This window comes from Perca flavescens, chromosome 7 (assembly GCF_004354835.1).
Source record: "Perca flavescens isolate YP-PL-M2 chromosome 7, PFLA_1.0, whole genome shotgun sequence".
Taxonomy (NCBI): domain Eukaryota; kingdom Metazoa; phylum Chordata; class Actinopteri; order Perciformes; family Percidae; genus Perca; species Perca flavescens.
This window is the reverse complement of record NC_041337.1, coordinates 24781724-24925902: the sequence shown is the minus strand read 5'-3', so window position 1 is coordinate 24925902 and position 144179 is coordinate 24781724. Positions and strand designations below refer to the sequence as shown.

Genomic DNA, 144179 nt, shown 5'->3' with positions numbered 1-144179 from the left:
CATGGCTGCAGCAGGAGGTAGGAAGTGTCTGTGGCAGCTTGACAACAAGTAAAGGTACCTAAAAGGGTCAAAATAGTAGCAGCCAAAGATTCTAGAGAGTAGCGATTCTTCATAGCAAAGATTATTTGGTAACAGCACCAGTGACGGTGTAAAATAAAGAATATTTGGTGCACGCGATTAACGTGATCAACACAATTATAACGCATTAGGCTCTGTCTTTAATCTCATCGTGATTAATGCATTACAGCCTTTACTTTTATTAATGTTTTAGTGCCACACAGCAGAATAACACCATAAGATATGGTATTGAATCTTTGTTGATTACTAATGATGTTATTACTTTGCTGAGGTTTCAACACTTTCTACACATTGTTTTAATGGACTGTAATGTGTTTGAAATTCTCATGAGCTCAGGGTGTTTTGTCTCTAAAACAAAGCAGTAATTACTGTATTTTTCATGGCTATATTCCTGTATAACCTAATCAAGAGATGTATTTACCTGAACTGTGATCAAATTAGAGACTTTATGTGTCTCTTATCATAAATTGACTTTATTACTTTAGTTGACAAACTAGATAGAGGAGATTAAAGTGGCACGGGATGGAAATAAGAAAGCCTTATTGTCTGATTCCTAAGAATCATTTATTACTGTTGTCATGCCACACGCACTTTATGAGTTTGTTTTCATGTGGCTCTAAAGGCATTGAAGAAAGAGAAATATTCAAAACTGTGAACACATTTTTACCAACATGCTCCTTTGAAAATTACATAATTTTATTCTTGCACATATGAGACCACTCAAGTGAGCAAAAATCAAAGATGTGGGCAAGACGAAAATATAGCATTTATCCCAAAAGAACATTGTGATTAATATCTAAATGAGAATCTTTTGATTGAAACATTTGCCTTTGGAGTATGTAATAGTCATAGCCAAGGCACGCTTGCACAAAGTTGAATATACACACTGGAGCAGACAATACATTTATACATGTACACACTGGTAAAAACACTAAATGCACTTAAATGCACATAGACCCACAAATAAAACATAGATATACACACAAAATACAGCCCACTATAAACATCTGTTCACAGCTGTTTGGAGTAAATTACATGTTTGGTGCGTTAGATGTGAAGCCTCTGTTAGTTTCAGGTATATGGGCGAGCTTGATTTATGACCTGGGTGTGCAGATTCACCATAGCTGAAGCGGTTTACAATGTGGTAGGGTCATCCTCCTTTACAATGAAAAGGGAGTATGAGGAGGATGAGGAGGTGAGGAAAGAGGAGAAAGTAGCAGATGTGAAGGGATGCTAAAACAATGAAGAGAATACAGGTGAAGTGAAGTTGGACAAAAGTATGGAGAGGCTGAAGGGAAGTGAGATGAAAACCTTTACTCATCCAAACCTCTAGGGGTCTCATTTGAGCTGAAGGGTATTATTAATATAGAACAACAAACACTTTGCAATGTTTATAAATGCACATCAAGCAGACTTTAAATTAGTAAATTAATCCAGATAATTAATTCAGATTTTAGCGACAGGATCATCTGACCTTTGCCTGCTGTGTTTCAGATCTATTGGCCCGCTCCCGTCGACTGGAGGGAGGAATGTAACTGGGCTGGCAAGGATATCACTGTAAGTCTCTTCACACCACTTCACCTTCAATCTAACCTCAACTGTACATTACATATTCTCTCATAGGAAATTTAAAGACCACACTTATTATTAACCGAAGTGAAAAGAGTTATCTACGACTTTTCACAAAACAGACTGTGTATGAACCATAATGCATTACATTACATTTTTATTTTTAAATCACTCCTCATCAGCCCAAGACATCATACTGTACATTGCACACAGATTTAAACAAGAGGGTGGAGGAGCTCCTCGTGGAGGACTGTCCACTCCTACCCAGTGTAACACAATGCTACCTTTTAATCCACTGGAGTCATGGGAATCATCACAAGACACAAACGCCACGTCTAAACAGATAACATGTAATAATAGGTGCAACACTCCTACTTTTGGACCTGCCCTGTGGTAAGATCACTTCCTCAAAATCTTTTAGTTTTCAACCTTATCTGACTGGCTTAGCATCAAACTCAGCATATCTCCAAGATAAACCCAGTTAGCAAAGCTAAAGTAGATCCCTGAGAGACCTGATTTCTTGGCTATGTACAGTATAGACATTACAGAGTTTAAATCAGAGTTTTTACAAGAGAGCATGTGCATCACAGAGACATCACGGGGGGTAGGTATTGCTAAATGCAAGGGGATATAAGGATTGATTGGAAGCAGTGCTTCCTTGAATCATTTACTTAAAATTCAGACTTTAACTGAAATGGACACTAAGTAGCTTCTAGATGTCTACAGTCGGTCTCCTTTACAGTTTCACAGCTGAACTAGTCTACATACACGACGTTCCACTTCCGGCATTGCTCAGGTGCCGCCGGTAATTCTGCTAAATATCCCTAATTTAGGCCAGATGTCCGTTACCTTGGGCTTTCTTTGTGTTGACATTTTAAACTCTGCTGAATTTATGAGGACTATGGTTAACTACTCCTCCGATCTCTGCAGGGTAAATCCAGACAGCTAGCTAGACTATCTGTCCAATCTGAGTTTTCTGTTGCACGACTAAAACAACCTTTGAACGTACACATTCCATAAAAACAAGTTCCTTCCCGAGGCTATTTTGCAGCCGTTGCTCCATGCGGCGCTTAGCGCCGACCAAGATGATTGTGATCAGTTTAAAGAAATGCCAATAAACCAAGTTTTTGTCCCATCCCGGAATGCTGTCTGACTCGCCAGACCCTTAAAGCACAGTAATTGAGCTATGGTTCCAAAATAAGGTCTGCGGTACAGGTGAAATCTGTTTATTGACTCACAGCAAGGAAACACTTGTTAGGTTCCATTACAGTAGGTTGCAGGGTATGTTAAGATTGATTAAAACTGTTCTTTTCAGGACTAACAGACTAACAACATTAAAGAATGATACAAAATATGTCACAAGACCATCATTTTTAAATTATAAAATCCTAAATAAAAAGCTGCATGGTTTCCTGTGTGCTTGTAAATGCAGTGATGGGGTGGTGAGGGACCTCATTGACAGCATATAGTACATGGCTGCTACATGTTGCCAGGATTGAACTCATGACCTACTATAATACTCTTAGGACTGTTTCCTAAAACATAGGCCACCCTGCTCTGTCCCTCTTTTTCTTAGCTGCCAAAAAAAGTTTAAAAATCAAGATTTTCTATTTTGATCTACACAAGAGGAACATTTAGTTTCCGAGAACATGTCGAGTAAATACTGAATGTGATGATTATGTGTCTAATTGTGATGTATGTGGATGGAGTCTGGGCAGAGCAGGCTCGGCTTCACTGACCGACAAGTAGAGGCCACCAAGAGCCTATAGACCACCCAGGATTACATCACACACAATTAGCTAACTCATATATATGTGTGCGTGTGCATCAGTGTGTGTAAAACAGTACCTTCCCATCAATGCGAGCTGACATGCCACAAATCTGCCATGCACTGTACTGTATTCATATAGCAGTGTGTGTATACATTTATTCATGTATGTTTAAGTATCCGATGTGTGTGTGTGTCTTTCTTTGTGTGTGTGTAAAACAAACCCTTCATCAGTGTGATTACACAGCTGTAGCAGACAGACAACGAGCTCCATTCATTCAAAACCCCAGGCTCCAGTTTCACCTGACCAGGAGTCTGTCTGAGTGTGTGTGTGTGTGTGTGTGTGTGCACGCTCAGGTTTCTGTGTATGTGACCTGTGTGTGTGTGTGTGTGTTTAAAAAAAATTAAAATAAAGTAACAGTGGAGACAGGGAGTAGTGGAGAGAATTATTAAAATTGCTCCAAAGGAATTAGGGAAGAGGAGGCGGAGGAAGAAAGAGATAAGAAAATAAAATAAAGATTTGGGGGAATTTTGAAGACAAATGTTGCATTAAAAGGAATTTCCCCCTGGTAAGATGTTAGTCCTGCCTTTTTTCCTTTGAATTGTTATTTTTATCCTTTGTTAAACACTCACTCCCCTCCTATTCCTTTTAAAACCCATGGTATCTTCGTGAACACTCACCCACACACTGAGAACTGAGCTGACCTTACACCGTTGACCCTAATTACAGAGAAGTGTGTTTCTCTGTAGGAAGAGGCCAACATCTCTTTCCCCCACTGGATCTCTTTCTGTCTCTCTCTCTCTCTCTCTCTCTCTTTTCTCTATCTCTCTCTTATTCTCTGAGCCCTCCTCTTTTCCTTTGCTCTCTTTGTATCTCTATTAGTTGTTCTCTGGGAACCAAAAGTTTCTCATGTTTTTTACGACCCCCTCAGTCCTCCCATCGTCTTACTCGTTCTTGGAAATCTTTTCACTTTCTTCTCATGCAGTTACCCTCGTATTAACCTTTTTAATGGTTGTATCTGTCCTTTTACACCTTTTACACTGTAATGTATGCTGCTCATTAGCACATGCGCTGCACATGTACACACATTATAGCAAACTGTACATACACACACAAGACGTATTGGGGGATGCTTAATTGTAAGCTGTTAATTAGCTTGAACACATGTATTTACACTGCATTGACTTCATATTACATTATTACTCTTTATTAGAAGTTTCTTCACGACACCGGGATGGTGCCTTGGAAAACGCCACTGGGATTCTGGCAGGGTTTGCTTCTAGTTCCAACACAGTCTTCAGGGTTCTCCGGTGGGAAGTCAGTGAGGGATCTGATCCTTGTCACTGGTGTAGAAAATTGTACTGAGCCTGATATTTAATCTGAATTGGCGTTTTTACTCACTATATGTTCTGCCAATTGTTTTAGACTGTAATGGAAATCATTTACTGTTTTGAAAGCCCATGTTATGCAGATTTGAGCATAAAAGACCAAGGCTTAGCTGGTTGCTTGGCAACCTCACGGTGACGACAAGAAGTGTGTCTGACCAAGAAATAATCCAGCCCTTTACCCTGCATAAAACCACAGCTTGTCAGTGGACAAAGCCAGGCTGTAAGAGTGGTATCAATCTTCTCATCTCACTCTCAGCAAGAGAGCAAATAAGCGTATTTCTTCCTTTAAAAGTAGGAAAGGTTTGCTGGATTGTCCGACATACAGTACAGTATATTGCATTCTTTTGTATTACATACATTCAAATACATGAACTGCAATGCTAGCTACCTCAAAAATGAATAATCCAGTAGAGTAGGCTATACACACTCACAGTAGCTCAATAAATACACACAAGGCTTGTGATGGGCTTAAGAAGTATCCCACATAAAGACAAGTAATAAGCACTTTATCACTCACACACACCCACAGACCACAGGAAAGCCACCTGACATGCACACAGACACATTAACACAAACACAGACACATGCACATAAACACAGTCAGACAGTAGCAGTAAACAGTTGACAGTTCACCCAGACACTCAGTCTGACTCAGCACTCTGACTGTAGAGCTGGAGCCATATTTAAACCTACAGAATTGATGGATTGTGTTTATGCTGTCATGTTAACACCAGTTAAAAGATTACCAGTTAAAATCCATTGACCGACTGGGACATTGTGGAAAAAGAGGTTGAATGTCCTCACCACTAAAACACCAGCATTGGCTTAAATTAACTAATGCTTACGTTTTCTTGATATGTAAATAGTCTCTTCTTGACAACAGAAGGCCCTGCATATAATGAACTTGTCAGCATTTTTCATTTGTTCAAGCATTTGAAAAGTGGAAAAAGTCAAGTGGACCATAAACGCCTCAGAAAACGCATCAGAAATGTAGTCTGCCATCCACATTACAAAAATTGTGCTTCAGCAGGCAACAGTTTCCGGAGTTATAAATTGTCGCCTGCCAAGGCAGCGGTTGTTGTGTACTGAGGCCTTGCTGAGGTACGATTGCTGAGGCTGTTTAAAACTGAATACTTTTTTTTGCCTATCTTGAAAACAGGACTAAAGCTCTGTAGCCATGCTAGCGGCTCTGTGATGCTATATTTAGGCACAGCGGTGCTTTAATGCTAATGTCAGCATGCTCATGTCAGCATGTTGATATGCTCACGGTAACAATTCTAACACACTCATGTTTAGCAGGTATAATGTTTACCATGTCCACCCTCTTAGTTTATTATCTTAGCATGTTAACATTTACTATATGGCACTTAACACAAAATACAACTGAGGCTGATGGGACTATTACTGTATATCAAGTTTGCAGGTATTCAGTGATTTAGGATTAGACTTAGTAGTATTTGACAAATAAAAGTGTTGACAGGATGATAGCACTAAATTAAATGTTGAGGAATCGGCAAACAATTAATTCTGAGTGGGACGTGAATGTTCTTACCAAATTCTATGGTAATCTATCTAATAGTTTTTTAATCTAATTTTAATCTAATGGTTGCACAGAAAAGTGAGGGGATCACAAAAGAGTTTTCCACTGGGGATCACAGCTGTCCATACAAAATGTCATGGCAGTCCATCCAATAGTTGCTGAGATATCAACCAACCAACATTGCCATCCATAGATTTAAGCCTCTAGTATCGAGTCAGATCTGCAAATACTCACATTGGTCATTTTGGGAGGCACTAACAAAATACATATATTTAGTCATCTAGGTATTTGGACCTTTAGCAGGTGTCTTGAAGCAGCATGCTCCTGGAAACCACCAAGCATCATTTGACTGTCACTGTTTAAAATTACTGAGTAGATCGGTGTATTGTCACTCTATGGGAATTCACTTAACACACGGTTACTGAAAACACAGGAACTGAAACACGTAAGTGTTTCCATCCAAGTAATCGAAAAATGAAATCCTGCTCTGCCTCAATGGGTTCCTTAGTGATATTATTATAGCTGTACAGTTTGTACGTAGAAGATCAGCATCCAGGAATCATTCTGTTGAATAAAAAATATGTCAGACAAATGTCAACATTGTCCTGTTCAGCAGAAGCAATCAAAGGCATTCCTGGGATATTACACTGTGCTCTGTTGTGTATCTAATGGTCTTCTAGTGTACTGTGCACCATCATTCTGTGTTCAGTCAAAGGCTCTGAGCCATTAACTTTATTAAGTTTGCTGGACCACTGGGGCTCTTTGCTCTCAGACTCAAATCAAAACTGAGAAAGAAAGATAAACAGTGGCTCTGTTTCTATATACATGTTTATAATGATGCAATAAAATAGCTTAAAATGTGAGTTTCAATTGGGTGAAAAAATTTCAGTGCCAGATAAAGGGTAAAATATGAGGAAGGTTCTTCTTAAACATTTGGCCATATTAGCTGTCTAAAGATTATAATAAATAATATACACCTGACAATAGACCTAATGACAATAAAACATGATTGGATGCTAATATGTTAAAGAAAGAACGTTTATGACATAAGTATGATTTAAAAAATGATATCCATTTTTTAACTTTGAAGTTGCATTGCAATATTGAGTAAATTGAACTTTCCTTTGGACTTTATACTTGAACGAAAACCTATGTTAATTAATGTGAGACGGACAGAGATGGAGAGAACTAGCAGAAGGACAGATAATGGCATCAATTACAAATAGATAGATCGAGTTAATCATTTCTAGAATGGAAATGATAAAAAGAGAAAAAGAAACAAAGACTTCCACTGAGGAACAATAGAGCTTTATAAGACATGAAGGGAAGACCTATTGCTCAGGCCGCAGTGAGGTCACAGCCTGCGTTTTGCTCACAGCCTGCGTTTTGCTCACTTTTTCAACTAATGAGTCAGTAGTAGGTCAAAGGTTAGCCAGTGAACCCTTTAACTTAACAACCCCCGCACCCCCCCCCCTTCCCACACACACACACACACACACACACACTGAGGAAATGTGATGGCTGGCATAATTCACCTCCCCTGTTCTCCTCCTTCCTTTCTGATCTTTTCAAGGTCTTTCAAGCGTCTTCTGTCTTCTTACCTTTCTTTTCCTCCTTTGTCACATCAAAGAATTGACTTTATCTTACTACCGGTCCGTTGACTCCTTCACCTTCCTCTGCCCTCACATACGCACGCACGCACGCACGCACGCACACACACACACAGTGCTTAAAATTCAAGGGGAGTTAGATTGAGTAAGATGAGGTTTTGCTTCAGATACAAACACTGGTAATAATGGGGAAACATTTTTGAAACTTAGCACGAGTATGTTTTAACGGAAGAGGTCTTTGGAAGTTGGTGAGGTGTGCGTTTAAGTGTGTGTATGTTCATTCATTGTGTAACTTGTGCATGTCAGCCAGAGGGTGGGGGTATAAGTTGAGTGTGTGTGCCCCTTTCTTTCACAGGAAACAGAGGTCTCTTGTTTGTTAACAGCTTAATGGGCCTGTCGATTGGTTGAACACCTTCACATGTACACACACACACGCACACACACACACACACACACCGAAGTATGTATGAAATAACACTCCAACAACTCCATCTAACCCCCTAGTGGTTTTCAAAGGTTGAAAAGCAGGCTTTTGTAAACCACTGAGGGGTGTGTCTGTGTGTGTGTGTGTGTGTGTGTTTGTGTGTGTGTTTGTCAGGCCTAATGAGCCACAATTCCGCTTGTTGCTGCTTTCACAACCTGGCCTGTCTGTCACCCTCGGGTTAGGCTGAAAGACAGAACAGACTTATAAAGAAAGACATTTGATCAAAGAAGAGAGTAAAGTTGAGAGATGGAGAGAGAAATAGAATGATACTATATACCTTCATTCATCTATTCATTAATCAATCTTTATCCTAAAGGAAATTTGGTTTGCAACTAGCCATTAAACAAAAAGATCCCAGAAACGCACCAATCACTGTGCATCTTTGAAACACGAAAGCAATATAAAAATGTAGAGAAGCCAAATTAGTTCTACCATCTTGGACACAATTGGAAGATTAATACCAAAGCCATATAAGTGTCCTGTACATTTAGGCACAAATATACTTTAAATGAAGTCAAAACAAAAACATGAAGATTACCAAATTAAATTAGGAAGAATCTGCGGACTTTGCACACAGGGCAATTGTTCATTGATGCTCAGATTCATGCCTTTATGAACCTCTTCTCCAGTGGCCCCCTGGGGTCCAACAGTGTCTGTAACTTGATCGACAGACAGATGTTACAGTGGCCTGTCTGGGGAAAAGTAGGCAGGAGAGAAACAGAGAGATTTAGATGTGAGAGCTGGTGTGTTTGTTTACAGTAGTGTGTAAAGACAACAAGATCTTATTTAGTAGACTACAGAAGTAATTGTAATGACAACAAAGACATTTGAAAGCACCATATTAGCTCATCATGTATTACATAGCCCTGGGGTGGAAGACCACTGATAATCATCATGGTAACATTCTCTTCACTTAAATGGGCCAGTCACTTTAAAGCCGGGTGTGAAGATAAGGATTCTGGCCAGAAAAAGGAATGTGTGCCATCCAGTCTGTTAGTGTACAGTAAATCTTTCCTCCGGCTGTCTCCTGAGATCCAGCTTACTGTAACTTGACTCCGACATGGACAGATGTGACTGCGGGTCGATAACCTGCTGTCTAGATAAGAAGAGGAGGGAACAGACAGAGAGGGATAAGGATACTGAAAATTGATGATGTGAAGGAGGATAAAGGAGGAAGAGAAATAAAAATGGTATGGAAAGTGGTCTGTTGTAAAAAGTGAGATGATGCTCATAAAGACAAGTTATTTACCGGACTATTTCTTAGCCAAGCTAACAGGCTGCTGGCTGTAGCTTATTTCTTATATTAGCTCAGTCATTCCCAAACTTTGGTCCGCAGACCACTAGTGGTCTGTGAGGGTACTGCAGGTGGTCAGTGGAAAAGCTAAATAAAATAAATAAATAAATAAAATAATAGTTTTTTAACCTTCATTTTACCAGGAAATTCCCATAAATGTTACCAGGAAATTCCCATAAATGTTACCAGGAAATTCCCATAATTCAAGTAGGACTGTGTGTAGACATATTTTGTTATGTATATTATGAGGTGATCCGCAAAAATTCTTGATTACAAATAGTGGTCCACACGCACAAAACGTTTGAAAACCCCTGTATTAGCTTATATTGTATTTACCATATTGTCTAACTATTCCTTTAAAATGAAGTTCTGCATAGTTTATTTTGTCTTATGCTCTGTATGGTTCAGTTGTTGTTTCACCTAACTGAGATTTACTGATGTAGATGTTTTAACTAAGCTGGCATAAAACATATGCCAGCAAATGTGTCAAACAAATGTCAAGCATGATACACAACTACTCAGTGGTGTGACATAAACATTATCCACTAAACTGAACTGGAAAACTTTTTGGAACACCTTAATACTAGAATAGCCTACAAGCCATTAATTAAGCAGGAAGCTTTTGGTTTGTCTTCTTGTTCTATCTGTTTGGCATGAAAAAAGTAGAAGATAACTAAAACCCTATGCAATGCAGAAAAGGTCTGTGTGTTATATGAAATACATACTGTGTAAGTTAGCCAGCAGCATATGTATTGAGTAGTTCAAAGTTCCAAGCGCTTATTATTTGTGTGCATTGACATGGCGGTTCATATGACCATTTTACCCTCAGTAGACACACATTGTAGGCAATTGTGTGTACAGCCAGGACACAAAGGCTGTCACAACAGGGTGTTGGAGGTGGAGCTGGGGACTCGACAGTGTTGTCACAGGCAGATAGGGTGAGAGGAGTTATGTGAGGAATGTCTAGCACTAAACCAAAAAAGAGAGAGATAGTCCACTTTTTGTCCATCTGTCTTGGATTTACGGGTGTTTTTCTCTTGTGTTGTCATGTTAACTTGTTTTTACACTTTTATACTGGGCAGAAGCTAACCGAGGTCACATCAATGGTATTTTGGGGGGTTTTAGTGACCTGAAGTGACATTTTACAAGCAAATAAGATTATTTAAAGCCATATCACACCAATATCTTTTAGACTATTTGGATGTGACCATTTTAGACCAATACATTTAAATAAAATCAGTTTTTACCAGAATTCTATCCCTGCGGTGTACAGTATATTGCTTTGAAGCAGCATTCACATCATGCATGTAGGGGAAAAAGAAAGGTCAAAACCAATTGTTTTTTTTGTAAAGACTATACCATTCAAATTGCTATTCATAGGTAAACTGAATCTGTGTTTATGTGTGTGTGTCTTTCAGTCTGACTGTGTGAACTATGTGAAGATTGTGCACCACTATAACCGCACCCACCTGTATGCCTGTGGAACCGGGGCCTTCCACCCTACCTGTGCCTTTGTGGAGGTGGGACACAGGATGGAGGTGAGGAATACAAAAAACAACACAAACTGCTGGACAGCAGTATTCCCTTCTTTATTTTTCCTTGTTTAAGTACATCATGATCTAGTACAGACACAATCTCAAACACCAGTTGGTTTGCCTGAATCAATTTTATAATTATAAGTCAATTACGAGTCATGGTGCATTTTCACTGAGGATATTAAACTTTGTTTTCTCTCAGCTGCAAAACGTTATTCAAACTCAGATAAATACACACACACACACGCACACACACACACACACACACACACACACACACACACACACACACATGCTTAGCTCAAGTTCCCGGTTTGACTGTATGCTTTTGTCAAAAGAAAACATAGTGTATGTATGATCACTTTTTAAATCAATTTCTCCCTGTCGTCTTTCTCCATCAGGACCATGTGTTCAGGATTGAACCCTCTCAGGTGGAGGATGGGAAAGGGAAGAGTCCGTATGATCCTCGCCACAATGCTGTATCTGTACTCGTTGGTAACTAAACTTATCCAAGTTAATATGAGCTGGTTATCCATTAACTACAGGATTTTACTTACACTGGTTTGAAATATGTTATTGCCATGCTATATAAAAGTTGATTTTGGTGGATTGTATAGACCTAATCATCAGTAAAGGTCACATGTCCAATCAGGGAGTTATTGATTCATTCTGTTTCCTAGGTGATGAGCTATATGCAGGTGTGGCCACAGACTTAATGGGACGGGACTTCACAATCTTTAGAAGCCTGGGGAAACGCCCCTCCATCCGCACCGAACAGCATGACTCTCGCTGGCTCAATGGTCTGTTGGTGTTTGTTTGTGTGTTTATGTGTCAGTTTAGGTATCAATTTGTTTTTAGTTTGGTTCACTTTATAACTAACTTAAATCTGGTTGTGTTAAGAACAACACTCACAACTTGTTCAAGACAACTTTGTTTCTGTCCACCAGAACCAAAGTTTGTTGGTTCCTTTTGGGTCCCAGAAAGTGAAAACCAGGATGATGACAAGGTATTTTTCTTCTTCCGTGAGACGGCAGTTGAGGCTCAGGGGCTGGGAAAGTCCACCTACTCCCGCATCGGACAGCTCTGCAGGGTGAGAGATTTGTTCATCATTTTAATTAAAGTGGGTGTAAGAGCCATGTTGTATTGTTGATAATTTTTGGTATTTTATTTTCACTGCAAAAGTAAATTGTTTTATGACATTAAAAATATATGTGTTTTGCCCTATTAAAACTCACACTCCACTAGTCTGTCAAGCTATTGGACAGTTTTGAGTTGGTTTCTCTAAGTGAAGTTAGTGTAGGTTAGGCTTCAACAGAGCAGGATGTGGAGCAACAATTGTTCTGATCGCTGATTGTAGATCGCTGATTGTAGACTGTATTTTTGCTTATAGGAAAGTCAATTTTAGCACAAGGTCAGTTTTTGGATATTCCAGCACTTTTTGTTTATCTTCATTTTTGATCACATCCATGGAAAAAAACGTTTTCACTTTCTACAAGCCTCTTCTTGGGATAGCTTTGCATGTTGAAGTTGGAAATGGTGGTCTACATGAGTCAGAACCCTTTACATCCTACAAATAGCGGCTAAGAATGTTGCCACTACAGTGGGTGTAGTAAAACTAGTCCGGATCAGGCAAACTCAGCCTGGATAATTGACAGATTCTGCAACAAAATTAGATTCTGTCAAAAGAATTAGATTTTGTAAAGTGGTGAAAAGAGGCTGGTGCCCAATGAATAACACTGCTCTTACTCTCTTTATTTACTTTTTTAACGTTATATGCTGTTTTGTCTTAAATCAGAATGACATGGGCGGTCAGCGAAGTCTGGTGAACAAGTGGACGACATTCCTCAAGACCCGTCTTATCTGCTCGGTGCCAGGAGCCGACGGCAGCGACACATACTTTGACGAGCTGCGTAAGTTAACTCTGCAGACAGATTCTGTACTTTATCAACTGTATCAATTATGCCTAAAATCACATTGAAGAAGCATGATGTGATAGTTATTGGTGTTTGAAGTGAAGGCCCTGCATGATACTCAAGTAAAAGTCAATCAACTCCAATAACAAAGTGGCTCAACTGGTCTAGTTTTCTTTTTTTATGTCCCCATTTTCTACGTTATTCATCCAACACATGTGCAGCGTGCAGTATAATACAATTTTTCAGTTAGAAAAAGCAAAACAAAGAGTTAAAATTTAGGCTGATTTTCCAACAGTGCTTTAACCGTTGAAAGCGCACTCTGTAAGTGCAAAGGGAAAGAAAGTCGAGGAAAGCATAAAAAATTATCCAGGATTTCTGACCTCAATTGTAGAGTACCGTTTAGCCCCACATTCCTGCAGACTTGAAGAATGCATGAATGAGTAATAGATTCTGGCCTGATCGGTTCGGAAGCCAGTGTTGTTGCTGTGGGTTCATAGCAAGTTGCAGGCTTGTCTCTGTGAGTCTTCGTATGACAAAAGGCAATGTTTTCATTAGACAGGATCAGGAAGGGAGGTGGGGGGGAGCGAGCATGGATTGTGGGCAGAGGAAATATTTTTATAATAAAGAAGACATAACTTCACACTCACTCGGATTGTTCCACAAACATCTGGTGCCGGTTCACCCGAGCATTGTACTCATACTGTAAATATTCTCAACCAAAAGATAAAACCTATCTGATCTTTATGTATTCATTTCAGTAAAATATAACTTCATACAGGCCCTTTGCTAAACCCCTCCTCAAGCAATTGTCTAATCATAGCTTAGCAATCGTAATAGATTTGTCCACATGCTGAGTATAGGCAATACTCTAAAGATGGTAGTGTCTTGTTTTAGCCTTTTGTTCTTTTTATTTTGTGCTAGGAATTGATTATACGTGTGTTTGAATACATTATGTGTTTGTCTTCTTTAACATAAGCTTCCAGTTTAAGCATGTCTGAATAACTAGCTTAAGCTAACCAAGCATTCCTAGGCCAACTACATTTTGTGGGGCTACAGGTTATGTTTAAAATAAGCCCCATTCATGACTAGTACATGCACTGTGTAGTATTTCCCCCACTGTGTGAAAGATGCTACTAGAGTGCAGCCTAATGTTAGTAGCTCTTCCGCGGGCCAACTGAAAATATTAAAAACTCTGCATGGAGTTAACGTTGCAGTAGCTTAATTAGATAACTAGCTACACCTGATAAAACCTGCCTGTTGTCATTTCAGCTGGCAACATTGACCAACTAGACCTGAGAAGTTGTTTTTGTCTACCTCTGTCTGAAATCAATCCATTTATTTATTTATTTATTTTTATGACAAATTTCGAAGATTTACGGGCTTAGTACACTAATGGTCAACTGCACAAAACAAGTGAAACCATGACAATCAGACCAAAAGAAAGCCCATTTAACTTAAATACATTTTCCTTCAAATGCCATTACTTAGGGGAATCATTGAATTAATTAAAAAATCCTAATCTTCTGACTAAAGTAAACAACACAGGACAATGTATCGTCTCACAAAGAGAAACACCAAACCTCCAGTAATGTGGTTTGCGCTGCATCTGCAGCAGTTTCAGCTTTGTTTTTGATTGATCTCTCTGACCATATCTCTGGGCCATAATATGATCTGTCTTTGTGCTTATCTCGTGACGCAGTGAAAGGTGAACTACTAAGTGGAAGAATTTTCCAAATCCTAACCCTACCTTAGGCTAAATCTGTCAATCACATTATCTCATATCTCTTATCTTGACCAAGAGATTTCTGACCATACCTGAGGCCAAATCTTTAGAAAGGACCTCCCTGTAGAAATAATTGTGTTGATCTGAACCTGTTGAAAATATTCTACTGAAATGCCTGCACCACATTACTTTTTAATATTAGTTAAAACAGTAGATGAATTTTTAACTACAGTATTTTATTCATTATGGGCCAAGACTCAGAAATGCATCTTGTTTGTGGCGGACCCCACTCTGACAAGTGTAAAAGAATGTTTTAATCAGACTAAATCTTTCTAAATCTTTGCAAACCACTGCTCAAAGCTGTAGTGGATTGTGTTTCGTCATGACTGAGTAATTAGTGAAACGTCTCTTTAAAGTAGACATGGCCATAGGGCTTTGTTTATCTTTCTCTCAATCTTTGACCTACCACCACCTGAACTGTGTGTGTGTGTGTGTTGTGTGTGTCCTTGTGTATGTGTGTGTGTCCTCAGGCGATGTGTTCCTGCTGCAGACAAGGGACAGAAAGAACCCTCTGGTCTACACGGTCTTCTCTACTTCCAGGTCAGAGTCCATTCTTATTGTGTGTGTGTGTGTGTGTGTGTGTGTGTGTGTGTGTGTGTGTGTGTGTGTGTGTGTGTGTGTGTGTGTGTGTGTGTGTGTGTGTGTGTGCGCATGTGCGTCCAACAGAAAGAGAAAGGAGAGATGGACAAGTGTGTATGTGTGTGTTTGGATGTCTCTAACCCTGCTTCCCCTGTCCCCCAGCAGCAGTGTATTTAAAGGCTCAGCTGTGTGTCTCTACTCCATGAATGACATCCGGAGGGCCTTCCTGGGGCCCTTCGCTCACAAAGAGGGGCCCAACTACCAGTGGGTCCCCTTCCAGGGAAAAGTCCCCTATCCACGCCCAGGAATGGTATGTCAATAACTGTCAAGACCCATCCATAAACTAACGTCAAGAGTTTCTAACGCCGGTAAAAAGAGTACATTTATAGAAAAACTGTACTCATTGTACAATTCTGAGGTACTTTACTGGGTATTTCCATTTTATGGTTCTACATTTCACAGGCAAATGTTGAACTTGTAACTCAGTTACATGCTACACTTATAGTACACTACCTTTATATGACAGCTATAGTTATATTAAATTCAGTTACAGTCTGAATGGAGCCATTCTGCATAATAAGTGCTTTTAGTGAACATTTTCTTTTACGTAAACTCTTGAATGCATTATCGTCACATACATCAAATTATTAATGCATAACTTTACTTGTAATGGTATATTACAAGTAATGTACCAGTATTAATAGTATATACAGCACTTATACGTAGGTCTTCAGTAACAGATTTGAATACCTTTGCTGCCTGGTTTCTAATATTTCCATTTGGGGCACTGAACTGTAAAAATACAAAGTCGTATCAATATGAATACGTGTAATATCCTTGTGATATACTGTAAGTCTGTAAGGCACTTCATGCACTTGCAGTATTAGACCTAATTTCCTCCAAAAGCTCTCCACAGTCCTCACAATCAATATGTGCTTATTAGGGCTCTTGCATTCTGCTAAGCACACAAGCGTAGCGTCAGCAGGATTTGTTATGCAGAGCTTCAGCTGTTACAGCAGAACAATCCCTATTGTATGACTGCAGAATAGTAATTGTATTTGGCCGACAGTAAACCCTCTCTCACGCCATCATCACCTCACTGGGTAGTAAAATTAGCGGAACGAATCAAATTGAAAAAAGCCGATCACGCGTACAAGATAATTATGCAAAACTGCATAGAAAGCAGATTCAGAGTTTGAAGTGCATAAACCAGATCAAAAGTTTTTTCACTTTATGAGCAAACCGTATGTCATGTACACACACACACAATAAAAGTGTGAAATCTGCCTAATGCTACAGCATATTGTAGTAAAATTAGTATCTTGAATGTAAGTCTTTCACACCATAATCACCTCAGTATGGCCTGCTGGGCCGTGACTTTGTCAAGTCAGACATTTTATACCAGTTTACATGCAGAGCAAACACAAAACATATTTGCTCATCAAAAAAAGTGTTAGTCATTGTGGAACATTTGAGTGTCTGAGTACACTCAATCAGTTCTTTTCTGCAGAGCTTTAACAAATCCTTTACAGTAGAAGTGGATTGGCTAGAAAAATGCAAAATAAATTTAACGTTTTTATTTAACTGTAAACAGCCATCTGCAACACTAATTTTGTGCTGTATCTCATTTGTGTTTGTCTGCAAATTTGTATAAACAAGGACCTTCTGCTGGAATATGAATTAAACATTTCTTTGTTTCCCTCCATTAGTGTCCCAGCAAGACATTCGGCAGTTTTGAGTCCACGAAGGGTTTCCCAGATGATGTGATCCAGTTTGCGCGTCACCATCCTCTGATGTATAACCCTGTCTACCCTATGAGCCGACGGCCCATCTTCGTCAGAACTAACGTGGACTACAGCTTCACACAGATTGCTGTGGACAGAGTCAGCGCCGCAGACGGACAGTATGATGTCATGTTTATAGGCACAGGTGAATGACTTATATTCAATTCTAGCTCTTAACTTTATATTCAAACATGAAAATAATGAATTGATGTGTTATGATGTGTGACTTAATTGGACTGTGTTTCTTATTTCAGACAAAGGGACAGTACTGAAGGTAATCAATGTCCCCAAGGAGAGTTGGAACAACATGGAGGAGCTTCTACTGGAAGAGCTGGAGGTCTTTAAAGTAAGAAAACTTTAATCAAGCTCATTTCTTGTAGATATACTGTAGCATAAATGTACTGAATGTGTATCGAGTGACAGTCCATGGGAATTCATGCATCTTAAAATGCCTTTAATAATGCAAATGTTTTTAATACTGTATGTAGCATGGTAATTAATTTTCTGTATCTCCCCTGCTCTTTAGGATGCCTCATCTATCATTGACATGCAGATCTCCTCAAAACGGGTATGTTTGTTTTATACTTAGTTTAGTTTATTTATTTTTTTGGCCATTTGTCACTTACAACATTCAATGCACTGGTAATGAACAATAAAACATTATTTATTTTACTTAAAAAAAAATAACAGGACCGAAAAGCTGTAGGCTGAAGCCTGAGCTTATTACAACTAGCCTTTTAACATGAATTATTTTCATTTCCACGAAGAAGAACGTAACAGAAACTAAGTATACACTATATAGACCAGTTCCACCCAAAAAAATCCCAAACATTGTATGTACCATCTGGTATTCACACTGCTGTTCAATATTTGTTAATCGGCTGATGTTTAAATACTTAAAATCATGGACGAAAAAATGTAACATTTTGGTTCCCTTTTTTTTGGTCTTTATATCGCTAAGGTGGGACTTAAGGAAGGCGGTTTTACAGGCTCAGGCAGCACTTAGACATAGGGATGTTGTAGGGAAGGTATACAGCCTGGGCTTGAGGGGTTTGGGCCAAGCATAGCCAGGCAATATGAGACAAAACAACAGCAGTAACCAAGAGGAAACAGAGTATCTGCTCACGTGATGATAGGATTCAAAGACGCTTTAAAGGTGCACTAGGTCGGGGAATGGTGTAAAAACGTTTTCTGATATAACAGGTAACTACTTGTAAGATCAGTGGAGCTAGCTAAGTAGGGATGATGGCTGGACTAGTGAGTGGGCCATGGCATTAAGGTGATACTGCTTATCAAGCCAGGGGCGCCAGCCACGGCAGTTCAGCCAAAGCAGATACAATGTAGATAAAAGGCCGGGTAAAGCAGCCAATATGCTGTTTGCTTGGTGAGAGTAGTAGTTAAAGGCAGCGGTCAGGGTTACAGAATGGCGTCGCCTGTGATGGGGCCCAGTAGATTTATTACTATCAATAATGCAATGTCACAAGGAGGCATCCTAAATTGCCAAAAATTGTCACAGACACAGAAAACAGAATTTAGACACATTAAAGTACAAGTAACCTACAAACTGATTGTTTTTAAGTCTTGAAACTCTCTTTTAAAACTTGTCCCTCCACTCTGTGTCCTCACAGCAACAGCTGTATCTGGGCTCAGACACAGGCATTGCCCAGGTTCCACTTCACCGCTGCAGTGTGTATGGGAAGGCCTGTGCTGAGTGCTGCCTGGCCAGAGACCCATACTGTGCCTGGGATGGAACATCCTGTACTCGCTACCTGCCAAACACCAAGAGGTCTGTGAGACTTACACTAATGACACATACCAGATCACTATTCATTACACTGAGCAGGAAACACAATGAAAACTACTGCATTTGCAAGTATAGTAAATACTTTATTAATAATTCAAAATCTTAATAAATTCTAATAAATTCATTTTACAGACGTTTCCGTCGCCAGGATGTAAGGAACGGAGACCCCAACACCCTGTGCTCTGGAGGTATTATTCAAAAACGATTGTTTGTTAAAATGAAAACATGAAAGCTCTGGTAGCTGTGACCAGTTTTTAGGCTGACTGCTGCAGAGGTGTATTCAATAAATAAGAACAAAGCTTTATTCTGACTGCTCTGACTAACAGAGATTCTTGGCATCTGACATCTCACTGTCACTGTGCCAAAAAAGATTTCAAATTCTTCCACCCGGCCTTCACCCCTGGTGACCTTGGTCCTCCCAGACCACAATACCAGCATTTTACCGCTGTCTGTCTTTCTGCCACATAACTGAATAAGGCTAATCACTCAAACGCTCCTGAGTAATACGATTACATCATGTGGCATGCCAGCTGGGTTGTGTAAAACTAATTAAGGTCAGAGTTATTGTCTCTGATGGGGTTGGCATTGCCCCTATGTGCTGATCAGGGGTCAGTTTATTGTTTCCCCAATAATTTGTATGGTGCTGTTGGCTAGAAAAAAAATAGATTTTATATTGATCTCTGATCTTATTCCAATCATGGTCTGGATGTTGGATATAGTTTTGTAAATCTTGGAGAAATGTCAGCACATGTACTGTTAGGATTTGGGATTTTAGCATAGACACTGATCCTTTGTCATTACTAAACCTCATCACTCATATTGGCAACATGCATGACTAAGCACTCCCAGAACCAGAAGAGTCTTTGTTTGGTGTCACACATCAAATATTTGCTAATGTTCTACATAACAGGAAGCTGTTATTACGTGTGATGGTAGTGAACTTTCCCATCAACAGCCAACAGAGGCTTTCATTAATCAGTGTTGACTGAGACTCTTTTGTAATAACACCTATATTGTGCTAAGAACTAATGTGAATTACATATTTTTCTTGTGATGCCAATGTATAAATACATTTACTCAAGACTGAAAAATATATATTTTTTTAATAATTGTGTCTTCATAGATCAGGTAAACTGTTTCAAAGTAAGCGTTGGTTTACTATTAGCATTAGCATTACCAGATAAATGTTTTCTGTCACATATCATTCTGTCTTTTCCTTTTTTTTTTTAGCCATTTCTCTCTTGACCTTTCTGCATTGTCCTGTCCTGTCTTGCCCTCTCCTTTTTTGTTTTGCCTTTTCACTTCTTGGGCCTGTCAGTGGTTAGCGAATGTCCTTAATTACAGCAGACCCCATAATGTCCTTGTCTCTGCTGCCCCCCTGCAGACCACCATAAGCACCGTGTTGCAGAGAGGAAATTGTATGGAGTTGAAGGAAGCAGCACTTTCTTGGAGTGTATCCCCAAATCCCTTCAGGCCAGAGTGACCTGGACCTTCCAGAAACATCCACAAAACCCACGGGAAGAGGTGAGAGGGATGGTAGAAAGTGGAGAGAGGTTATAACTAAGATATCTGACAAGGACTTTGTCCAAAGTCACAACAAGGTTTTACAGGATTGGGTATATCAGGAAGTCAGAAAGCCATTCTTTCACAATGTGCAATTAGTATAAACATTTATTATGATAAAAATGTAATAAGATTTAATAAGTGTTCCCACATTACATTGTTTTTAAGCAAGGTCACTTAAATCAGTATGTTCTTAAAAGCTCTGTAAAGAAGTTGCGTCATATCATTGGACTAAAATTGGTCCTAAATTTCTTGATTGACCAAGTTGATAAATCGTGGGCTTTATTTTATACTTGCAGTATGTGCGTGCTGTTTAGAGCCACTATTAGATCCACAACTTAATTTCTGTTCTCTTCCATTAATCAGGGTCAGAATCATCTTTACACACGTACATGGAGCTTTCCTCGATGACATTAGTGCTAAGACACACACTTGTACAATGAGACAAAATGGCAACAGTTATAGTTCCCCTCTAACATTTCAATGAAAATTAATTTTTGTTTTCCAGGTGCATCTAGATGACCGCATACTCCAGACAGATAGAGGCCTTCTGATTCGCCGTGTCCTGAAGAGAGATATCGGCATCTACCAGTGCCACGCCATGGAACACGGCTTCACCCAAACCTTACTAGGCATCACTTTAGAAGTTGTACCTTCAACATCCTCCTCAGTCTCCAATCTACCCTCCGACGCCCCTGTCCGATTAGACCCGCGCAGTGGAGGTGGACCCCCAATGACCAATCAAAAGCTTTGGTACCGGGACTTCATGCAGCTTGTGGACCACCCTAACCTCAGCACCGTTGACCAGATTTGCGAGCAAGTTTGGGCACGAAAGAACGCCGGCAGTGACCAAGGGGATAAGACCTTTCCTGCTCCAGGGAAGGACGTCCCGTCTCTGGGCCCTGCAGTTCGCCCAGCTAACAAGAAGTGGAAGCATCTTCAGGAGATAAGGAAGGGGAGAAACCGCCGGACCCACGACGGGAAACCGAACCCTCGGGCGCCTCGCAGCGCAGGGGAGTAACAACGTAAACAAAGAAATGGAGGGGTAAAAGAATGACTGATACAAGGAGAAAGAAGGGGAATGATGAGAGACTGAGAGACCAAGAACTCCTGGAGGTGGTGTTCAAACATACAGATACACGCACGCACACACACACACACACACACACACACACACACACACACACACACACACACACACACACACACACACACACACACACACACACACACAGCACCTCCTCTATTGTGTATATTTATCTATGGATGCCCCCACTATATGGTACCCCAATCCCTGAGTCCTCGTCCCACTGGCCAGCCCCTGCATGTGTTGCCTTACTGTCCAAATTGATTCTGCACGATCCCTTTACACTGTTCCACTAGCATAGTCAAGTGTACAAGCAGGTACGTGGAGTGAACCCACCTTTATCTGTGGGCGATAAACTTATATCAACTGTCATTCCCTTTGCCATTGACTGTATATGGAAAATGGGTTCACCGCACAGGATTACCACATCTTTTGTTGGGTAATTAATGTTTGCCTACTACGTGCCAGCTACACATGTTATGTGTGGTTAGTGACTCACAGTATGAACACCTACTCTCTGGACTACACCACTCAGAACAAAAACAGCCCCAAAGTTTTGGATGACCTTTCCTCACGGCTTTTCTTACCTGAAGATTTCATAACAATGTAGAAAAATGATGGGTGTAATTGCTGCGCATAATGAGAGGGAATGGAGAAACTGGAATATACTGGAAAGTAATGGTCACCTACCTGTGTCATGACATGCTCAATGCACCCTTCTGCTCAGATGCATTTAAACCTAACAACCCAAGGCACTTTTTTTTTATCTCTAAATGGAAACACATTTAACTCTTTATGTGCGATTGCACAAGCATGCAGACAAATAAACACATTGTTAAAACATTTTTCCTACAGAAACCGATACATTGATCAACTTCAGGTGGTGATCTCGTTGCACATATTTCCAGTAACCTCACTTTTCACATGGTTGTGTGTTATTATTATTATTACATAATGTCACAGACGAGGTAGAGACTGCCAGCAGCGTGGGGCAGCCTGTGGAGCAGAACCGCATGTTGCAAAACTGGCAATATTATATAGTAGTTTTTGTGGTTAGTGGTTTCCGTAGGCACATTAAGACATGTTGCAGCGAAATAAATCACACATTACATATGTAGCGCTGCGGTTAGAGAGCAGTCGTATCTTGCAAGATATGATTATATTGCTTTACTGGTCCAAACCACTAGAGAATAAGGGGTGGAAAAACTACTGGCATTCCATGATGTGAGAGAAAGATGAGATGTTTACAGTGTACAGACATATAAGTCAATCTCCAAAAGCAAATACAACTCCAAATAAGACCAGGATTACATCTAAACAAGTGTTAGTTATGTGGGATCTTTAACATACACAAATATTATAATAAGCATCGGAGCTGCACATAAAAGCGTTTTGACATGATCAAAAACCTCACACTAAAATTTGCTATTTATTGGGTTTTATTTTTGGCTGTGTTTAATGTTTTATGCATTAACATTAAGGAGAATTAATGAACATGGTGGTTTGGGTGGGAAGCATTAGTACGATGAGGATGAAGAGGGAAGTGGACTCTAGTATGACAACCCATGTTTCTGGGCTACAGTACAGTATATATATATTAGCATGATATTTATGAGTGAAGCTATGATTTTGTTTTTGTATTCTAAGCGGTAATTCTACTCCTTGCTCTTTTACACTGTTCTTGCATATGTTGTTCGTGATAGATATATGCAAATAATATGAGATGAGCGAGTTGCCGACTCCTCAGTCAGCACGGCAAAATGCAACTGTTCTGTGCCACCCACAATGCATTTCACCTGCAAAAAAACAAGTTCCATTTGACTTCATACACTGTTGGAATAACTTCTCAACGTAGTGTTACAGTCGTTAATATCATTGACTTTTGCTGCTTAATGATGTCATCTCTTCCTAATGGACAATTAGTACGATAAGGTCTTCCTTCTCTCTGTCTTTAGTCCAATCTATCTCTGTGTATTATCTGTAAAGAAACCTTGTTTGTTGATTGTCTGTGCTAACATGGTGTGTGTAGCCTGCCCCCTTAGTGTTGATTGTGTGTAAAGGCTCGGATTTGAAGCCTACCTGTGGTACCATACTTTATTATATCATAGTCTATCCACATGAAAGACAGCAACTGGCCATGTAAGATAAAACATGCATTTATGTTTTGCATTCATGATTTTTATGATGAATTTATGATCTACTTTGTGTTGCTGCCACAGATTTCACGGAAGTATCCTGTTTTTAAAGAGTTTCAGTATACTGAAATTGGCTAAATTTGGCTGTTGGTGTGTTTCATTCTCACAGTCCCTGATAAAAGGAGGCAGCACAAACTAGGTCTGTGAGTGGTTTTAGATGTATGGAATTCTTGTCCTTATTTATATACCTTCTTTATAGAGATGTAAGTAACTCTTAAAACAGAACTGACTGACTCCTGTAAAAGGGACACTCTGCATTTTGACACCACATCCAGGATTAACTGCAAAAAAATGACATGGAAAAATATTTTTAAAATGAGTTTTAGATGTAGATGCTGCCTGTCTGTAGGCGAGATAAATCATTTACATTGGTAGTGATGTCAAATTTGCTCGAGTCTCTCTCTTAAGCCAGCTGTTTTGTGCTCTTTTGAAATTGCATGACCAATGTTAGTGGCTAACGCGTTTGACAATGGTGCGGTGGCAAGACAGAGCGAGAGAAAGAAAGCACAATGTTGAATATTATTATTATTCCTATGTATTTATGTGCAAAAATAAGCTGATATGTCGTGGTGGATTTTTATTTTTCTTGTAAATGTAGAGTTACATCTGTATTGTTCATGTTCTGCTGAAAAGGACTCATCCTCAACATTTTTGTGGACATTACAGCCAATGGTAAACAAAAAAAAACTCCTCCTGAACAGTGTCCAATTAGAGTCTTTGTTGTTCACACAGCCCTCCAATCATCACTCCTGTTGTATCCCATGCCATGTGACGCACCCATATATGATAACTCACAAGGAGAGGCTTGTGCGTTTGTGTGTGTGTGTGTGTGTGTGTGTGTGTGTGTGTGTGTGTGTGTGTGTGTGTGTGTGAGTTTTGGGGGAAAGCAGAGCTCTGTATATAATGGCAAAGGAACAGTGGTGTGTGCGTAGAGTGGTCTGTAGGTGAAAGGTCGAAGGCCAAAGTTAACGTTGTGCACTGTAATACTCCCAGAGGTCTTTGTGAATTGTCATGTCAGATTGTTTTTGATTAACACAATAAAAATATGCAGTTACTTAAAAATCGAAATTCCTGATCTGTTCTGTAATATGAGGGAGAAAGGGGAATAATTTAAAACCGCTTTACTGAATTACTGAAATATTAATAATGATATATAGTAATAATAATAATAATAGTAATAATAATAAGTCATATATCATGACAGTGCAGCATTTTTAAAGGATAAAGATGGTTATGATGTGAGGATGTGCTGCATTTCTGTTTTTAATTTCTGCCAGTATGAGATTTCATGAATGACTAAATTACTGGGGAAACAATTACCAGAAGGGTATAATTTAGTTAATAGATTTAAATATTTTTTTTTTTTATAATATTTAGTTTAATTTGATTAAACTTAGAATCTTGTTTGTCCCAGTGCTGGATTTTAAATGATGTAATCTGTGTTCTCACCACATGGTGGCAGTCACGCTATGATGTAAGGTCATAAGAAATTTCAATAAAGTAGGCTACTTTTTTCATTGAACTTTTTCAATTCCACAATGTTATGTTAAATGTATGCAAAAATATGGAGTTTATTCATCTTGATAAAAAAAATATCAAACCCCAGGAAGCTACTTACAGCTGAACAAGAAAGCTCAAATACACCCACAACAAGCTGCCGGTTACTATGTGATTACCACAGAGGCCAGTGACTGTCATCTCTGGAACATGATCAGGTGGTATGTATGCAGGTTCAAAACATTCAAAAATGCATTATTACCTCAAAATGTATCTCTGGGCACACTACATGAGTACTAATAACTCTTAAGTGTTTTGACTCTGTGTCATGCTTTAATTTAATGCATAACACCTTGTTTGTGTTACATGGTATAGTGTAGTTTGTTTTATCTCATGTTATATTTTTTGCTTTTGCATGTCTAGGTCTCATTGTTGACTGAATCTGTCTTCTTTTTTTCTGATGATGCAATCATGTTGAATGCAAATGCTCGTACATTTGGTGTGGCCAACAGTTTCCACTAGCTCATTTGACAGATGACGTAAGTCTGCACAACAGAGGTAAATTAAGTTTCTTTGTCTCCTCTTAAAGTGCACAAATAGTCATAAAGAGGTGGGTTTTTAAAGCATGAAAAACACTGTAACATGAATGTTAGACACTAAACAAAAAGTTTAAGAAAAAAGAAAAAAATGAAATGCAAATATGCCCCTCTGTGTCTCTCTTTCTCTCTCTCTCTCTCTCTCTCTCTCTATCCCCCCATGTTCAATCCGTATATCAGTGTCTCCATCTTTGACATCAAGACCTACTTCCTTCATACTAATATCGTCATGACCTGCATGACCTGCCTGTCAGCACTGGAAGCACAGATAATAAGTGAGGCCACTTGCATTCCTTTACACATGAAAAAACATTCACATATGTTTAAGTATTCAGTGACACACACACACACACACACACACACACACACACACACACACATAAATGCAGTATGTGGTCACCAGTCATAAACACAAAATTAAATTGGGTCCATATTACTGAAACTGGCAACCCATTAGTTCCCAGTGTTTTTGATGGCACTCAGTTTTCTGCATATATATATTTGTGTGAGTATTAAAATTGGTCTGCAATGGTCCGTGGGGTCCCAAATGATAAACTTGTGCAGTGCCCGTTGAAAATGTACTTGTTTGGCTTGCTAGGTCTGTGGCATTGCTGCTTGTAGAATTCATCAAAACCAAATTGTACCCCAAAATGACTTACAAAAGGACCCCAAACCACTTAATATGCAATACCCTACTACTAACTTATTGATTTTCCTGACAGAGAACGTTGCAGATTCCGAATGTAATCACAAACTATCATAATGAAAGTGTGGAGAAATCAGACATTAGTGTCATGGACATGTCCACGCGGCCCGTTATGAGTGCTAATCAGCACATATCTGCATTAATCAACCACCAGAACCGGACTGTGTGTGTGTATGCAGAGAGAGAGAGAGAGAGAGAGAGAGAGAGAGAAATGGTGTTGTCTCGTGTCGTATGATCATTAACGAATTTAACATTTCCGCAGAGGTGTTCATTTCCATACAGGTTCAGTGGCTTGACGGTTAACGTGAAGTAGGGGATTTGACAGCTCACAGCAATTTAATACTATATAGTGTCTGGATTTTGCTTGCTATTTAGTGCTGGCAAATAGCTTTTTTATAATGCATTTATTATAAAGCGTTCTGCATGTGGCGTCTGCGTGTGGCGTGCAGGTTACCTTCCCACCAAACACGCCCCCAAACATGGACAACAATGTGACTCAAAAACAGTGTCTGGTAGCTTTGCATGTGTGGGATTCTGAAACGTCCTTAAATTCGGGAATTGTCGTTTGTTTATTCAAAGTCAAAGACAGTCCAGAGTAGTACTACTCTGCACATTCTTGTGGGCCTGAGGTGTATGTACGGTTCGAGAGATATGTGCTTAACACCCAAACACACACACACACACACACACACACACACACATACAGACAGACAGACAGACAGACGTTCCTGCAATTTATAGATAAAGGTTAAAAAAAAGGGCTCATCTCTGATTATACTGTGTGTGTGTGTGTGTGTGTGTGTGTGTGTGTGTGTGTGTGTGTGTGTGTGTGTGTGTGTGTGTGTGTGTGTGTGTGTGTTTGTGCGCGCGCGCGCGTGCGCGTGGGTGTTTTGCATTGGGTTACGTTGCAGGTGTCTCTCTCTCCTGCCCAGTAAAGCGAACATATTTCCATATACAGTTGAATGTATCATAAGAGGGTGAATGTAACTTTGGCACACAGTGGCCTCTGTATGAAACATGATATCACTGAGACTCCAACACACGCACACACTAATGCCATTTATATACACCAGCATGTTTACATTCAATTTGTTGCAGCAGTTAATGAGAATAGAACACGCTTGTTCAAGTCGTTCCAATGCCTTCCAATACAATGTTAAACATAGACATATATGGAGCCGGTCAAATGCTACAGTTCTCTGTGACCTCATAACACAATTTAGATTATAAAGATGCCATTTTGACTTAAACATATAATACCCAACTTTGTTTTTGATTTTTCTTTTTGTAAACTGGTAGGTACTGCAGTGCACTCAGATCATTTCTGGCCTTATTATTTTGACGGCCTTATAAAAGTAAAGAACACTTTACTTTGGATTTCTAAAACCTCTGATCATTAGTAGATGTATCAGTAGAATTAGGTTTGCTCTGAAAGCTTTTCCTTTTCTGGTTCTTGGGTTATAGATGACACCTTTCATAATAGTTTAGATTTAATATGATTAAGCTGGGGCAACACACACTGTAGGATACAAAAACAAAAATTCTTGCTCTTTAAAAAACCAAATCATTTTGGGAAAGCCAAGCCCTCTGAAAATTGAATATAGCTTGGTCATCATGTCAACTACCATGGCATAACATTTTGAAAATGACCACAATGCCCCAAAATAGTCTAATCTACACATATAACATGATGAAATTATTTTATTCTTGTGTCAAAATAAAACCTCTCCAATAAAGCTTTACTTCAAAACCGGATTACTGTTATGGCATGTCAGCGTCAGTAAATGGTGTGCTAAAAGATTGGAGAAATAGGAAGGGATAATATCCAACAAAGATACCGAATTCACATTGTGATCATACATCGCACATTGATTGAATAATATGAGAGCATGTTTAGAGTTAAAGCTGTAGGCTTCAACTGCATTTGCTGAATGAATAAACACTTTTCTTCCACTACATAAGGGATTGTTTATGTTGGGTTTAAATGAGAAACAGAAGAATGTGTATCCCTGTGATTGCATCCCCGGCTTGTACAATAAACACATTGTATGGTAAATGTTAAGCAGTTTCAATGAACCATTAGAATACATAACTGCTACCATGCCACTGATTATATTGCTATGAAAGTGTATGAGCATCTTTTCTGAATAAAAACAAGGATTATATTCCTCTAGTGGACTTCTTGTGTTACATGTCGGGGAAATAAAGCAAACAAACCAAATAGTGTTTATTATTATTATTATTATTAATTATTTTATTCAACACACTTTTGTACAGTTTCACAACTTCACACAGCAATTTAACTTACTCTTCCAGTAACTTAATGAACTAATTTAAACATCACTCTTTGGGCATGTTGTGTACGGACAGAACCTGGACCTAGAGAATATACAAATATATATATATATATATATATATATATATATATATATATATATATATAATAAACACAGAAAATTGATTTTTCTTTTTATTATCTTATTTGCATATGAATTTGATATTGCTGTATGGTTTGAAACATACATAATCCACTTTCTGATCTGTCCTAATGTAATGTGCCTTTTTTATGTGGAAATGTTGGATTCAAGGCTTTTTAATTTATTGTACTTTACAGTAATTAAAACATTTTGTTCTCAGAGCAGCTACTGTAAAAAACATGTATTGTTATTAATTCACCCTGGTTCTATACAATTCCAGACACAACAATCTGATATATGCTGCATTTAAAAATGTATGTGCATAGCCATAGCTGAATTTTGTTGATAAATAGATTTTCGTTACCTAGCATGCTTGTATCTAGTCTTAGGTTTTTGATTTAGTAACAGTGATGTGGTGGAACGTTATATAAAGTGAGACATGAAAAAATTCTTCTTTTACTTAGTGTTTTTTGTTTACTCTTTGAAACAAAACTGTGTATTTAAAAAGAAAAGATTAACCCCAATCTTGCCCACCTATACAATATGCACACACAAGTTACCAGGCAAGGAAACAGATTGACAGGTCTAATGATTAATGACCCTAATTAACAGTAATTACCTCAGTGATTAGCCTTTGCAAGTCAGAAAGCCTGTTGACACAAAGGAGACAGGGCTCCCATTTACTAACCCTAGTCACTCATTCACCCACACTCAGACTTTTGACCACTGCTTGATTTGCGTTAATGTAAGCGTACCACCTTGAAAACGCAAACACTCCCTCTGCAAATTGTTTCTATAGAGAAAAATAGCTTAGATATGAGAAGGAACAAAAGTAAAGAAAAAGAAAGAACAAAATAATAAACTTGACAGATATAAGAAAAAATATTTAGAGAAAAGGGTTTAAACCTGAAGTGCTGAGACCGTTAGCCAACAGTATGGGATACTTTATCCTTCTCAGACAAAAACATACTTTGAATGATCTCCAATTACTACCTACCACCAGTTATTGTGAGAATGCTGATTCAGGAACATTTACAGTATTGTTATCCGATTCTTCCGTACGATTTTCGGTCGCCTACTACTTCTGCATACTTTCAGCTACAAAATACATTCAAATTTCAAAATGTTCAGCTCTTTAAGGACATTTGTGCTTGTATTCAACTTTTCTCTGCCTATTATTGTTTTTAAAATATTAAGCCTTTGTTGTTTTACATTGAAAGTCAATGGAGCAATCTTTAAATCCACTTCAGGCTTCTTCCACTTCTAATATAAATGCAACTCCTCCCACATACTTTCACCTACAGACGCCATTCAAACTTTAAACTGTTCACAAAACCATCAGTTATTAGAAAATGATTCTTTCTTAAAAATCACCCTCAACACTTTTTTCGACATGTATGACTTTTTTAATCACTTTTTTTGACATACACACTATGAATTCTTTTTTTGTGATACATTTTTATTAAGTACCTTCAGACATACAAAACAAATTCCACAATGTGTGACAGGTAATGTCAGATGGCGCACAGAACAAAAAAACACAAATTGAACAAGAACAAAGACCCTCTCCCACCCCCCACCCTCTGCGGTCTCAAGGAAAACAAAACAAACTATAGAACAAAAACCACACCTTGCCTAATCACTCTCCTCTAGTTCTTGTGGGGCTGAGATCATTAAGTCTGACATTTGTTCTACTGCGCTTTCCCATAGGCTGACAGTTGATGATTTGGCTTTGTTAATCCTTGCTGTAGAGAGCTCAAGCATAACTATGTCCAGAAAATATGTCAACCACTGTTTTATACAAAGCGAGTGAGGGGGGAGCCAGCGCTGAGCTATCATTTTCTTGGTTGCAGTTGAGCCGGCTAGCCAAATCTTCCTCTGTATCCTAACCAGGTGTAATTTAGAGTCATTATTAAGTAACAAAACAATTGGGTCAGTAGGAACTCGACATCCTATCACAGATATTGTTGATGTTGTTTTATTCCAAAACTCATGCACTTGTTCACACTCCCAGAGCAAATGCAGGAAAGTTCCAGTTTGTTCAGGTTGACAGAAAGTACAATAGGGAGTGGGGATGACTTTAGAGACGTATCTCTTCTGAGGAGTCCAATATGTCCTATGACATATGTTGAAGTGGATATACTGGTGATTTGTGATTTTGGAACAGTGGAAAATGTTGTCCCAAATTGTCTCCCGATTAATTGCGTTCCCCTCAGGGCTCAGCTCTCGTTCTCATTTCTTTACTATTGGGAGTTCTCCTATGGATACTTGCATCAGCTTAGCATAAATCTTGGACACTAATCCTCTCACAGGAAAATGAACAAACCATTTAATGATGGTTGCACCTCAAGACTGTTTCCCCATGGCACTCCATAACATTTTAGGGCTTATCTTAAGCTCAGATAAAAGTAGAAAGCTGTCCTGGGGACCTCAAAATTAGCTCTCAGGTCTTCAAAACTCAACATTCCTTTCTCATTGAATAGCTCGTCTAAAGTATAAATACCTCTGTCACTCCACTACTTACAAGCAAAAGGTTTGTTACCAGACATTAAGTGTGCATTGTGCTATATTGGGGTATTCAAATGCCACTTATTGGTGTAGCGTAGTTGCTCCTCCACCTGTTTAAAGTTGGTCAATGTGTTGGTGATAATAGGGCCATAGGCTAGCATACACTTTTTTGAGCACACACCTGCCCGCTCTACCAACTGAGCTATCCGGTCACCCACTATGACTTTTTTTAATCTGTTGACATACTATACTATAACTTTTTTTACCCTTTTTTTTCGACATACTATACTATAACCTTTTTTACCCTTTTTTTCAACATACTATACTATGACTTTTTTGATATACTATGACTTTTTCATCACTGTTTTATGACTGCTCTACCAACTGAGCTAACCCGGCCACTATAACATGACTTTTTTAATGAATTTTTTTGACATACTATACTATGACTTTTTCCGATATACTATGACTTTTTGACATACTATACTTTTACTTCTTTTATATACTATACTGTGACTTTGACTATTGTCGACATATTATACTAAGACTTTTTATCATTTACTTTTGACTTGCTATACTATGACTTTTTAGTCACTTTTTTCGACATGCTACACTATGACCTTTTTGTCACTTTTTTCGACATGCTATACTAAGACTTTTTACCATTTATTTTCGACATGCTATACTATGACCGTTTATATCAATAATTCTTTGGTGGAGCAGTGGCTCAGTGGTTTGCAAAGCTCCAGCAGGCAACCTGCTGTTAGTCACTGCGTACTCCAACCCAGGTTTTAGTCCCAGTCCTGGTTGGCCTTTTCCCTGATGTTTTTTTTAAATACAATTCTATGACTTTTTTTGACTTACTATCCCATGGCTATTATACATTATTTTGACATACTATACTATAACTTTTTTATGACTTTTTTTTCCGACTGACTATACTATGACTTTTTTGACATACTATACTATGGCTTTTTTTGTCACTTTTTTCGACATGCTATATACCATGGCTTTTTTTTATAATTTGTATCACTTTTTTGACATACTCTACTATGACTGTTTATGACATAAATTCTTTGGTGAATCAGTCAGCTCCAACAGGGAACCAGCAAGTAGTCACTGCAGAGTCTGACCTAGGTTCTTTTTTTCGACATACTATATATGACTTTTCTTTATCACTTTTTTTCAACATAGTTTACTATGACTTTTCATAATTTCTTTTGACATACAATAATATGACTTTTTTTTGACATACTATGAAATTTTTCTTTTTACCATACTATGACTATTGTCGACATACTATACTATAACTTTTTTTACCCTTTTTTTCGACATACTATACTATAACTTTTTTTACCCTTTTTTTCAACATACTATACTATGACTTTTTCGATATACTATGACTTTTTCATCACTTTTTTTGACATACTATAGTATGACTATTTTATGACTGCTCTACCAACTGAGCTAACCCGGCCACTATAACATGACTTTTTTAATGAATTTTTTCGACTTACTATACTATGACTTTTTCCGATATACTATACTTTTACTTTTTATCACTTTTTTCGACATAGTTAAATTACTTTTTAATCACTTTTTTCGACATGATTCTTTAATGATTTTTTCCCGACATACTATAATTTGACTTTTTTTATCACTTTTTGACATACTATACTATGACTTTTTCATCACTCTTTTCAACATGCTATACTATGACTTTTTTGTCACTTTTTTTGACATGCTATCCTATGACTTTTTTGTCATTTTTTTCGACATGCTATACTATGACTTTTTGACATACTATACTTTTACTTCTTCTATATACTATACTATGACTTTGACTATTGTCGACATATTATACTAAGACTTTTTATCATTTACTTTTGACTTGCTATACTATGACTTTTTAGTCACTTTTTTCGACATGCTACACTATGACCTTTTTGTCACTTTTTTCGACATGCTATACTAAGACTTTTTACCATTTATTTTCGACATGCTATACTATGACCGTTTATATCAATAATTCTTTGGTGGAGCAGTGGCTCAGTGGTTTGCAAAGCTCCAGCAGGCAACCTGCTGTTAGTCACTGCGTACTCCAACCCAGGTTTTAGTCCCAGTCCTGGTTGGCCTTTTCCCTGATGTTTTTTTTAAATACAATTCTATGACTTTTTTGACTTACTGTCCCATGGCTATTATACATTATTTTGACATACTATACTATAACTTTTTTATGACTTTTTTTTCCGACTGACTATACTATGACTTTTTCGACATAATATCCTATGACTTTTGTGTCACTTTTTTTGACGTAAAAGGCTTTGACTTTTTTATCACTTTTTTTCAACATGCTACACTGTGACTTCTTTATCACTTTTTTTACATACTATGACTTTGACTATTGTCGACATGCTATACTAAGACTTTTTATCATTTATTTTCGACTTGCTATACCATGACTGTTCTCCAACAAGCATCCAGCTAGTAACCACTGCACACTCTGACCCAGGTTTGAGTCCCAGTCTGGGTTGTCCCTTTTCATGACGTTTTTTCAAAATACAATACTATTACTTTTTTTGACATACTATACTATGGCTTTTTTGTCACTTTTTTCGACATGCTATACCATGGCTTTTTTTTAAATAATTTGTATCACTTTTTTGACATACTCTACTATGACTGTTTATGACATAAATTCTTTGGTGAATCAGTCAGCTCCAACAGGAAACCAGCAAGTAGTCACTGCAGAGTCTGACCTAGGTTCTTTTTGTCGACATACTATATATGACTTTTCTTTATCACTTTTTTTCAACATAGTTTACTATGACTTTTCATAATTTTTTTTGACATACAATAATATGACTTTTTTTTGACATACTATGAAAATTTTCTTTTTACCTATGACTATTGTCGACATACTATACTATAACTTTTTTTACCCTTTTTTTTCGACATACTATACTATAACTTTTTTTACCCCTTTTTTCAACATACTATACTATGACTTTTTCGATATACTATGACTTTTTCATCACTTTTTTTGACATACTATAGTATGACTGTTTTATGACTGCTCTACCAACTGAGCTAACCCGGCCACTATAACATGACTTTTTTAATGAATTTTTTCGACATACTATACTATGACTTTTTCCGATATACTATACTTTTACTTTTTATCACTTTTTTCGACATAGTTAAATTACTTTTTAATCACTTTTTTCGACATGATTCTTTAATGATTTTTTCCCGACATACTATAATTTGACTTTTTTTATCACTTTTTGACATACTATACTATGACTTTTTCATCACTCTTTTCAACATGCTATACTATGACTTTTTTGTCACTTTTTTTGACATGCTATCCTATAACTTTTTTGTCATTTTTTTCGACATGCTATACTAAGACTTTTTATCATTTACTTTTGACTTGCTATACTATGACTTTTTAGTCACTTTTTTCGACATGCTACACTATGACCTTTTTGTCACTTTTTTCGACATGCTATACTAAGACTTTTTACCATTTATTTTCGACATGCTATACTATGACCGTTTATATCAATAATTCTTTGGTGGATCAGTGGCTCAGTGGTTTGCAAAGCTCCAGCAGGCAGCCTGCTGTTAGTCACTCACGTACTCCAACCCAGGTTTTAGTCCCAGTCCTGGTTGGCCTTTTCCCTGATGTTTTTTTTAAATACAATTCTATGACTTTTTTTGACTTACTATCCCATGGCTATTATACATTATTTTGACATACTATACTATAACTTTATTATGATTTTTTTTTCCGACTGACTATACTATGACTTTTTCGACATAATATCCTATGATTTTTGTGTCACTTTTTTTGACGTAAAAGGCTTTGACTTTTTTATCACTTTTTTTCAACATGCTATACTGTGACTTCTTTATCACTTTTTTTACATACTATGACTTTGATTATTGTCGACATGCTATACTAAGACTTTTTATCATTTATTTTCGACTTGCTATACCATGACTGTTCTCCAACAAGCATCCAGCTAGTAACCACTGCACACTCTGACCCAGGTTTGAGTCCCAGTCTGGGTTGTCCCTTTTCATGACGTTTTTTCAAAATACAATACTATTACTTTTTTTGACATACTATACTATGGCTTTTTTGTCACTTTTTTCGACATGCTATACCATGGCTTTTTTTTATAATTTGTATCACTTTTTTGACATACTCTACTATGACTGTTTATGACATAAATTCTTTGGTGAATCAGTCAGCTCCAACAGGAAACCAGCAAGTAGTCACTGCAGAGTCTGACCTAGGTTCTTTTTGTCGACATACTATATATGACTTTTCTTTATCACTTTTTTTCAACATAGTTTACTATGACTTTTCATAATTTTTTTTGACATACAATAATATGACTTTTTTTTGACATACTATGAAAATTTTCTTTTTACCTATGACTATTGTCGACATACTATACTATAACTTTTTTTACCCTTTTTTTTCGACATACTATACTATAACTTTTTTTTTTACCCCTTTTTTCAACATACTATACTATGACTTTTTCGATATACTATGACTTTTTCATCACTTTTTTTGACATACTATAGTATGACTGTTTTATGACTGCTCTACCAACTGAGCTAACCCGGCCACTATAACATGACTTTTTTAATGAATTTTTTCGACATACTATACTATGACTTTTTCCGATATACTATACTTTTACTTTTTATCACTTTTTTCGACATAGTTAAATTACTTTTTAATCACTTTTTTCGACATGATTCTTTAATGATTTTTTCCCGACATACTATAATTTGACTTTTTTTATCACTTTTTGACATACTATACTATGACTTTTTCATCACTCTTTTCAACATGCTATACTATGACTTTTTTGTCACTTTTTTTGACATGCTATCCTATAACTTTTTTGTCATTTTTTTCGACATGCTATACTAAGACTTTTTATCATTTACTTTTGACTTGCTATACTATGACTTTTTAGTCACTTTTTTCGACATGCTACACTATGACCTTTTTGTCACTTTTTTCGACATGCTATACTAAGACTTTTTACCATTTATTTTCGACATGCTATACTATGACCGTTTATATCAATAATTCTTTGGTGGATCAGTGGCTCAGTGGTTTGCAAAGCTCCAGCAGGCAGCCTGCTGTTAGTCACTGCGTACTCCAACCCAGGTTTTAGTCCCAGTCCTGGTTGGCCTTTTCCCTGATGTTTTTTTTAAATACAATTCTATGACTTTTTTTGACTTACTATCCCATGGCTATTATACATTATTTTGACATACTATACTATAACTTTATTATGATTTTTTTTTCCGACTGACTATACTATGACTTTTTCGACATAATATCCTATGATTTTTGTGTCACTTTTTTTGACGTAAAAGGCTTTGACTTTTTTATCACTTTTTTTCAACATGCTATACTGTGACTTCTTTATCACTTTTTTTACATACTATGACTTTGATTATTGTCGACATGCTATACTAAGACTTTTTATCATTTATTTTCGACTTGCTATACCATGACTGTTCTCCAACAAGCATCCAGCTAGTAACCACTGCACACTCTGACCCAGGTTTGAGTCCCAGTCTGGGTTGTCCCTTTTCATGACGTTTTTTCAAAATACAATACTATTACTTTTTTTGACATACTATACTATGGCTTTTTTGTCACTTTTTTCGACATGCTATACCATGGCTTTTTTTTATAATTTGTATCACTTTTTTGACATACTCTACTATGACTGTTTATGACATAAATTCTTTGGTGAATCAGTCAGCTCCAACAGGGAACCAGCAAGTAGTCACTGCAGAGTCTGACCTAGGTTCTTTTTTTTGACATACTATATATGACTTTTCTTTATCACTTTTTTTCAACATAGTTTACTATGACTTTTCATAATTTTTTTTGACATACAATAATATGACTTTTTTTTGACATACTATGAAATTTTTCTTTTTACCATACTATGACTATTGTCGACATACTATACTATAACTTTTTTTACCCTTTTTTTTTGACATACTATACTATAACTTTTTTTACCCTTTTTTTCAACATACTATACTATGACTTTTTCGATATACTATGACTTTTTCATCACTTTTTTTGACATACTATAGTATGACTGTTTTATGACTGCTCTACCAACTGAGCTAACCCGGCCACTATAACATGACTTTTTTAATGAATTTTTTCGACATACTATACTATGACTTTTTCCGATATACTATACTTTTACTTTTTATCACTTTTTTCGACATAGTTAAATTACTTTTTAATCACTTTTTTTGACATGATTCTTTAATGATTTTTTCCCGACATACTATAATTTGACTTTTTTTTATCACTTTTTGACATACTATACTATGACTTTTTCATCACTCTTTTCAACATGCTATATATACTATGACTTTTTTGTCACTTTTGTTGACATGCTATCCTATGACTTTTTTGTCATTTTTGTCGACATGCTATACTATGACTTTTTGACATACTATACTTTTACTTCTTCTATATACTATACTATGACTTTGACTATTGTCGACATATTATACTAAGACTTTTTATCATTTACTTTTGACTTGCTATACTATGACTTTTTAGTCACTTTTTTCGACATGCTACACTATGACCTTTTTGTCACTTTTTTCGACATGCTATACTAAGACTTTTTACCATTTATTTTCGACATGCTATACTATGACCGTTTATATCAATAATTCTTTGGTGGATCAGTGGCTCAGTGGTTTGCAAAGCTCCAGCAGGCAACCTGCTGTTAGTCACTGCGTACTCCAACCCAGGTTTTAGTCCCAGTCCTGGTTGGCCTTTTCCCTGATGTTTTTTTTAAATACAATTCTATGACTTTTTTTGACTTACTATCCCATGGCTATTATACATTATTTTGACATATTATACTATAACTTTATTATGACTTTTTTTTCCGACTGACTATACTATGACTTTTTCGACATAATATCCTATGACTTTTGTGTCACTTTTTTTGACGTAAAAGGCTTTGACTTTTTTATCACTTTTTTTCAACATGCTATACTGTGACTTCTTTATCACTTTTTTTACATACTATGACTTTGACTATTGTCGACATGCTATACTAAGACTTTTTATCATTTATTTTCGACTTGCTATACCATGACTGTTCTCCAACAAGCATCCAGCTAGTAACCACTGCACACTCTGACCCAGGTTTGAGTCCCAGTCTGGGTTGTCCCTTTTCATGACGTTTTTTCAAAATACAATACTATTACTTTTTTTAACATACTATACTATGGCTTTTTTGTCACTTTTTTCGACATGCTATACCATGGCTTTTTTTTATAATTTGTATCACTTTTTTGACATACTGTACTATGACTGTTTATGACATAAATTCTTTGGTGAATCAGTCAGCTCCAACAGGGAACCAGCAAGTAGTCACTGCAGAGTCTGACCTAGGTTCTTTTTTTTGACATACTATATATGACTTTTCTTTATCACTTTTTTTCAACATAGTTTACTATGACTTTTCATAATTTTTTTTGACATACAATAATATGACTTTTTTTTTACATACTATGAAATTTTTCTTTTTACCATACTATGACTATTGTCGACATACTATACTATAACTTTTTTTACCCTTTTTTTTCGACATACTATACTATAACTTTTTTTACCCTTTTTTTCAACATACTATACTATGACTTTTTCGATATACTATGACTTTTTCATCACTTTTTTTGACATACTATAGTATGACTGTTTTATGACTGCTCTACCAACTGAGCTAACCCGGCCACTATAACATGACTTTTTTAATAAATTTTTTCGACATACTATACTATGACTTTTTCCGATATACTATACTTTTACTTTTTATCACTTTTTTCGACATAGTTAAATTACTTTTTAATCACTTTTTGCGACATGATTCTTTAATGATTTTTTCCCGACATACTATAATTTGACTTTTTTTATCACTTTTTGACATACTATACTATGACTTTTTCATCACTCTTTTCAACATGCTATACTATGACTTTTTTGTCACTTTTTTTGACATGCTATCCTATGACTTTTTTGTCATTTTTTTCGACATGCTATACTATGACTTTTTGACATACTATACTTTTACTTCTTCTATATACTATACTATGACTTTGACTATTGTCGACATATTATACTAAGACTTTTTATCATTTACTTTTGACTTGCTATACTATGACTTTTTAGTCACTTTTTTCGACATGCTACACTATGACCTTTTTGTCACTTTTTTCGACATGCTATACTAAGACTTTTTACCATTTATTTTCGACATGCTATACTATGACCGTTTATATCAATAATTCTTTGGTGGAGCAGTGGCTTACTTTTTATCACTTTTTTTGACATAGTTAAATTACTTTTTAATCACTTTTTTCGACATCATTCTTTAATGATTTTTCCCCGACATACTATAATTTGACTTTTTTACAAAAAGGGTTTCTGGTTTGTTTTGTGTCACTTTTCATAATTTATTTTGACATACAGTAATATGACTTTTTTTTTTAAGATGATTTTTTGGGTATTTTTAGGCCTTTATTGATAGGACAGCTGAAGAAATGAAAGGGCGAGAGAGGGCGAATGACATGCAGCAAAGGGCCATACTTTTTTTTAACACTTTTTTCGATAAACTATAGTATGACTTTTTAATCATTTTTTTGACATATCTATACTATGACTTTTGGACATGCTAAACTATGACTTTTTTTTAAACTTAAAAATATTCCACTTTTGTTTAATACATTATTGGTATTATTCAAATTTTCAATGAAATTCGTACTAATTGAAACCATTTAGATTTTTCCAACTGTTCTCACTACTTCACCTTCTTTTTCATATGAGAGTACTTTGCCACCTTTATTGGTCAGGGAAGTTGGCAAGTAAAACTATCTGGTTATAGGGAAAAGATCATGGTCATGGTTGCAGCTAGCATGGGTCTGAAAACACAACTGATCCCAAATCTTTGATTGAAATTAAAACAAATATCAACGATTTGTTTTTAATCGAATACTTCCATAGTAAGTATAAAAGATCATGTACTGTAACAATACAGACTTAAACACACACACACACACACACACACACACATGCATGCACACAAACACGCACACACACGCACACACACACACACACACACACACACACACTCCTCTGCCCACTTATGTGGGGAATCAATTAACCCTGCTTACAAAAAGTAAGTGAAGGTTAATCTTTATTAAACACATAGCAGGACTCATTATTCACTTTACTGGAAGATAGACACCTGTTCACTGCAGCTGTGTGTTCTGTGTAGTGTATGTGTGGCTGCAGAGAGGGTGAGGGGGAAAGAAAAATAGAAGAGAAATTGATTGAATCAATGTGTGTGATAGAAATGGCACAAAGAGGCAAAGGAATGGAATAAGATGAGAGGAAGGAGTAAATAAACTGTCTAGAAAGACATAACCAATTCAGAGCTTAAGTCAAGCTTTTACTTATTTATATTTTCTAATGTTAGTCATAGTTCAGTTTTTTCCTTTTACTGTGTCCTTCTATTCATTTATTAATGAGTCTTTATGTATATGCTTTGGCAACATGTTTTTAATGAAAAAGTGAGTGAGTGACAGAGAGAGAGAGAGAGAGAGAGAGAGAGAGAGAGAGAGAGAGAGAGAGAAAAAAAAAAATCAACATTTATACATTAGCTATATTGGCAAGTGTGTATGAAAAGGTTTGGTCTCAGGTGTGCAGTTCCAGAGGTACCTGCTCTGTTTCATGTACAGCTGTTGCAGCTAACACACACACACACACACACACACACACACACACACACACACACACACACACACACACACACACACACACACACACACCATTACCTCTGAAATAATCAAGGCAATCTGGAAACGGACTCCAGCTTTAGCACTGTTCCTAAACAGGAAAAGGACAGGAAGTGAACCATACGTGTGTGACGGTAAACAACTAGTGGTATGTAAGTTATTTACCCAAGTTCCAATATTCAGTTAACGTTTGACATGTAATTGTGTGTTATGGTTTACTTCTACTTTTAAATAACCAGGTGTTTGTCCTCTCAGTTGTTTATTCCATTCTGGGTAAAAATAGCACCTCTTTGTTTCTCTCTCTCCATCAGTTTCCAATACCTAAAGTATGACTCTTTCAGGAACACCACATGTTTTTCTCTGTGTTGAAAAGGATCTTACTAATGCCAGGAAATTAGAGGCCTAAACATCATCAGCTGCGGTTCCTGTTGACAGGCTGTGTCCTATTTACAATGACGACACAGCAACAGCAAGTAGATCATTTGTGTGGTAGACGCAAGTGCAAATGAGCTAACGCTAGTGGTAAATCGTTGCTGTATAAATGATGGTCAGGATCAGGCACACGGGGCAAAGGTTACACTCAGCCTGAGTCCTTGACCAACAACAATATTCTGTATTGATTTAAAGTGTCAACCTCTAAAGCTCGATATGTGCTCTATGTGACTTTACAAGAAAAAGCAAGAGAGAAAGTTAATATTAAAGGTCCAATATGTAATATTTGTACTGTAATAAATAAAAAAAATGACACCAATGCCTCATCAGATATTAAGCAAACATGTTAAACTGAAATACTATCTTTTCTGACAACAATGCTAATGTCAGTATTTTTTCTTTTTGAAATTTACATTCCGTGACAGAATTTATGTTTCTGTTTTGATCTGTGTGTTGTTATCAACGGCCCAGTTTGACAGGCAGGCCGGGTTGCCAGATATACCTGTAAAAACGTAAACCCAGCGTGCTACAGCTGTAACGGTAGTAAAGCCATGAAAGCAGCAAACAAACGAACAGGATCAACGGAGATAGATTCTACGTGACATAAAAAAAAGAAAACAGCATGTTTCTAACAGTTGCGTGACCAGAGACGTAACAACCCCCTGGTAAATATTGGAGATGTATTTGAAAGATGGAGACAGCTTCGATCCCAAAAGGACGCAGAGTTGGCTTATTTTCTCCTGAACCGGTAAGCATTAGCTTCAGACTAATTTATCACAGCTACTAGGGATGGGCATTTTTTGTCATTTCAACATTTGTGTACTCACATTGCATTATATAGCTAGAGTCTCCGAGTTGGTTACTCGAAAAAACATTTGAGACATAGCCAGTAAAGTGATCCCGACTGGTCCTGGCTAACGCCGCTATGCTAACCCTGCTAAATGTTAACGTTACCCGGAGGACCAGGCAAGCAGCCCATGGCTTTTTACAACGTGTAGTTCAGTAGCTGGAGCCAACAACGATGAGTTATTTTAAGCCACGAGAGGGGGGCTGTAAATCGGAAAGAGAGGACTGTGAGTTTGCAGTGTGTTTAGCGATTGTTGCCGTAATTCTAGCTAAGCCAATGAAGTGTGTTCCGTCGGCAAGGTAGTGGTATTTATAGCGTTTCGTATTGTAATTCTAAGCCGAGGAAGTGTGCCTGACTGGCGTGTGGAGAGGACAGTGAGGTTGTTGTGTTTTTAGCGGTTCATACTGTAATTTTAAGCCAAAAAAGTGTGTCTGTCAGTTGGTTACAGAGCTCCACGTGAGCACGGGCTTTTATGACTGTCAATATAGCCAGCATCTACCGTTAGCTACTCCGCTGTGCTGTGGAGTAATGTCTGGTTATGTGAGAAAAACGTCTAGCAACATTGTTGTGAATGCTGCGGTCTCAGCCTGGCAACCCCCGTGAACTTCGAGTCTGGGCAGGAGGGGGCGGGGGAGACGACTCTCCAGTATTTTGAAGTGGTAGTGCAGTAACTATTTTAACCGCTAGCTGCCAGTATTACATACAATATTACATATTGCACCTTTAAGTTAAAAGGTATTAACCATATGAAAACTTCATACATTATGGAATAAGCACAATTGCAGTAATTGTATCAGGGCGGCCGTGCTACCCTTTAGCGGCACCACTGGGTTGAATTTAAACTATTTTTGCAGATGGTTTCAAATCAAGTCCCCATATGGTTGATAAAGGTGTCCTTGAAGGATCAATATTAGGCCCCCTGCCTTCAATGGACATCAGATGTTTAAGAAAGACTGTTGAGAGACTAATCTTATTAGATAAGGAAAGTTGATAACAATAATATTGGTTTCATGACAACATTTAGAGTATGTTTTTCCGTTTTCTGCCCTGCTGTGACTTGGGATTAAGTTGACAATTAGACTGACATTAATCATTACGTAGAAAATCATTCAACAGTGTTCTTCAGATACCAAGAATTTGTTTTCTACCTTGTTGTTTATATGTTAACATTTATCCCTACATGTAGGTAATGTTTTAGTTAGCTAGAGTATTTATTTGTTGGGAATTCCAAATAAATCTTAAAATCATTTATTTTCTTTTTGCATTCTTCACAAAACTCAAACCTCTCAAGGGTTCAAATACACATCAGTAAATTTGGATAACTCATGCTGGATTTAAAAAATGAATTCCACACACAATTTTCATTAAGCCTCGTTTAAAGCTGGAGTGAGGAATTCTTCTGTGGTGCATGTGGTTTTGTATTAGAAGAGCAAGCACATTCAAACCTTCAACATGAGGGAGAGGGAGGTTTCCGTGGTTGTTTTGGAACATCAAGGGGTCAGCAAGTGATAAATGACGCTGGTCTATACTGAATACTGAAAGATAAACAATATTCAGTCCTGCTGAAAGTGGGTCATAAAATGTTTGAGCTTGTGCATGGACTGTGGGTCCTGTGAGATTGTGGTGTAATGACACTATCTATCTAATGAGTAATGGGTTGTAATACAGCCCCAATTCAGAGTCTTAACAGGTTGGGACACACCAAGAAATTGTTCATTTAATTCTCCCAGAGGATGAGTGGGACCGAACACTAGAGATTAATGACCAAACTCTCCTCCTCTCCCCCAAAAGGCAGTCCTCTCTAGTCATTCCTTTCTCTCCGTTCATCATCACGTTCCCTCCACATCTCGATTGAACATTTTTGCTCCTTCCTGTCCTGTGCTGGTCCTCATTTGTTTCTTTCTCATTGTTAAATCATCTTACCCACTGTACTCTCATTGTAGTGGTTTTTTGAGTGCTTAGAAGATTTGGACCACATTTTCTACAGACCCTTATGAAAACAATGTTTGCATGTGCAGTAAAAAGGTTTTACTTTAGTATAATACCGATGGTAAACAACTTGGTGATCACTCGGTTATCCACTCTTTACCTTTCCACTCTTAAACTCTGACACTTATAGTTGTGTTTGCACTTTGCGCTTAAAAATGAGCAGATTATGTTTTTGTTGTGTATGTACTGTAAATATTTTGCAGATTCAGACGAGTTTAGAGGCTGGTATGGCTAGATATGTTCCTATATCTTTGTTATTATGTGCCTTTATTCTTTCTCATAAATTATGTTAAGTGACAAAATTTGTTTTACTTCACAAATTTGCATACCGTGTCACCATGCTTGTGTCTAGACAGAGCACCAAAAGTCTTATTTGTGCTACTTTATGTGAAAGTCTGTTTGGACAACCTCTCTGATTCAATCTGCTAGTATTAAAGTAGTTTGCTTCAAGTTGCATCATGAAAAACGTCTTTTTCATGACTCTAAATAATTTAACATTATGACTAACAAATACCAGTAAACAAGAAAAATAAGTGAAAGTAGCCATTTTCTGCCCCAACCTTTAACAAAAATTAACTTAAACGTATCAAAAGGCTTTGTAAATTGCCAGATTTTAGAGACAAAGCTAATAGGTGAATAAAACGGACAATTGTCATTTCACATGCCAAAATAGAGCAGCTAAAATAGAGGCCACATGAAGAAATTAAACACGTTGTGGAAATTCTAACACTATAGGACAAAGTAGGTCTGCAGTCAGTCAGTGTGAGACGGATTCTTTCCAGCACACAGACATAAAAGGAAAACATCATGCCTCCATTCCGGATCAATGAGTTCAACAGACTGCTCCAGTGGGTACAATCACTACCAGAACAAAAAAAGCTGAACAGGAGGAAACTTGTTTGTAGTTGACCAGAAATGAAGTAGACCAGGGGTCTTCAATGTTTTTTTAAACCAAGGACCCCTCAACTGAAAGAGAGACGGAGCAGGGACCCCCTGCTACATGTATTGTATGATATAAAGTTGCATATTAAACTGGGCCTACAATAACGTGTAGGGCGGCCTAAAGCCTTTATACATACCTTTTTTGCATAGAATACTAAGCTATTAAAATAGCCTACTAATTGTTGGCATGAATTTATAAATAATGTTTTAATGTTAAACATACATGTGGCACAGTGAATCCTCAGGATTAACTGCATATGTGGATGGCTATTTTAGTGACTACCTTACCTATAGGCCAGTAAGCCAAATATACATTCCTACTGATGATAGCAGTGGGAATGTATATTTCCTAATATATTGGATTCATGTTAAGACTTTTAATTTTTTTTTTTTAAACTTTAAACTAAAATTAACAATAATTTGGAGGCCCCTCTGCATTGACTCTGAAGTCCCCCTAAGGGCCCCGGAACCCCTGTTGAAGATCCGTGAAGTAGACCAACAGACAGGGAAAACTGCCTCTGAGGCAATAACTCTGCTGTGAGGTGCTGCCATAAACCTAAATTAGAGGTTATGAAGCTGCTTTGCCCCACAACTTGAATGAATGAAAAACATATTTGAATACATTTAAACTGACACTGGGACACAGGATTGTGGCCTCATGTGTCCTGGGAATGCACCACAGACAGGAACACAACATATTTTTGGCCTTAGCAGAAGAAAAACAGCAGAGACAAAAACAAGAACCACTGCTGAGTTAATATATACATGCAACATTTGGAATTGCCCGTTTTGTCACTTTTAGAACTTTCAAAAAAGGGTTTATTATTCTGGGAACATCCAGCTTTCTGCAACAGTCTTTCGAGTGGATATTAAACATCATAATATATACAGTATGTATCCACTGTTGCTGTCAAGTATTATTTAATAAACAATTTCATTCTTCTTCTCCTATCAGGCTTTTTTGGCAAAAGTCCTACGTACTGCTGAACAATAAATATGGCATCATTAAAGTAATTTTAAGTCCATTCAGTCCGGGCCATTATGTCTATTTAATGTATCCTAATAGACTAATTTAATACCATTAAACCTATAAATGAGACTTATTCTGATAGATCTTTGGCTGTGTCGACATGGGACTGTAAACAGTTCAAGTGTGTTTCCTTATGGTTTCTTACAGTTTAGACTGTATTAGGTTTGAGAGGTTTCAAATAAAACCTGGATGTGTTGCCCCAATAGAGTTTGAGTCCAAATAAGGCTGTAATGTATGTATCCCACTACTTCCCACTACTGTAATTGGATAGCAGTTTGTGTCCTTGCATATCTCAAAACCCTTCAACCAAGGACATGTCCTATCTTGTTAAATATTATACTAAAAAACTTTTATTTTTCATGTTAAATAAATACTTGGCAGATTTACTTTTTTCTAAGCCTTTAGAACCGGAAATACATTTTCCATTAAACCAGACAAAGCGTTTACCGGAAATATGACAGAAGAAGACTTTTGATGTTCTTCAATGAAAAAGCTCACTTAAAAAACTAGTACAGGGGTTAACTGAAAAAATATACCTATACACATCTAAATCAACCCACCTCATCCACTAGTCTAGACTCACAACTTCACTTGCGCATAAACACATGCATATGCATATGCTGAGTAATTAAACAGTTTATTGAGTTTCTGTGTAAGTATATTTAGCAATCTTTCATACAAATAAGTATTACACCAGTGAAACACTTTATCAACTATCTGATAAACACAGCAGTGACAAATTATCAGGAGCTTTTAGAGATATTTCAGGAGGCAAATGCTCATATTTCGAACATGACAGTCCATGGACCTCAGAAAAAACTCCTTACTTCAGGGAATAAGTTTTTTTTCACAGACAATTGTAGTGGTGATGAATATTAAAAAAAGTGAAGTAAAAATATCCTTACAGGGAGCCTCAGGATTGTGGACAGGAAATCCCCCTCTTAACCCAAACTGGGCTCCAATCAGCCTCTGAAGCAACTGCAATGTAATCCATCAAAGGTAGTTTACATGATCGAATGTAAACGCCCTTCAATGAATTTACACTTCCCTGTGGTCCTGGGCTTTATGAAAAAACATTTTATCATCCACATCCAGAAGTTTTAACTAGTTAAAAGTAAAGTTTGTACTGAGTGCACAAGTAAAAGCAACCATAACCAAAAACAACTTAACTACAGCGTGTGTGTGTGTGTGTGTGTGTGTGTGTGTGTGTGTGTATATAACGTGGTTTGAAACAATTGTGTGCACATTTTTTTTTCCATGGTTGTACACAAAAACATTTTACAGAGTTGAGAATTGTGGGATGGCTCTGTGTTCTGTGCCTGCCAGCTGGAGACTGTTAGCTATGGTTGTTTGAGTGCAAATCATTCCTCATAAACAATGAAGATGTGTCTATACTGTTTGTATTAATGTGTGATGTGTTTTTTCGTATTGATGAAAAGAATGAGTCTGCACACAGTATGTTTAATGTTCTGATTAGGTGAAGAGATATGCAGACCCAATTGGAATCTGCAGATCTTTATTTTTTTTTTTTTTACAGTTTTCAATCCAGAATGAAAATCTGCATAGCGGGCTGTTTTTTTGCTTTGGGTGGAGATTCAGAGTTTTATTTTTATTTTTTTCTTAATTTGTTTAAAATCTGCTGAGGTGCTGTTGTATTTCTGGGCCACATATTCCGTGTGGGCCTGGTGATATGGTAACAAAATGAGGAGGCAAATAAAATAAACAAAAACGTTAATTTTTCAGTCTTGAAATATTACCTGCACTTCAATATTACCTGTAGTTTAGGTGCTACTAAAGGTTAAGAAGTCACCAAAAATACAAGTATCTTAAATTATGGTCTGCATTACACAGTAATCCTCTACAAATGTATGGTCTTCACAGGATGAATCCTTTTGTAAAATAGTTTGAGATACTGGCTTAAGATATGTAATGTGGGCTCTGCACACAGGATTGAGATATCTTGCTCTGAAACAACCCATCAGATGAATTATCAGACCAACAACCATCAAACCAAACATCTTTATACATTTCTCTTCCAAAAATGTTATATGTATGAAAGTTAGTCATAAAATTTACAATATCCTTTTTAAATGCAGGAAGAGAATTTTAGCAGCATGCTGCCAGACAACTGTTTGAACTCAGGCCTGCTGCTGCCTAATGAAGTGTGACTCTCACACACACACACACACACACACACACACACACACACACACACACACACACACACACACACACACACACACACACACACACACACACACACACACACACACACACACACACACACACACACACACACACACTATTAGCCACAGGTCTTTCTGCATTAACAGTTCACTGAAGGTGGCTGAGATAAATGAGCAGATGCAAATGGCTGAACTTAGTTTGGTCCAGTTTCACTGGCCTTGTTGAGTCTGGGTTTTAGACCACCAGCTGCAGTTTGTAAAAGATTATACAGGCGCCATTGTTTGTGTGTGCTACACTTCAAGAACACACACAGTGAAAGATCAAAAGAGCAAATAACATAGGAAGATAAATGAGGATGTTTTATTGTTGTTTATTGTTGTTTTATTGAAACTATTCTTTCCTTTGCCTTTGTGAGCTGGTTTGGGTCCCTCACTCTTAAAAACAAAAACAGGCTGCAATACATTGCTAAAGTGTGTGGAAAAATTTCCCAGAACTCTCTGACTGACTTAAAATCTCTATATGAGACAAAGACCCTGAATAAAGCCCAGTCAGTCCTGGCTGATATAAGCCACCCCTTGAACAGCTACTTCATGTTGTTGCCGTCTGGCCGCAGATTCTGGCTGCCTAAATGCAGGACAAACGAAAAAGATGTGGACTTTTGTGTAGTATGTAGTATGTATTTACTTGTGTCCTCCATCGATAGTGTCTGTTGTATGTATGGCTTATGTGTTGTTTATGTTGCACTTTATTTGCTGCAAAACGAATTGCCCCTCAGGGATAATAAAGACTCCTTTACCTTGACCTTGAAATGAATGATTGAATAAACATCATGCATTAATGTTGCAATCGGGAAAGCAAAAAACTGGCAGCAAGATATAATATAGTCTTATATCATACACAGTAAGGTTTTATCCTGCTCCACGTGCCGAAAAGCCCAGTCACACCAGCATTTAACATGACAACATTTCTGCGCAAAAAGTAACTGATTCTTAATTACCACAATTGTTGACCAAGAGCAAGTCATTGATGACTTTTGAGGGAACCGAGAGCCAGAGAGTCCAAAATAGAGAAAGCTATCGTAACTTTCTAGCTGTGTTGCACCATCCACTTTTATTCATCCCTCCTCTGTAGGAGTATGGTTTGACAGTTATGTGAACTTCTTGTCCCATTAGTTAGCAAGAGGAATCCAGAGAACCTGCATGTTACTACGTCATGAAGTGACATTGAAAGTGACTCAGTTACATACGTTAACTTACTGTACTGACCTACACTGAGCTACATGTGCAATAATGAGGCTTCAGAGTCCAAGTTCCAAAGTTATGTCTTTTTAGTTAAAATGTCCATCTCTGGGTTACTATTCCTAGATTTTAGCTTTGAAAGATACCCACATCTAAAGCCTCTGGATTTGCTTCAGCTGAACTTCTTTATTCTCAGGTAATGAGGACAGTGGACTTTGTCCCCCATCTCTTATATTGGAATTAAAATCAAAATTAAAAGGTGGAACAATTATGGTGAACAAAACTGTTTTAATGTAGCCTGGATTGGCTTGAATTGTTTCAATTAATTGGTTTCAAATTGAAACAAAATGTAAAGTAGCATAAAGCTGAACTTGGTTACAGTTGTCTTGCTTTGGACCCTCCTCCACACTGGCTAGTCCACACAGCATTCCGGGATGGGAGAAAAACGTGCTCTGGTTTATTGGCATTTCTAAGCTCCGCAAGGAGCCGCTGCAAAATAGCCTCGGAAAGGAACTTGTTTTGGTGGAACACGTACGTTCAAAAGTGGTTTTAGTCGTGCAACAGAAAACTCAGATTGGACAGATAGTCTAGCTAGCTGTCTCTATGTACCCTGCAGAGATCTGAGGAGCAGTTTACCATAGTCCTCATAAATCCACCAGAGTTTTAAATTCCAACACAAAGGAAACAAAAGGAAACGGACATCAGCGAAAAAACATGCATCCGGAATATTACTATTAGAATATCCTGCGGCACCGGAGCAATCCCAGAAGTGGAACATCAGGGATATAGACTACCAGTGTTAGGAGTAACGCTTTACAAAAGTAACACAATTACAGTAATGTATTCCTTTTTGCTGTAACGCAGTTATATAACGCATTACTAATTAAATTTCGGTAATATTATTACCCGTTACAATCTCAGTAACGCGAGTTACAACGCATTTTAACGCAAAATTTTGTAAGAATTTCCCAACACCGCGAATCATTTGTTCACAGGAAAAAAAAAGCCGTGAGTATTATTTCATAACATCTGTGTCCCAACAGGTGACGGTACGTCAGCTCGGACAGCAGTGTGTCAGCTGTGTCAGCAGCTGCTGACAGATTTAAACATGTCGGGAATTAATGTTTAGTCTTGCTTACACGTAAATCATTGCAGTTTATCAGCGGTGGAGAGTAACTCTGCCTGTAGTGAAATGGCTTGACAACCAAAAAGGCTTGTCTTTTACTGTGACCATTTACTGTTCAATATGTTTCTGTCATGAACGGTAATAATTATTACAGTTGCAGTTTTACAAATAATAAAGTGAGCAACTTAGCTTGACGGACATGTTGTATCCATAGGTTGCATCCATAGACATGCATAACAGTTGCATCTCAGTAAGCTAGCAAGAGTACACAAGGTACACAACCAACAACTTCCTTGTAGGCTACTTCAAAATAAAAGCACTTCCTGCGACGGTTCGCAGTAAAACTAAATTACTGTTAAACAAATAAGGTTGTGTACCTTTTCACATATCAGCTGTAATCAAGTACTGTAAATAATGTAAATAGTGAGTTTTAATCACACTATAATTGAGAATTCCCTTTAGACTGTTTTACACTAAACAATATGAATTTCTTATTCAATTACTTTAAACAAACATTTTACAAGAATGCCGTACTTCAACACAACTGTAAGGTACTTTTAATTGAGTATTTTCATTTTCTCCTACTTGCCTATTGTAAGTTTTACTTATCTATTTTTTTTTGCTTTAGTTACTTTGCATATTCATATTAATTATACAAAATATTATGAATAATCTGTGATGTATTAAAGTGGATAAAGATGAGACTTTATTGATCCAGTGGTTAAATTCACAAGCTAGCTGCCAAGTTAAACTTCCGCTGTTATTTTGGTGAAAGTAACTCAAAAGTAATGCAAAAGTAGTGTAACGCATTACAATTCAGAGACAGTAATATTGTAATATAACTAATTACTCTCAAATGACAGTAACTAGTAATCTATAATGTATTACATTTTGGAAGTAACTTGCCCAACACTGTAGACTACATGGGAGTTAGCAAATGAAGTTGCCAGCATCATTAAAGGTGTTACTTATTAGTGAGTGCTACTGACTTAATTCTGTGATATTTGATTTGTGTTTTTTTTTGTGGGACCACTATACTCTAAAGATATTTGACTTGAGCACACCAGTTTCTTTGTTTGAGTTACTTGAGAGTTTACCTAGAAAATACATTACAGAACATGTTTACCAATTTGTACCAACTTGCTGAAAGATAGTATTTTTATACATTTCAGCATAAATGTTTCAACTTCTACTTCACTCATCAGAACAATTCCTTGGAAAGGAGTGATAGCAGGAGCATTTTAATCAACAAACAAGAAAGTTGGCTGGGGTGGGGATCAAAACAGGGCCCTTTTTCTTCTTTTGCAGCTGATTCAGAACGCTGCTGCTCGAGTCCTCACTAAGACCAAGAAAGTGGATCACATCACTCCAGTTCTGAAGTCTTTACACTGGCTTCCTGTCCCTCAAAGAATTGATTTAAAAAATACTTCTGTTGGTTTATAAAGCACTAAAGGGCTAAAATACGTTTCTGATCTGCTGCTACACTATGAATCACCCAGACTTGCTTTCCATCCCCAGAGTCAGAATTAAACAGGGGGAAGCAGTGTTCATTTTTTATGCACCACATATCTGGAACAAACTCCCAAAAAACTGCAGGTCCGCCACAACTCTCAGTTCTTTTAAATCAAGGCTGAAAGACCTTTCTTTTTGATGCTGCCTTTCTTTAAATAATTGTTCATTTCTTAAACTGCACTGTAACTTTAATTCTCATATTTTATCTGTTTTTATATTTTTAATTGTTTTTAACTGCTCTTTAATGTTTTATATAAAACACTTTGAATTTCCCTGTTGCTGAAATGTGCTATACAAATAAAGCAGCCTTGCCTTGCCTTCTTAATATACAGTATAGTAAGGCAACTACACTAGTCACTGATCCACCATGGCCCGCAGGCAAACAGTTAGCACAGTTAATGCCACACACCTGTGTGAGCTGGACAGTCTGAAGTTGTAAGGGACACTTGTGATTAAATAGACAATTGTTAAAAAAGTATGTGCAGCTCTTAGAGTTTGCCACTAGCGGCAACAATAGCTACCCATTTTGATATGTGTTCACAATGCTTAAATTAAGGGAGTAACAATAAGCTATAAAAGGAGAAAGTAAAGAAAGATTCAGTCTTGGAGTGAGCCCATACAGTGTAGAAATCATCCAAACCTCTATCACCTGTCTCCCCTGGCTGTAAAATATATAACTAGGATAAATCACACTACTGTAATAAAGCAATCCTAATCCAAAAAGTACAAAATAAATAAATGATCACTTGCTTTTATGGGTTGCTGTACACGTTAATACGAAAGGTGTCCATTGGACCTCATAAAGCACTCAGCATGTTTTACCTCCCGATTTTTTTGTTTTTGTTTTAGCTTGTGTGCTTTTGTTGAATTATCAGTACCTTCAATAAATCATTTAGGACTTTTTCACAGTGAGGATAATTTCACTCATTTCCAATGTAAGTCAACGGGAAAAGTAAACTTTGACCCATTCATTCTTATTTTAGAATATAACTTTAAAGTTAAAATAAGTTGTTACTATGGCTTCCAGTGTGTGTGTGTGTGTGTGTGTGTGTGTGTGTGTGTGTGTGTGTGTGTGTGTGTGTGTGTGTCCCTTAATTTATTAATTAATTTGTTTCTTGAGGCTTGACCCATACTGTAGACAACATAAACACTGGGGCCACTTTAATTCTTTTATACAGTGGAGACTCACATCAGAATTGGCATTGTTAAGATTTTTACAGGGCAGGGTGTGTGAACATTTGGGTGTTTGTGGGCCTTTATGCACGCAGCTTCATATCTGTGTGTGCAAACATTCATCCTGCATGTGTGTGTGTGTGTGTGTGTGTGTGTGTGTGTGTGTGTTTATATGGCTGCGTTAATTGTCAGGGTGTGAAGTCGTTTAGTGGGTTCGGTTGCAGGTTTGGTTTTTCTGAGATGGTCTGTTTGCTGCGGCGACAAGCAGCCATTGTTACTGCACATTCCCACAGATGTTTACTGCCCAATTACCCTCCAATCACATGCATGGCCAGACCCAGTAACAGGGTAACGTAATGGGCCAGCACTGGGTCTGTAAATCTGCAATCACACACTCATGCATGGACATGTCCTTCTGGCTAATTTTTGAGATTGCAGTGAGTGTGCACACACAAAAAGTAAAAATACCAGAACTTTTGCACTGATACATATTTGTTGTTGTACCTACAGTATGGGGACCCAAATAACCAGCATTTATTTTCTTTTAGTTTGTTTCCCTAAACCTAACCTAACCTGAGTTGCCCTAATCCTAAACCAAGTCTTTACATTAAATAGCCCTAAAATGTCTAATTTTGTTTTGGCTATTTAGCCAAAAATATTTGGCCCAATACATGTAAAGAAAGAGAAAACACACACACACACACACACACACACACACACACACACACACACACACACACACACACACACACACACACACACACACACACACACAGACACACAATAAATGAAAGCAGACATGGAAAATAAAGCTAAAAAGGGTCTATTTAACCCTAACATTAAATGAAAAACCACTTTGTTTCAGGTGTGCAGTCTGCATGCTGTTGATTCAGTATTAAATAGAGCATGACTTGGTTTCAGTGAAGTAAAAGCTATAGTTTATAAAAGTGGCCTGCTGTTTTTCTGTGTTTATGTCACTGGCACAATTAGTCTTGTCCTGCCAAAACACTAAAAAGACTCCCTTTACCCCAAAAAACAAAAAGTCAAATTCTATAAAACACTCAGACAGGGATCACCTCCTTTATGTTAGAAAATCAACTTTTAATGCTGTTAAATAGCATACAAGTACATAGCATGCATGGCAGAAAGACACTTAAATAAAACATAAATATGCATTTAAATTAGGCTCTGTCAGAGACCCCACAACCAGCACAGTTTTACAGTACAATAAAGGGACAGGTCACCAAATTAATGTTCATATCTAATCAAAGGATCCTTACAATGTTGAGCCTAAATTCTATATTGAGTGTTGTTCAGTAAGAATTGTTTACTGCAGGGAAACCATGCTGGTTGAATCTTTCAGGTTTGTGATGGCTATGTGCTTGAAAGACTGCTGACCTTCCAAATTCAAGGGTGCCATAATCCTGAGTAGATAGATGTTATGAATGTTTTTACTGCAGCGTCTTCTCTCACAGTCTGAACCTGACAGAACCTCTTTGTCTGCTTAATGTAGAGTAGCTGTGGAGGTCAGAGCATGTGCAGCCAGGTATTAATTATTGCACCTGCAATCAGGTGGAGCAACTAATCAGTGAAATCACCTGGTGTAGTTTGACTGGAGCGAAATCCTGTCCCAGTGTTACAAAAGGTATCACAATACATTGTACATACAGTGTTTGGATCTTTGTTAAATGATAAATCCATCCAAGTGTTTTTACTAAAATACTGCAAAACACTACACTTAAACATTAAGGTAGAATAAGTGCATGTGTTTGAGATAACATTTTTAAACTATTGACAAACTGCACTGAACTAGCTATTTTATAAGATAGAAATATAAATGTGAGATGCAAAACCACCACATACTTTGTACAACAACTAAAATGCACCTGAAAACTATACAAAGTGTGTGTTTAAACATGTACAAAAACTGACATTTAATCAGTCATGCCACATTTTTGTCAGCAACTAAAAATTCAATATTTGCAAAAATTCACAAATTATTATTTTTGTCATTTTAAGTCTCAAAACACTGTCCAGCTAAAAAAGAAAAAGAGAAAAAACGTGTCCGCATTTATTTTGCCGTTTTCACTATGACAGTTGCCATAAAATGGAAACTTGTGTTTTTAGACAATTTTATACTTTAAGTTTACAATAATAGTAACACAGTTATACCTTAAACACAGTTTTTAATTTTCTGATGACAGTAATGCAGGGTCAGGATTTGAGGAGCAGAGTGTTACCACCACCACCACCACCAAAATATGACTTTATCATCTTTATAGACCAGAGCAGACCAGACAATGCAAAAACATGACAAGACTAAAATACAAAAGTGACAATTTTATGAGAAAGGAACTTTTGAGGAGGATTTTTGTCAGGGTAATTCAAGATTTAACTTTCTTTTACCCTACCAGCTGTCTCTTTGTTTCATGCATACCATCTTCCTGTCACTCTATCATTTTCTTTCACTTTAGATATACATCAGAAGCAATATTTTTAAAGAAAACAGTGGTGTCTAATAGTCACTCTCCCTATCCCCAAACTAAGAAAATAAACTTTGCTTGAGTAAAATGTGTGCTTAAGTGTGCTGTACAAACTGGGGGAAATGTCACTTTTTGAAATACTCACTTCATACCGATGAAGAAAATTAGTATTAATATAGGTATTAGGAATTTTATAAATTGCAAATTCAGCCTCCACAAGATGCTTATAGTACCTTTTTTTTTTTAAATCTCTCTCTCCTGTCTTCTCCCCATGTTCACTCCTCTTTTTTTTTTTATTTGTCCTCTCCGAAGCTATTCACACGCCATGAAGGTTACATAAAGGTTACCAAGTTCACTGGTGTTAATGTAGTTTCCTGGCTAATTTTAAACGATAGTGCTCCTAGAATATTGTGAACGTTATAGGGATTTCACCCTCCATATTGGAGCTTCTCAATTCTTTGGCAACAACAGGCTATTTGTCAACAGCTGATTGCAGTGTTTTAAATGTGTTTAGCAGTTTTCAAATTACTCCAATAAACATACAACACTTTAGTACAGTTTTTAATTGGAAACTGATGATTTCACCACTTTGTCCACCAACATCTGATTGATCCCAGAACAAATGTAGATAATATCATCTTGGATTTTTTTATGTAAACAGTCACCCAAACTGAAGCTTGGCATTCGTTCTCCTCAGCCTGCAGTTTGTCTTCCTTGACCCCCACTCCTTAAGGTTACAATGCTCTCATCTCACCCTACCCAAGGCCCTGTTTCTTTATTTGTTTTCAACCTTCCATTCTCTCACCCGTGGAAGGAAAACCTTCTTTGGATTCAGTTCACGTAAAAGATTATATTTTAACCACACAACTGAAGACAATAACAATGTGGATGTATTCAAACCATGAACCGTCATAAAACCAGTGTTTTGTGAAGTGGAGTCGGCCGTTACAGCTGACCCCTTCTATTGTTCCCTCTATTGTCACTGGAGTACTACAGCACACAGAGGAACTGTGGGAAAATGAGTTTAGTGGATGATTGTAGTGTGTGAGGAGAGGCTACGTCAGAGAGGTTGGTTGATGTCATTTCTACTTTTAATGGATGATTTTTGACTGTTGGTCAGAAAAAAAGCAATTTGAAGAGGTCACCTTGGCTGTTTTAAACTAAACAATTACTCAAGAAATACAATTTAATTGAAAAAAGATTTAAAAATAATCATTTTCAGTGCTACTTGCTAGATTGGTGTTAAATATGCTGTAGGTAGGATTGCAAAGATCCATCAAAAAAATTTAATCAGACAACTTTTCAGTCCCTCCCCCCTTTCTGCTAAAGCCCAAAATGGTCTCCTAAGCCCCTCCCCCCACAAGGGAGAATGAATGAGTGTGCATGAGCAGTGATTGACACGCAGTTAGACACCCCCCCTTGATCTGTAGCTGGTGTTTAATGGAAAGTTCAACCCAGAGCAGTAAAAATAAAGCAATGTGCTTTTAATCTGTTGAACCATCAACAGTCGTCTCATGGAAGCTTCCAGTTTGAGCTAGTTGAGCTTATGCATTCAGTGTAATGGGTGAGTGGGATCTCAGTTTATGTAGAGACTGTTTGTGTGCATGTACAGTGGCGAGATTAGATACATTAAGTGTCTAAGCCCGGTTGCATTAGTTGCATATGGTTCTTATAAATACACTGCAAACTCAGTTATGTCTCGAGCTGAAGTCACATATGAATATTTTTTAAAAGCCAAGTGCAGAGCAAGGCAAGAAACATGGCCCATTAAATACATATAATAAAGTGAGAAGGATCCAGTGACTGTATTGTGTGAAATGTGACAAAAACAAAGGAAAGTATGTGTCCTTGTGTGCCAGAGCTGCACTTGACAAACTTGCTATTTTTCGGTCCAAAGATGCAAAGTATGTAAATGTGAAGCCCCTCTCTTTTTGAAATTTGCCAAGAGCCAACACAAACTGTTCATCAAAGAGATAGTCCACAGGCATGCATACGTTTTAGAAATCTGAGGTTTGTGAGGATTTTATGTGACTTGATGATTTTATGTGTCTGCCATTTTCAACCGTAAAAGTATATAAGAGTGTATTTGAAAGATTGTCTCTCCTTTTCTCTTCATCAACATCATTACATCAGCAACAGAACCAGTTCAGTAGCAGTCTCTTTTGTGCTGTCTTTCCAGACAACCTTATGTCTTTTTTGGGCCAACCCCTAGCACCTGACCTACACATACTCTGATAAAAACCACTTTGTTAGGTCTAATGGCAAAAGCAGACGCACTGTTCTGATCTACCTTATTCTTACAAATCCAGGTTAGAATGTTTCAACTATTAGGAGTTGATGCTGGTCTTGACTCTTTTGCTGCCCAATTCATCTTGTCCTGTACTGTATTCTTTGTCCCTTTATACTCATTCATTTTCTCCTTCTTTATCCCCCGGTCGCTTTCTCTCCGCTACTCCTCCCATGCGCTGAGATCCCTCGGCGTCCGGTTACGTTCGCCAGAGCTCTTGCTACGTGCCTTCCTGGCGCTCTCCTGCGCTTGGCGGTATTTCTCCAGCATGCTCTTGTGTTTCCTCCTCAACTTGTCGTTGCACCACATCCTCTCACAGTATTCCTCCACGTGTGGCAGGTTCGACGGCCCAATCAGCTGCATGATATCCTTGAACCATGTACGCGATTGGCCGATTTGGCTTGATGAGCCGCCCCTGGTGTATGCACTACAAGGCATCCAGGCTCTGTAGCTTCCTGTGGACCGGTCTTTGAACGTGTCGGAGAGGCCAGGGGTGTCACGTGCCATGAGCTCGTCCACAGTCTCCCCCTGGAGGACTTCGAGAGTAAGGCGGGCCAGGGTCTGTGTGAAGCCATGCTCTCGAGAGCGGCAGATGTAGACGCCTTCGTCCTGGCGGAAGAGACGACGAAACAGAAGGCCCTGCTCTGTAGACATCACCCGTTCGTCCAGCTTTACCTGAGTGAGGCAGAGGGAGAATTTGTGTAACAGCATACGGTTAAGATTTTAAGACATGATGCAGAGAAAAAAGAATTAGGATATGGAATCAACATGTAGTTTTGTTTCAGATTGGACTGTGACTGTGTAGTCACATGGCTGCAATGCAGTACAAAAAAAAGACACAAATATATTTTACGAGTTCAAGAATTATTAAAATTTCTTTTGCTAAGAATTTGTGAATGTTGCAAATGGTTGCATGTACAAGAAATTCGCTTTTGCGGTATATATAAAAGTTCCAAAGCCTTTTGACTATTAATGCAAAGATTTTATCGTTAAGTGGATGAACAAGAAAGCAGTGAGAACAAAGGGATTTAAAGCCACTATATGTAGTTTTTATCTTTCAAATTATTCTAATGGCAGATGTTTTGAAAATGAACATGTGAAAATTGTGCTTTCAATGTATTTCAGCCTATTCATCAGGCTGATGCCAACAAACTATAAAAAAGAAATCAGGAATATTTGGACAAAGAGCATGTAATCCATTTCATAGCATGAGAAAAGAAAGAGGGCGAACGGGGCAATGTGTTGTTTTTGCAGCTTGAATTGCAACAGCAAGAATGTACCATGAAATCCAGTCACTGTTGGTTTTAACTTTTTCCCTGCCTTTTTCTTTCCACTCATTCTCTCTTTCTTTCCTTACCTACATTCACCCCAAGTCTCTCCTCTATTCATTTATAACACTAGTTTCTCTATTCTCTATCCATCCCTTTGCTTGTCGAACTATCCCTCTGTGCCAACACAAATATGGCAGCCTTGTCAGCTGGAGTAGCAGCCAAATGTTTATTTGCAAGGAAATGGAGAGGGGTGGTAATGCCTTAATACTTGCATGGCTGACCGAGGCACTCGGTTAAGCTTGGAGAAACATACCCTCAAACAAATGAATGTTTACTGTGGGTGAGGGCGTACGCAGAAACATACGTTTCTAAGTATTCTAAATCCACTTTTAAACGACTTTGTAACACCGTGTTTAAGTCACAGTGGCAGCTAGACATTGATTGACACTTCAGCTTTCAGTGGCATGTGGTCAAGGTTTGAATTCACTGTTTATCCAAGAGAAAGAGTGGTTGTGCATTTTCCTTTGAAATATAACTGCTTAATTTCAACCATATGTCAAATGGCTGTCAAATGTATCAACCATGTGCCAAATTCACGCACAAATCTCACTTTTAAAGGCACTTACTCCAGCAGTTAAAGGCAGTTACTCGGTCCACCATTGGGCAGAAGTCTTTCAAGGCTTCCCCACCTTCCTCCCATCATATAAGAAAGGGTGGCATTTTGTTATCTTTATCTTGATTTTGATCTGATGGCTATTTACTTATCATCTTACCTCTTCCTTGTGGTCATCACGTTGGACGAGCCAGGTGACAGTAGCTTGTGGAGAGCGAGGAACACACTCCAGGAAGGTGCTGTTGTTCTCGGTCCCATACACCACCCTGTCTTCTGTCACATCTAGGTCTTCTGGAGAGAGAGGATTTGAAAGATTGTGAAAAAATTAAAATGAAGACTCCCGTTAATCTTGCTTTCTTGACAAGATTTAGATGGTAAGATCAACACCACTCTCAGTTAAGTGCACATGCAATATGAAGCTGGAGCCAGTAGCCGGTTAGCTTAGCATAAAGACTGGAAACAGGTGGCCAGGCTCTGTCCAAAGGTAACAAAATACACCTAACTCACTTGATGAATGAGTTATAAATGTGTTGGTAAGCAGATTTCTTTCACCATTAGACAGAGCAAGGCTATCTTTTTACCCCTGTTTGCAGCCTGTACGAGAGTGGTAGCGGTCTTCTCATCTCACTCTCTGCAAGAAAGCAAAAAAGCATATTTCTCAAAACATCAATCCCAAATACTACCTACATTGTACTGTACACAAAGAAAGTTGCAATCTGTACTGCAGACCTCAGAAAATACAGATATAAGCGTGATATAATGGTGATATGGAGACACAGTTAATGAACCAGGCAGCATCTTTGTCTGTACCAGTGTTGCAGTCAAGAACACCTAAACCGAGACCAAGTCATTACCAAGACCAGAGTGTATCAAGACCAAGACAAGACCAAACAACTGAAACATACAGTATATACACAACTAGCTAATATGTATAGCTAATATTCGCTAAATCACTTTGGGTTAGGGGTGAAGAGATTTCTGAATTTTTGGTAAAGAGGCAGATTGACAACTTTAGCTAGCTAGCTTCGCTAGAGTCCCTTACACTTAGCTTACGTTTCTTTATGTTTCTTGAAATAAAATCCAGAGTCCTTTTCATCCGAGACCGAGAGAAGACCAAGTAAAGAAAAATGTGAGAGAAAAATGAGGCTGAGACCTTTAAAAAGTGGACTTGAGACCAGTCTTGAGTACTACAACACTGGCCTGTACCTTGTGAAAAGTTCACTTGCCATGTGAGTACCCATTTAGAAGAAATCCCTAACAAATAGCGAACATTATTTCAGTCTTAGCAAAGAAAACACATGCCTCTGGGGGTTATACTTCAACACCAACTTGACACCTTGGCACAATGAAACTTCATAAAATGTAGGTTAATTCACAGGCCTTGAGGGAGGCATATTTCATCACCTCAGCAACATACCTACAGTCAGGTGAGCAAACACATGCACACATCCTTTCTTCTCCCTCTCCACAGTCTCCTTTTTCTCCTTTTTGTCTGTCCTCACACTTGTTCTTACCCTCACCTCCACATCTCTTTTATCCATTTTCTCAGACTCATTTGTCTTTCTACTTTTTGTTGGTTCTTACTTTTCATATGATCACTGATGGCTTTAGATAACCTCAGTTTGAGCTTATATTTCAATCTTACAGCTCGCTCTCCCTCTCATCTCGCCCTAGAAACATGTACAAGGTTGTAATGTACGTATGCGTTGTTGAGGAGTTAACATTTTCTGTCTAATATAGACTGCACAACATCTGTCCCATACAGCTAGGATAAACTGCCAGACTACAAATCAGACTTCTCTCATAAACACGCTTTCAACATGGCTTTCATCCTGAGATAAAAGCTCAAAGACACCCTGTACACTGACCCTTACAAACATAAACACATACAATCTTCATTCAAACACAGGCTGGAACTTGTCCAATAGCATCTTCCCTTGGACGTCAGGTGTTTACAAACTCACAGACAGTAGACATAAGAGTGGAGTCTCACTGGTCTTCTTCCTCTCCACAGCTAAATAGTTTAAAGTGAGGAGAGCACCACCCTGTCTAGACCTACAAGAAGAAATGCTTAGCTAAAAAAGTTCAGAACATTACCTCAAAACCAGGACAATGAGCAGTTATAAAGAGGAAAATATGCATTAATTGTAGTAAGTTCTCTATGAAAAGTGTCAGTTATCTATGTGATAGGATATTTAGATTAAGGTTGCTACCACTCAAGTTACAGCCAGCAGGCTGTTAGCTTAGCTTAGCATACCCGTAAAGTCTTTACGGTAAAGACTGGAAGCAGGAGGAAACACTTAGCCTGGTTCACTAATTGTAAAGTGATATCTTTGTTTGTTTAATCTGTACAAAAACCAAAGTCTAAAAACAAAAAGTTGCAGTTTAACAAGGGACTATTACCTCGACAGGGGCTGTCAGGAAAGTCACTGCACCCAACCAAGAAATAGTCCTGCATGAGGAACAAATATGGTACAAAAGAAGGGTCTAAGCAGGTAGTCACACTTACCACTCAGATTCTGATCTACACACTGCAGCACAGGGTTTCCATGCCTGATGTCTTGTCTGCGGTAGCGTCGTTTGCTGTTGGGCGTGTACCGTGCGCACAATGATCCATCCCAGGCGCAGTAAGGGTCCCTGGCCAGGCAGCACTCGGCACAGGCTTTCCCGTAAGTCTCACAGCGATGCAGCTTCACCTGCGCCACACCTGCTGGAGAGCCCACATACAGGGCTTGCTGTTTAAAATCATAAGAGGAGAAAAAGCGGCGTAAGCCATGATGCTGGTAAAACAGTTAATAGAAGGGAGCATTAATTTAGTAATTACAGTTATATTAACTTACCCTTTTCACGGATATGTCCATCGATGTAATCTGAGTTGGCACCTGCAATAATAAAAATATGTTGACACAGCATGTGATAAGGCTTACAATTAGAAAAAGGATGGACGTAAGATGTAAAATGAGGAAAAATTGTGATTATAGGTTTTCTTTTAAGACATCTTTGTCGTTCCTTATGTGTTGACTACAAAGAGGGTTTAAGAGACACAGTGAAAGAAATGCCATCTATAATGATGTATAGCCGCTTCTTCAATATGGCCTAAAAAACAATGATTTAGGAAGAAGCAGAGAATAGAGAGAATTAATAAATAATACAGATACCTGATGGAGTAAAAACCTACTTTGAAGACTTGCAGCTCCTCCAGTGTGACCTCCTCTGGTTCCAGGCTGTTTCCACTGTGCAGGGCAATCACCTTCAATACTGTGCCAACGTCTGAAAGACACAAACACACACACTATAAGTGACAGAACAGGAACCTGTTCTCTGCCACGATATTCCAAAGGGCTGTATTCATATTCATACTCGTATTACCTGTGCCAATGAACATGACGTCATACTGCCCGTCCTCTGCCTCGACCCGGTCCACCACAATTTGCTTCAGCTTGTAAGGAATGTTGGCCTTAACAAGCACAGGCTGGCGCAGAGCGGGATACACCGGCCGCCACATCAATGGGTGACTACGGGCAAACTGCAGCACTGAATCAGGGAAGTCCTTTGTGCTGCCAAACTCTCTTCCTGGCTGGTTGGTGATTTTACTAGGGCACTGGAGAGGCAGAGGGAGAGATGAGAAATCTAGACAAACAGAAGCAAGACAGAAGAAAGCAAAGCTCTGGGCATTTTCCACCATTACTCTACATTCCCACCATTATCCTTCACTGGAGGTGGGTTTTCCAAGAAAATGTGGCCTAATTAAGGTTTTAAAGACTTCTCAAAGAACCCTCATTAGCAGTTTTACTGTGCCTGAAAACTTTGGATGACAGTTCAAAACCACGGTTGTAAAGTTATGTGTTTGGAAACAGCTCTATAGAAGCAGAGTTAGTTAAAAAACGGCCCATTTGTGTCACTGTATGAGAAAAATGAATGTGCTGGTACTTGGCTGAGACACTGTATCACTCAAATAATTTAGAGGGCTGAACAATGTCCAAATAAAGACATGTATGCGAACCATATGACCGTTGGGTTTGCTCATTCTGATAAGCAATTCTTTGCAAAGAAGCCAAAGTTTTGTGAATTAAGATCAATGACTGCAGCAATGGAGAGAGAGGGTAGACTTGAGCTTTACAGAGTTACTGCCCGGGCTCACAAGACTCAAATCTAGTCTTTTGGGGTTGATATTAAGAGTCATTTGGAAATAAACCAGGGAGCTGCAATGATCAAATTAGCTGCTCTGGTGAATGATACTTTCACTCAAGATTTGAAATACTTTGAAATTACTTAAGAGCCTAGCAAAGTGAAACAGAAACAGTGACTGACTAAAATGAAAGCATATATCAAAGTCATTAGTGACAAATATCGCAAATTAAGTCTGAGAGAACAGGTTGAATTTAACCTAGACAGAGTCTCTTACACAGACGAGATTCTTGAGAGAGCAGTTATAGGTACTTATAGGTATTTGTATAAATCTCATTGCCTGATATTGCTGTCCCAGACTGTACTACCATATGGTAGAAATATTGTTACTTTTGCTTATCACAACAGAAACTGATCCACACAATAGCTCTCTAATGGTCTGGATTCAATTTCAGAGGGGGGAAATAAACTGTGCAGGGACGTTAGACTCAAATCTGCACAAACGATTGATAATAGTACGTTCCTCTGAGTATGGTTTACTAAATGGGGTCAATTACAATGTATTGCAGAAGGTGTGGAATGTGTAAGCAAATCCAAGCTCAATACCCCAACTTGCTAACTACAAATGCTTCGTATAAAATGTACATGCCTTTACAGTATGATATTTTACAAAAAGTAGTGTATGAATTGTGATGGTTGTTGATAATTCAAAATTGGTTCCAAGCATAACTTTATCTAACCTGTGAGTAAGCTGTATGCTAAAATCAACACAATTGTTACTTTTACACACAGAAACAAAACAACATAATCTTTTGCACTTTCCTTTTGGAACTTAAGGGACTATGTTTCTTCAACATTTAGGATTTCCTGACCACTCAATGCACATTCTTGATATGTCAGTGTTTTAAACTGCTCTCTAAACTACTCTGCATCTGTTTGCACAGTGCATAAAACCTAAACTGGAACAGCTCCAAAATCTCTTGTCAACTCATCCAAACTTTGCTGCATCAGGCCGACTGCTTTCCATCTCCAACTGAGAGCCAAGTGAGGATTAATGAGAGAGAGAGAGAAGAGGTGAGCATATTTGGCAGACTTCTATTCACGTCCATTTTTAGTGTGTATTTGAGCATGTTTGCATGTATGTGTGTTAAGCACAGTATGCATTGTGTGTGAGCCCTTTTGTATTGCATTTGGGAAATTGCTCCATTATAACAAACAGACCCAGCAAAGGAAAGAGAGATTAGTTTAGGTTCAAATCCTGGAAAATGACTTTCTTCATGTCTATATCAACCTCTGTAGTTGTGGTTTCATTCTTCTGCAAGTGTTCTGTGTCACAACACAAACACAACAGAATCCATTTTTGGTAACACTTCATACTACAGCCTGCGATTTACAATGTAATTTTGTTGTATGAATCAGGTACCAATTAAATACTCACTGGTTTCTACTGGTACTTAAATGTAGGTTCAGTGGAAGAAAACAACACTATGACGAAAAAGGGAGTATGCCTGTATGTTAGACAGACATATAAATAGCTTAGCAGAAGCCTCTGTTTGAACTAAGAACATTAATTATATCCTGTAATATCTCAAACCAAAGAAGACAGTTGACAATCCCTGAACAGATAGTTGGGTTCTGACTCAATCGGGAAAGGATAGTTAAGTTCAACATCTAAAGCCTTTATGGTTGAAAGTATGACACTTTAAATTCAAGCCAAACTGTCAGTGCAGGCAGGAGGCAGAAAAATGTGCAGATGATGCTCTGATTATCGAGGTGACAGTATAATATAGTACTGTTGATTTAAAACAGGCTGTGAAAGTAATTTTCATGTCAGAAATCAGTCCAATAGAAATACCCAGGTAAATTAAATGCTGTATGGATCATAAAAGATAAAATCATTGTGATAGCAATGCAGAAGCTTAGTATTTACAGTAAGTATCAAACATGAGGTTATTATGATGAAATTAGATGTCAGTGTGGATGACAGAAGCAGGCAGACAAATGCCTCACAAAATTCATTCCAGGTAGGATTACCATTAAAGCTCTAAAATCTAGACAATCCTATCATTCCCTCTATTACAGAATGAGTTCTGACACACATTTAAACAATGTGAAGTAATATGTCGATCCAAGATAAATACATAGGGAAGATAAATCCAACAATTCTCTCTCATATAAACTGAGCTTTTATTTTCCATTCCTGGGTGAGTTTTGATAGGTGAGTAAGGAGACATGATGAATATTACACAGTATAAAGATGTAATCTGTTACTAATGGAAAAGCCAGGGAAAAACAAAAGTTTAATGTTCTGTCTGGTTCCAACGATACAGAAAAATCTAGGTCATTGAAATTGTTTTATAAGAGAATATGGTGAATTTTTTAACTCCAGCTAATCTGTGCCTCTTCATCATCTTCACCTTTTTCCTCTCTTCCTCCTTCCCTCTCTCTCTCTTATACTCATAGTTTCGGGCCAAGACATTCCTGTTAATCAGGGAGTCAGCGGAGTGAAACCACAGAGGTGTCTGCTCTGTTCTCACATTATTCATATTTCTTCTGCCTCCATACGCTCTCCTGCACTCTGGTAATGAGGTGGAAGTACCAGCGCAACGTGATCGTGTGTATGTGTGTTGCCTTACACGCGTGTTTGTGTGTATGAATTACAGTGATGTGGTTGAGAGAACATGACAGAGCTCCACGGAGAGTCAGGATGTAAACCAGGAAAAGGCTCTGTACTGTGTATAGTCACCACAGCTGCACTACCACATACAGTAGTTTACTTTACTGATATGGAAACTTTCTATGCCTCATTTTTTTATCACCCTCTCTATTGTAGCACACACAGTAGGCCTGAGTAACCACTTCATCTAAGAAGATGTGCCATCCACATTATGTCTTTAGAAAATCTAAGGTACTGGACTTTCTTGGACATGGACGTTCAGTTTTTGTTGAAACCGTTTTAGAGAGGTGTTGATTCAACTTTATGATCATTTTGGAGGCTGTAGTTTGTTGTGTTGCTGCTGTGTTGTAAAATGAGCTTGAGCCTTCCTTTTTGTTATCAACAAAAATAGAATTGCTGTGTTTGAAATTAATGCATTAACCCATTTCTCAGAGTCAGTTTCTTTGAGATATACATTTTTGAACTATTGATAAGTAGAGATTAAAATTAGCCTTTTGGCTGAATCTGGCACATTTACATTAATGTAAATGAATATGTGTTGTCCCTGACAGATAAATAAATAAAGTAAATTAATAAAAGTTGATTGAGTTATGTTGCTATGGTAATGTTTAGATCAGCATTTTAAATAAATCTGAGGTTCCTGACCTGCTGATTTGTATTTAAGAAACAATAAATATGAGTTTGAATGTTTAATTTAATGTCTCTATTTTTTCGTAAGTGTGTTGTTCTTGTCTTTATTTAATTACCAACAAGGAAAACAATTCTGGACACAGTTTATCAGCTTGTTTATAGGTCTGAAATCAGCAGAGTCTAAAGAAATGTAAAGCTGTGTGTCATCAGCATATGAAGAGTAGGACATCTTATGTTTCCTTATACTGTAATGTTGTCATGTAAAATAATCTGGAAATATTGGTGTCATGGTAAGTACAGTATGGTTAAGGTACAGTTAAGGTTGGGCAACCCAAACAGTTCAGTAAATTTAGAGTTAGAGGTGATATACTTTACTCACCACGCCTGGTCTTGGATAAGGGACCCTGCCTTCGTAGGCCCCCCACTGGTAGTCGGGGCCCTCTTTATGGGCAAAGGGTCCGTTGAAGGCTTCTCTGATGTCAGCCATACGGTAAACACACACGGCAAAACCCTGGAACACATTACTGTAGAGGAGAGAGGGGGGATATACAGTTGAATGTCAACCAATACCTTTATTATTAGGGTTTAATTGTAAGAAATTGTTGAAAATAAAGGCAAACATGAATGTATATAATTCTATGTTTTAACTATGTGCATCAATGATGGTCATACTGCCTAACAGCAACAACAATTTAATTAGTTGTAAGTCAGTGAAATCACACAATTAAACCATCATCACTTGAGTAACAAACCAGGCTGAACACCCAGCATCACTAATGGGCGTGCTCTGGTGCACTTGTAGCCACACTCATCAGTGATGTCATTGTGTACTGTATATACACAGAGTATGAAGCGTCATGGTTATTCACCTGATGGAGCTGAAGATCGCATAGACATCTGGGTTCCTCTCATCCTTGGTCCGCAGCAGAAAAATATCCTCTGTTGTATATAAAAAAAACAATGCCATGCAGTATGTGTGTTACATACACTATAATGTGGGAATTTGTGCTTGTATGCCTTTTGTTTGTGGAAGAGGACAAGTGTGTGTAAATAGTCTGTGTGCTTATCTGTGGCATGCTGCTGCATGTGTTCATGGACAGAAGCTTTGTTCAAAAAGGTTTGTGTGTATCTCACCCAGTTGGTTAAAGTGTGTGTCGATGCCGTGAGGTCCAGGTACAGAGCAGACCAGTCTGGCTTTGATGAAGGTACTCCACTTGTTCACCAGCACTCGCTGACCTCCAACATCATTCTAGCAGAGAAGACAGTAAACACAATGAAACAGAGCTGGCTATTCATTTCAAAGTACACAATTTTATTGTTATAACTCTGTACACCAGCACACTGGGTTTGGATTACATCAGCTTTAAGGGTGAAGTGGGTGAAACAGTGCCAGACTTGTAGCCCTGTTTGTACATTGTCCCCCAATTTTAGGACAATATACAGTATCAGGATATTGAGCTTAAACTTAAAGATAAGGCAATGACGGGTTTTTTTAGGCAGCAGTGGAAATACTGGCTTGATTTTTTTACTCTTTTGAGTCTTTTGTCATTTACAGAGAATAAATGTGTCGGGACCGAGAAGTGTCTGCATGTGTATGTGTTCTTTACTGTCCCCTATTCATCAACATTTTCTATGTGTGAAAGTGTGCATGCATTGACATTTGTGTGTGTGTGTGTGTGTGTGTGTGTGTGTGTGTGTGTGTGTGTGTGTGTGTGATGTGAGGATCAGCGGTGATAATGGGCTTCCTGGCAAGAAGCACCACATGGGAAGGGATGACAATTATTCAGTTTTGCCTGAGGGAGAAAAAGAGGACTGAAGAGAAAATACTATAATATGCATAGGGAGAGAAAGAGGAGTAAGAGAGATGGAGATGAGAATGACTTGATAATTGGAAGGTTTAGGTGGGATTTTGTCTGAGAAGTTTCTGCAAACTTTTCTGGCACAGTCAAACAGTCTCTAAGGAAATCCTGCAGCTGTGTGTGTGTGTGTGTTTGTATTCTTCTATGCATACCTATATTTGTGTATTGTGCACGCAGCACATATTTGGTTTTTTAAGACAAATCAATGCGTGACAGAATGTGAGAGAGTGTGCAGAGCAGATTGGGATCACAGTTGGCCAATTTGACAGCTGTGTGGGTTTTGGTAGGATAAAGAATTCATATGATTCTGAATATCACAATGCCGTCACCACAAAAAGGTTTGGAACTTTCGCAATAGCAGGATAAACCCATAAAACCATGACCTCCATGTCCTGGGAAGTTAACCCTGCAGACATATGTTACCATGTAAAAATAGACCCCTACATTTAAATTAATGTCTCTTTCTAGCTCACCTTCTCACCATATTTTTCTTTTCATATAATCCTCTTCCAGTGGACTTTAGTGGAAGTGTGAATCTATACATCAGGCTGAAAGGCCTGGTGTAGAATCAAAATTTAAGATCCATAACTAATTCTCCAGAAAACATGAAAGCCCCAAAGTACTCCCAGAATGTTCCAGATCACAACCTGCTCCTCAAGTGAAACACCCCTGCAGATGTCTCATTCCTGGGACTGGATATTTGCATGGTCATAAGGAAAAGCATTGAAGCTCACCCGGCCATCTGGCTTCACTCATCCCCAACCTGCCAACAGATCATCTCTCAATCTTTCTGTGTACATCTGTATCTAACTGGGGTCTTTGGATTATCCTGAGTAACTGGGACATTGTTTCTGGAGAGATAACTTCTGTTGAGTTTTTCATGTCATTTTTTAATGCTTTAAGCAACACTAACAAAATCCACCTCCATTGGAATAGTGACAGCACACGACTCAGAGATAGATATCTCACCTCCATTGGAATAGTGACAGCACACGACTCAGAGATAGATCTCTCAAAACCTTGTTAAATAAAAGTATATGTACGTCTAGATACTGGTTGACCATTGCAGCTTTAATACTAGAAACATCAGCATGTACTGTATCACAAAATAAATGTGTACAAATAAAGAGTTAAAAAGTATCTTACCGCACACACTCGTCCGACTCGTGTGTGTATGGACCCCTCCCTGTCCCCTGCCTCTGTGGCTTTCTCAGTAAAGAAGAAATACACTTTATCATTGTCTCTGTCGTCGTTGTCTGGGATGAGATGGGCAGCGATGAACTTAGGGTCTGCCGAGGAAGATGCAAGAAGGAAGAGAGGTGGACGTTAGTATGAAAGGAGAAAGTAATTCCATATATTACAATAGACCCTGTTGTTTTATGAGACAAAAACAATATGGTCTCCCTCACTTCCCTGCACGGCACTGCTTGTATGCATTGATAAGGATAAACATTTATTTACTGCCATCATTGTCTTTACTCCTTTCAACAAAGAAGCTTTGAGAGTTTAAATATTTTGTGCTGTAAATCAGTAAAGATGATTTCCTTCAACATCTGACATGGTGACACAAAGTCAAATGGTAGTTAGTCAGTTTTTTATGGTCATACCAGTGTCCAACATGTGAATGTGTTTTTATTTTTTATATGAATATCTCACATATAACACTTTGAAAATAACATTCTTATCGTGCACACAATGTAAATAGTTTATATAAGTATTATACTATGGCCTGGGAAAAACACCAGGTTCTGATTGGCTGGCAAGTGTTGATTAAAACGTTGTGCAAAGTATATTACACATCATGTATTTATTAACTCTCACTTTTCAAATTGACCTGACCTGAGTTTAAAAATTGATAATACACAAGATAATTATGATAATACACTCCAAGGTCCAGATATGGAAAACTATGTGGTTTACTTTGCATTGTCTCATTACTGTATTGAATGTAGTAATAAGTTGATAAAACAGTGAAGCATTACCATGAAGAAGTTTCTGGTCAGTCTCTGTCCTCATGGTGGACCGTCCTCCCATACTCCTCAGGATCACAGAGTCTCTACCCAGGAAATCTGCCGTCAGTCCTGTATACAACTCCCCACCTATAGAGAGGGAGACCGAGATGGTGGGAGACAGAGGATACGTTTAGCAGATAGAGGTAGGGGAGGAAAAGAATGTATAAATACAACAGGAAGGACAGAGGAGGGTCAGAATGAAAGAGGTGGAAGGGACTGGAGAAAAAGGCACAAAGAAAAAAAAACAGTAGCAAAAGAGATTAGGGGAAAATAAAAAGTTTGGCACAGAAAAAAAAAATAATGAAATCAAGGGTAACAGAGAAAAATGTTGCGGTTCAAGCAAATGAGGAAGGGAAGGGAAGAAGCAATTGAAGACATCCAATATAGAAAACACCGGGAGAGTAATCTGAAACCCAAACTCAAACACACTCCGTACAGTACATCCTCCACTGAGACCATAAGCATGGACTCAGTTTCAATTTCAAGAATTCAGAAAATGGATTTAAATAGATATAACATCTTTCCTGAAGCATGTTGAGGAAATGAACCTTGGAAAAGCTTTTAGCAGCCAGGGTTATCTGTCATCCGAAAAGACAGCAATCTCAGCTAGTTCGGAGACAAAAATAACTACAACACTGGTCCGATAATTAAGTTATAAGAGAGTTATGAGAGCCTTTAAAAAAAAGAAGCCTATTTGTTGAAAAAAACACAACTGTTATTTTTCTCGGCATTGTGACCAATGTAGAAAAGGAATCTGTCCACTGACAGTGACCTCATTGGTGTAAAATTAATTTTTATCTAATATAATTTGGCTTCAATAACGTAAACACGCACATCCTTCTTTGCCAAACAGATGCAAACACACATACATACAACCCAAACTCATTTTCACACAAGCAAACGTGAACAGACACATGTAGATACAATAATTGGTGATGAAAGGGCCAGTTCAGCTTTGTGTATTTTGGGAGCAGATCCTGAAATTGAGAAGAGGAACACAACAGGGGGCTGATGAATAGGACTTTCATCATCATTTACTGTTTCATTTTTGGCATCTCTTTCCCTTTTTTTTGTTGATATGCTGTAATATGTTTGTCAAGCTCTATTTGTATGCCTGTTTCTGTTTTTCTGTCGGCCCATGTATGTCTATAGAGAGGTCAGTGGTCACGGTCAGAGACAGAGCCTGAATATGGCAGTTTGTCAGACTCACTCCTGTAACAGGAGCTTAAATTCCAGCTATCTGATCATTTTACACAACCCTGTTGACCATGAGGAGGCCAACAGATCGGCTGAGTCAGTGTTTTCCACTTTCATATTTTTAAAACTGTGACATAAAACTGTGACATTAAACCGCTGCAGTGAACAAACCTTCCTCTCCCTGCATGTACAATTCAAAATCAGTCTTTCTACAATAAACTTAAAGTGATGGTTCAGAGTAATTTCACTCTAGGCTGCTTTGCACCTTGACCTCGAGCCAAACAAACCCCAATAAGCTTTTCCCCCTTGTTATAACGTTGGTCGAGTTAGCGTTATAAGCTGGTTATCTTAGTGCAGGCGCTAATAGACCCACGTTTGGATCTCTTAAATAACCCCACTAATAATGCCTAGATTGATACCAAACGTCTACACTAGTACAAATATTTTATGTATTTATAAAACGAGGCATTAGACAGTTTGTAACTACACCAGAAGTATATTTAAATAACACTTGCCTGATAGATACTCCTCACGGCTGCTATCGCGCGAGATCCCGCGACATCACACGAGATCACAGAGCACATATATTGCCGGAAGAGACTAATGGTAAAGAAGAATCAAGAAGCAAGTGAACAGCAGAAGCAGCTACTGCAGTGTGAGGCGATAGGACAAAATGCCACGCAGTTGTATATATCCCGGCTGCGGTTTAAAAGCTAAAAATTTCAATCCAGAGACATTCCATGATCTGCCATTTCGATACAAAGATCGTGATGTTGCGGGATCTCGCGCGATAGCAGCCGTGAGGAGTATCTATCAGGCAAGTGTTATTTAAATATACTTCTGGTGTAGTTACAAACTTTCTAATAAGCTAACCAGCTGATAACGCTAACTCGACCAACGTTATAACAAGGGGGGAAAAAACTTATTGGGGGTTGTTTGGCTCGAGGTCAAGGTGCAAAGCAGCCTAGAGTGAAATTACTCCGAACCATCACTTTAAGCTTCTGTGGGCAAATGGCATTCTTCGGTAGCTTTATGTGTATTGTTCTGTATGTACATCCACAGTACAGTATGTCTCTGCTGAAGTCCAAACTACTGAATATTTGGCTGTAATTGAACAATTTCCTGCCAAATACTGTATGATTCTTTGTGGGATCAATTCTGCTGCTCAAAGGACCCAGCTGCAGAGAGAGGAAGGTGAAAGTGAAGGAGGGCTGCACACACACACGCACACCTCCTGCCTCAGAGGCTCCCAGAACTGTCTACCACTGGTATAAATCAGCACTATTTCACAAACTAAATACCTAATGACATTCAGAGAGAAAAACCCAGGACTATTTAACCTACTCAGCACAGCTCCAGAGTATGTGCATGTATGCATGTGTCAGAGCCAAAGAAGGTTCGCTAGTTGCTGTTCTTTAGGGTATTATCATTTCAAAACAGAGAGCAGAGATCTGTGCAGAGAGGTGAAATGTGTAGAAACGGACCATCTGTGCTTGGCATTTTAAGTAGTTAGATGTGGCAGATAGAGAATACCAAACTACAAAAAGGCCAGCCTTAATTTGATAGCTTTGTCACAGTGGGTTAACTTGTGAAATTTGTATTTTGTTATTACAGACTTTGTGCAATGGGATAGGGATAGAACAACCACCTCTTTGGACCTTATATCCTCAGTTAGTTTTCTCATGTTTGCCTTTATTTTTATTATTGCCTTTTATTATTTTGACAGTTGACAGTGAAGAGGCAGACAGGAAACAAGAGGAAAAGGGTATGACATGCAACAGTTTGGGCCAAATAACCTGTGGAAACTGGTTCCCAATCCATATTAGCTTCATAAACCACTTGAGAAATTGTTAAAAAGGCAAAACATCATGGGACGTACCACTGAAGGTGCTAGCAAAGTGGAGGCTGGGGTCATGTGGAACCTTCCCTCGTCCATTCTCCACATTTGTAGGGTCCATGGTGAACACATGCTGTGGAGGAAAAAGAAGATTGGAGGATTATAAGTCATTAATTCCAGCATGTAATGCAAGACAGAATGCATCAACTAGCTCAACAACTAACTGTTTTAAGCTTCACCCTATGTTTCAGATTTATTTGTCCTTCCACTGAACTCTGTGTCTGTCTGAGAAATAAGACGCTTTCTGAGAAACAAGGAAATAAAGGATCAGTGTAGTTGCCAAAGTTCAGAAAAAAGTTTCCCACATGGTTCCCAAAGCAGATCAATCTTGAGAGCTGGACTGTATATTGCGTAGCCAGCAGGGTAACAAATTAAAACAAAGTACATAACACTGTTATCAAATAAAAAATACATAAAACAAATTCAGACTTTATCAACAGATACCTAATTGTGACAGTTTATATGAGAACAGGTTTCATGACCCTTAGGGTCATAAAACTCACTGAACACATACTGTGCAGTAACTGACCAAGTAAATATATAAAGTCATGATCCATGACATTTACACGTAACAAGAATTCCACTCTGTCTTGCCAACTTGACAGAACCAATGCAATATTCATGAAACCTTTTTTCATTTGCTGTGAGGAGTGCCATGTTTTTTTGGGGGGAAAAACATCCTGCTGCACAGTAAGTGATGTGATTCATGTTTTCAGCAACAACAGTTTGGAAAAAATAGAAGACCTGAGTTTCCAAAATGATCGACAAAACTGAATTCAAGTAAAGAAATGCTTCCCCCCCCCAAAAAAACTTGTACTTCAGGATTTTAGGGATCACCATTGAACATCAAACCGCAATCAAATTCTTTTTTCTGACTAAAGTGTAGAAGTAAGGAAGCAATTAAAATAACAGAGTGGTTCTTTCTTCGTCATTCACCAGTTAGTCAAGTTCACCTGACGAACACTGGCCACATCCTTGGATTGTGTGATTTGCCAGGTCAAAACAGGGTCACTGTGGACAAAAGACCTTTTGTTTTAAGCCTTTCTACTCCCACTTCAACAACATCAGTGTACAAGGCTCCCATGATCAATGTGAGTCCAAACGTAGTCCTCTTTTTTAGGGATACAAAGAGAATCCAAGGCGACAGGACCTACAGTAAGATTTTTGATGATTTAAGTGTCCTTACAGTGAACTCTGTGTGTGTGACTCTGTTCCTCTTATAGACAATGGAGTATTGTTACTTTGATTGGACGGAGATCACAGAGGAAATGATGACATTGAAGTTTGCGGGGTAAAAATACTGTAACACAGTGGACAATACGCACGCTCACGCACACTAAGTTCTGTATGTGCACCAGCACATACTCACTCGTGCTGAGCAACATGGACACGGCAAATTGTTATTGTCAGAAACATGGCAAAATATTATATATACACTGGCATATCCAACAGGTCTCAGGAAATAAGGAGAGGCAGTTCATTTCTTATTTCATCCACATGTAGCTTTTTGAATCTTCGTAAAGTGGTTTGAATTAGTTTTACAGGTGTCAAAGTGCACATGTGCAGCCCACCAGCACTCACAATGCTTATACACACGCTCACACTTAATCAAATTTATGAGGATTTATTTTGTCCTTTTCGCTTGACTTTAGCCACGTTATAATAATTTCATTTTTTTGTAAATGTGTAATTTATTCGTTTTGTCGCCCAGTGAATCTTTTTTCCTTCTTTCTTCCATCATCACTTTCATCCTCTCTCTCTCTCTCTCTATCTATCTTGAATTGCTGCAAATATTTCCATCTGTTTTCTGCTCTCCATCTCATTCCTTTGAATGAGTTGTTCCTGGAGTAAATGTCACTTTATGTCCGAGTGTGTGTGTGTGTGTGTGTGTGTGTGTGTGTGTGTGTGTGTGTGTGTGTGTGTGTGTGTGTGTGTGTGTGTGTGTTTAAGTGTGTGTGTGGGTGTATGCATGTGTCTGTGTTATTTCATTATGATCCAGAGGAATTGTGCCACTGCCTATGCAGCTGATTAGATTGTCAGAATCACTTTGGCCAACTTCTGCTAAGATAAATACACACAAGTGCTGCGATACAGAGAGAGAGAGAGAGAGAGAGAGAGAGAGAGAGAGAGAGAGAGAGAGAGAGAGAGAGAGATAGATTGACATCCAGGCCATTATACCCAGCTGTGCCAAGCAAAATACATCAGGAACCCTACTACAAAACCATTTAGACAAGTGACTACTGACACACATGTATGCACATTTGTATAATTTAACTTGTGAGTTACCCCTTTTCAAAATTGATACCTAACACTGACCACAATCTTGACTCTAAATCAGCTTCCTTAAAATAAGATAAAATAGCAGACTTATTCACTTATAAACAGCCATAAAAGGCATCCTTACTCAATAGGCTACACCCAGAAGTTTTCCTGCTACAGCCTTACTTGGTCTAATTTGACAAGTTTGTTAAAACACATTTGTTTACTAGGACGGTGAAGGCATCTTCCTTGTCCTTCTGTCTTTGTACTAAAAGAAACGGTCCATGCAAGATTTGCAGAAGGAAGGGAAAATTAGATTTTGCAGTTTTAATCACATATTACCCAGTCATAAAACAGCTTTTTGGCTGCTGCTTTCTTTCCCCCCATCTCTCTTCCTCTGTCCTACTGAGTTGAACAAAGCAGACATCCACCTTTTGTACTCCCAGCTCCTTCCAGCCTCTCATCTTCTTCTCTATCTCCCTCCCACCTTGTCCTCCCTCTCTGTTCATGTTTTGATGAAGTAGAGGTTGATGCTACTGAATGTATACAATTCAGCAAATGTAAACCAGGGCTGCCCTTTTGAATTTGATGATTTGAAACATCAGTCAAGGGTTATCTTTGAGTCCTAAAATGCCACTGTTTTTGTTAATTGTCCATTTTTATTATTTACAGTTTAACACTGGATAAAACTCAGACACACATTTAGTCTAGAGTGTTTTTTTTTTAAATGTTTAAAAGTCTACATTTTGGACTCCCTTCAAGCAACTTAAAGGCAACTTGGCCAACCAACAGACCTCATTTGAAATGCTGTTTTACTTGGCCTTTTCCTCATTGTCAAGTCAAATATTAGCTGGACTCCCTCTCTCACCACTCAACTCTCACTCTGGTGAAAGCATGGGAAGCTTGCTCTCTCGCTAAATCTTCTTTGCATATCATTCTTCTCTGTTGAAATAAAGTGAAAGACAGAAAATAAAATACAGCGATAAAGTTAGAGACAGAGTGAGAGACAAGAACTGATTAAGAGTTATGGTAATAATTATGGAAATATGGAGCAAAGATTACAGAAAAGCTCCAGTTTGTAGGGCTTTGATCCAAAGGCAACATGGGGAAAATAAATGAGGGATTTATAAGCAATACATTTTTTTATTATGCTTTAACTCCTTTCAGTCCACTTGTTTATCCACCTTAATTCAAGAGCTTTTTTTCTCCCCAAAGGACTTAAAAAGTGTCCCATGTGTAGCACTTACTGAGGTTGTTGTGGAAGTCTACCATCATGGGGAGAGGAAGTAAGTTACTCAGCAACTTGCTTTCTGAGTGCCAAAAAGCACAACTGCGAAGTAAAAGTGGGCTTTTACTGAAAAATGGAGCATTGGAACTGCTTTAGTCTACAATGTGACTCTGTTGAGGAGGCCAGTCAGCTATTTGTGTGTTCTAATGTGCATGTGTTCAGCTTTGAATCTCTTTTTTTCAATCTGTCAGTTGTTGTTAGGTGCATTTAATATCTGCTTCCCTGTGTGTGTGTTTCAATGTTTCTTTCTACACATTTGCTTCCATGCTTGACCGTGCATGTCTTTCATCATGTTTGTGTGTGTTTCTGTCTGTATCTCTGCATATTTATATGTTCAAGTTTGTGTCATTTGTTTTGCTTGACTGTGTGTGTGTGTATTCATGTTTGTGTGTGTGAGGTCTAGCCCTCTTTGTTGTCACTGTAATGTGGTGGTTTATTTTCCCATCGATTACACTGCTCAGGCAGCTGTGTCACTCACCATGGGGACTCAAGTTAGTATGTGTGTGTGTGCACGCGCGCGTGCACAAGTGCGTGTGTGCATCACATCATTTTTACACTCGAAGAAAAACACTATGGGTGACGCATTTTGTTCACTAAACTACTTACTTGCTGCAAGATTTTTCAGCTTTTTTTGGCCAGATAAAACTAGATCTTATTACACAACAATTTCATAATAGTTTCAGTGATTCTCAAATGTTGTACCCAACGACCTCCCAGAAATATGAAAACTACTGACGCATCTTTCCATCATGACTGTATGCCAATTGGTTGGAATACTAAAATATTGCTAAATGCATTTCTTTGTTTTCATCTTTGGGTGAAAGCATGAAATACAGTTAAGATTAGCTGACACTAAAGAACATCATCATCTCCAAAACCAAGAAATGTTTCAAAACATTGTTTGACAGTAAGAGAGCCTATTTCTTCACTTCAACATAGCTGATGTAAAATGAGCCTAATTCACATTGTTGCTACATTTATTAGTTTTGCGTACAATTTGTATAACAGACGGCAACACGAGAGTGAGACAGAGAGCGGTGGCACGAGAGAGACAGAAAGACTACGTGTCTGTCTGCCCCTAACTGAGATGAAACACCTAGAAGGTCATAGGTCATCCCACCCAGAGTCCAGTCCGAGGTGTTCCCTCGAGGGGTCAGACAAACAGACGGGTGTGTGTTCTCCACCAGTTAACGATTGGTTAAATAAATGGACAGGCTCCCTGTGGTGTTGCCCATTCACACACAAGCAGGAGGACAACTGGTATCTTAACATCAGTCAGGACAGCTGAGGTGGTCTGAGTTTTAACACAGATACAGCTGACACAACCTGGGAGTCATTTCATGCACACCTGCAAATGCACAAATACAAACACAGTATCATAAGCACACACACACACACACACACACACACACACACACACACACACACACACACACACACACACACACACACACACAATGTTTTTTAGTTAGTGAAGAGAGAAGCGCTACCTTCCCCCATCATAAACCAGTAAACCAGGGTTGCTTAAACTGCTCTTGCACATTCTAGTCTTTCCCTCCTGTACCTGCAGACATTTGCGACTATAGCTGAATCACTGCAACACAACACAAATACACATAGGGCTTGATTGATTGCCAGTAATTGGTTAGTTAAAGTGCTTTGCTATAAAGTTTCTTGACAGCAACTCCTGTGTTCCCGATAGGTCTAAGGTGTCACACAGGTGACCTACTTTTCATAATATGGCTGCTCTTTCCTTTAGCCCAGTACCACCCTTCAAGGATTTCACTGACTTATTTTTGTATGTCTAATTTTTGTTTTCCTTGTTCTCAACCATGCAGACTACTGTATATTGTTACTGGACTTAGCACGGCATAGTAAGACATGCGCTGCTGTTCACCACATGCAATAAAACCCGTAGTCCAAAGACCGCACTGAGGATGACAGATTGAGAGAGAGGCAGAAAAAGGCACCAAGGAGAGCACACACACTGCACACGAGCAACTAAATCCACAAGAAGAAGAAAAAAATGCTGCAAAAATGCTGCAATGCACCTTCTGTACTTTGTGCACATGCAATCCTCCATGCACACACACACACACACACACACACACACACACACACACACACACACACACACACACACACACACACACTCTTCCAACTGAAAGGTTGGCACTCTCCCTTCCCAATGTCTCATTTCCCCTTCCTTAGCTCCTTGCCAACATCCAGCTTTCCTGTCTCCTCATGCCCAGTTTGACCCCCTCCTGCTGGGCCAGGCAGGGCAGCACACTGGGCTGGACCGCCGTGAAACAGCAAGCTACGAGTCGGTCTTAATAGCTCCATTCATTGATTCTTGTCCTTCAAATGGCTCCAAGTGTGAGACTTTGCAGAGGGTCCCACTGAGCTAAGTGGCTGTGTAGAGAGCCAGCCTGTGAGGTTGAAAAGATGTATAGAGTACCCAACGCTGCGGCTGAGTAGCGCTACAGAAAGACTCATGGCAGAGCTGCCTGCTGAGGCTTAACCTTGAACCCCGGGGATCTGCAGAGTCTGAGCTGTGTTTTGGCACCAACCATATTTGTTCCATTTCGCTGGTTTCCTCCACAGGATTACTTAGAGGCCACCCATTGATTCCTTATCATATCAGATGTACAGTACTACATATTCATATATGTATACTGGCATCCTGTCTCTACACTGCCATAATAATTCAAATGTTTCTTTATGGTTTGCTCATACTGTGAACTAGTTAGAAAACCATTCCTCGTAACTTTATCTAGTCTTTTATCAACTTAGGATTTACTGAGTTTCACTTTAGTCAGCATTAATTTACACTATTACAATTCATTTACAATAGGGGCCTAACACTTTCAATGTCTTTGAGCAATATATTTGATTTAAACATTAAACTAAATGTAATCATTAAAACCTAACCACAGGTGCTTGGGGTTGGCTGTCCAGCCCTAAAATGCATGCTATGTGCAAAACTTTTTTTTCTCTTTTTCACACTAAACGTCTCTGTGTTATGTACAAGAATTTCTTGCATTGCTGACCCCATTGGGTTTTCTGGTCTGCTCATTTTCTGTGTAGTCCAGTCTCCCAGCTCTTACCAATCCCCCCCAATAAACCATAAATCTATGTAGGTTTTCCGCAAACACAAGTTAACTGTACTGTATACTTCACTAACCTAACACCAAAAGCCAGAAAGACAAAGTTAGCGACTAGCTGGTGATCATAGTGGAGCATTTAGCACATAAAAAAAATGTCTGTATAGCACAGTGCTTAAAAAGTGAATATAATTTACAGTTTACAAACATTTCAACAGCTCACATCAACAGCTGTAAATCACAGAGTTTTCCTCAAAATACCAACTGACTGTTATCTTTTGCAAGTAGTAACCATGTAGTGTCTTTGTGGCTGTAAGTGTGTATTTTGTCTGTCTGTGTATGACTGATGTGCTGAGACATTCGCCCGCCCAAGATACTTTGTACACCTCCCCCCTCCAGTTCTCACCAGCAGCCACCCCCTCAAACACATACACATACCCGGTACACACACACTGCCTATTTTCAACCCGCTTACCTCTCCTCTGTGCCCCACATAGATGAAGGCACACATAGGCTGGAAGGCCCCGGTGCCACAGGCCAGGAGGTGGGTGCGGTTGTAGGGCTGCAGGAGGCGAACAAAGTTGGCACACTCTGTCTGCAAAACAGATACATACACACAAATTAAAATCTTGCATCTCGAAGTAATATGGGAAAAAGTATAATATCATATATGTTCACTCAAAGAGTTGTAAATAAAGTGCTATATGTTATCAATTTGGATACTGATCCTACAGATAAAAAACATGTATAACTTTCCATTTAACAAGAAAATTAAACTTAAACTTTCATGGTATAGCAAGATATTTCTGCCCAGGTACAGGATCTAAACATTCACTCTTGCACACGTTATACACACACATACTGTAGAGCACACACACACACACACACACACACACACACACACACACACACACACACAAAGCAAAGGCCCTTTAATAAATCAAATCACACAGTGCACCGGTAACTGTCATCCAAATGCAGAAAAGTTGATTTTCAGGATATTGAAGAGAACCACAATGCTTTCTTAACAAGGGTTATTGATCCCACATGTTTGTAATAAGGGCCAAGAAAAGCACTTTATTAGATGAAATGTGATATCCTCAGTGGCCCGCATAGGACTTTTATCTCTGATTTTTGGATTTCAGCCAAGAATGAGTTTCATCACAATCTTTTTGTCAATATTTGGAAAGCATCAGAAATGTCTGGGTGCCAAAATGAAGGTGTGAGGGGTAATTGTTATGTGAAATGTAAGTTTAGAGTCATAAGGGATATGAAGACACCAACTCTGAATTTAACTTAATAAACTCTAATAAACTGTAACGTACTAAGCTGCTGTGTATGCAGAGCTGAAACTGGAGAAAGAAGGCCTGAAATGGAAACAAAGATATTCAAGTAGATAATGTCAAAGGTCCAGACACTCAAGCATACATTGGAGTGAGAACAAAAGTAGTGGTGCCTGAGGAAACAAGTATCAAGACATTTCTGTACTAAACAGAGGTCCAGAGGAAGCAGAGGGCATGACTACTTCCTTCTTCCTGTCTGTAACTGCAACGGCTGACAAAACGGGTGTCAGCTGAGAAGGAAGGGATCAGCTGGGTGTCATTCTCTCTAGACGACAAGGTCAAACTCATATCTGCACAATGAGTGTCTGGTGTGTCTCTGTTCAAAATGTGTGCATGCATGGTGTGTGTTGATGTGAAAATAGATGAGTTGAATGCCATCCAAGTAGGATAGGTTAATGGTTCTTTGCCTTGTGAGTGAATGTCTTTTCCTGATTTCGACGCACGGACATGTGCATGTGTGCTTGTGTTTTTACGAGTGCATGTGTTGTGAATGAGTCTGGTAAATCTGTCATTTTGCGTGTGGCCCACGTCCCTCTCAAACTCGCAGTCAGACAAACATTTCCTCCAGTTCTTTGTGGCACTGCAGACCCGATGTAAATCATGTCACTGCAGTACGAGAAATAGTTTACATCATCATATTGCCCTTTCCCACTGGCTCATTTCTCTACCCAAACAAAAGCAGACCAGTAATAATAAAAATAAAAAAAGGTTTGTATTGAGAACGCTTTCAGTAAATCTAAATTTGTTAAATGTCTCAAGTATTTGATCTTTGAAAAAACAGAGCATCTGGTTTTCACATACTGTATGCAAGGATGTTTCTGTTGAGGAAGAGGGGATATCATAAAGCAAATCTGACATGTTGTTTCCTTCTAAATTAATATTGGATGGCTTTACCCATGACAAACAAGTGTAAAATGTATCTCCAGTTAGAAAAAAAAGACTGGTCTTTATATTATGTCTCTATGTCATTACAGAAGATATACAAGGTCTAAGAGAGCCGACCAAGTGGACTGAGAATGAATAGAAATCTGTCTCTCCTGTGTTTCCGTTCTACTACTCAGGGAGTCGTCTTAGAGATCTGTGTGGCCAAGGAGAGCAAAAAGTGGAATGAAATGTTGAAAAAATGCAAATATGTCTCTGCTCTCCCACACTGGGATTTGGGGTTTTAAATATATGTGTGGTCTTACTGAGATTAAATGGCAATAAAGGGAGTGGTGTTAAACAGAAAATGAAATGGTTTGATTACCAAAACTGGTTTTGTCTCTCTGGGAGATTTTTAGGGAGAAGTTATAACATGTGGCCAGAATTTAAAATGGAGACATTTAATCACTGTATGAATTGCTAAGGTGAGGCTATTTGGTGGAAACAAAAGATCACAATGTTCATTTATTAACCTTGGATTATCAAGGGGAGGATGACTGACCACAAATGATTCTTCCCAGCAATACCAAGCTGCTGCTTCACACTGTCCAAACTTTTAAACTGACCACGTAAACCACAGCTTTGTGTCTTGGGGATTTAAAAAGTTATGTATTGAATTTGAAACATCAAGTTATTACTAGATTTTCTCTGAAACATATGTATCATTAACATAAACAAACAAGAATATTGCCAAGACCTCTGGCAGCCTCTCCCGGTCTTGAGATTTGCAATACTGAGACTGACTTCCCATGGAAGCAAAATCACTTCCCACATGTCCAACAACAGGTCAAACAATGGTACTGGTTGTGGAACAATATCTAGTGCATTGGATTAAATAAAGGTTTAGTTGGCACGTGTCACACTCTTCCAACATATGTTTTTCAGTATATTGAAAGAGAAAATCTTAGGCTGAAGAAGGTGACCCCAGAGAGCAGTAGTGGAGACAAATGTCTTCTTCATAACAATGGCAAAATATGTTCTTCTTTTGAGAACTACAGTTTGAGCAGTAACAGTAACATAGTCTACAAATCATTTTAATCATGGTCTGATTTGTTTACGGTACATACAGTATAACACTGCATCACAATTTGGCCATGACACATTCATTTTTAAATATGCTACACGTAAATGCAGTGAAGAAATTTGCTCAAGGACCAGGAAAATGTTTCTCATACTATTTCTTCTCCAAGTTTGTCCTGGGCAGGCTGACAATTCTGAACTTTCAACCTCTTTGGCACATTGTCAAATGCACATTGCTGATATTTTAGGGGATTTAAAGGGGTTTGCCAATATAGTGCATTAATGCATTACTGTGAGCCCCAAAAGGACTTAGTAAACATGGCATTGTTTATTGATGATGTGAGAAACAATGAATTAACTAAACGGCATAGGTGCCAACTTGGGTTAAACATTGCAACCAGCATCAGACTGTTGTGACCACAGAACCCCCCATGCCCCATCTGAACATCAGACATAATTGAAAAGAATAATTAATCTACACAGTTTCTTCTGCACAAAATATCTCGTTGTCCACCGTATTCCGTTACCAGTACTGACCGGAAAACTATTATCTACTCCTCTTACATTTTGCTAAATGCCAATGGATTTTGTGTTGTTAAATCTGAAAGCGCAATTCTGTTGCTGCTTGGATAATTGTGCTTGATAAGACTTTACTTTTGTGGTCGTAACCAGTTTATTAGCAGTGTGCATTGAGCACAGTGGTAGAGCTAACAGCAAAGAGCTTCAGCTGCCAGACATGCATGATGAGTGACCCGGGCAGGGAGAGGCAAGGTTGGACATGGAGAGCAGTTTCCAGTATAAACAGCCAATGTTCAGTGGAGAGAAGTCAGATTCTGTAATACTAACAGGGCACACACACACACACACACACACACAAACACACACACACACACACACACACACACACACACACACACACACACACACACACAAAAAGCAGTTCAAAGCAGGACAGCTGGATGAACTGGTCTCTGCAAGTCTGTGGTCTCAGCAGCCGTTTGATCCTCAAAGAAACCACTTTTCTAAGTACTGTCGATTTACTTCCAGACAGCACTGAAAACATTCAGTCATGGCAAGAACCTCTCACCAAAGTGTTTGGATTATTTTTCCAAACATCTACTCCCATGGATTCAATAAAATATTCATTTTAGGATTAAAAAAAAGAAAAGTCACCTACGTGGCTTCCTGGCAGGTGTAAGAGCTGCAACCAATTTCATTGCCAATTTTCAATTTGGCAATGAAAAGAGCAGGAGACTGACCACACTTGATCTTTGTTTGTCTCTGTAGCATCTTTTTCTCATAAAAATTAAACAAAAAAACATTCATAAAGAGGAGCTGCTGTATCGTCCCAAATCTGGAGCCCACATGTATTAATGTTTAGTCCTGCATTAATCCAGTAAATGGCAAAGTATACTTTCAGTCTAAAGAGATTTAGATTTGTTTTAGCTTGAAACAAACATAATTTACCAGTTCACAAGTCAATATGGAGAAGGACATTGCATACAGTATACTGGCCCAGCTTCTGTCCCATCAAGGAATTATATTTAGTTGTCATTCTTAGGTAGATAGTGAAAGTTTTAATTGTAGTGCTACTGCATTGTTTACTGATGTTGGAGAGATACAAGTGTAGAGTACAAACTTCTAGTGCATGTAGACAATATGGTCACAGACATCATGCTTTCCCTCTTCCATAAATTAGGCTTTAAATCACACGTTGATCACTTTTTTTTTCAGTCGATTTACCTGTCCTAGTACTTTTCAACAAATGCCTTAATTAAAAAACAGGTAGTTTTTTTAGTGCTGCATTATAACGTGACTTCAAAAGTAGTCCCATTCCAATCATTATTCATAAGAGTGTTTTCTAATCTGCCCCCTTTAAAAGTTGTGGGTAGCTTTAAGCAACTAAACATACTACCTATTATATATGTTTAGAATATGGAAACCTCACATCCATGAAGACTTTGCTGCCGTTTAACTTCTCCTGACCATTTTTCTTTAGAGGACAGTCGCTCACTTTCCTATACTCAGACACACCAAATGACAAAGACTAGATTCAAACAAAATGGAACCGATCACAGCTCTACTGAAATCATGGGGGAAGCCAAATCACTGGCACTATAAAGCTTGTCATGAAAAAACAAAGCGCAGAATTAAGCGCACATATCGTGCATTTTTTTGTTCTTGTATAGAGATGTACAGAATTCTGACTTGCATACACAAAGCCTCGCTCCTCTTCTCAAAGCTGAATGTTCCATACACTCAAAATGCTTAATTTGCTATCTCTGCTCTGAACCCCTACAATGTTAACGCATTGGAGATGGAGGAAGCAGCTGATTAGATAATCACTCCAATTGTAAGCAGTATATGCAGATAGATGAAGCAGAGAAATGTGTTAACAGCCCGAGCAAGACACTGCATGCTTGACTGAAGTCACTGAGTGCCTCCCCTCAGCCTGTTATTTATTTGTCTGAGCTGTAATTAATGATGGTGAAGGTCATGAGGTTGTGACTCTGGGAGGAAACACTATCAGTAAAAACATGTTTATGGTGGTAGACACTTGTCAGTACAAGGCTGTGGAGACAGAGGCTTTCATTAAAGAGTTAAAAAAGGACTGCTTTACTTATTTTTCACTTACTTTTAATGTAAAGGTATGTACATATTGAGGACGGTCATGCAGCTAAGTATATATAGAGGACTGACTGGAACTCTCTCTCTTTCTTTCTGTCTCTGTCTCATATGTATGCATTTCTCTCTATCACCAAACACACAAACTCACAAACAAAAGTCCAAAAAAACAACAATGTGAAGACCTTTCACCTTTCAACTTCGACCACTTTTTGTCAAACTCAGTTATGTTTAACAGATGCAAGAAGCAAACAAATGAGATGGAACATATGTGTGTGTGTGTCTTTTGCTTTGCAGATTTCACAGCAGCAGTCCATTTAATTTGACACCAAAACACTCACATAGAGTGTTGTGAAGGAAGGTGCTTGTGTAGTTTAACATAAGCAGGCACACACACACACACACACACACACACCAGTGTCTTCATTTTGTGTGTGTGTGTAAACCAGTAATTAGTGTGAGTTTTTGTATTCTGAGCACCACTAACTAAAGCCACTGAGAGCTTTTTCTCCATCTGGGACCAAATTTAACAAGATCTCAGTACATCACAGAAGAGAGACTTAATTACAGAATCTCTTCCTTTACTCCTTCGTTTATTCCTTCTTTTCTTTCACACTTTCCTTTTTTCTTTCCACAATAAATTCTTTCTTTTCCTCTTTCCTATTTTCTTCTTCATTGCTTGATTTCTTTGGATATGTTGTCATCTTAACAAGACTAAGAGTCCACAGCCGTATTAGCAGCTTTGTGAGGCTATAAGCATGCAAACATGCATTAAAAAAAACTAAAATGCTAAAATGGTTGGATGGTTCACCATCTTAGCATTTTAGCATGCTAACATGTTCTAGTTAGCACTATGTACAAAATACAGCTGAGGCTGATGGGAATGCAATTAGTTTTGCAGGTACTTAGGCCTAATGTAGTTATGAACCAAAGTATTGGACAAATTAAAATCTTGCCCTGATGAACTAGCTGAATGAGCTAGATGAAAGGTTCAGGGATCACAAAAGTTAGTACAATTCATCCTAAGGGGAACATGAATGTCTGTATCAAATATAATGACCATCCATCCAATAGACATTTCAGACAAAACCATGAATTTCAATCTCATGTTTGCACTGGATCGAAAAATTAACCTGATCTCACAGAAACATTGAGGTATTTCAGTCTTGACCAAAGTGGTGGGCCGACTAGTCTCTTTGCCAGACCTTCCTCCACAGTGTGTAGGAGGAGGGTCTGGCTAGTCCACACAGCATTCTGGCATGGGAGAAAAACGTCTGGTTTATTTGCATTTCTTTAAACCTATCAAAATTGTCTTGGCCGGCGCTAAGCGCTGCACTGAGCCTCGGTGCCTCGGGAAGGAACTTGTTTTGGTGGAATATGTGTACGTTCAAAAGTTGTTTTAGTCGTGCAACAGAAAACTCAGATTGGACAGATAGTTTAGCTAGCGGTCTGGATTTACCCTGCAGAGATCTGAGGAGCAGTTAACCATAGTCCTCATAAATCCAGCAGAGTTAAGAATTCCAACACAAAGGAAGGGTTAATGGAAATCCAGTTGAAAAAAAGGACATACGGTGGAATTCCCAGCGGCAACGACGCAATCCCGGAAGTGGAAGGTCGTGGATATACAGTAGACCAGGGCTGACCAACAGACATGGCATTGCCAGCCCTAGAGCCTCGCTGCTAGAATGCCTCAAAACTCATTCATGCAGACTGTTGCATTACCTGCTTCGTTTGTCAGTTCTTTTCTTCCTGTTCATGATGCTCTTATATTCATCGTTATCTCCGTCTACTGCTTGATTCCCCTACTCTTTCCATCTTATGTGCTCTTTAGTACAACTTTATAACATATTTTAACCTCCTACAGCCTAACAAGCAGAAAGCTGAGTCGGCTTGTGAGGAGGGAAACAACTCAAGGTGCTGACACATTCCTGGACACTAGTTTCATTCATTACAGTATGCTTCTTTTTTTAAAGCTGAAACTTTACTTGACATTATTTGAGGTGGTTGCCTCATAATCTCCATCTCCTCTTTCCTCTTGTTGTAAACATGGTTATAATTACAACACAGTCCTGCCTTGTGTTTTTCTCTTCTCTCATACTGTATTCCCCTCTTGTACTACATGGAATACTTTACACTTACCTCCCCCATCTCCTTTTATTTTCCTTAATTCCATCTCCTCTCCTAAAGGGAGGAGCCTTAATATTTCTAGCGCTCATTCAAAGATGACATCCTGCCTCTATTTTCCTCCTTCACAGAACCAATAAAAGTCTTCTGAGCTTCCTCTGTCTCTGAACCTCCCTATCTTTGTCCTTTCTCTTCATTAAGAATGATGGCCTTATTCAGGCTTCATTAGAGTCATTAATAGTCTGTAGTGTAACCTTTTCAGGGATGTGGAGGAACAATGTGGCACCAAACTGTACGATTTACTGTACACATAGTTTGTTATGCTGCTCGAGGCACATTCTGCAGTTATCACAACATGTGCCATATGGGGACTGTTGTTAAAAAGGGGGCCATATAGTGCCGCAAATGCATTAATATTTTGTATACTGGGTCTCATACTCGTTAAAATGGCTTTCTCCAAATTAGGCAGGAACTGGAAGATACAGAAGAAACACTGAGAGCAGAGCAGAGACTGATGCAGAAACAGGATTCAACTGCTGAGCAGCCAAAATCTCTGAAAGCCCATACACCCACTTGGAGGAGAAAAGTGCCATGCTGAGAGCTGCTTCTCTGCTCTTCACTGGAGACATTTTGGCAAAACGTATAGAGCTGCTTAACAGCGTAGGTCAATACAGTCACCTAATATATGCAAGCAGGGTCTGTTGGGTTCATTTTTGACCACATTGTACTGTCAGAGTTAATGACAATCCAAATGGAGACACAGAAACACATGGAGTGAAAACAGAGAAAGTGTCTCTGGGTGCGTTCAGACACATATTGTAATGGAAATGTGTTCAAGCAAGTAGGAATTAAAAGTCAATCTGTTACCTGTGGTTCCTTTCCCGTTTGAATGCAGTCCTCTCTGTTGCCAGGTAACGGAGGCCAGTAGATCTTTTAAGGAAGATAAAAACAAGGATGAAGGAACAGAGAAAGAAGAAAAAAGGAGTGTGATGATTAATGACCTCATCACTTTGAAGTAATGCAAACATCCACCTTATTCAGCCATATTGCAACATGTAATTGCTTTGTTGAACCCGTGCAGGCTTGATGTGATTCTGTCAATGCAATCAAAACATGTTAATCAGCCCATGTGTTGTTAAATTTGAATTATTTTTCCTGCAAACTGAACTCTATAGCAATTAGAGGCAAATTGAGCAGAGCAGATGCTCTACATATGAGGAAACAACGCCTTTGGAATGATAGGCTGAGGACTTGGGGAGCTAACTTTTGGCTTGTAAAGCTGAAACCTCCTTGATTGAGACATGACAGACCCATTTATCATTCCAGTTATATAAAAAGGATCAGTTCATCCAAATTACAAAAAAAAAATATATTTTTTAACAAACCTCTTGTTGCAGCTAAGCATATCATTTTGATTTTATATGTCCAGGCTTTGAGATAATCTCTTTCAGATATATCTGCCTCCACTTCAATACAACGGATGTAAACACTGGACACATCTGGAGACAGATGTGTGTCTACAAAACCTTGACAAATTAACCCAAAACTACCTGTATGGTTAGATACCACTGCAAGTGATAAACAATTTTTGATTCATATGAACTTTACCTTTATTAAGGGAAAAAACAAATTTAATTTGAGACTGACTTCTATTTTAATACCAATTAACAATCTTACTTTAGTTAGGCCTTTCCTTTGGGAAACACTCCACTTGCCTACTATGGATGGTGATATACTCAACAACATACAAAGAGAAACACAGGGAATCTTTGTGATTCTATGAAACACTTTTAAACTGGCAACAGATGTGAATGTAAAAGTGAAAACTCCAGAGACTCCGTCCCCTTCAGTGTCAATCTTGTTAAATTAGATACATTTAGAAATTAAATTAGACATTTTGCTACAAACAAACACAAAACATGTGCCCAGCCAAACCTTCAGAGTGTCCTAACTAGACCATCTCGAGCTTAAAGAAACGAATAAATTAAACTGTCTTCAATTTTCTCTTCTTAAGTTCTCACAGTATAGATCCAAGATTTCCTGATGGGGAAAGTCCCAAAGTCTTCCTCTCATTCTGCCAATTCAACAAGGAGAAGAGGTGAATCTCAGATAAGCATGAAATAGAATTTGGACCTGAAACAATGGTACTCTAGTTTTCACACTGCTTTCAGCTAATGAAAAATGAAATGAAATTGCCACTGAAGAGGAAAGCCCAACTCTGTTTCAGTACTGAGACAATGACGTGTGTGTGATAGTTGCAAGCAGACAATAAGTCTTTGTGTGGAAACTGGCTTTGTTTTGGCTAACAGAGAGAAAAGAAAGCAGCAAGGAAAACAAACTTGGTCCTGACTTGCATTACTATGTCTGATTGTCTCAGTGTGTATGGACAGCATGTGTGCGTCAAGGGGCCACTGTGGTAGCTATAGGTTTTTTAAGAGTGTGTGAATGAGGAGAAATAAAGTGATATATGTGACAGAAACAGAAATTCACCACACCCTGAATTTTATATCAGCAGTGAAAGTTTGACATGGATTTTATCTCCTCTGTCATAAATCCTATTTCATTACAGGCAGCACAGTGGACTCACTATAAATCAGGATGAATGAAACCTGGCTCACAATGATTGAAATTCTCTGACAAGTCCTGTAAGGATAAAGGATGTGAAATTGGAGAGCCCAGAAATACTTTAACCACTCTAAGATAATAGAAAATGACAACTGACATTCAATGTATAAGATGAAATATCAAATATGATAAACACCATGCAATAAATCAAATTGAGAGAATATTGAAGACATCTTCATGGTAATGCACACTGCCTGTTGGCTCAAGGGAGGTATTTGCTCTCAACTAGTGTTGTAAGTATAAATATGTGTAGTCTACAAACTTGTAAGGATCAAACCTACTGTATGTACGCTGCAAAACTTACAAATACATATATGTCCAGGTGCACACAGAATTTGAGTTTACTATATATTGTCTTACTCAAACTATTATTGCCATTTTTTGCCTAATTTTAAACTATTCCTTTAAGTAAGGGGTTCAGAATTTTAAAAGAACAACAAAATTGACTAGGTTTCTAGCTAAAAATATGTTTTATAATGGAAACTCAGCATGAAACGGACACTATTGCAAACTAGTTTTTGATAGATAGCTCCACCTTCACACCATCTGATTGGATGGTCTGTCTGACACCCAGCCTGCTTTTGTCTAAAATCTGGCATGCAAATGTGGGAATCCATTATAAGCAATAATATGTATCATGCCTGACTGCAATGAATAAATAAATTAGGGCCGGTCTAAAACTTGGCTTGAAATGGTCTAGATCACTGGACAAGTTTCTTGGCACAATGCTGATATGATTGCGTGTCTGTTAAAGGTCTGGCTCACACACAGTCTGACCTAAAGCAGCCTGATAGCATGCCTGACTGATAGTGATATACTGTGAAATCAGGCCCTGCCTAAAACCTGGCTGGCAATGGTCAGAGTCGGTGTACTGCAACATTCCATCCATCGTCCAAAAGTCTCGCTCTGCATGCTTTAGGCAATATGGCTGACCTCCACCATTTTCCTTCCACTGCTTCTTGGCACGTCATCGATGTGATTCTACCTCTTCAGAGCGCCCTTTCATTTTAAATCCACCCTCGGACATTATTCACATTTGTAATGTCTTTGATCTTTGAACAGTGTTAATTTTACCTGCAGAAAAATCTATCCAGAGCTGGAAACAAGCGAGCCAAGTAAAGCCAAGTAAAAACTATCAAAACTTTTAACTTTCTCTTTGACTAAACAGCAGGGGCTTGACAAACATCAGTAGCTCCAGACACAATACTTTAGAAGTCAGCCAAAATCATGGAAAGATAGAAATCATCAAATTATGTCTTTGTTCATGTGCCAGCAGCTAAACAATCCGCAATAGATTAAAACCATCCAGTATACTTTACGCTACTTAGTTCAGACTATACCAACTGAGGAAAGAGACTAAACAACAGCTGGAAATTTGATGAACCCCACTTGTTTTCTACAGTGTAGGCACATAAAATACATAAAATACATTCATTTTAGCATTCTTATTATGTGATTACCATATACCCCGTGGCCATAAATGTCACAATATTGTTTATGTGCACTCAAAATGTAACTATTCAAAACAGTATAGTGTAATAGCTGGGACCCAAGCTACCGTATGTAGCAACAGCACGCTGCTGCACGCTGATGTAAGCAGGTGCTTTTCCATTCTGGTCCACTCGGTTGTAATTTTTGCACAAAACCATCCGTCTTCTTTGTCAGCTCAGTGTTACTGAGCCAAAGCGAAATTTGGCAGAAGCAAACAGATTGAATCATGGGCTGTGATGAGTTTATTTTTGAGTCAATCCGGATGCAACAAGGCTAGGATTGCATGCTTTAAATATTGAACTGAAACATTGTAAGAATCTTTGCAGTCTTCAATCCTGAAACTAAATCAGATTAGAAAAAAAGTACTCCCTGGGGAGAGGGTTCAAATTTTGACACAACCTCTGCTTTTATCAACACGTCACTTTTTACATTGTATTCTTTTGAGGCCAATGGGATTATTATAGCATTATGCTACACTAAGTAAACTGGGCCAGAAGCCATCTCCAAAATCACCAAGGAAGCACAGCCACAAGATACACTGCACATAAGTAAACACTGAGCAATAAACCAGCTGTCTGAACATGTTTGAACATTATATACTGTACAATAATCAAAGATGTTCTATCAAATACTAATCATACCTGCTTATGCTTTAGGGAAGGAGAAAGTGGAATATTTACTCAATCATATGAAACATTTACATGAACTAAATCACTATTTGTTTTAGTTTTTCCAGGGTAATTATCATTAAGCAACTTTCCAGATTTGATTCAGTAAGAACTGGATCCAGTTTGAGCAGAAACACACTGGTTGCATTGATGTAATGCCATCGGACTTGTTTTCTACCAAAGCCTTGTGTTTAGAATCACACCTTCCTCCCATTTTCAATTTTACTACACTGTTGATCAGAGTTATAGTGGAAAGGGTGGTAACTGTTTATGCCAAAGACATATTGTAAGCTCTGGTGGGCAGAGTTTGAGCTGGAAAACTACCAGCTAGTGTCATTTATTTCACAGTGGTTTACCACTTCATTCTGGTTGTGAAAACCGATGATGTTTTTCACAAAGTTTAGGTTTCTACCAGACACAAAATAAGTGTGGGAATACCACAAAGCTGGTAAGCCAAAAAAGTGCAATGGATGAAAATGATCTTCAAAAATGTCTACATCTCTGTTTTTTTCTGTCAAGATGGGGTGCTGAGTATACATTAATGATAAATAAAATGAACTTTTTTGATTTTAGCAAATGGCTGCAATGAAACCAAGAGGGAAAAATGTAAAGGGGTCTGAATACTTTCCGTACCCACTGTAGTTAGACGGCGGAAAAAAGGGTCTGTACACCGGGCGCATGGTTCAAAAGGGTTGTACTTAGTGTCTTCATTAATTCATAGGTGTGTTTTGGGTGTAACATGCAATAAAGCAATCAGTGTCATCTCCCACTCACTTTAAAAGCTAGGCGCGTTTGTACCTTGGCGCATTGCTATTGTAATGGCGGATTTGCAACGTAATATTTTTATTTGTAATCTTTTGTATGTTTGTGTGCTGCTGCGCTTCCCTGTGTGTGTGTAACAAGTATAGTGTGCGCACGCTGTGCATAAGCCTACGCACATTTTACTAATAAGCTGATAAAATAACAATGAAATGCTGCGCAATTGACTTTAGACCAGGTTTTGGTTGGTCAATGGTGCGATCACTTCCCGCTGCCTCAAGATAGCAATACGCCAATAATTCACTTGAACACACCTCCCTGTAAGACCAGCACGCTCATTGGCGCAAAGATGGGTGCAGGTAGCCTGGAAATCCAGACCCCAATCCCAAAGATTAAGGGTCTGGCTTTGCACCGCGCTGCGCCGGGTGCAAAATAGGGCCCAACGAGTGGAAGCAGAGGAAAGCGCTAGCACTATTAAAAAATATGCCAACCAGCATCTTTAAGGCTTGAAATTAATGTTGTATCTTATTGATTAAATGTGTACACAGACAGAAATATAAAAATTATAATTTATAGTTTTTTAGGGGAGTTTTGTGGTGTTGGTTTTTGAACTTGGGAGAGAGTCAGGCTAGTTGTTTGCTCCGGATTCCTGTCATTTTGCTAAGCTAGGCTAATTGGCTCCTGGCTCTAATTTAGCTTCCCTCCAGTTTTCGGTTGTTACGGCAAAATTGATTTACCATCAACATGTGTTCTTGGAGTGATAATTTCAAACAGTTTATATTCATTCTGTTCTTTCTGTCTTTTCTTTTTCTTTCAGCTGGTGTATGGCGTATTTGGCAGCTGTGTGTCATCTTGTAAACCTTTGTTTCGTTGAACTGGCATCACGGATATATTTCACAACGGCTGGCTCTGATAGAAGCCTGGGCATAAAGGCTCAAACAATTCGCAGCAAACAAGAGTATCAGCAAGTTTCATGTGTGATCATCAGCCAAGACGGAGAGCAGTGGGAGAAGGCTAAGAGAGGAATTAAAGGGTGGATAAGGTGGGCGACATCTGGCTCTCTGTTTATATAAATTCCCAGTTCACCCGTTTATTTTGTGTCGTGTCTTCGACCCATGTATGAGCACAGAATCACACACATTAACATGCACACACACACACACCCACACACAGTGCTGCTCTCAGCTAAAGTGCTGAAGTACACCAGTGCTTTCTGTTTTAGAGAGAGCTATTTTTGTTCGGTGCTAGAAACCAGTTTAATGGAACAAAGCGTGGAGATACTGGGCGCACTACTGGAAAATAAAAAATGTATTAATATATGGTGCTTATTTTTTCTGAACTATTCTTCTTCAGATAAACATTTGAGATGAAATGTTTTAATTTAAATCTATTCATTTCCCTAGGGTCAAAGCCTTCGAATAAAAACTCTCTGAAAACTCATAAGATATAACTCAAAAGGTATAATAACTCCCTAACTTCACAAATCACTGCTAAACGTATATCGTATGTCTTCTGTTCCACTAAATAAATGACAGTAAATTAAAGTAAAAGTAATGAATTTCATTCTAATATGAGATACACATTTTTTCCATAATTGTTAACATACTGGTCTGCACTGCCAAAGCACTGCATCATAGTGACATAAACTATGTGATCCTTGAAATTAATAAATGGATAGACTTTATTTAAACAGTTAAGTTTCAAAATCCAAGATCCAATATTTGTTCTAATTCTTTTCACCCTTTAAATCTGAAATGATGACAATAGCATCTTTGTCTCTTGCTCTGTTAGTCTTAGAACAAGCCTGTCAAGGGAGATGCAATCCAGAAAAATCTTACTGCAATAAATGCATGTATCCACAAACTTGCACGTATACCGTATATGGATAAATTCCAGAATTGATCACTCAAAAATCACAAATTTACCCCAGAAAATAGGTGTGTGATCCATCATTTTTTCTTTCATTCCTGAAAACTGAGCTTTCTTTAAGTTTTGTTAAAAATTCTCAGCACTGTTTTCTGTTCCCATTTTAGTGATGATGCAATAGCATTAATGTAAAATAAAATGGCTGTTCAGGTTTGAGTCACCACGTTTATGGTTGATGTATGAGTTTAAGAGTGCTTTAACAGATGTTCTGTAAAGAGGGAATTTAGAAAAAAACACAAAATCGTACGCCTTCAAGCCATATATCATGTTCTGCAGATTAAAACCACTTGCAGAGTCACTGCAACTTAAATAAAAATGGAATGATAAATGTAGAGTAATACAGTACAGTAACTCACCTATTACAAAACATGAATCATTGGAGCAGATTACATTAAAATATTTATTTTACTTTTTTAGGCCTTTTATTGTTGATAGGACGGCATACACTTGAAAGGGGAGAGAGAGGGGAAATGACAGGCAGCAAAGGCCTTCTACGCAGGTTCCAACCTGCGGCCACTGCATCGAGGACTGAGCTTCTGCATATGGATGCACACCCTACCAGGTGAGCTACCCAGGAACCCAATATGTAAGTAACTTTAACTTATTTATTATATTATTATTTATCGTCACCAAAAACCTCACCTCTTTGGACTCGCTGCTGGCAGGTCCCAGCATGAGAGAGTACATGATATCTTTCCCTCCCAGGAAGAGGCGGTCACGGTACTCATCCAGGAAGACGGCGGTGAGAAAGAGCTGGCCATGGTGACCGCTGAAGATGGTCGACCTGTTGGTGGACAGCAGGTCTGCAGGGAGAGAGGAAAATAACAGTATGAGCAATGGCACAAAAGAAACCCATTTCTTTTTGCATCAGTTTTAAGTTAAACTATATAGTATTATAGTAGTGATGAAGACTTAATGACAGTTGTGAGTTTGACGCTACAGCCTCGGTTTTTAATAGTGAGACTACAAAAACATGTATACATCAGTCTAAATATTTCATGGTATTTGATAGTGAATTCTGTTGGCAGACATTTTGTTTAATTCCTGTTTGCTATGTAAAGCGGTTTGCTGGACATTCATTCTCATCTAGAAAACATGAAGAGACTGTTGGTCAGATTATTATTGTAATTTAAGGTCTTTCTAAATTCTTTTCCCCCAGTCAAACAAGAGGAAAACATTTTTTTATAGACTTATCTGATATGAGAAGATAGATTTTCTTGACACCTTAAAATTGTCTCCCTTTGTCCTGCTGCTGCCTTAAAGTGAATCTGACGGCATTCAGTTCAGACTTGTGCTGTATTAAAAGTGATATGTACATTTTCTCTCCAGTACAACAAAAATTGAATGTCTCCAGTGGGAATCCACATGTAACATCGCCTTTTGTTCCACTATACATCCATACAGTATTTTGTATTACACTCCTGTTGCCGCTGTCAACACACCATTCCTTCGCATTAAAGGATGTTCCCAGAAAAGAACTACAGGAAATGTAAAAAAAATGTTTTACGTGTGATTAAATGTAGCAAAACCAGGCAATAATTCATACTACTCAAAGCCAATACATCACATCATAATAACGACTGTATTTGAATCCTGTGATGCTAAATTGTTTGAAAAACTCTACTGGTACGTTTCTGAAGTGCACGACTTTATGAGAGCACACACACAAGATACACACTCCCACATTAGTTAATATGTATCAGTAGGAGAGCAGGAGTCTGTCTGCACACACCAGCATGCACCTGGCTCTCCTCTCTGATCTGGCAGCAGCTTCAAAGTCAAAAGGTTGATGCAACGACTCAGCAGGAGTGGTAGAGACGGGTTGAATTCAAGTTCAGTTAGACACACACACACACACACACACACACACACACACACACACACAGTACATAACAACAGCAAGCTTGTCTCTCAGCCTTGAAAATCTTCCACTTTTTCACACAAACACCTGTTATATGTGCCTCTCCTACCTTCCCTTCGTGACTGTTGAATGACTCTTCTTCTGTATCACCTCTCTCTCTCTCTCTCTCTCTCTCTCTCTCTCTCTCTCTATTGAGATGATGAGAGAAATTCTTGTGTGAGTGGACTGATCTTCGGTATGCCAAACTTTCAGTGGAGAAGTCTTTGGGCCGAATCGGCTTTCCGTCTACCTGTCATCACTCGTCTGTCACGCTCGTTATTCCTCTCTCCCTCTCTTTCGCTCAGTCCAACACACACACACACACACACACACACACACACACACACACACACACACACACACACACACACACACACACACACACACACACCCAAACCTACACACACAAACACACAAGGTGAGAAAGTGGGCTCAGTCACTCACCACTGAGTACATGTATTGACTGAGTGAAGCACAGGGGCCTCCTGTAGCAGTGACACCTTGTCCATCACTAGGGCCTTGCAGACACACAAATGATCTGTTTTTATTAGAAATCTCTCTTTCTCAAACACATAGGCCTCTGCACGCACACACACACACACACACACACACACACACACACACACACTCACTCTACAGTAGGGCTGCACACATATACGCATACACACAACCTCACCCTGGACCCCCCTCATTAAGTGCAGAAGAAACTTTGACAGTGAGGAGAGAACGCTTTTAACAGTTCAACACTTTATCATGTTTTCTCTGTATATACTCCCTAATAGGATATTTAAAGCAGCCAAAACAAAAACCTGAACCAGCAACTCTGGTGAAACACTGTCCTCCGCTAAGGCCAGTCAACATCAAAGCCCGTTAAATGTTACACAAAATCCTCTGAAGATAGTGATAAAGGGAATAGTTTTATAAGAACGACTAGATATAAAACTTTAAAGTTGCTGGCAAGAAATAACGAGGAGACGCGAGTGGGAAGACATTGGGGAAACTGTAGGGAGTGAGGGAGTTGGAGAATGAAAGATAACGTCGGAGAGGGAAGGGGTGGTGTATTGTGGCTTTTAGCGGCTGGTAAAAGTCAGAAAATAATGAGTAGGTACTGTAGGAAGAGAGACAGGCAGAGAAACCCACACGACAGACAGAGTGTAGTGATGTATGATGGATTTATTGGGACTGACGAGGTAAGCAGAAAACATATGATGAGGAGACAAGATAAGCTTTAGAACTGTTTTACATTAGATACTGGAGATCCATTGCATGATATGCATTTTAATGCCAAATGTTTTTATTTTCTCAGTGTAGTTTGAATATATTGTTATTGTGACTTCAATTAAGATATTGCTAAATGTTTCAGCATTTTTTGGAGGGAAAAGAAAGCCAATAAAGTTACATGCAAAACAATCATTTTAGTGAGTTAACACTTTTGCACTGATACCAGTAGACATGTAGAGGCCCGGATATTACAGCTGGAAAGTCTAATATGTTTTTAATGACAAAGTTTATCAGCAGCACACACAGGCAGCTCCACACACCGTCAGCTGGTGACCGTCTGTCTCCACAAGTTCAACTTGTTCCACGTAGCTCTAAGCCCTGAGATGACCTTTGGCTGGAGAGGAGTGACAAGACCGTGTGTGGGTGGGTGTATGTGTGCTGATAGTGTATGTTTGTGGTGTGTGCTGAGACCTGCAACAGATGATGTAGGCATTAGATCTAATGTTCACAGCACACCTCTTTGTTTTGACAGGAAAGATTGCAGAAGACGAATAATGTCAGGTTGCTAGGGCATCAGAAACCATCTGACCCCCACTAACAAGGTTTAGTAGGTTTGTTATATTTACGTATTTTTGCCACAGACTTATCATGTTTAGCATGATTGGCAATTTGGCAAAATGCGCAAGGGTGCACCAGACTGGCATTTAAAATGAAGTTCTGTGTCTCTGAACAATGATTGTCTGTTTAACACAGACAATATCGTCATCATAACTCTTTCAGTATTTGTTTGGCATCTGCAGTTGTGTCTCAGTTCATTCGGGCAGGTTTTTTGATCTGGTGTGGACACTATTTTCAAAGATCCAATTTCCTGAACTTTCATCCTTAAATGGAGTGATCATCTGATTCTCTCTGTAAAGCTCAAGGTTATTGTTTTGCACAGTGCACCTTGTGTCATTATTTTCCCCCCTTCATGCTGTTTACACACTTGCAAACAGTCAGTTCTCAATCATGTTTGATGTCTTATTCTCTTCTTTCTTTCTGCCTTTGTGTCTCATAAATCACTCAGAAGTATACACAAATCTTCAAATAAAATCAAAAAATGTACAAACACACACACACACACACACACACGCACACACGCACACACACACACACACACACACACACACACACACACACACAGAGGGGAAAGGTGCGCTAACAGCTTCCATCTGCAGCTTGTTATCACTCCAGCAGCTCATCGCCTCACTGTGGAAACCACCCCACTGTCTCACCTCTCACCAAAATCTCTAGCTTGCTGTCTATCCGTCTTCACATCTCTTCCGTCTATCTGTTTAACCTCTCACCTCTTCATCATGATCTCTCTTCTGTCTATTCATCTTTAACTTCCTCTCAGGTGTTATTTTTCCTCTCTTGAAGTCACTTCTAAATGTCTTCAATTTCATCTCTCAGGTCTGTCCATCTGTCTTCCTGTCTCTCTCCCCTTTGCTTCCCTCTTGTCTCTCCTTTTTTCCGTCTTGTGTCCTAAGACCCTATACATCTACAAGATCCCTCACAGCATCCATAGGGAAACTTCTACATCTGTCTCCAATGTGTCTTTTTTCCCTAGAGGCAGCCAGCCGACGCTGCATTGACAAACAGCCGCCGTGCCAAACCAAAGCGACACGCGAAAGAGCATCTGGTTTCACTGTACGTGTCAAACCCAAGCTATCCCATCATGCAGTCTCAGCCACTTCAAAGATATGGATGCAGTAATGTATCCCGGGATATGTTTACATTGTCAATGTTCCGCTTAGTGAGGCCGAGGCATGCCGCGGTGTCTATCAAATCTGAGATGACTCGGACTCTGCAATCTAATTCACTGCTGCTGGTGAAAGACATTTCGCTTATTTGCATATTTCTGTTTCATATGGGAGCTCACATGGTCCTTTCATCACCCAATGACTTCTAATTAATGAAAGAAAAGAAAAGATCTAGCGTGATGGAAATGAGGGCAGCATTACTGCAACAAAATGGTTAAAAGTCAGATTTGCACTGACAAGTCTGGAAACAAGAGTGAAAGTGGGTTCAAGAGGAGAAACAGAAGAAAAGAATTGAGCCGAGAATGAAAAAAGTGAACTTCCAAATCTTATGCTGACATCTCTCATGTACAAATTGGGCACAGGCAGAGTGTAAGCTGTGATAAGCTGCAGACACACACAAACGCACGCATGCATGTATGTATGTAACACACACACACACACACACACACACACACACACACACACACACACACACACACACACACACACACACACACACAATAGTATTATCATTGGCTCAGTGGGAGAGGGGGACACATCTGAAGCCCATTAGACCCCCTGTGCTACAAAATGCATACCAGAAACACACGCGCACGCACACGCACACACACACACACACACACACACACACACACACAAATTAAAAGGGCCCTTGTTAAATCACACCTACTCCCATCTTCAGCTGACAAAACTGACAGTCAGTCTCTGTCGCAAAATATTGCTTTTTGACATTTTGTTTTTATGAGCTCTGACACACAAACACACATACTCACAAATAAATAAAGACCCTTTAGACTGATTACAACGCTGACAGATTTCCCAGGGTATCATTAGATTTCGGCTGTATATTATTGCAGTGTGCCAAGTATTTCTGGAATCTGCTGCATGCACAAAAAGTCATCTCACAGTGCTTCTCCTGCTCTCACCCCTCCCACTCCTCCTCCTTACTTACACCCTCCTTTCCCAGGTCTCATATTGCCTCTCATCCTCTTCACTTTGTCTTTGTGAGATGTGTATTAGGGCTGCACAAATAGCCTACATTATTGATCACTTTCCGACCTCACATTTTTCATACATACTGTATAAAGAAAAAGAAGAAAATTCATGCCAAACTGTTATTTCTACTGTACTGTTGCATTTATTGTTATCGACATAAATGTGTCAATGTATCTTTATGTAGAATATAGGTCATATTCATACATGTATCTGAATTCGGAGTGTGTTGATACTGTAAGTGCAGGAAGTCAAAATACTAAACACAAGTAAGGTATTAACAACACATGCAGTACTGTATATTTATTTCTGAACAATGTCACGTCAGGGTAGCTGTACTTTGCGTTTACAGTTACAGTAATAAGAAAATGTTAGTATGCTAACACGCCTTGGTCGCTGTCCATTTGTCTGTTATAAACATTATCGTCACTATCACATTGCATTAGGGGATATGTATGCAGACTTAGTGTTCAGTGTTTGCATACTGTAATATTTCCCTGGAAACAGTATGCAATGCACATACTATTTAGGTTTCATACTAAGATTTTGGACACACTGAAGAATGTCACTTACTGTTTTAGCATAGCCTACTAAATAGCATGTTAGTATGGAATTTCGGACGCAGGCCAGAGCGGGATTGGATATATCAGGGTAAACAGGTTGATTTACTTTTCTCAATGAAAACCTTCTCTCTCTCTCTCTCTCTCTCTCTCTCTCTCTCTCTCTCTCTCTCTCTCTCTCTCTCTCTCTCTCTCTCTCTCGTAAAAGACGATGGCATAGGAGGCATAGCATCAGCCTCTAACAGTACAGAATAATAGTGACCGAATTGCAAAGTTCAGACTCTCACACAAATTGTATTATGAATTGATGATTGTTGTTTTTTCTACATCGGAATCTGGTGTTTCTTTCTGATGTCGTGTAGATAACAAGCATTTTGCAAGTGCATCTTTTGTGATCGATCTTATGTTTCTGTGTTCAGTTTTCTATGTCCATACATGTTAATACAGTTTCACATAGAACTCTATTAAGGCTGCATCATTATTATATGGTAACACAGTTTGTATTTAATGTTTTTAATTTAGAGCACAATTTTGCTGTCACTCACAATCTTTATCAGTTTTCTTCTTTTAACCTTAACCTTATTTAGAAAGTATTACTTCACAGCTATTAGATGAAGACTATCTATCTAGATATCTGTTTATTATTATTTAAACTCACAGGGATGTGTGCTGGCAGAGATACCACATGCCAGGAAAGTCATGACAGAGTAAATCCTGGGATTTCCTGCCAACCTGTTACTGCTCCTCACTGGAGATGTCATTTTACCCACACAGCTCGCATTCTTGACACACTTAATCATGTGATAAAACCATGAGAAGTGAAATGTAGTGACCTTACAGTCTGATTTTGATTTCTTTCTTTCTTTGCCTGTCTTTCTCTTTATTTTTTCTTTCTTAATATTTATTTTTCTTTCTTAATATTTATTTCTCTCTCTCTCTCTCTCTCTCTCTCTCTCTCTCTCTCTCTCTCTCTCTCTCTCTCTCTCTCTCTCAGAATGCCTATCAGAGTTCCTGTTACCCAATCTCCCTTGCCGGGCCAATCAAAACACAGCGCAGGGTGTTACCTCATCACCCTTGATCCTCATCAAACCTCACCCTCCTTTGTCTCTCCTTCCTCCCCTCTTTCTCTCCTTAATTCCTCACTCTCTGACGGCCAGTTGCTTTTCTCTCTATCCATCTTTTTTCCTTCCAATTTCAATCCACTCTTACTCCATTACTCATATGCACCACACACATATCTCTCACTTATTTAATCTCTCTCATCCAAAATGATCCATGACATACTCCTCTTAACCCAAGCTTTCCTCCATCCTTTTTCTCATCCCTGCTTTCCTTTCTTAATCTCACCCTCCCTTTGCCTCAGAAATCTGTTATCCTCACTCCTCATCCTTACTCCATTTCACTTCATCACACCTCCCGATACTACAGTATATTACTCTCCGAAAAAAGACCAATGCTATTTTATTCCCTCAGTCTCTTCTTAAACTTCAGTCTTTTCTCATCCCTCCCTCAATGCCTCATCTGAGGCCTCCAGCCCTCTATAAAGTCGCTGCTGGCTGTGTTTCTTCACACACACACACACACACACACACACACACACACACACACACACACACACACACACACACACACACACACACACACACACACACACACACGTTTAAATGCAGCACAGTGCAGGCAAACAGGCAATTCTGTACAGTAGAATTCAATTGTTTTTTTGAGTTTAGTCAAAACTATTGATTTTTGACATAAAGTCATAAAGTTGAACAAGTGTTAGTTTTAAACCAAAAACTGCAATTATGAAGATATAAGGTTACACAGAGATGAAGATACATAGCCATATAAACATTACAAATGTAGTACAACAAATCTATTTTTAAATTTTTGTATGTAACTGAAAAAAAGAAGGAAAAAAGGCCAATATAGTCAACCTATTAACCATTTTTTTTATTACAAACTTGTCAAAATACAAAAGGCAATTTGCATTGAAACAGAATTTTTTTTGGCTGTCTAATAGATATATCAGTCCACAGTAGAGTCCCTTGTACTGAGCTCTTCTCATCAGCAGCTCTAGTGGAACTAATTGATTGTGTTTGTTTCGGGGGCAGGGGGTGCAGCACCTCAGTGTGTGTGACATGTAATGTCTACCATCCTGCATTAAAGAGGGTTCCCATCACCTCTGGCCTGTTTCTCTATTATTACTTGCATTGGTTCTGAGCCATAGTTCCAAATGGTAGGACACTGAATCGACATGAGATGACAAGAAGAACCCTCTTTGTCTTTGTGTGTGTGTGTGTGTGTGTGTGTGTGTGTGTGTGTGTGTGAGTGAGAGAGATAATCCTAGTAGGTTTTTTCGTTCTGTTTATCTTTCTTTGTGTGCTTGCTGCTCTCTGCAGGAAGATCCAGCTGTACTACTGTGTATGTAATGCCTGGTAATCCTTTAATGTCTTCAGTGAAAAAAAATACACAAACAGACCCCAGGATGTTTATCTACAGTATCTCATAGAGAGAGGGTGGTGGAGAGATGTTTCTTTCTAAAGTTGAAACAGTAGGACTTACTATAAAACACTGGCAAGGCATCTGTCGTTCCAACACCACGACCCAGCATGCACTTGGCGGACAGTACGAGGCCAAGTTCAACATTAGTCCAGGTGGGCACAAAGTTTTTGCAAGGTGTTATTATGAGACTGCGATTTGTTGAAAGTATTAAAAGCTTTGGATAGACATGAACAGCAGATTGTCATATAAGTTATAATAACTATAATTTTAATACTACATTTGCACCAGTAGTTCAAAATTGGTGCTGTCATATTGTCCAAATGTTTGTTGGAAAGTAAAACTAGCACATGTCTGTAGAACCTTGTTACTTATTTAATGGTTAAGGGTTATTTGTCTGTCATTTTGCCTTTGTTGTAGACTACAGGCACCCCAAGACACCCCAACAAGTGGTTTTAGTTGGCTAACCTTAAACCACCATCCTAACCTATGTCAACTACACTCATATTTTAATTTCCATGTGGGGTTGACGGTGGAAAACAGGACTTAAACATTTCATGCTCCCATTTCATGCTCCCATTTTCACAACTATCTAATTTATCTGCAAACAAAAATATACCAGCAGAGTCGTTTTAAAAACTGCAATCAAACCAAAATCCTACACAGATATTTTAAATTAGCCTAGAAATCTAGACACACCCTAGCGGCAGCAAATGTAATTTGCAGCCAGGGGGGTCTAGCAACTCTCCGTTGGCTTGCGAGCTGGAAAAGCCGAACTCTGGCCGGGCCAGTCACATCGTGTATAGAGTTGGTGGGCGGGCTTTTGGCTGCTGATGCTGGCGAACAGCGGTCTTCTGGAAGACTTGGAGTTAAGCTTTTCTTTGAGAAAAGAACAAAGAACAGCACTGAAGTCATTCTTAAAAAAGGAAGATGTGTTTGGAGTTTTGCCGACCGGATACTGCAAAAGTTTAATCTATCAACTAGCTCCGCTACCTTCTTCGTTGCTCTGCTTGGTTGTAGCGCTATCCTATTGCGTGCAGAGGGAATTTGAAAGACAACCGTTTATCCCGCCCCTCGGATTGAGCCCTGCCAACGGTGAGTTCCCAGACCCAACATCTTGATGTGGTTCTGGCTTGTCAGGCTAATTTTAAATGGTATTTGGAGCTACAACAGAATGGAAATAACAATAATAGAACAGCTAAAACCAATACAGACCAGACCAGAACAAAGTACATAACAATAGACCAGATTGGTACCAGAGCAGAGAGTGGGTCAGACCTCTCAAGGACAGCAGGGAGGAGCGCTGCTCGGTGTGTGTTCATTCTTCAGGGTGTGGCAGAGTGTAGAAGGTTTAGATAAATTGTTTTTCAGGACTTTAACCCCCCTTGGTGGACATCCATTGCTACGATCTGTAACACTCATGTTAAAACAACAGCCATCGCTATGGATACTGGGGTTGGTTTTGGCTGGCCTCTTAGCACACATTTAGACACACACACACACACACACACACACACACACACACACACACACATATGCACGCGCACACACACACACACAGACACACACACACACACTCTTTAACTTGGACATGCTAGTCAAACAAGAGTGAATAGACCTAAAGATTTCACAAAGGAAAGAGCTACAGGATACTTTCACTATGTGCGTAGCACACACACACACACACACACACACACACACACACACACACACACACACACACACACACACACACACACACACACAGCTCCTGTGTGTAAGTGGAGTAATCTACATGACAGATGGTCAAAGCCACATTGTTGGAACTTGAACCCTCAACCTTCGCTTCTCAAAGGGACCAGTGTCTTTCTGCCTTCAGGTTAGCCTCTCTCTACCTTTGATCCATCTATCTGCCATTCTTCCATCTCCCTTATCTTTCTCTCCACTCTTTCATGCTCCTCTTGTCTTTTCCTTTTCTATTCATTTTCTTAGCCTCTCTGTCTTTGCTTTTATCATCCACTTATCTCTCTCCACCACGGTACCATGACATCTTTTCATCTGCATTTCCATCTCTGTCTAATGCCCGCTTTTTCCTCTCTTCATTCCCTCTCTTCCTCTGTTTCTTTTACATGTACTCTTTCATGGATCCATCTGTTTTCTCTCCACATTCACAGATCTTTCATTCATTACTTCCCTCTCTTTCCCCTCTTTCCTTTTCTCTCCATGTCCTTTGAAAGTCATTGATGGTTCCTCTCTTTTGCGGACAAGCCCCTCTTCCATTCAACCTTCAGCCCGTTGATTCATGCCAGCATTAGGGGCACATGTTTTAATTCACAGTGCAGTTCTGGTTCAGGCAGTTGAGCCTTGCAGAGGCCTGTAAGCACTGACATTTAAGGGGTGTCAATGCAGTGTTTATCTGGACATGTTTGGCAGCAAAGCTAAGCTGTTTGAAACCAGCACGGGTTTATTAGTCTATCGTTGGACTTTGAGGGACATTGAGGGTGTAAAAGCGTCAACGCTAGTTTTGTTTTCACATTGTGAGTCTGTGTGTGTGTGTGTGTGTGTGTGTGTGTGTGTGTGTGTGTGTGTGTGTGTCATCATGTGGTCTCAGAGACAACAAGTGTACCAAAACTACCACAGAGGCAGTTTTGAGTACTTTGGCAGTTGTTTATATCTCTGCGGTCAGAATCTGTCACTGCGACAGCGTCACAACTGTGCAAGATAGTCAGAAAGCTTTATAGGTGTGTAGCTGTCATCAAAATGAAGGCCTAGTTCCAGAATAGGTGTGTCTCTTGGACCACATTTTGCCATGATGACACACATAGACCAACAAGATGCAAACAATACCAGCATCGCTGTCGCGGCTGGTAATGAGACCTAAACCAACAATGTCCTAGTCGTAGTAATTTCTGAGATCCCTACCTTTTCTGTGAAACTTCTAAAACAGCTGGGTACTGTAGTTTTAAAGGACTATTCCGGCGCAAAATGAACCTAGGGGTTATTAACTGATGTGTACCTATTCTGTTGCTCTCTGGGACATGTTGTCATGCTAATCGAATCAGTTTGGAGCTTTGACAAGGCTACCGCGTCATGACTAGTCGAACGCCGTCCAACGTGGAATCTCCATAGACAGTATGGGAATCTCAGACTCATTTGCAGGGCGCTCATTTTTCGACTAGTTATGACTGGTTTCCAAGATGGTTCCCGCAAGTAAACATGAACGCGACTGTCTTTATAATCTATATTTTTAATAAACTATCTGTACACTTACAATGTTGTCAATTCTTCGGTTCATATTTAGGGACCCTCATTATACTAACGTTATGGTGTGGTATTTCAAGCCTTTTTAGGGGTATTAAATAACGATTTAATTTGAGTGTCCCTTTGCCCCAAATACTAGCATTGTGGCATTGTTACTGCAAAAATGCTGATTACTGCTGGCCATTTATCTGAGGCAAAAATAAGTTGTAATCAAATTATGATTCAACTTCTCTGTCTTACCCATGATTAGATCACTTTCACCATTGGCAGTTGACTGCAATGCAGGGGAATTGATGTTGCTATGGTTACCTGTTTACATAATATACCTTACCAACTGCTTAAGAGTGCCCTGTTGTATGATTTTAATGCTGCCAGCCAGCTAGAAACAAGTAATTTCTGCATCCACAGTCTAATATTATCTACATGTTTCTACTTTATGATGATGGAGATAAAACTACTTGAACTACCAACATGTTCCTGGTTCATTTCAAATCTGATCTGCTGAGAAATGAGCCTCAACCTCACCTATAACGTAATTTCCTTTCATAAGCAGGAGAAACAATAGGAACAGTCAGCAGTGGGGTTATTCATTACCGGCATGACACTGTGGTTCAGCAAATCTAAGACATATATTTTCATCCAGTGTTAATAAATGATTTCTTGTCTTTGACCTCCTTGTGGATTTCTGATGGGTGAATTATCTATTCCGGGTCTCTTCCTTTCTTTTTCTTACTTTGTTTTTCACTCACTCCATCCTTTTTCTTTTCTCTGAAACATTGCAGGCACTTTTCCCTTCTCACCCCAGCTTCCTCTCCATTTGTGCTCTCTGATCTGGCCCTGTGTTTATCTCAATCCTTTTTCCAGCTCCCTGTCTCTCACACATTGACTGTTAAGTCTCTCTCCCTCAGTCTCTAATTCCTCCATCTGTGTGTTGTCTGTGATCTCGCCAGGCCGCCATCTGAGGGTTGTCACATGAGAGATGCTGTTGACATGACACACAAGTGACACCCTGAGACACACAGATGTCTACATCAGATGTATTTTCACGCTTTGTCTCTCTCTCTCTCTCTGACACACAATTACACACAGTTAACTTCAAACACACCAACTGTTAAGTACACACAGATTTCCACATCAGAAGCAGTACATTTTTTTCTTTCACACACACAGACCCATTTTGCCCTTCATACACACCCACACAGTAACACCTACTCATACACACATGAATGCTTTACACATCAAAAACGCCTACACACTAACGCCTCAGCACACACAGATATCCAACATACTCACTGTGCCTCTTTTCACACACACACACACACACACACACACACACACACACACACACACACACACACACACACACACACACACACACACACTCTCTCCACCCTTCACATCATGATGACAATGATGTAACAGTAGTTAGCACTGTCGCCTCACGGCCGGCTCTGGTCCTTCTGTGTGGAGTTTGCATGGTTTCTCTGAGTGCTCCAGTTTCCTCGCACAGTCAAACAACATGCAGGTTAAGTTATTTTGCAACTCTTAATTGCCAACAGGTGTCACTGTGGGCGTGAATGGTTGTCTGCCTCTATGTGTCAGCACTGTGATTGACTGGTGACCTGACCAGGGTGTACCCCGCCTCTTGCCCAATGTCAGTTTCATGATAGTTGTAGCAGTTCTTAGCCCCTGTGTCATTTATTACAATCAACGTACAACAATGGAACGTACAACATGTCAGGTATTATCCCTTACATAAACATAATACACACCAACCAGCCAATTCTTCACCACGATATATAATAATTAAAATACATGCATATTAAATGCTTTTATAAGGGTGTCCCAGTGGACAGGTTTGGGAAACAAACTTGCATACAAAACTTTAGAAACCTGTCACCAACATAAAGCTGCTCTTACATCTCAACCCATCTTCACTTGAAAGCTTAACGACCTCATGAAATGCTTTCAGCTTCTCTAAATACATCTCTCTGTCACTGGACAGCTGAAATCAATAAAATGATTTACAACTTTCACCTTTTTCTCTTTCTTTTATTAAACTATTTCAACTATTGTTCATGTGCTGTAAACTTTAAATATTGGGTATTAAGCCTGCGGGCTAAAGACCCTTTGACTATATGATAAAGAACTTATACAAACATTTGAAATTTAAACACATGTCAACCATTACTAAAACACTAAAACCTCTAAAACCCGCTCCTCTTTCCAATATTTCTTAGAGCTGACGCTTATATATCACAGTAAAAAAAACATGTGCTTGACAAGCCAGTTGGCTTGGTTACTTAAACCTTCAAGTTTCTCTCTTTTATTTCCTCTTTTTCTTTTCATTCACTGGGTTTTAGATCGGTCCAGAGGCCTGGGAGCATTTAAACTCGGGAAAAGCAGGAGAGAGGAGGATTGTAATGAACGAGCTATTACACAGAGCACGGAGGGAGTGATGGATGAAAAAGAATGGAGAAAGAAAGGAAAAGAGCTGAAAGATGAAAGGATAGGAGACGCCCTACATTTCAGCAGCTCCGGAGTCTCCAACAGACTGCCGGTGACAGATTACCCTAAGAACCTAAGAACAACTAACAGCCGTCTGTAGGCCTATGTACGCATCTGGGCAAAGCCGACTGAGAAAACAAACTCATTAATTCACAGTCTGTGTAAGCGAAAACAAACAGAACCCTTCACTCTGAGAACTAATGCAATCTGATCAAAATAGGACGCTGATGTTTTCAAGTGCCCCCCTGCCTTTGGCGAGACAAAGTGAATATTGTATTAGACAGAGAGTGTATGTGTGTGTGTGTGTGTGTGTGTGAGAGAGAGAGGGGGGGAATTCAAATGAATAAATGAAGCAGGCCGATTGAAGGAGGAAGACAAATGAAAGACATACAGAGACAGATAGAGAAAGGCAGAGAGAGATGCATGATGGGAGGTTGGTATAGATGCTTGGCAGAGGGCTGGGAGGGCAGCCAACCACACACACATTGCATACCTCGACGCCTCAATGTCACCCCATAAGACACACGCATGAACACACACAGACACACACACATTCTCACTTTTGTTATTGAGAGTTTGAAATGCAAATTAGGTTTAAAAAAATATGAACTGGGATTTGCTCTAAATATTACAAACGTTAATGTCAGATAAGTACAGTGTCCTATGATGGTGAAAATAATAAGGAAGAGAAAATGAATTAATGAATTAAGCAGTAAAATACCAGAAAGGACTAAGTGATAGTGATTTGGTTAATTGCAGGTCAAAAGCAGTTTAGGTGTATACAAGCATTTAAATGTAAATATTCTAATATGTATTTAGGACCTATTTGACTTTGAAATGCTGTTGAATGGCTTGGTTTATGTTAAATAGAAAAAAAGATTATCTCTTCAACTCATTTTACCATGATGTATGTTTACCTGCAAACGATTAAATCACTGCTGACTGGGATGTTTGAAGTAAACATAAAGATAGAGGAGTACTTTAATAGTTCGGATGTAAAATTGTCTTCTTCCTGCTTGAACTTCTACCCACTAATTGATTGAAATTAGATAATGACAGCTTTTCCTGTTGTTAAATTACCTCTACATCCTCCTGGGAATTCAAACACCCTCTGGGCTTCTCCGGGTTTTAATGAAAGAAGGAGCGATAGAGGAAGAGACACACAAATAGAGGGAGAAGAAAGAACACTGAGGTTAGACAGAGGAATAAGAGATTAGACTTAAGAGTGAGAAGATGAGACACATGGAGACGTATGGAACGATTTACGGTCGAGTCAAACAAGGAAACGAGAGACTTAAACTGAGGGGGAAATTATGTAAAACAGGGCAAACTGTGGGGTCAAATCTAAGGTCATCCAGACAGGAAGCGAGAAACTTGTTGGTCACTAATGAGAATCTTATAGGCAGAGTTTCTTCCCACACTCCTCATAATGCTGGCAAAATGTGAGGTTAGTGTTTTTCGATTTCAAGAAATTGAAACACTGGTTTTATATGGTACGGTTTATTGCTAGACCATAGTGAAAATGAATCTAATGCTTTGAAAAAGGGGCTTGAAATGAGTAAGTGACTCACCATCTTGGGCACTGCTTTTTCCACTCATGTTAAATTTTTTCTGTGATTGCCGCAAGAGGCATGGCTATTGGGTCAATCAAATTATAAGGGTAGATTCCCATGGCAGCATGAATGTGCGCAGCAACTTTCATGGAAATCTACCCATTATGAGATATCTTTTGTGCAAAGTCTATATGTTGGCCTCAAGGGGGTGGTGCAAAAGGTAAGCTCATAGACTGTTAAAAAGGAAACAGTTAATCCTCTGGGGAGCCTGAATGTGTTCAGAAAATGATGGTGATTTGTCCATTACATTTGGGTATTTGATGTGCACAAGTGAAAATATTGGCCTGATGATGTCACTAGAGGAAAGGTCAGGGGTGACCTAAAGCATTAGGGTTCATCCTTTGCAGGACCATGAATATGGCCTAATAACCTACTAACATTTTCAACAATTATTAAGAAAATATAAAGCAGAGCCTAGTAGTAAAAGAATATGCAAACAAGTAGCCTACAATTATTAAAAACAAGTATGTGTCTACTAAAACCATGTCTCTGCATTTCCCTATGACCTCAATATGTATTCTATCCCTTTGCGGTTATTCTCTCTCATTTCAGTCTCTCTCTCTCTCTCCCTCTCTCTCTCTCTCTCTCTCTCTCTCTCTGTCTCACTCTCTCTCTCTGTCTCATTCTATTTCCAGTGCAGCCAACAGGAAGACCAGTAAACTCAGATGGTGACTTTTATCCTGGAAACATGGAGCTGAACGGGAAATCCTGTGTGATATCTATCGTTGATGATGATTGCAGCTCCGCTCTGGACTGAGTGAAACGAAACAATGAGCATGGTTTGGCAACAACACAGTCAACAGCACTTAAGCACACACACACACACACACACACACACACACACACACACACACACACACACACACACACACTGGTTCCTTATTATCATTAAACCTGAGTGAGTCATATCCAACAACAGGGTTGAGATTAGAGGGGAGAGGAGGAGAGAGAGCATGGTGTGTGAACTGAGGAAACGATACTGTATATGGCAATGTTTCAATGATGGTGATTTTGGCACCAATGAAATCAGTGTAATCATACTTTTGATTGTTAAGAGCAGAAATCATTGTTGTGTTTAAAATGTCAAAGGTCAATATCAAGGTTTGGACAGCCTGAACTTTTTGAAACAGATTAAATCCAACTCTGCAAACATTTTAGACTATGACATAGTGTTAATAACCATACCACTGTATAAACGATAATTATGTAACATCCTTCCAAAGTATTTCCGTTGCGGTTTTCGCTCCAAATAAACCTCGTTAGTGAGACGATCAGCAGCCCGGTGTATCCCACCGCAAAGCGATAAACCTCGGCCAAAACCTCCTCCGGCTGGACACCCTGCCTGCACTGCAGAGCAGTTCCAACCTGGAAACCAGCAAATTAACGTAGGCTATGCTTGCCTCCTAAAACACATAAACCCCCAAAACAGTAGCCAAAACATCGACCCGGATTAAACGCTTCCAGCTCAGACCACCGCGAAGAGAATAAATAGTTTGAGATAAATACACGAATAATAATTCATTTAAGAAAACAAAAAAAAAACATGTAAGCTTCTTTACCACGAGTTGAAATATTCACATACTTGTTTTAATATCTGCTGGAAAGAGGAGATAAGCCTCAAAATACTAAACCAAGACGGTCAAGATCACTAATTAATGCCACCTGTTGGCACGTGCGCGCACAGAAGATAGATAGATAGATAGATAGATAGATAGATAGATAGATAGATAGATAGATAGATAGATAGATAGATAGATAGATAGATAGATAGATAGATGAATTACCTTTGTAGGACAGTCTCAGGCGCGGGACATTTAACTTGGTCGCTGAGACGGTGGCGACAAGTAGCGCAACAAGAATCATGGTGAAGAAAGGTGAAAATCCCTTCATTCTGCTGAGGAGATGCACTCCGTCTTTTAACTGATGACTTTTTCAAAATATGTTGCCAACAATCAAACAGAATATTCCAGGATAATTTAGGGTTGGGGGGGAACTGCAGGATCCTTGTTCTCACAATGCCAACATTTGCGTTTTCAGGTAGTTCCCTCGGTGCGTAAAAGGGTCTGTGACCGAGCAGCTCTACCCGGGCTGATGAGCTGACTCCGCTCTGAAGACTGACACTCCTTCAGTTCACTTCCAACAGCTGCTCAACAGAAGTCTGTTTCAGCCAGAGAGAGAGAGAGAGAGAGAGAGAGAGAGAGAGAGAGAGAGAGAGAGAGAGAGAGAGAGAGAGAGCCTACACCACGCCTTTACAACCCAGAGAGAGACAGAGAGAGACACAGATAGAGAGAAGTAGCGCTTCAACTGACCTGCCCCTCCTTTACGCACGACAGACTCGAAACGCTCATCTGCTTACTCTTAGAGATGATTCATAACATCATTTCAACATCAAGTCAAGTGCACTTAGTAACATACAATTTAACTTTGAGATTTTTTATAGAGGCCATTTGTCATTTCTAAGCAGTATATGAACCTCTAGCATTATAATGTTAAGTAGATAGGAGATTTGAAGTGTTCATTGATACAGTTAAAGTTGTTGGCTATACGGCATCAATAATCACTTATTAAAATTCCATATATTTGGTTAAAACTATGTTTTGTTGTAAACCATTTAATAGGTTGTCTATGTATTGCTAATAAGTCTAAATGTGGGGTGAAAATAAAGTGCTACCAATACAAGGAGTATAGCTCCCAAAAAATATTCTGAAGTACAGAAGCAGAAAGGATGGCATGTCAGCGGAAATGAAGTGTTCTGAGGCTGAATGACATTAGATATTCAAGGTTAACTCAAGAAAATTCCTTGCTCAACAAAAAAAATTAAAATACTTTTCACCTAAGTTAGAAAAAAATGTCTTTTTGCATTTTAGGTGAACTGGCCCTTTATACAAGTTTTAGCCCTTTAAGGGAGGAAGTACTGTCACCAGCTGACTTTTCAAGATAATGAAGACATCAAGAAGCTCTGTGATATATGGGCTATAAATGAATACAATTCCACATCTCTCTCTGCTGGGAGCCCTGTGCAGGCCTTTCTTAACCCCTTCAGCGCCAACTGGATGTGTTCAGTAGTTTAATTAAGTTGTGAGGTACCTTCTCCACAACCCCCTCCCGTGTGCATCTATTCACGAGCAAGGCTACAAGTGAACACAGGGGTCACGGCAGGGTGAGGGAGACCCATTCAAGGTGTCAGTGTTACTGCATCCCCGAGTCTTTTGGGAACATTTGTTTGTACCAGGAAAGAGGCTCCCATACATGGGGAAAGAGAGGAGTCCCAAAGTGTTAGCAGGAATGCTTTGTGCTTTAGATGACAGCGTGTCTCGTAGCTGTGCTGAGGGCTTGTTTGTGCCAGGAAAGGGGCTCCTGTGTGCCCTTCAAGTTCTAGTTTTATTGCAGAACTTGTCAAGTCCAGCGGAGTGACACAAAGAGTCAACCGTGAGCTCAGTATTGCTTTGATTCCCACTCTTAGTAGATATGCTTGCATTCATTTTCTGCAATAGGTTTTGATTTATCTTCATTTTAGTATCTTGCAGACTCCCAAACTCAAATACTTTTCAAACAACAATATATCAAATGTCTTATTTATGAATATACACTAAAACTGCATATTTTGCCTGTATTTCAGATAAGACGTATGCCAACAAAACATCAAATATGCAATGTCTGAAATGTTTTTGTGCAGTGGTCTCTCCTTATTCCCTTATACATTTTTGTGACTTCAAAGTGCTACTTGAAGTATTTGAACATTATTATATCACTGAGAAAACAATTAAAATACCTTTGTATAATAACTGTAGACAAATAAAACCACGGTGCTGACAGCAAGTAGCCTTCTTGAAATTAAGATCATGTTTCAAGTGAACACCGATACTCTTACTGATGAAATAAAGATGTTGATACTTGTCCTTGTCCTCAGGCACATGTTTTTTGTATATTATAGAGGAAAAACTCTTTCCATTCCAATGCCTTTGCCAAAAACTCTGAAATACGATCTGTGTTGACTCTTGTTTTGTGCCATAAAACAATATAGCAGTTTGGACACAGTGGTAGACAATGTAAAATGTTGTGTGGAGGCCAGTGATGTTTTTTCTTAACTGTCACCATTAATGTGGTGTTAATGAAATGCTACACATGGTGTTTTAAATTATTAAGAATAAAAAATTGTAAAAAGATAAATGAGGATGTTTATCCAGAATTATTTAATCATTATCATAATGAAGTTTAATATTTTCAAACCATATGGCTGACTATCACTGCAATATGACATTGCATAACAAATGTTATCTGTGTTACATTTTTTCTGTTTACACGTTGATTATATGTACAAACCGAACCAGATGTGGCTTTTTGCTAGCTCTCAGTTCTAAAAAGTATAAATCCAAAGTATCTTGCAACAGTAAAATCACAATTGGCTATTTCCTTCTGTAATTTGAATGATGGGACTATTCCAAAAGCTTTGCAAGTGTTTGCAACAAGAATGCATTCCAAATTAAGTGTGCAATTACAATTCATACAAATAATAGCATTCCATTGACATTGACATTATGCTAATAAATACCAAAGACAAAAAGGATTAAGCTTTTTGTATTTAAAGCAAACAACACACCAACTGATTTTACAAGTTAGCGACCACCTGTGATTGAAGTTGTTCTGATCTGTGTTTTTGATGAAGTGCTCTCAGCCCTCAGCGGCTCATGATTGGCAAACACTTGACCAAATGCAGATTCTTTTTGAAGGACAAACAAACGTGGGAAAGCAGCACAAGAGGCCACAGGCAGCGGGAGTGTTCAAGAGCTGAATTAATTAATTTGTCAAAACACCAGCCCTCTTACCATCCTTGTATGAGTGTTCCCTGGATTGCACTGGTAAATGACCTGAGAGAGCCTCTTTAACTGCAAGACTGTAAGAGGAAAATGAGCAGCTGGGCTGATTAAACGAAAATAATTTCCTTTGCTCTGATTTATTCTTCCTTTCTCTAACTCTCTCTGTAAATTCCCCAATGTCACCAATCACAGACAACACTCACTTCAAACATGGCACTGGCTCTTAAAAAGCCTACGAAGGATCTTTTTGTGTCTCAGTATCGCCATCCAAACTCTTGAAGAATGTAATTCACTCTGAAAGGAATGCCATACTTCTCCGAAACCCCTCCGCTTAAGAATTGCAGTCCATTGTCTGATTGAATTGTACTGTCTGAGCAAAGGACCTTCTTTGCGCCTCACAAGATCCTACCAGGGCTGAATTATGCTCTTCAAGCTGTCAGTGGAGATGAAATGTAAGACCACTTACCAGCATCTTGACATTGCGTCACTTTGACAAATCAGATTGGTGCTCCTTGAGTAGTGATTGGGAATGGCAGGGCAGAAGTTCATGAATTCACAATGTGGGAGGTAGGGCAGAAATAGAGGATGGAGAACAATTTTGAAGCACAAGGCAAGGAGACAGCTGGTGTGTTTGTGTGTGTGCCTGAGGGTTCATAAATGTTTTATCTTTCTTGGCATAAAGAGGAGAACCCCGGATAAGAGAGATGACATGAGTGGAGACACGGTAAAGGACAAAGTGACTCAGAAATGTCTGAATGAGTGAAGAGAGAGCGATAAAGGAATGTAATACACTGAACAGTGTCAACACACATCAGAGTATGTACTGTGAGCTATACACTTTTTTACATAAAAAAGATTTTGAAATTGTAGCACTATAAAGGTTACATTGCTTCCTTTGCGATCAACAATAAGTGTTAGCTTGCAAATTATCACAAGCATGCAGAGAAAGACAAATCAAACACAGGACTTTCACCTGGGAGAGCAGTAATCAAGTCCCATTTGAAAATAAAAGTAAACTGTGAGTTGTTTTTTTTAACTTAACGAAAGTCACGTTCAGCATCACGTGCGTAGCCTTCAGGAAGTAACGTCTGTTTTGAACCTAGTGCCTAAACATACATAACCGAACTGTGACTATTTCACAACGTTAAAGACGTTTAAAATTGAGACCTTTCCATAAAACACAGCGACTGACGTTCTATTGTTTAGATATGAAGTTGTATTTCCACCGCCACTAGGGCGCTATTTTATGAAACGCTCCTGTGGGTCGTATTACAGGGTAGGGAACAAACGACCCATATCATTGTATGGTTAGGCGGACTTCTTGCATTAATGGTATTATTTACACCTATTATACGTCAAAATGTCCAAAGGAAAAAGGCCTATTGCAATATCATTAGGTGAGCTGACTAAGGTGTAGTCCACACGCAGTGTTTCCTCTATGCTGACCCTGCAGTGGCGGTCCGAAATGGCAAAACCTCCGCCGCCACGGCACCAGAAACAGGGCAGACGCACAACGCAGACGCACAATGCAGTCATGGCTGCGGCTGTAAGTGCACTAGGGTTGGGTACCAAACTCTATACTTTTTTGGGTACCGACCGAATTACGTCGGTACTACCAAGGACCGATTCACGCTAAATCAAACGGTTGTTGATTGGACAGACCTGCTCCCATTGCAAAACAAAAATCCTAAAGTCCTACTGACATGTGAATGTGTATTTTTAAAAACAGGATTTTTCCTTTGTTCGTTCCACACATGCACCGTTTAGAAAAATCTCTGTCCACATAAAAATGCGAAAACACAATTGAAATGCTGTCAAGAGCATGCCAAAAAAAAGCTGTTACCGGAAGGCTACCCACCACTAGCCTACCCACCAACTAGAAGTCCAACGGTCTCCTCCAAGACCGGCAATGGTGATGGCGGGGTCTGTGTCATGGCAGTGTTGGATTATGTAGCAGTGACCTCCGTAGCGCATTCCGTAGCTGCCGTCCACAATACAATGGAAGAGTAACTGTATATTACTTACCAGCACTATTTTGGCCATGTCTATCATTGCAAGAATTGCGCGTCATTTGTGACACCTCACAAAGGACATAACACTCTGATGTTACAAGCCAAAAACTCAGTTTTTTAGGATTCTCTAGTTTTTCCAAAAGCTCCATTTACAGTGACCTAAAACGCGGTTTGTGTGTGGACGAAAGGCCAACACCCATACAAAAAGCTAGGTTTTTAAAAGTACCTGTTTACGTGTCGACTAGGCTTAACAGTGAGTGCCACAACAATCTGTTCGCTAGCGGGGTACAATGAGTTTAGTTCTTGTTTTAGCCTACTTAGGTGACAAAATCGCAAAAATACATGTATTTGTCTGTCACACACTAAAACGTAACATAAAAAACAAAAGGGGTAGTGAGATGAAACTAGGGCAAGGCAAACATTTGCAATATAAGGTAGGATTAGTCTCGCATCGCCAGAGGAGGGTCTGGCTTGTCCACACAGTATTCCAGGATGGGAGAAAAATGTGCTCTGGTTTATTGGCATTTCTTTAAACCAATCACAATTGTCTTGGGCGGCGCTAAGCACCGGACGGAGCAATGGTGCCGCTGCAAAATAGCCTCTGGAAGGAAGTTGTTTTGGTGGAACGTGTACGTTCAAAAGTTGTTTTTGTCGTGCAACAGAAAACTCATATTGGACAGATAGTCTAGCTAGCTGTCTGGATTTAACCTGCAGAGATCTGAGGAGCAATTAACCATAGTCCTCATAAATCCACCGGAGTTTAGAATTCCAACACAAAGGAAGCGGAAGGTAATGGCCTAAAAGGAGGAACAATTTCCGGTAGCACCTGAACAATCCCAGAAGTGGAACGTCGTCGATATAGACTACAGTAAAATAAATTTGTATTATTCCAAACCAAGGCTATTGTTGTTTATCATTTCTTCAGGTTCCAGTGAAATATTTTTTAAACAGCCAGCTGACTTATAACAAGTTGCATGCGAGTTTTACATGAGAAGTACTTGAGCAAGAATGAACAGCAATCAATCACGGAACATTCTCCATCTATTGAAATAAAAATAAATCAATTGAGAAAATGCTTTTGCAACAGCTGCTGCCTCTGTGAGCAGGGGAATGTATTGACCCAGTTTCCACACAGCCTCACACGTTTGGCCACAGAAACACACTATACTGTGTGTTGTACTGTTGTATTTCCATGGTTATTATTTGTTTGTTTGTTCGTGATATTGTTTCTACTCTAATACCAAATGAATACAGACAACAACCTTGCTCATGGTATTTCACCCGATGTCTTGGGCCAAGCATCTGTGATGATAATGTTCATTTTAACATAATTTGCTTGTGTTCTACTTTATTATCTTCCTAATTTCATGGGTTCCAAATAGCATGCAAAACGTCATCTTGAAATAATGCTTTGCTTACGTGAGCTAGTTTAAGGAAAGCATAATGGCTGAGTGGACAGCTATTTAGATGTGATGAAATAGGGAGGGTAACAAGCCAACAGTGATTCTTTAAAAAAAATATACGATTATAGTTTATGTTACCAGTGCACGTATATGTAAGAAAAGGTTACACACCAGAAGGACCAACAACCACCATCACATTCCTCCAAGGATTATTTGGCTTTTCACTTTATATGCTGTTAGGGATGGGTCATAAAATTTAAGAAATCCCACCACAAACACAGCTGTAATAATTCTCTCCTCCATCTTCCAAGTTGAGGAAATCGAACAAGAAGTCATTACTTTACTCCTGGAAGAACTATCTAAATGCTCCATGCGCTGCAGTTATTACCAGCACCATAACAACGGTAAACTTGAACTTTTTAGTCACGCTATCACAACAGGGCTACACGGTGGCAATGTCAGTTGGTTGGTCCAGAGTGAAATATCTCCACATACATTGAATGGATTACAGTGACATTTGAAACAGACATGCATGGTCCCCAGAGGATGAATCCTAAATACTTGGATGATCTGACCTTTTCTCTAATGTTATCATTAGGTCACATTTGTTTTACTTTGTGCAATGTTTTGTCCAAATACCTGCAGAACTAATGACATGTATGCCTGTATTGTATTGAATGTGAAACTGTATGTTGTCTTGCTTATGCTTTTCTTGGCCAGGTCACCGTTGCAAATGAGAACCTGTTCTCAATGGCCTACCTGGTTAAATAAAGGTTAAATAAAAAAATGAAACTAAAACCCCAACCCCAGCTGTGCTGTCAACTGTTAGCATACAAACACACTAAACTCACCCATTTCTTAGTATGTTAACGCTTAGTCTTGTAATGTCTTTTACTTTGCGTTCATAATAGTTATTTTCTGTTGTAGCTTTTTACTTTTTCTTTTTTTGGACTGACAACGAGGGAAAATGAACTGCCTCTTAAAAATACTTTCTGTCTTCAGTGGGAAAATCAGAGTTGGAATTCTGTATCTACAATAATAAAAGCATGATGTAATGGCAGCATTTTTTATATAGCCTGTATTAATAATATGTAGGTCATAGAAACATGGATCAAATTCAAAATTTGAAAAGTGATGTGTGACTAAATTAGCCTGCAAGATACGCTGAATATACAGATGATACACGGCAGTGCATTAGAATAGGAGATAAAAGAGAGATGTAACTTTCCCCAAAGAAAAAGATTTTCAGTCAAAGTCTATGTGGCGCAACACACTTACTGAGAGATATGGGAGGAGGAAAAGAGAGAAAGGAAGAAAGAAAAGGAATGAGACATAAAAAAAGTGAACAACAGAGAAGTTGGAAGGAAAAGAGGCAAAAAGGGAGATATGAAAAAAAAAGCTGGGAAGGATGGAAACTCAGGCAAAACAGAGAGGGAGGGAGGTAAAAGAGAAATGAAAGAAAAGCAAGGGAAGGGAATGATAAGAAAGAAGAAGAAGGGATGACAGACGTGGGAAGTAATACTGTAGGCAAAGAGCGAGAGGGGAAGGAGAAATGAGGTAAGCAAGTAATAAGAGGAGAACACTAAGTAATGGAAAAGGTACAGAGCAAAGTGAAGGACGAGGATGAGACAGGAGGGAATAAGAGGAGAGAATGACAGAGAAAAAAAGGAGAACAAGGAGTAAAGGAGGGGGGGGGTGAATACAGACACACACACACACACACACACACACACACAAACATTTGGTCTTTAGCACATGTGGCCTGTGCAGTAAAGGAGGACATTTAAATTTGGTTTGTTACTTTTGTGCAAGTGAAGACACACACACACACACACACACACACACACACACACACTCTTTTAGGACCTCTACGTGCCCCAATTTTCAATTTAGACTGATTAGAGCTTGACCTTAGCAGTGAACTCACAGGAATCCTGCCTGCCCTGATTAAGCTGTGACCCTGCCACTGACCACTGGACAATAAACACTCCCAGACCAGGATAAAACACAGCTGACGTACTGCAAGGACCACATGGGGACTTCCATTATGCAGAAAAAAGTAAAAAAAAACTAAGCTGTGAAACTGCATGAGGAAGTGATTTAAAGCTCCTTGTTCTGCTCAAACTGGCCATCATTTTAGTTCACTACAGCAGGGACGAGTGTTCTTACGAAACATTTGCTGGAATAAAATTAAATATCAATTACTGTACTGAACCCTTTTGTGTTACAACATAGTTTAATTATTTATCCTTCTTTTACTCTTTTTTAATGTTTTTGCTTTTCATTGTTTTGCTCTGTTAGATGTAAATCTAATAATGAAGTCAATAAAATACAAATCACAAGTGTGAGTGTGGTCATTTTAATACAGATGGTGCCACCATAGAAGTTCCCCATGTGTGCATTATGTGATTGCTGCAGTTCTGCTGTTGCTCAATGTCTGAGAATACATAGTTGAAAAATCCTCTGCAGCTCGAAATGAACAATATTTTCCATAACTTAGTGGACACTAATTCAAAGGGAAAAACTTGCGTAATTTTAATTTGATTTAATGCCATGTGGAATTGCTGTGTTATTAAATAAATATAAATTGATTATATCTTAATTCTCTGCTCTTTAATGTCTGCCCTACTATTGGCATTATGTTTGCACAGTTGGAAATATTCTTAATATACTAACAGCATATGCTGAAAATGCATGCTATAAAGTGTGCATGGTTTTTGTTTCTCTCGTACTGTCACTCCACATTGCAAAACTGAAAGAAATGTTAACTGCCCCTTTGTCGTGTTTTCCCAGAAACCAACTAGGTTGTGTCCTGTGGTGGGAGGAACAAAGTCAGGTCAAGAAAGATGAACATCTTTGTTCTGCTGCCAAACACCTACACACTTACAAAAAAGTCACATAACTGTCCTTTAAAGTGTTCATATTATGCTCCTTTTCAGTTTCATAATTGTATGTAGAAGCACCGTGTGGAAGCACCAGAGGCACAATATGGGCACTTTAACATTATTTAATCCTCCCAACTTTAAATAACCCCTTAAAGTGAGAACCAACAAACTATTTTCACTAAATATCCATGTCTTATCTCTGTGAGCAAACGTCTTGTAAATATATAAATACAAGAACAAACACACACACATGCACACATACATACGTAGCTTTATACTGGGTTTAATCCCAATTGAGCAACCTCTCCTGTCTTCACCCTCCTCCCCCTGATCTAAATCATCCACCTTCTCTCCCCCACAGTGATCACTTAGTTAGTTTACAGTCAAATATATAAAACAGCCTGTATGGAAGAAAAAAACACTACCAGTGACTTCCTTATCAACACAAATGCCAACATAAATTGTCTTGACATAGTTTGCTGGGAGAAGTTTTCATGTACCTAGCATTCCTTAGCACAAGTATTTACAACACTATTGCAGGAGGGCATTATAAATAGACTTTCTGCAGAAAAGGAATACATTTAATCTGTTATTAAATATTGTGTGGTTATAACAGCCAAGCAGTATTTCATAACAAACTCTGTATTAGGGAAAAAGTATTTTTGCCGTATGTTTTTTTTTACCTCCATACAATCACCTTAAGCTATCTTCCCAGTGGTTCCAGTCATTCTTTTCACTCATCACTGTTTAGCATCTACTAAAGCAGAAAAGTCTTAAACAATAATCATTAAATTAAAACAAACAGCCTGGTCGTGTGCGTCCACTCTGTGAGGACAAAGTGATGACTGTTGCGTGGTTCCTACAGCACGCCGGGGTTGTGACCCTGCACTAAAGGTTACGATCCCTTAATGTGGTTGATCAGTATGATGGTGTCATTAACACACACACACACACACACACACACACACACACACATACACACACAGAGACTCAGAGACATTGGCCATGGTCTATAACCTCCTGACCCATAGATCACGGTGCCAGATGTTTATTTGTTGATTCCCTCCATCCATCATCACTAACTGTCAGAGTGGACATGTGTGTGTGTGTGTGTGTGTGTGTGTGTGTGTGTGTGTGTGTGTGTGTGTGTGTGTGTGTGTGTGTGTGTGTGTGTGTGTGAGTGTGTGTGAGTGTGACTGTAATATATAGGTGCTGAGTGATATGCTGTGTGTCAATATTTAGCTCTAATAAAATTTAAGAGATGACATGGGTGGTCGTGGCGTGTGTATGTGTTCTTGTACTACACTAATTTGCATTTTAGGATATTTCTGGAAAGATTTAGGGTTAAAATTAGGATAAATTTAGGTTTGTGATTGTTAAGGTTAGGGGTTAGAGAATGTCTTGTGTCAGTGAACGTCCTTACAAGTAACAAACTAAATAAAAAAAATAAAAAATAAAAAAAGGTACACGTGTTTGTATATGTATGTAAGATAGATGGGTTACACGTACATCTTAATCTCATTTAGCAGTGTCACCTTTACTCCCCTGCAGACAACACACAAACACATAAACAGTCTACGCATTCCCAGAAGACTAAACACACACTCCTCACCAAATTTTAACACTCCCTTAAGATGAATAAAAAACATTGACAAACTGAAATAAAAATAAACACTATGTCATTATGTCAAGAAAACAGCACTTTTGTTCACTCGTAGGACTGTTATGTAATTTGATGTTGTATTTTGCACTTTTAATTGGAAGTTTCTTGTGTACCATTTTATCAATTACGCTCATCTACGTACTTAAATCACTGATTTCCTACATTTCCCCAAGTTATGTATAGCAACCTCCAGCATTCATCTGATGGATTTGTGTATAGGTGGAGCCAGGAGTTGAACAGAAGTATAAATTAAGAAGATGAGAGTCAGACGTTCCCTTTACTGATCATGTATTGTGGCTACATTGGAGGACAAGAAGAATTTGATCGCTCTGAACTGCAAAATGATTAGTTTATAGATTTTCGGTTTGTATGATTGATAATGTTGAATGCAGAGGTCCTGAAAGATGCCTCCGGCTTTGATTCTTAACCTGATACATTGTAGGTTATAGACCCACAAATTCAGATTCTGACCAGTTTATGTTTAAGCAACACAAGATCACTAAAACTCATGGAACTCAAGTTGGTTCTTGTTTCATATACCGTACAATAGTTTAATTAGTTCTGTGACTCCTCACTATAGCAGTCAATTCAACAAAAATCAAAAGCATACAAAATGTGAAGAATATTGTCTCATTTCAACGCACAGTGTATTTATCAATCCCTCAGTGATTAAACACGATCAAGTGCAAGTTTTTCAAAACACACCCTTTCTACCAATTTTTCTTACCCAACAATAGTTAGCAAAGGTGAAAATCTTACTGCCATTACACTCTGTTGGGGCTGTATTGGAAATATATCCACAAGCCATCAATTTGTCAAAATTTGGCCAGAAATAATTTAAGATACATCAATAACAGCTGTTTTGAAATGAGTTAATTTGGGGGGTATGTGTCCATTAACAAGTATACTTACTACCTTTTCATTAAATATACCACCATCAGAGGGATATTAATGTCTCTGTTATTATTTTGTTTTTTTAAGTACTTGTGTTTTTATATGATTAGTTAAACAGTCTGCTACCAACATTGGCTCTGTTGTTTATGAGCAGTGATGTTAGTGCTAGCCTGCTATTGGTGTATTTCCGGCTGTCTGGAAGTCACATATCCAAAACTAGCAACTAAAGTGGATTGACTGAAATAATATTTTACTGGGTTGCATATCGCATTTTTCAAACGGTTTCCAACTGGTGAACACACACTCCAGATGCAACACACCGCCAGAGGTTGCTGGCCAACTAAATCAAACTTGCCGAGCGTATTGACAAATGAAAACATTCAATTAAGAACAAACTTTTCACTTTCGATTAAATGAAAATCGCAAGCCAAATTTCTAACATTTCTTCTCAAATATATTATTTTGCCTGGAGATGATAAACACCAGCCCTGCTCCTGCTGCGGCCCTGTTCCAGGCTTTAAAGGTGGGCTGTTTAATGTCCTGTAACCCTCGCAGCGTAATGGTTTTCAAACCTCTGAAACAAGGAAAAACAAAGTGCCACCTTAAAATTTATGAGACATTAAATTTCTTTCCATTAAATCTCAGTCAATCCATCATCATTAAGGCTTATCAAAATAATCACCAAGCCTGTAAAACAACTTAACTAGTGTTTCAGCTGAGACGGAAGGAAGAGGTGTGTGTGTGTGTGTGTGTGTGTGTGTGTGTGTGGAGCATATGTTGTAATGCGTGATGATATGATATGAGGATTTTGATGATAAAAAATGATCTACGAGTGCACGACAATACAACAGCACATTGCAGAATGTAAAGCACTCATATTGACATTTGTTGATACATGACTTGACTGGTCACTTGTGAATTTCGCTAACACCTTCAAAGTATGAGAAAGTTGTATTCTCGCAATATCACGAAATCATATGTGAATTGTGAGATCACATATCACACAAAAATCCATCTTGTAAGATTTGAAGTAGTCTCGCATTGCCTAGTCTATTTCCCTCCACTTTCTTTGTGTTGGAAATTTAAATTGGACTGTTGTTGACTGCTCCTCAGATCTCTGCATGGTACAGTTAGCTATACTTTCTGTCCAATCTGAGTTTTCTCTCGCACGACTATTTTGCAGCGGCTCTGTGCGGAGTTTAGCACCGCCAATGAAAATTGTGATTGATTTAAAGAAATGCCATTAAACCAGAGCACATTTTCCTCCCATCCGGAATGCTGTGTGGAGTAGCAAAAGGAGACTACGCATTGCCAGACCTTCTTCCACAGCGCTGCGTCTGGCTAGTCCACACAGCTTTCCGGGATGGGAGAGAAATTCAGATTGGACAGGTAGTCTAGCTAGCTGTCTCGATTTACCCTGCAGTGATCTGAGGAACAGGTAACCAGAGTCCTCATCAACGGTAACGGGACATCCGGTGGATCTTCCAGTGGCACCGGAGCAATCCCATAAATGAATTGTCATCGATATAGACTAGGCGTTAGTAAACTAAGTAATGCGTTTGTGTCTGAACTACCAGCTCACCGGACCAATCAGCTTCCGTTGAAGAGCTCCGTTGAAGAGCTGTATGACGGTGCTGTGTTCATTCAAAACAACAATGGCAGACATGAAATACTGACGGTTCATCCAATTAGCTGCCAGGTTGTTGTTTTTTTTAAGTGTCTGCCTTTTTCCAAACAGTTGCCAATGACGGCTTCTCGTCAGGTTACGTATGTGCCATTTAAGAATGAATTCCTTCTTACGAGTGGTTCTTGCAGGACCAATGTGCTGAACAACAGATGAAAAAGCAGATGCAAAAAGTTTAAACATTCAGAACAAAGACAAATTTGGGAGGGAGCATCCCTGTGTTCAAAATGTATTTTCTACTCCAGAGCTTTATGTAACTATCTTACTTCTGCTGAATCATCTACTTCTTTACTTTTCATCTCTCCATCTGATGTTCAGGTTCAGTGGTTGGCACAACATAAAATACAGGGCAGCAGAGTGGAGTTTGTATTAAATAGCAGTAACAGTCCAAAGACATGCTTTCAGGTGGCTTGACTACTTGTTTTTGGACCCCTGAACGATAGTGGTAACTAATGGTGATCTAATGAAGAAATATAATTCCATCTCTTCATGTTTCACTTTCCCACCCTCCTCTGACTCGCCTCTTTTCTCAGTTCTAAACACTTGAATAAAACACTCTTTGCTTCGCTGACACTCAGTCAAGCACCCCCGTCTTTCCTCTCCTCTTAAAAGCCAGCACCGCCTTTCCCTGTGGACGGACTGAGCCAGCAGATGCTACAGAGCGTGCCCATTGGAGCCCGATTACAGCCCCCCAATGGTTTCTGCCTGGCAGATCACAGCTTCACTGAAAAGTTAAAATGAGAACACTTTCTAAACTCACAGTTCTCACCACTACGTTTCCTGCCAAAATCTTCGTCACATTTTTTCAGCATTTTAGCACTTTTTATGACAGGGATTTAAAATGACAGCTGAATCCAGTCTTCTGTTGCTAACATTACAGAGATAACCAAAGCTGTTTATGTTAATAATATGTAACTGCTTTAAAGTGTGATGTGTTTCCTCTTTGTCTCTTTGTCTTACAAAATATTTTTACAAAAAGAGATGGCTTCCTAACTCTTGGAAAAAAGTGGCAGAAGAAAAGAAGTATTGAAACCTAGTGTGGTCCTTAACCAATGTTCTCCAAAGAAAAGAAAACTGAATTTGAAAGAATCACAACATTTGGCTTAGATCACACTTGTGTGTTCATGCGCTTCATTTGACAGTAGGCTATGTATACAGTGAAGGAAAGGCCTAGTTCACCAAAGTGAGAGTTAGAGTTTTAGCACAACTCTTTATGCTGTCTATGTCAGCTCCTACCACAGTTGGCAGCTTCGTCGTCTGACCCTATTGGGACATTTGCTTGTTTAGTTTTTTGTCATCACGCAGTATTTGTCAATGTGCGATGGAAAGATGTGTACGGGGAAAAAGTCAAGTCAAGCTAATATTGTTAAAACCTTCATAGTAAAGTGCAGGATTGGATATTAAACATAATTAGCTGCACTTTAAATATTTGTATTACGGCTTGTTTGAATACTTGATTCTGATTGGTCAATCACAGCATTCTGCTATTTCTGTATAACAGACCGTTGCTAAGTATAATGATGCCATGGACAAAGTTTTTATTATAGACTCATAAATCAATAAAATCAACAATCACCTCAATAGCAACATCTGTTTAATCTGCCAACTGAAGTACATGCAACCATAGTCTAAATTGACGACGTTTCATTTCCGGGATTGTTCAAGTGCTGCCGGAAATTCCGCCGGATGTCCCTCATTTCAGCCGGATATCCATCACCTTCCGATTTCTTTGTGTTGGAATTTTAAACTCTTTATGAGGACTATGGTTAATTGCTCCTCAGATCTCTGCAGGGTAAATCCAGACAGCTAGCTAGACTGTCCAATCTGAGTTTTCTGTTGCATGACTAAAACAACCTTTGAACGTACACATGTTCCACCAAAACAAGTTCCTTCCAAAGGCTATTTTGCAGAGGCGCCGTTGCTCCAACCGGCGCCTAGCGCCGCCCAAGACGATTGTGATTGGATTAAAGCCAATAAACCAGAGCACATTTTTCTCCCATCCCGGAATGCTGTGTGGACTAGCCAGACCCTCTTTCGCAGTGCTGTGGAGGAAGGTTTGGCAATGTGAGACTGTAACCATATATACAGGAGAACAGGCCTTAGGAAAATGTATTGTTCCTTTTGAGAAACTCTGATTTTATACCACTGTTTGCCTTTGTGTCACACACACAAAGGCTGACAAATTGTATCAGTGGTGTATGTTGGCTCAATACGTTGGCTTTTACAAATGTTTCACGATGCACTTTTAACTTTTAGCTCTTATCTGACTCGATCACCCCTTCTTATATCAGTCTCTGTAATTTCTTCTTTTGAAGCCAAAAGTTTATCTTCTTTATCTCCTGTTGTCTCCTTTTCATTTTCTAAAGCAATCTTTCTTTCTTTCTTTCTTTCTTTCTTTCTTTCTTTCTTTCTGCCAGCCTCTCTATGACCCCATTCATCTCACGCTTCCCTCTTTTCTTTCATCACAAGCTAGCCCTCTGTCACTGATGTCTTCAGTGTTTCCTTCCTCTCCTTTTTCTTTTATCTCCCCACTTTCCTTTTTCTGTTCTTATTAGCCTGTCTCAATGTTTTCCTCTTCCCCTGTCTAACATCCACCAGCTCTGTCTGCCTGTCTGAACACAAACACACACACACACACACACACACACACACACACACACACACACACACACACACACACGCACGCACGCACACACACACACACACACACACACACACACACACACACACACACACAGGAATTAAAGTGCACATGGTGAAAGTCTATAACTGCATTGAATGCAATATATCATTTTATTTGTTCACATATGAGTCTAGTCTCTTACGTATTGCATATTAATTCTCTTGCTTTTCTCTGTTTCTTTTTCCAAAACATGAAAGCACACCTAGAGTTAGGCAGGAAACTAATGATTTTACAGTTTCCAATTTGTCATTTCTAGTTTTTCTTTTCTTTATCTCTGATCTTTCTCTGTTTGTCCCGCCGCTGTTTCTCCTGTCCACCTGCATCATTTGCTCCACATGGTACCAATCCATTTAACATCCAGAAATATTACACCAGTGTGTGTGTGTGTGTGTCTCACACATACAGGCAAGTGAGATGGTAAAAAAGAAATTTACTCCCCTTATGAGAACCTAAACCCTCAGTGATTTACAATAGGTGTCCAGTCCAATTACCGCTTCCATATCCTTACTTCTCTCTCTCTCTCGCTCTCTCTCTCTCTCTCACACACACACACACACACACACACACACACACACACACACACACACACACACACACACACACACACACACACACACAAACTTTACAACACCTCTCACTACACCTGAGAGACCTAGGTCACAAGGTTTATGGCTTGAGGTAAAGAGGGGCGTCGAGAGGAATGGCAGAGCAGAGGAACAGTGAAAAAAGGTGAATGGAGGTAAAACCGGAGAATTGAGAGAGGAGGTAAAAAAGGATAGATGAAAGAGCAGAGAAATGGAGCCAGACAGAAGGGCGTGAAAAGGAAAAAGACGAGAGAGGGAGGGAGGAAACACTGAAAGAAAGAAGAACGAATGGAGGAGGGATGTTTATAACCAGCAGCATGAAGTGTGATTTTTCTTCTGCTTTCCAAGACACATGGAGATATTGTGTCTCCTTTGCACTCTCAGACACTTTTAATGAGTCTACATTTGGTTGAACATGTAAACAATGAAATTTAGGTCTGAAATAAAAAACATAAACTTGAGGTAAAACTTTCAACTTGACATTTTCCAATCCCCATGAAGCAGAAGGCTTTTGTTTCTGTGCACAACTGATAGCACAGAGGGCTGAATACGGAACTTGTGTACGGTTTTCTTTTCATTCTCGTACTTCCAGTAACTTCAAACTCCCATGTTTCAGATTTCAGAAGTCAAGTGTCTTGCTCAAGGGCACTGCAAAAGTCAGTTGTCAAGAGCATTTCCCCGCCTACACATTTCTCCAGCTGCTTCAGAGCTTTCTATTTTCACTAGGGATGTCCCGATCCCGATCACAGTATCGGATCGCAGCCGATTTTGGTCATTTTTTTAACTGATCGGGGATCGGCATTTACCCTGATTACCTTATTCCGATCATTTACATCAGCTTAGTGATCGCTGCCTTTAATCACACACGCCCTGCTCCACAAACGAACCGCCAGACTGCCTGGATGCCGGCACTTTTAAACCAAGATATAGCGCAGCCACTTACCAGTGTCTGTCCAAAGAACTGTAAAAAAGTTTGTCTTTCTTGCACCCGTTTCTTACAGAAGCGGATTACTCCAATTCTCCACACTTCTTCCATGATTCCACCAGGAAACCATGCTTTCAGGCCGTTATTCCCTGGAGCCGACATCGGTAAACACAGGAAGAAAATCAAAGATTGATAATTAAGCGCAAGAGGTGTCACTAAGTTTAGTTTTTGTTGTCCAGCAGGGAACTTGAAACTGTTTATTTTTTTGTTGGGTGTTTGCTGGGATCCTAAAGAAAACTGCTTTGGTGTTGAGAGAAAAGACTCAATTGCTGCACTAAGTTAAATTAATTAAGCTTAAAGCATATTTTAGTTACTTTGTTTACTTAGTTATTTTTATAAACAAAAAAAACGGGGTGCAGCTCTATTATCTGAGCAAATAGGCAACAAGTATCTGATCAGAACTTGTTATTGGCAGATATTCATTATTTAAAAAATCTGATTGGGGGAGGGGGGGGTCAAAACATCTGATCGGGCTATTCCTAATTTTCCCCTTTATGTATCCTAGGATTTAGGATTTTCACGCTGTTCACCAAAAAGTTTGACAGTAACAAAAAGTGTAGTAACCTAAATCAAGCAAAGCTGAACTACACCAAATATTTTAAACCACTGAAAAAGAAGAAGACATTATTTTTTTTAGACTTTATTAAACACCAAGGGGTAATTACATTTTACACTATGTTGTTACACACAGGCCTGAAATAAACACACAGGACCTATACATGCACTTTTTTGGAGAGATTTCAGAGTGAGTGGGCTACCCAGGCACCCCGAGCAGTTGGGGGTTGGGCCTTGCTCAAGAGCACCTTGGCAGTGGCCAGGTGGACTCTGTACTTGGTCCGTACCAGCGCTTGAACTGGTGACCCAACAGACCGAGGTACAGCGACTCTTGTGTTTCTGCTTTTTTTCTGCTTGTTCATTCTCTTAAAGTGATAAAAACTAGCAAACCAAATTAATTATACCAAAAGTAATTTGATTACTTATCACTGATATGTAATTCTCTACCCATTTTGTTTATATATTTTGTAATACCTCTTTTACAGAATGAAGTCAAAGTAAACGGGCTACACGCCCTGTCATGAAACTTTACTGCACTGTTCCACCTGCTGATTTACATCTCCTCTAGACGGATCAGAAAATTCTGATTTTATAATCATTGACTTTTTATTTTATTTCTAGAGGGATATATGATAAACTTAAGTCATTTCTGAAAGATAACCGTATACTCTATGTTGAAATAAAAACAGTAGTATGTTACACCAGTCACCTGAAATGTAACACTGCGACTGGAACTTGTTCTGATCATTCTAAACAATGAAATGAAAAAGTTCTTGTCCTTTTGATGGCAGGCTCTGAAAACGAGCAGCATCCTTAATCAGTGGTTTCAAACCCCTTTAACACAGATGAATGTGTTGTAATGACTGGTTTTAATCAAATAAGCCTCAGTGTTGTGTTTAATGGTGGTGGTTGTACCCATCTATACATGAGTGTGGGGATTTAATGAGCAGCATTACCTACATAAACATAAATGTGTTTTTAATGGCAGGTTTTAACTCTATAAATATGGGGGGCTCTGCGGTTGTGACACTTCTTCTGATCCTGCCACTCTGAGTCCTGATGAAACACAGACCGCTCCTTTAATCCCTCACAGACCCCCACCTCACCTTCAAGTTGGGCTTTTATAGTAAACATAACTCACAGCCTGGATGCTTAGTGTTTTCTTCCCATGAATGAAGACCATTTAATCCCTGTTAGAAGGTCACAGGATGAAGTTAATGCTGTAGAGAACTCACAAACACACACACACACACACACACACACACACACACACACACACACACACACCCAAACACTCTCCATATGCACAAAATAAACACCCACAGCCAATGCTGCCTGCTACAGAGCATGTTTATATGCAACTATTCTGCATTCGTGATTTAGGATAGAATTAGTGTGATGTTCATATGGAGCAGTGAAAACAGTTGGTGGATGAGCGTGTGTGACTGGCCTTTGTCCTTTGGTCTTATACTGAACCTACCAGTATGTTATCAAGTTTTAGCCCTTACAATTCAAATGATGCATGATTTACATTTGGCTGATGCTATACAGTATTAGATGGAAATTAATGAAAAATGAAGAATGCTCCAGTACAGTTTTGATAGTGTGGTGAGCTGCAGATCATAAAAGATAATGCTAAAGGGTCTTAAACTTGAAATAACTGATATTTTTTGGGCCAGTTGAGGGCAACGGAAGCAAGTTATGAACACAGCATTGATAGATCATCACATTTTATGTTGAACCTGTTGAACAGTTGCTAATTTACAACACATTCTCACTCCCAACTCATCACATATTCAGGTGCTTAGTCAGGACTCCTTTGGTGTCATTTTTCAGTGTGCAGGGTAGGGTTAGGATTCTGGCCACATGGTGAAGGCAAGCCTAATAATTACTCTCTTTTAGCTCAGTTTTGGTCTCTACCAACTCCTGAGGGAAACGTGGCTCTTTAGCTGATACGTTTCCACTATGTTTAACAGCTCGTTGCTAACTGTAAACAATGAGCCAAAACTCACTATGAAGCTATGTGAAAATGAGGAGAACTGCAGATTCAGGTAATAATTCTCTGTAGATTCATCACCTTTGGCATTGTCACCTCATTTGACAGATTTGTATCATAAAATATAGATTATAGCTGCTTTAAGTTAAAGCTAAATGCTTTGTTAGTTAAATAGTCACAGATGTGGGGAACATGTTGGAGGTATGTTCTGTATGAACATTATATGACTTCAATTCTGTTTATTTGTATGTATGTTGATAATCTTCGTTATCCAGGCAAACTGTAACAGGACTTCCACAGCTCAGTGTCTTTGCATGTTTAAATTGCATGATTAGATAATGTCTGTGGAGAAAGATCTGATGACACATGAAAACATGCTGGTGTTCACTGAAGATAAATTAGATGCAGAACACTACAGCTGTAAAACTGGCTCCAGGCCTGTTTTCCATGCAGAACGAACAGTAGCCCTGGACACTAAACAAACATCAGCAGGGTGAGAGGTCTGCAGCCCCTCAATAAAACCTGTGTGAGGTGATTTACATACACTATCTTCAAGTGTAGTAGAGGAATGGCAAGAAACATGTTTGTATTCTTCCATTGTATTAACTATTTTATGAGGCAACATATCTTTTGGATTCTGTTCACACACACACACACACACACACACAATTTGAATGCGCACACACCCCTCTTTAGCCCTCAGGCTAATTTCCTATTTCCACGCGGCGCCTTGTCCTAATCCTTGGTTTGACTCTGCTGAAATGACTCCCCAAGCTAAACCATACACACACAAACACACTCTTGCACACACAAACACACACACACAAAGACTGCAGCCTTCCCACCAGAAGCCCCGAGGACGCCCTGAAGGCCTGCTCGACCTCCGCTCACAGATGCAGATGTGCTCGGGTTGTGAGGTCATTTTAGGTTTAAATCATTATGGACTTTGCTTTGAAAGTTATTGATTAATGATCATATACTTTTTTTTTTTACTTTGCAATGTTTAAATTCATTCAATCTCATTTCTGAAGATACAGTATATCGAAATAATAATCCACAATTCTTTTTTATACAAATAGTTTTTTTTTATTGCACAGTGATAGCACACAACAGTAATTCAACCATTAGCCAAACACCTGGGGTGGGACACAGAAAAGTACAGAAAGGTACATTTGAATTCAGAGGATAAGGATGGGCTATGGCAGGCATAAAAACAGAAATATGCATACACAATATTTGGGTCAGATTTATAAACCCCTTCACATGTATGATTCCGTATAAAACACACATCTAATGCCCAGCTCACAATTATCCAAAGATGTTGGCATGCTCTTATTCTTGTTTGTATATAAACCAGTCTGTGTTTGGTCTTGGTAACTTCCTCCTAGAGGGCCAAAGCAGCTGTTTGCGACTGTCCTTGTGCACCAGTAAATGATGTGAGCCATACGTCTTTTAATTGGTGGCATGAGGAATTCAAGATCTGTCAGCATATTATTGTATGGTTTCAAATGCATTTTTTCTTTTAAAATCCTGTCTTTAGAAATAAGTGCAAAATTTAAACACACATACCTATAAATGTTTGGCTTCAAACACAATGTCACCCACAATCTGTCTTTTGATTTAAGACACTTACCTCCACTCACTAGCTAAAGTGTACATAGGGTAAAAGCTTGCAACTTGGCACCCATATTCCCAAAGCAAATGCTTTTTAGGGTAGGTTTTATAAATACAATTTCTATTTGTAAACTGGCACATTCATTCTTTAAGTGCATACCAATCATTTATGCATCCTAGCGTCTGGTGGTATTTTAGGTTTCTTCTTGGACAGATCATCTAGTGAAAAGGAAGCAATAATAAATGTTACATTTCCAGCAGCAGCAGTACCTTGAGAAAGTGCAGTGAGAAACAATAGCCACCACAACTGAACAACGAATAATTCCCATCCTAAACAAACATTTAATGGAACAAGAAGATACAATCCACAAAGACCTTAATTAACATGTTAACTCTGTGTAGTTCAGAGCACCAAAAGAAACATCAAAGAATCTTTATTTATTTATTTATTTTTACAGATGATTTGAATGAGATACTATAACCTGACATTTTTTCCCTTTTAACACTGAAAATGAAGGGCTTGTAGCAGTGCTCAGTGTGACAGTGCCCAATCTGCCCTATTCAACAGTGAGAGAAAAAATGAGGCACCATTTATGAAACAGATTCAAAAGCATTTGATTTGGTCCAAAACATCAAAGCGCAAAATGTGGTCTGTTGCTAAGGAAAGGCACTGCTGATGACCCTGAAATAGAGAACACAAATATACAGAAAATAACACACACATACTTGATACACACAAACACACACACCAAGAGTTGGTATTTCACTTCCCGATGTGATAAGTCTTAATCAATGGACTGCTTAACTCAATGGAGCAGTCAGAGTGTGAGACGCAGCTTGGTGTGCACAGTAGTAGGTCTGACACACACACACACACACACACACACACACACATAATTCATTCAATTCATTCAATTCATTCCGCAAACTCAGTCCAGTGGTGGGCTCTGCAGACTCCCTGGGGACTCGCAGATTAGCCTTGGCCAAAGCCACTAATCCACTCAGTACACACACACACACACGCATGCACGCACGCACACACACACACATACACGCACACATGCACGCACACATGCATGCACGCACGTACGCGCACACACACACACACACACACACACACACACACACACACACACATAAAGTAAACCAAGCCCAGCCTCAGTCAGTACCTCTGCCCTTGGCTGGCCACATGCAGTCTCATTCAAACGAGTCACTGAAAGGCAAGGGGGATCAACTTCAGAGTGGTCTTCTACACACACACACACACACACACACACACACACACACAATCACACAAACACACAGAAGGGATGGAAACTGAGAAAGAGAGGTGAGCGGGTTTGTCTCAGGAGGGTTTACTGAAACCACTGTGCTCTACCTTTAACCTTTCTGTTCTTTCTGCCATCTGAAGAAACCCATGTAGGGAAGAGAAGAAACACTTTAAATGCCTTCCGAATTGTATTAGGCTCTGACGCATCAGCAGAATCAATGATCCATATCCATTTATGTCCTTTCAATGCTCTGCAGGAATGCATGCAAAGATGGGAAGATTTGGCCCACTGTAAGAGTTTGTGTCTGAGGTCACCAGAATAACATGCATGCTGGGGTAGTCACAACTTTGTTTGCAAGTGCACATCAATGTTACAGTAAAAAACAATCACACGTCTAGATTTACGTCTTGTTTATCTGTATTGTGCATGAAACATTTGAAAAACCTTTGACCAACAAATGGATGAGTGCATGCAGAAGTCTCATTATTTCCAAAAGAGTCACAATATCGAGAAATATATACGATGCAATGCACTGTGTTAAATTAATTATTCTACAGCACTTCATTCAAGTGGGTGGTTTAACAACACGTAATCACTCCCTGGCTACAACTTTACCACAAGTATCTGATGGTTTCACAGCGGCTAAGCTAACTGCGCTGTAACTAAGATGAGGTCACAAGGTCAGAGGTTAAAACCACACTGGCTCCTACTGGGAGATTCAGTTTCCTAAGGTGTGTGTGTGTGTGTGTGTGTGTGTGTGTCTTGTTTAGCCACTTCAACACACCGTAACAATAACTCTCCTCCCGCTGACCACCAACCCAATATCCTGTGTGGTACGGGATGTTGGTTCAGAGGTGTTTGCTTCTTTTCTTCTCCTTCTTTGTATCCGAAAACTTTTTTTCTTATTTACTTTGTCATTCTTTCACGCATCTCTTGTTTCTTTCAATCCGCATATTATTATTCCTTTCTATTGTTAGTTTTGTGTGAGATGTTTAAATTAAAATCATCTAAATTCTCTCTCTCTCTATCTCTCTCTCGCTCTCTCTATCTCTTGCTCTCTCTCTCTCTCTCTCTGATTCACTTGCATTGTGTTTCTTTCTTTCGCTCTACTTCTCTCTGTCACTTTCTTTTCTTTACAACAGGCTTTTTAATTCATCCACTTGTGTACTCAATCCATCATCTGGACCGGCTCTCAGATCCCCAGATGCCTATTGGGGGAAAAGTCCAGCACCAAACTAAAAGCAGATTAAACTTCCTTCTTAAAACAGGAAGATGAATAGAGAGAGAACAAGAGACGGACCACTTTTAAAGGATTACTGGTTTTAGCCCCTAAAGAAAGAAAAGGGATACCTTTCCAATTTTAAAGGATAACCTTTGTGCCTTGAAAAATGGACAATGATAAGGAGAAGAAAAGAATCTGCCCTGTGGGTTAGGGTTTACTAACAAGAATCTACACATTTAGCTTCAGGATTATCATCGCATTACACCTCTCTGGTGGCCTGTTGGTGGTCTGTTTTAAAACCTGACCATTCCAGAGATGCTTATGTTCAAATTTTTATTTAATGTAATTGTTCTATTCTTCCATTGCAACACTTAGTCTCTGGACTGTCTTTGGACACCTATTATGCTGTACACTGAAGCTACAGCTAGCAGCCAATTAGCTTGTCTATCATAAAAATTGGGAAAAAATTAAATGTAAAAAAAAAAAGAAAGGAAAATCTAGCCTGGCTCTTTCCAAAGGAAATAGAATCTACCTACCAGCCCCTCTAAATATTGTAAAGTAACATATTATCTTATCTTGATGTAATCCCAAACTCATGGAGATGACAAGACTCCAGGAAGTCAAAGCCAGGCTGCTTGTTTAACCGTGCTTCCAGTCTCTATGCTAAGCTAAGCTTTCTGTGACTTCATTTTTGATAATGTTCCAGCACCTGTTTGATATACACTTTGTTTTAATTGTATGAACTCTTGACCATACAGTGCAACCTCAACAACCTTAAAGCCAGTGTGGTTTGACCTTTTAAAAACTCTACACTTCAGCAAGCAAAAGTACCACTTTAGAACGCTAACATTAGGTTATTTGCAATGACTGACTGATTACCATTCTGCATTGAGATAATAATGGTGAAATCCAGCCTGATTCACAGCAGCCCATCTAGAGGCAACGAAAGAAAAAAATGATGAAGGCGATCAAGAGAGAAGTCACAATACAGAGAGAAAAAGTGAAAATGAAGGAAGAGATACAAAATGTGCAGAGGGAAGATTTGGGATCGGACAGGGGATATATTAATAGAGAAGAAAATAAGGATGAGAAAGGAGAATATAAAGACAGTAGGAGGGCTCTTGGTATCCATGGAGGTAAATAACGAGAATCTCATGACATGGGGCCTCGAGGAGAGCGTCCCACTTTTCTTTCATTCCACCCCTCCTCTTCTTCTCCCCTCCCCCTTGTTTTCATCCGTGCCCCTCTTAGCCGACTCCCTTTTCTCTTCCCAAATCCTTCCTGCCTTTCTCTCAACCGGCGGCACACACATGTATGAATTAATCTTGCCTTGATTTACATAAGAAGAGAAAAGATTTTTTTTTTATTCCTCATGGAGCAGATCCAGGACGGTCATTAATGATTAAACAGTAATTACTGACATGTCTGCCTTTTGACTCTCTCTCTGTCTGGAATGCCATGAATAAAATGCTAATCTGTGACACACATTAGCTTCTCTGATATCTGTGCCTCTCTGGAGGAATGTAAATGCTGTTTTCCCCCCTGTGTGACCTTTATACTTTTATTTATTATTCATTACCTTTATTTGTTCCATATGTGATGTTGTTAATTTTTCAATTTTATGCACCAAAATTGTCCTACTGATGATCTTGATCTACGTATTTTCTGCAGGCATATCTGAAAGTTTACAGCTGCACACTCAACTGCAACCTATACTGAATTTCAAATTCTGCTGATTGTATGGCTCTATTGGAAGCTCTTACCAAATCAGGGAATGCACCATTTGAATTAAATAGAGGAGGGGGAGGAATAGAATAAGAAGAGAAAGAGGAAAAGGAAGAAGAGCAAGAGAAAGGAGAAGTAAGAAGAGGGTAAAGACAAAGAAGAGAAGAAAAAGTAAGACGAGGAAGAGAAAGAATAAGAAGAATTTGATTTAAAGTAACGTTAAATCATTCTGACCACTAGGGGGCAGGAATACTTCAAAACAAACTAAGCAATGAACAGGTATCAAGCTTTTATGGCGAAACAGCCACCTACTTATCATCAATCAAAAACAGAGCAATATAGACATCCTTATGGGCTTGTCTTTGTGGCCCTCTGTTAAATATGAGTCCAATATCCTCTGGCCTTGTAGCTTTATAGCTTTATAGCTCTGGTTTAGTCCACCAAGTGTTGAGTTGAAATGCTTGGCAGGTAGAGTATACTGTTATCTCTTGTACTGTGAGTGGCTGCCCAGTTTTATACAGATAGTAGCCTATTGCTTCGGTTTTATCTGTTCAGATAATAAAACAACAAGCTGAGCACTGAGTGAGGCTAGAGTGAGTTTGTCTCTTTCATCCTGTTAAAAAAAATCACAGTGTTGAGGAAGAGCTCATTAGCTTGCTCTCACAAGGGTCTTGCATGCTCATTTCCCCAGTTCAAATTCATACCCATAAGTGGTACACTCTTTTTACATTACTGTGGAAGGTATTTGTCCATGTTCTTCAATTTGGATGTTAATAACAGACCTAACCAGCTCCCAATCCCCTTCTGCCCAGTATCCCCCAAGCTTCATTTCCTTCTCTCCTCTCAACACATATGTTGCCTTAACCCTCTCTCCTCTTCTTGGACCCCTCTTTTCTAAACCTCCTCAACCCCCTCACTTCCTTCTCTCCCAGATCCCTCTGTTATAAAATTCCTTTGGGCTGCTTAGGTGATGATACGACCACGCACACTGTCTCTCCTCTCTCCCTCCCTCTCTCTCTGGGTGCTGATGAGATCATGTGATGATTTAAGCGTGTTTATACCATTGGATTGACTTCAGAGTCAAGCCACAGGTTGACTCCACATAAACCTTCTGGAAACGTCACCAGACATACGAATGTCTGTGTGTTGTCCATTATGGATGTGTCTTCACTTTGGGGTCAGCGGGGTTAATCCCCACATTTAGAGCAAGGATAATCAGACCCATCACTAAAAGTGCAATCCCACACACATCCACACAGTCACACACAAATTCATCCACACATGCTTAAAGGATTTCTGCAGTGTTGGTGAACATTATCCTTATTTTCCACACTGAGCTGTTTTAATTTAAATTGTTTTGGGGTAGTTTATACTCCTTAATCACACAATAATCTGAGTCTGCAGTGAGTTACACTGTAGATGTCAGTTACCATTTTTTGATAACAATCATTTATAAAATGAAATCCAAACTTCAGAGATGTGTATGATAGATATTTATATTGAACATACATTTTTTTGTGAGTGTGTTCCAAACATCTCCTTTGAAGTCCATATACCAGATGAGATCTACCAGAAATATTAGCCCACAGACAGACACACACACACAAACACACACACACACACACACACACACACACACACACACACACACACACACACACACACACACACACACACACATATATGCATTTATTCTTAACTTTAGTGACATGACGTCACTATATTTTGCTCCTTGTACAATAACTCACTGCCATATTTAAATCTGATACACTGAATAAAGTGTTGTATATAGTTATAGGAAACACTAGCAGTGATGCACACCACTACTACAATTAAAAAATACAATGAAATGGGGTGGCCTCTAGCTCACGCAGTGAGAGCGTTCGCCCCATGTTGGCTGAGTGCTGCAGCGGCGCGGGTTGGAGTCCGACTTGCTGCCCTTTGCTGCGTGTCATTCCCCCATCTCTCACCCCCTTTCATGTCTATCCACTGTCTCTACTACTAATAAAGGGAAAAGCCCCAAAAAATAATCTTTAAAAAAAAACAATGACTTTCCTGTTGCTGTTTCCCAGTGAAAGTGTCCATGTGATTTACTTATACAGGCATATGAAACATAGAGCCTTATCAGGACGATAAGGCTCTAGGAAAGCATTCTGTATATTGAAAAATTACCTTTCAACAAAAATGCATCAGGAACTCTAAGATTAACAATGTGGTTGATGGGTTGGTGAACTTTTAGATGCAACATAAATTAGTAGTACTAGTAATAGTAGTAGAATTGATACATTTTACCACTACATTGAAATACATTGCGCGTGTGTGTGTCTGTCTATTGTCAACTTTGCCCATGAAGAGGATTCCTTACATGTCCACCAGTGTGACAGCAAGCATTACACCCCTATCACTCTGCCATGCGCTACTGTCACTACACATTACAAGCTACACACACACACACACACACACACACACACACACACCCAAATATCTGTGTAAAGTGTTTTCATATGCAATATCCAGCATTCAAACTTAGAGTAAATGCATTCCCAGACAATCAACCCAACATTTCATGTTACAAACACA

At 38.9% G+C, this 144179-nt stretch overlaps 2 protein-coding genes across 4 annotated transcripts in view; one reads left to right on the top strand and one right to left on the bottom strand.

Annotated features, from left to right (window-relative positions):
• Window positions 1-25043, top strand: part of sema3b (sema domain, immunoglobulin domain (Ig), short basic domain, secreted, (semaphorin) 3B) — an 82222-nt gene extending 57179 nt beyond the window's left edge. For both annotated transcript variants that reach the window (XM_028582167.1, XM_028582166.1), the window contains exons 4-18: window positions 1573-1635; window positions 11151-11270; window positions 11669-11762; window positions 11948-12067; window positions 12215-12357; window positions 13063-13177; window positions 15434-15503; window positions 15708-15852; window positions 17252-17471; window positions 17581-17672; window positions 17853-17894; window positions 18955-19112; window positions 19263-19318; window positions 20515-20654; window positions 21202-25043. In XM_028582167.1, the coding sequence (XP_028437968.1) occupies window positions 1573-1635; window positions 11151-11270; window positions 11669-11762; window positions 11948-12067; window positions 12215-12357; window positions 13063-13177; window positions 15434-15503; window positions 15708-15852; window positions 17252-17471; window positions 17581-17672; window positions 17853-17894; window positions 18955-19112; window positions 19263-19318; window positions 20515-20654; window positions 21202-21714 (2091 nt within the window). In that variant the 3' untranslated portion in view covers window positions 21715-25043. The remainder of the gene's footprint in view (window positions 1-1572; window positions 1636-11150; window positions 11271-11668; window positions 11763-11947; window positions 12068-12214; window positions 12358-13062; window positions 13178-15433; window positions 15504-15707; window positions 15853-17251; window positions 17472-17580; window positions 17673-17852; window positions 17895-18954; window positions 19113-19262; window positions 19319-20514; window positions 20655-21201) is intronic.
• A 33385-nt stretch (window positions 25044-58428) lies between these two features.
• sema3bl (sema domain, immunoglobulin domain (Ig), short basic domain, secreted, (semaphorin) 3bl) lies at window positions 58429-115748 on the bottom strand. Of its 2 annotated transcripts, none has more exons than XM_028583398.1 (16): window positions 115391-115748; window positions 97913-98073; window positions 90669-90731; window positions 82244-82363; window positions 75100-75190; window positions 71994-72110; window positions 71158-71300; window positions 69287-69401; window positions 69022-69091; window positions 68532-68676; window positions 64087-64318; window positions 63896-63987; window positions 63558-63599; window positions 63227-63452; window positions 60878-61008; window positions 58429-59508 (listed from the first exon to the last, which is right to left on the bottom strand). In XM_028583398.1, the coding sequence occupies exons 1-16, from the start codon at window positions 115494-115496 to the stop codon at window positions 58996-58998; spliced, it is 2367 nt and encodes a 788-aa protein (XP_028439199.1). In that variant the 5' UTR covers window positions 115497-115748; the 3' UTR covers window positions 58429-58995. The 2 variants fall into 2 exon arrangements, with proteins under 2 accessions (XP_028439199.1, XP_028439200.1); XM_028583399.1 differs by having other exon boundaries at window positions 60878-61005.
• Between the last annotated feature and the right edge of the window lie 28431 nt (window positions 115749-144179).

Coding starts and splice junctions, on each gene's coding strand:
- sema3bl (XM_028583398.1), bottom strand. CDS start 115,496: ATGAAGGGATTTTCACCTTTCTTCACCATGATTCTTGTTGCGCTACTT. Junction 68,677..69,021: donor GCGATCTTCAGCTCCATCAG/GTGAATAACCAT, acceptor TCTCCTCTACAG/TAATGTGTTCCAGGGTTTTG. Junction 61,009..63,226: donor TGTAGATCAGAATCTGAGTG/GTAAGTGTGACT, acceptor CTCTCTCTCCAG/AAGACCTAGATGTGACAGAA.